At 38.5% G+C, this 144,179-nt stretch overlaps 7 protein-coding genes and 1 long non-coding RNA gene across 10 annotated transcripts; 2 read left to right on the forward strand and 6 right to left on the reverse strand.

Moving 5' to 3' along the window:
* The first annotated feature begins 6,251 nt into the window (after positions 1-6,251).
* Positions 6,252-9,124, forward strand: LOC308402923. 2 transcript variants are annotated; one of them, XR_013972826.1, is made up of 5 exons: positions 6,252-6,301; positions 7,002-7,067; positions 7,407-7,562; positions 8,015-8,107; positions 8,408-9,124. It is a non-coding gene; the product is annotated as an uncharacterized lncRNA (long non-coding RNA). The 2 variants fall into 2 exon arrangements; XR_013972827.1 differs by lacking the exon at positions 6,252-6,301 and adding an exon at positions 6,327-6,458.
* Positions 9,125-26,801: 17,677 nt separating this feature from the next.
* Positions 26,802-36,884, reverse strand: ahcy (adenosylhomocysteinase). The gene is made up of 11 exons (XM_080892256.1): positions 36,727-36,884; positions 33,637-33,827; positions 32,332-32,407; positions 31,924-32,076; positions 30,610-30,722; positions 30,007-30,214; positions 29,772-29,859; positions 29,553-29,670; positions 28,842-28,964; positions 28,594-28,665; positions 26,802-28,118 (listed from the first exon to the last, which is right to left on the reverse strand). Exons 1-11 carry the CDS (start codon positions 36,752-36,754, stop codon positions 27,987-27,989), a joined length of 1,302 nt encoding a protein of 433 aa, XP_080748382.1. The 5' UTR covers positions 36,755-36,884; the 3' UTR covers positions 26,802-27,986.
* Positions 36,885-43,141: 6,257 nt separating this feature from the next.
* On the reverse strand, positions 43,142-53,211 carry chmp4ba (charged multivesicular body protein 4Ba). Its single transcript, XM_080891186.1, has 5 exons — positions 52,867-53,211; positions 46,486-46,663; positions 45,973-46,087; positions 45,411-45,531; positions 43,142-45,288 (listed from the first exon to the last, which is right to left on the reverse strand). The coding sequence occupies exons 1-5, from the start codon at positions 53,048-53,050 to the stop codon at positions 45,224-45,226; spliced, it is 663 nt and encodes a 220-aa protein (XP_080747312.1). The 5' UTR covers positions 53,051-53,211; the 3' UTR covers positions 43,142-45,223.
* Positions 53,212-55,988: 2,777 nt separating this feature from the next.
* Positions 55,989-57,248, reverse strand: LOC308402533 (ciliary microtubule inner protein 1-like; the record flags this gene model as incomplete). Its single annotated transcript, XM_080891444.1, has 4 exons — positions 57,171-57,248; positions 56,816-56,897; positions 56,198-56,296; positions 55,989-56,123 (listed from the first exon to the last, which is right to left on the reverse strand). The coding sequence occupies exons 1-4, from the start codon at positions 57,227-57,229 to the stop codon at positions 55,989-55,991; spliced, it is 375 nt and encodes a 124-aa protein (XP_080747570.1). The 5' UTR covers positions 57,230-57,248.
* Positions 57,249-60,453: 3,205 nt separating this feature from the next.
* LOC308402532 (rano class II histocompatibility antigen, A beta chain-like) lies at positions 60,454-63,360 on the reverse strand (the record flags this gene model as incomplete). Its single annotated transcript, XM_080891443.1, has 4 exons — positions 60,454-60,801; positions 60,929-61,207; positions 61,735-62,025; positions 63,306-63,360. The coding sequence occupies 4 exons, from the start codon at positions 63,358-63,360 to the stop codon at positions 60,662-60,664; spliced, it is 765 nt and encodes a 254-aa protein (XP_080747569.1). The 3' UTR covers positions 60,454-60,661.
* Positions 63,361-64,819: 1,459 nt separating this feature from the next.
* Positions 64,820-71,832, reverse strand: LOC308402534 (rano class II histocompatibility antigen, A beta chain-like; the record flags this gene model as incomplete). Its single annotated transcript, XM_080891445.1, has 4 exons — positions 64,820-65,674; positions 67,615-67,893; positions 68,626-68,916; positions 71,781-71,832. 4 exons carry the CDS (start codon positions 71,830-71,832, stop codon positions 65,535-65,537), a joined length of 762 nt encoding a protein of 253 aa, XP_080747571.1. The 3' UTR covers positions 64,820-65,534.
* Positions 71,833-83,684: 11,852 nt separating this feature from the next.
* On the forward strand, positions 83,685-89,030 carry pck1 (phosphoenolpyruvate carboxykinase 1 (soluble)). The gene is made up of 10 exons (XM_080891643.1): positions 83,685-83,837; positions 84,309-84,591; positions 85,107-85,291; positions 85,662-85,865; positions 86,092-86,279; positions 86,434-86,596; positions 86,712-86,936; positions 87,259-87,390; positions 87,516-87,611; positions 87,860-89,030. The coding sequence occupies exons 2-10, from the start codon at positions 84,368-84,370 to the stop codon at positions 88,315-88,317; spliced, it is 1,875 nt and encodes a 624-aa protein (XP_080747769.1). The 5' UTR covers positions 83,685-83,837; positions 84,309-84,367; the 3' UTR covers positions 88,318-89,030.
* A 14,148-nt stretch (positions 89,031-103,178) lies between these two features.
* pmepa1 (prostate transmembrane protein, androgen induced 1) lies at positions 103,179-144,014 on the reverse strand. Of its 2 annotated transcripts, none has more exons than XM_080890882.1 (5): positions 143,514-144,014; positions 114,062-114,216; positions 111,486-111,539; positions 111,019-111,374; positions 103,179-110,631 (listed from the first exon to the last, which is right to left on the reverse strand). In XM_080890882.1, the coding sequence occupies exons 1-5, from the start codon at positions 143,608-143,610 to the stop codon at positions 110,319-110,321; spliced, it is 975 nt and encodes a 324-aa protein (XP_080747008.1). In that variant the 5' UTR covers positions 143,611-144,014; the 3' UTR covers positions 103,179-110,318. The 2 variants fall into 2 exon arrangements, with proteins under 2 accessions (XP_080747008.1, XP_080747009.1); XM_080890883.1 differs by lacking the exon at positions 143,514-144,014 and adding an exon at positions 116,528-116,772.
* Positions 144,015-144,179: the final 165 nt, after the last annotated feature.

Here is a 144,179-nt window from a genome sequence, read left to right on the forward strand (position 1 = left end):
ACATTAATTTGTTCTGTGCTGGAGTTGCCGTGGGTCGCAATGGATCATATGTTTGCTTTAACATCTGGTGTTTTATTACTAGAAGCTGAAAGGCAATAAATACTGATGTACCATAAAACCCTGCAGTCATTTCCCCAATCACTGCTTCACCTTCAACGAGCATTTGAGTTACTCAGCTCCCCTCATGAGAGACCTGCGGCCCTCTGAAGGCAGCTTAGAGCATTAGTCTGAAATGGTAAGAAAAAAGATGCCTATTATATTAAAGAGTGTTTTAATTGGGCTTTGTAATTGTAGGAGAATTGTATAGTAATTATATTTGTTTGTAAAGGCAATAACAATATCTTTGCAGTTAACAGGGGAAGTTGTTGTAATGATTTTTTTTCTTTCTTTCTTTCTAACAATCCACTAATGCACCCAAAGCTGAGGGTGAATTGGAAAGTGATGCATCTGACCTGACATGGGTTAATTTAGTGTTGAAGTAAGAGGATATATTTGCTGTATCTATTTGTCCATATATATAAAACACATTATCCAAAACCTGTAAAGTGACACACTTTATCTGTAATTGCTTCCTATGTGCATGAGGTCTACTGTATGCATGTCAGCGGCGGAGAACGTTTGTAAGCAGCCTGGACCTCACCTTGAGGCACCTGCATATTTTTAAGTCTGTTGGAAAATTACAGGTAACCATAGAATTTTTCTACCCTTCCTAATACAAAAGCCCTTCCAGACCAGCATGTCAGATTCACTTCAGTTAATTGGTCATGTGCACACCAGTTCAATCTCAAGCAGGCCAGTAAAACTATTGCGTGATAATCTACCTTTCTTTTAATGTGAATGAACTGGTTTACAGATCAGAATTTTAATATCTCCTCCTTGAATCGCTACCTTATCGTGGTGAAGGGGTTTGTGTGTCCCAGGGATCCCAGGGGCTATGTTGTCTGGGGGCTTTTGCCCCCTGGTAGGGTCTCCCATGGCAAATTGGTCCTGGGTGAGGGACCAGACAAAGAGCGATTCAGAAGACCCTTATGAAAAGAACATTGAGGGAACAGTTTACCCTGCCCAGGATAGGGTTACCGGGGCCCCGCCCTGGAGCCAGACCCGGGGAGGGTGCCCGAGGGCGAGCGTCTGGTGGCCGGGCCTTAGTCCATGGGGCCCGGCTGGGCACAGCCCGAAGAGGAGACATGGGCCCATCCTCCCGCAGGCCCACCACCCGCAGGAGGCGCCATAGGGGTCAGGTGCATTGTGTGCCAGGTGGCGGCCAGGAGCGGAGGCCCTGGCGGACTGACCCCCGGCTCTGGAACCAGTCTCCTGGAGAGGGGCTGGACTCTGTCTCAGTCTGGAGTTGCCCCTGGTGAGAGGCGGCGGGCTGGGGTGGGTATTCTAATATCCCCTCGGCTTGCTGCCGGTACGTTGGGGTTTTTCCCGGTGGATGAGAGGGTTTGTTCCCTCCGCCTTAGGGTCGGGGAACGGGTCCTGACTGCCATCTGCGCTTATGCGCCAAGTGGCAGTTCGGAGTACCCAGCCTTGTTAGAGTCCCTGGGCGGGGGGGGGGGGGGGGGTGCTGGAAGGTGCTCCACCTGGAGACTCTGTTGTCCTGCTGGGAGACTTCAATGCTCACGTGGGTAACGACAGCGAGACGTGGAGGGGCGTGATTGGGAGGAACGGCCTCCCAGATCTGAACCCGAGCGGTGCTCTGTTATTGGACTTTTGTGCTAATCACAGTTTGGCCATAACGAACACCCTGTTCGAACATAAGAGTGTCCATAAGTGCACGTGGCACCAGGACGCTCTAGGCCGTAGGTCGATGATCGATTTTGTAATCGTATCAGCAGACCTGCGACCATATGTTCTGGACACTCGGGTAAAGAGAGGGGCTGAGCTGTCAACTGATCACCACCTGGCAGTGAGTTGGATAAGGTGGCGGGGGAGGACGCTGGACAGACCTGGTGCACCTAAACGTGTAGTGAGCGTGTGCTGGGAACGTCTAGCAGAGGCCCCAGTCCGCGAGATCTTCAACGCACACCTCCGGCAGAGCTTCAACAGCATTCCGAGGGATACTGGGGACATTGAGTCCGAATGGACCATGTTCAGCGTCTCCATTTCCGAAGCTGCTGCATTGAGCTGCGGTCGCAAGGTGGTTGGTGCCTGCCGTGGTGGTAATCCCCGAACCAAATGGTCGACACCAGAGGTGAAGGGAGCCACCAGGCTGAAGAAGGAGTCCTATCGGGCTTGGTTAGTCTGTGGGACTCCGGAGGCAGCCGACAGGTATCGACTGGCCAAGCGGAATGCGGCTCAGCAGTGGCTGAAGCAAAAACTCGGGTGTGGGAGGAGTTCCCCCGGATAAGCTGGAGGAGGTGGCTGGGGAGAGGGAGGTCTGGGCCTCTTTGCTTAGGCTGCTGCCCCCGCGACCCGGCCTCGGATAAAGCGGATGAAGATGGATGGATGGATGGAATTTTAATATCTAGTAAGCGGTCCATTTACAAAACAGATAATAAAGAGAGCAAGTTATCTTTAAAAAGTGAAATTTCAACAGTGTATCTTATTACTTAAGCACAACACATCATAATGTATCTGCAAAAGAAGAAAACCTGAAAACTGACTATTTTTGCCCTTTGCAAATCCAGATTGTACCTTTGAATCACTGGTTCTGTTGAGCCGCCTGCTTGACATTCCTCCTCCAGAGGAAAGTCACTCAGCTTGGAAATGTTTTCCGACAGATGTTTAGGACTACCAAAACTAACCTTCTAACTAAATGAATGAGAAGAGAGCCACAAATTTTTATGATCACTGTGGACATGGAAACTGTATGTAGAGACTTGTTAATCAAATCTAATAATAACTGCTTAAAGAGTTTAATGACTTTGAACCAAAACAAGTTTTATATTGCAGGCTATGCTTCTATGGTCTTTCTTATCATTTCTATGTAGATGAAATTCAGATGTATATGTCTTTTAAGCCTCACTGATTGAACAGGTCAAATCAAATCACTTTTATTGTCACATCACATGCGCAGGTACACTGTACAGCACATGCTAGTGAAATTCTTGTGTGCAAGCTTCACGAGCAATAGAGGTGTGCAAAATACAATAACATAAGAACAAGCACAATATAAGAATGGGAAGCTGAGACTTATAAGTATAAATATAAGAATGTATGCGCATTACTGAATATGTATGTGTGTGTGTGTGTGTGTGTGTGTGTGTGTGTGTGTGTGTGTGTGTGTGTGTGTGTGTGTGTGTGTGTGTGTGTGTGTGTGTGTGTACATATGTATAAAATTCAATTAAATATATAGAGGTCAGCAGTTGGATATTGTGTTCCGGTAAGTGAAGGTGAGGTGTCTATGAAGTGTTCAGCAGTCTGATGGCCTGATGCAAAAAGCTGTCTCTCAGTCTGCTGGTTCGGGACGGGATACTGCGGCATCTCCTGCCTGATGAAAGTAGGTTCACCCTAAATCACTGCTTAACCCAGATTGTTCCAAGGTTGAGACCATGATTATATTTTAACTTTGACATAAAATCAGCTTGGTCAAACTAGAGAAAATTTCATCCATTTGTGTCATTAGATTACTGTGAAGGCCTGTGAGAGCCAGCGAGAAGGGGGAGATGGGTTGTTTTTACCTTATATACTTTATTTTCGTGTATATTTGCACCTTTCATTAAATCATTGCTCCAATTTCCCTTGTTACAGATAATAATGGGCGTGGCTCTAGATTTTTTTACAGTACTCTAAATTGGGTATGGTTCATATTATTGTCCGATAACACAATTCTTCTAGATGTGATAGCAAGAAAGATCTTGTTATCAGAGAATATATGGCACTGAAATGAATGGTTTTCAATTTTATTGAAAAACCATAATAATCCATCCCCAACCAAGTTGAGCTTGGTTGGGGATGAGCAGATTGAACACAAGACATCCTGTGGAAGAGAGCCACAGGAAACACATATTGAGTGAAAAGGGTGAGTGAAGAAGAAACACAATGCACAATTCCTGCAATTTAATTAATTCCTATATGTTATCTGGCTTCACGGATAGATAAAGTTAAAGTGTCATCTGCATAGCAGTGAACATGTATGCTATTTCTTCTAATGATACTGCGTAAGAGAAGCATATATAATGTAAACAGAACTGGTCTTAGCACCGAACCTTGTGGAACTCCATAATTGACCTTAGTGTGTGAAGAGGACTCCCCATTCACATGAACACATTGGAGTCTATTAGATAGATTACATAGATACAAACCACTGCAGTGCAGTACCTTTAATACCTACAGTATACTCCAATCACTGTAATAAAATGTTATCGGCTACAGTATTAAACGCTGCACTGAGGTCTAGCAGGGATGAGTCCACTGTCAGAGCCATAAGAAGATTATTTATAACCTTCATTAAAGCTGTTTTTGTGCTGTCATGAGCTCTGAAACCTGACTGAAACTTTTCAAATAAACCATTCCTCTGTAGATGATCAGTTAGCTGTTTGACAACTACTCTTTCAAGAATTTTTGAGATAAAAGGAAGGCTGGAAATTGGCCTATAATTACCCAAGACAGCTGGGTCAAGTGATGGCTTTTTAAGTAATGGTTTGACTACTGCCAGCTTGAAGGCCTGTGGTACATATTTCAAATTACCTTTACACTGGGCCTGATTACAATCATCATTTTTGAACTTTTGAATCATTTATGACTAATCATAATTCCATGACAGGAGAACGGCGGCTAAGCTGTCATCCCTGTTGGACAACGTCTCCCACCCCATGCAGCAGACTGTGACAGCACTGAGCAGCTCCTTCAGTGGGAGACTGCGGCACCCACGGTGTGGGACGGAGAGATTTCGCAGGTCTTTCCTCCCCACTGCTGTCAGACTCCACAACAAAGACTTTAACTGAACAAACACACACATCCACACATGTGCAATAACACTAAGTGCAATAATCCTTTCTGGCATCGTTGTATTTTTACTCAGTTGTATATAGCATTCGTATTCTATTTTTATCTTATTGTATATTTTTATTCTATTTTATTCTACTGTATATAGTATATTATTTTATTCTATTCTGTACAGCTGTGTACTGTATTTATTCTTATTGTATTCTAATTTTTGCGTCATAACTTTTGCACTGTCCACTTCCTGCTGTGACAAAACAAATTTCCCACGTGTGGGACTAATAAAGGTTATCTTATCTTATCTTATCTTATTTTCATATACTGACAACATTATTTTTAATAGCTTAGTTTAAATTTCAGACATCAAGACTTAAGGCAATCTTAAATTAGCTGAAATTAAAACATCTGAACTGAAGATGAGAGCCGGTAGAAATACACAGTGGAATTGTCAGAAATCCGTAACAATTCGTTTGTAGCCATCCAGAATGCAGTTTCGAGAAGGAAAAAAATGCAACAGTGGATATTTGAATCTGAACGCCCTATTCAACATGTCTAAAATGATATTCATCCTACAGATATCTTCAAAATATTACCAGTGCTGCTATTAAATGTTAAAACTGCTTGCCATGGCTACAGGGGCCTGTGCATGTCTAATAAAGGGCTTATATCATACCAGTAATGTATATTACTAACACATGTCAGTTTCAATCTAAACAGAAAAAAAATGCATCATGCCAATTATTTCACCAATCCTAAGTCCACCGCCCACAACATCCTGAGAGGCGCCCTGATCACAATAACTAAAAACACCTGTGCCTGTGAGTGCAGCCCTCAGTACTTAATGGATTTCAGCACTTTTCCAGGTCTAGTCTGGAGTAGCACATACCTTCATTGAACCACCTGTCCTGCAGATGTTTTTAGGTTAACCCTAAACATTAAATACAACTTCCAGAACAATCAACAGTAAGGGTTAGCATGATAAATCATAACTACTGCATAAATCTAACACACATTTTAGTTTTTCTACCAGCAATTGTCATCGAGGGGGAGCTTTCTGTACACCACTCAAAAAAATGAATGAGGTGGATTGTTCAGTGTATATTAATTATTTATTTTCATTTTACTTAAAATATATGTTTTTGTTAAGTTAACATATGTTTTTCTAATCAAGTCTACGTAATTGTGTCTATTATTCAACGTACATAATACTAATGTGTTACTTGATCGCATAACATTTAAGTTAAGTCAATTAGGATCGATATACCTTGTATATCCACAAGGTGGCAGTAATGCAAAAACAGTTGTAATGAAACCGCGCAGAACAAGAAGGTTTCACGGCTTGTGCCTGCTCATGCGCAAGACTTCAAGTTTAACTGAAAAAGGCTGTTTTGGCGCCAAGCTACTGTTTCTTTGAGAGGTAAGACCACTTTTTTTCTTTGATTATGTTGTGTAGTATCTATATGTCCAGCATGGTTATATTTTGCGTTTGTCTTACAAGACATGTTATATCGTTTGCGTGCGCTTGTTTTACATTAGTTTTACTGGGTCCTGGACATGCTTATTTTGTGGACTGTGTAAGAAACATTTTTATTGTTTTTTGTTTTATTAAGGGATTAGCTACAGGGGTTCATGGGGTTATTCTTTCAAGGGGTTATTTTTCCATTTGCTTTCTTGGGATTCCTTTTCTGTAATCCGAGAGTCGGAAATATCGAATAGGATAGCAAGGATAGCATAAAGTGACATTTAAAATCCAAAAAGTCAAGGGCGAAAGCCACTGTGACACCATTGTTCTGCTCTATCAGTAATCTGTATTATGTAAAAATGGTCTGTAAATACAGCATGTTTCCTAGCGGAGTTATACATATCAATGTAGTTATAAATTACAGTTTGTGAAAGTACACACTTAATTTTTTTAATAAAATTATTCAAGACATATGAGTGGACAGACAATGGAGGTCGACAGACCTGGTGATAATTGCTTCTATAGAAAGTTAGCACATGGCAGTGTCAATCTCTTGCTTTTCTTCTGAGTAGTATTTTATTTAGTTGTAATTCAAACAATAATTTGCTTCTTGAAATTAAGTAATGAATTTCTTGTTTTACTTTATAAATCTCAGATCCTGCCTTTACCTGCTCCCTCCTATACTGATGTGGTGTATGTGGTATTGCTGAGCTTGTATGTGGTATGTGAACTGTTATACTTTTAAAAACAAAACTGTTTTATAAGTTAAGTTTTCTTTTGTGTCCCATGCCCCTGTTATTTCTTCTCCACATCTGAACCATGGTTGCAGTTCAAGGGCCTGAGGCATGAAATTCTTTTCAGATCAGCTGTGATCAATATTTTTTGGAACTTGATAAATAACAATAAAAGCTGTAATGGCTCCATTAGCATTTTGTGTAAATGTTTGTGTTAAAATTATAGCTTTAATGAGGTCTTACTACATTAGTTTTAGTTTGTATATGTGTACATATAGTATGTATATTTACAGTACAGTATGTTGTGTTTGTTGACATATTTTCAGGTGGAAGCAGAATATGTGAGGATTACTACTGCTGCACATGTTCCAAGGCTTTTTACACAACTTGACCAATACACTGACCAGCTCATAAAAGTCTTCAAGAAAAAAGGAGGCGTTGCAGGGAAGAAAATTAGACAAACTTTGGCCCCAGCCACACAGGTGCGTTATTCTGTTGGTAGCAAAATATTATGGCTAATAAGATCATTTTCAAATTTAAACAGCTAGTGTATGGTAGCTGCACAGTGCACTTACATTTATATTAAGCAAGACAAAGTTTGGTACTCAAAACGTTGGAAAATTTAAATTACCTAAACATATGTAAAATCTGATCCCTTGATTTAGGTTAAACCAGAAGTGAATGTTTTTATGTTATGTTTTGAATGCAAAAAAGATGATGTATTAGTTTGTCTTTACCTCCATTATGGACATATATAATGTGGTGGAAACCCTGCCCAACAGGTTAACTATTCATGTCCATGTGATGATTAGTTGGTCTTGTGTACATGTCTATCTGTGCAGTGGATATGTCATTCATTTTGCGTATAATGTGAGTTTCTGTCATCCTAAAGTATATCTGTTTTCTCTTCCTGTATCTCTGCCACTCTCTACAGAAGGAAAGTATTGAAAAGGGGAGGGAGTGTGTCCTCAGGGCACTACCTTTTTACCTGAATGAAGACCCAAGCATCCTCTTCAAAGAATAATTGGTTGGTAATTTTAGTTTAGTTTTTTATCTGTATTAAACCAAATTTTGAATAACTAATGTTGTTGCATGTTGTAATGTTGTTGTTGTTGTTGTAATTTGCATGGAACCTGTTTAAATGTTTTGGGAAATCTTCTTGTATACCCAAACTATTTATATTTATCGTTGAATCTGTAGTCTGAAATAGTGGCACACTGGGGTGCATGTTCCTAATATTGTGTTTACGTCATTAAAGGGTAGCTTTGGCCCTTTTTCTTTCTTTTTTTAAAACTGGATGCCATTTTTCTATGTTTTTGTGTCTAAGCTACAGCTGTTCAGAGGGAGCTGGAACAAATTACCCTTGCTATCTTTACCATCGAAAGAGCTGATGCCAGCACTCCTCCAGCCGATGTGGGTATAACCATCTAGTGTGTCCTGCATGACCTGGAAGACCTGGCCTCTGCATGTGCACTCTTAATGGGTGGGATATATGCACTGAATCTCAGTTAACCTCAAGACTGAAAGCTTTCTTTGAAGTACTTCAGAAGCTCTTCCTTCATCTGTATGTCAGCATACTCTTGACCAAGGTACAGTTGCTCAAGAATACACTGAATGAATAAGCCAACCTTTAATTTGGATGATGAATGTTCTGTCAGATGGACAGAAGTTTTTCGGAGGCTGAATGGGAATAAAATGGTAATTTGTAAATGACAGATAACGGGAAAATTACATTTAAGAGAAATTTAGAACATTTTGAAAAGTTTGTAAACTACTACAATTTGAGAGATTTTACTGTTGTGGGGGGCTAGTAAGAGACAATCAAAAGTATTGAGATTTAAAGGATTTAATTGAGAGATGATACTGCACCAGAAATGTTGAAGGGTGGTGTGTATATTAGCGTTCAAGGCATATTGTTATGAGGTGGAAATATGTTCATATTCAGTTTGTGTTACATTGTGTGCATTGTAAAGGTAATTGCAATACATACTAAAAATAAGGGTAAGTTAGGAGGTTGATCTGATATCCTCGTGTTGGTGTTGTTCCCAGATCATCATACTAAATGTTGTTCCAGGATCAACATTGCAAGTGACCAATCAGAATGTTGTGACGTCATACTTTTGCGACTTCGGGAAAAACCGGCGTAAAACAAAAAACTGTACTTAAGCTGCGTGAAACCGCCTCTGTCCGCCGATCAACTGACCCTAACCCTAACCGTAACCCTTTAATAAACAGTAAGCAGAATTGATATTGTCCTTGCAACATTGGAATTTCATAAATGCACGAATGGCTTGGCGCGCAAAAGAATAACGTCACAACAATGTGACAACATTTTCATGATGGTCTGGGAACAACACCAACACGAGGATATCAGATCATCCAAGTTGGGAATGCAGGATGAATGTATATTTTGTGGACTTTTAAAGACGAACAATTGTTTCCATGTTAAAATGTTTACATCTGAAGTTTTTTGCCCAAACACTAGTAAAATAAATGTTGACAGTGGCAAGTGTTAAATGGTTACTGCTGTGCTGTTGCAAAAAAACTGAACGCTGACAAGCTGTTTTATTGTTAGACCATAATGTTGGCATGTTTTGTTAAAGTTTTATTTGGGATGGTGATGTCATTTTCTTTGATTGCTAATATCAGTGGACTATTTATTATTATTATTATTATTATTATTGTTGTTGTTGTTACATAAATTTTTTTTAAATTGTGGCTGTTGAGGTGGACACTTCACTTTGCATTGTTAAAGGCAAGCACTTCATTGGCATTGTGTTACTGGACTGACCCTAAGCAATCATTGCAAATAGCAACTTTGCTATCCATTTTAGACACTAAAAGAAAAAAACACTCACAGACCTTACTAGCATCACATGTGCATAACTCAAGTGTCATCTTATCAATGTGTTATGTGATCTTCAATGCGTTTTTTTTTTTTTTTCTTCTATTTCTGGTAGATACAGACATTTAATTTAAAGTCTTGATGTTGCATCTGTCTACATACTGTTAATTACTAACCCTAATGAGCTGTTGTGTTTTATTTTGGACTGGGTTTACACAAATGCTCACTGAATGTGTTGGCAATAAAAGAAATTTTAAAAAATAAGTTGGATGTACTTAATTCATTTGTGTGGAACCTGTTGACAAAATAGATTTATGTAAAACTAATTAATAAAGCACAAGGTGGCTGAAAATATAATATTTGAATTAATCTAACTTAAATTTAACATTTTACTGCCACAAATAAGAAATGTGTTGAAGTAACTAATCTAAACTATCTAACCTGAAAATATATCATCTTTGTTCATACAACATAACTTGATTTAGTTAGTCTTAAATATGTCTTGTTAATCTTAAGTAGTTTTTTTAAATTAGATGAACTAAAGATTTTTGCTTTAAACTAACATAATTCAATTTCGTGGAACCTGTTGACAAAATAATTTTAATTAAAGTCAACGTTTCATTTTTTTGAGTGTAGTAACATGCAGGTAAATATACTGTTTCATGAAGCGATGTGCTATAGTGAAATCAGCATTATATGATTAGTCTTGTTACAAATTAATTCCAGCTTTATTCTGGTCACAGTTTTTGTTGCTCCACTAAAGTGGCTGAGGGCCATAAACTGGAATTATAGTTTAAAAAGGAATGGTATTAATTGTAAACTCAGATTTACAAAGTCAGTAACAGTGACCAAGAAATGCTGTATGAATTCTTTGAAATATCATACACGAATCACACACAGGCTGAGGCAGAAGACTTCCGGGAAGAGAGTTAATAGGATCAACTGATCCTGTTTTATTATCAAAGCCATTTAAGATTATTTTATATTTTTAAAGCAAAATGATCAATAGTCAAGCTCAACTTTTTTTTAAAAATGTAAGTCATTGCCATGGTAAATGTATCTAACCTGGTTTACAATTCTCTGGGAGATTTTGAATTTTTTCAAATAAGTTGTTTGACAGAAACATGTCAGGTAAATTAAGGCTTAATTTAAGAATAAACTGCAAATTCCAAGAAGATTACATGAAATGCAGTACCTCTGTTTACTCAGTCGCACACCTCTGGTTATAATGGACACAATGACATAACTGCTCTGTTTGCACTTAGCGTAACCACTGTGCCTGTAGCCAGCTATGAGGTCACTGATGTTTGGACATCAGTGAGCTGAAGTGCAAATCAAATGTAAAATTTTAAAAAAAGGAAAAAATTGTTTGTCCCTGCATTCTTTAGTCTTCTTTTATACTTTAATGTTTGTTAGTTTGTGTCTGCTGTGCTAATAATGAGTTGTAAACATGGGCACATTCATAAACACCTTGCTTTAAGAGCATTTCTTGTATTCTCTGTAATCATATATCTTCTAATTGCCTACAGCAATCTGCTTGTTTCTGATCTGCCAGACTACAAACCATTCTGTAAGACGTTATGCTCTTATCTGTAACAAACGTTTAAAAAAAAAGTGACCTGATACAGTGTTTGCTATTTGGCTTTTTACTAACATTTAAATATCTATTAACAGCCAGGGTTGAGTTTAAATCTGGAAAGGTTTGGACATATATAAATAAAAAACTGGGTCTTGATTTCAGCCCCTCAGTTCATTCTTGAAATAATATAGTTTTCTCCTTTTCCCTTTCTTCTGATTGGCTGCCCCTCACAAACACAAGCCTTGAGCAGAAGGTGGGTGTGGCCTCTATACTTATACAGCCAGAGCTGTGTATCAGAGATTACCATGTTCATTTTATGAAGAGTAACTGAGCATTTAGAGCAGGCTGAAACCTGAACCTTTGGCTCAAAAGGATTAGTCCTCATTAAAGTAGCGAATGGTACTCATGGCCATTGATCAGTGGGTTTTGGTCAGTGGTTGTTGATCAATGGTCATGAGAATTTGCATAATTAAGATTAAGGAACTGACCTCCCAGCCCATTGTTCCTTCAGTGGGCTGATTTCAGTCATTATGCAAATGTACTGTTTATAAGATTGGGGAAACCTGCAGTCAGCTGAGACTGAAGAAGTCACTTGGATGAGTGACGAAAGGTTTCTCCCACAAAACGCTACGTCCAGATGAACAGAATCAACTTTTGGAGATTTACTTCCCTGGATGATTGAGAATGAATCAAGATGTATTCTTTCTATAGCTAAAAATAAATAAATAAATAATTTAATAAGCTACCATCTATCCTTTGGACTTTTTAATGTCTACATTCTCAGATCAACACAGCCCTGCCCTTCAGCACATAAAAAAGTGGTATAGTATGATGTGATTCCATATTAGCTTCTTGATGAATGTGGGTTGTTGGTATTGAGCCTGGTTCGATGGGCCCCTTTTTAACTTTGAGCACCTGTCCCTACAAACATCTCTGCACGGCTCTGATCTCAGGACTAACACAGACAACCATTCATACTTATAGCCAATTTAGAATCACCATTAACCTAAGATGCATCTCTTTGAACTATGGGAACAAGCCAGGCTACCTGGGGAGAATATGGCAAAATCCACACCACTGTGTGGCCATTTTCAAATGGAGAAAATTGCACACTGATGCACACACTGACTACTTCCAAATGGACCTGTGCACTTTCATCAGGAATAGTTTGCACATTGTTCCGCTGCACCCTTTGCTGGCTTAATGATGCAGCAGTCATTCTGTTATTTACAGGGAGTGCAGAATAATTAGGCAAGTTGTATTTTTGAGGAATAATTTTATCATTGAACAACAACCATGTTCTCAATGAACCCAAAAAACTCATTAATATCAAAGCTGAATGTTTTTGGAAGTAGTTTTTAGTTTTAGCTATTTTAGGGGGATATCTGTGTGTGCAGGTGACTATTACTGTGCATAATTATTAGGCAACTTAACAAAAAACAAATATATACCCATTTCAATTATTTATTTTTACCAGTGACACCAATATAACATCTCCACATTCACAAATATACATTTCTGACATTCAAAAACAAAACAAAAACAAATCAGCGACCAATATAGCCACCTTTCTTTGCAAGGACACTCAAAAGCCTGCCATCCATGGATTCTGTCAGTGTTTTGATCTGTTCACCATCAACATTCCGTGCAGCAGCAACCACAGCCTCCCAGACACTGTTCAGAGAGGTGTACTGTTGTCCCTCCTTGTAAATCTCACATTTGATGATGGACCACAGGTTCTCAATGGGGTTCAGATCAGGTGAACAAGGTGGCCATGTCATTAGTTTTTCCTCTTTTATACCCTTTCTTGCCAGCCACGCTGTGGAGTACTTGGACGCGTGTGATGGAGCATTGTCCTGCATGAAAATCATGTTTTTCTTGAAGGATGCAGACTTCTTCCTGTACCACTGCTTGAAGAAGGTGTCTTCCAGAAACTGGCAGTAGGACTGGGAGTTGAGCTTGACTCCATCCTCAACCCGAAAAGGCCCCACAAGCTCATCTTTGATGATACCAGCCCAAACCAGTACTCCACCTCCACCTTGCTGGCGTCTGAGTCGGACTGGAGCTCTCTGCCCTTTACCAATCCAGCCACGGGCCCATCCATCTGGCCCACCAAGACTCACTCTCATTTCATCAGTCCATAAAACCTTAGAAAAACCAGTCTTGAGATATTTCTTGGCCCAGTCTTGATGTTTCAGCTTGTGTGTCTTGTTCAGTGGTGGTCGTCTTTCAGCCTTTCTTACCTTGGCCATTAAAATAATGGTTGTAATGCATCAGCTACTTCCATTGATGTAAGATTTTACTCAGATCCGTCCTTATGAGAGACTTGCTCCCAAATACACCAAAACGAGGGCACAGTGCTATATCTCTCATTTGTTTACCATATTTAATTGTTCGACTCATTATGTTGTATTTCAGTAAGATTTGCACAATCATGTAAATGCTTGTGTTTCATTTTGTACAAATGGGAACAGCCTTTTCAGCAGGGATTGGAGGCTTGGCTCAGCTCCTGCAGCGCGGCTGTCTGCTTTGGACTTTGTAAAAGGTCAGGATACAGTCTAGTTGCAAAAGCAGAGTTCCAAGCAGTAACACTGAGACGAGTCTCCAGAGTGTCACACGGTTCAAAAACTATCAAACACTGCTGATATCATTCTCTGGTTTTGTCTAGCATCCATCACAGATGTCAAAGTTTAAATAAGCTTTTAAATAAAAAATGAGGTGTCTCCTTTAACTGGTCCTTTTTGACAGCGTTCAGTTAATAGGTTGCCAGTGCCTGCTTAAGCTGCTCTTCACACCACTAAAATAATGTATTGTTGAGTTAGGATGGCTAACAGCTGTGCTTGAAGTTGGTCCAAAAAGTAGTTGTTGCTGAATGACCTGAGGTAACTCTGGACCTCAGCACACCAAACAAAGCAGCAGATGTTTTGTCTTTGTTTAACCTTGAAGTCAAACACACTGTGAAGTTGCGGGCTCTGTTCACACTGTTTTTCAAAGTTCAGCTTGTCTGTTCCTGTTTGTCTTTTTTGTTGTTGTTGGTCCCTTTCGCGCCAACATTTCTTTTTTTTTTTTTCTTTTTTTTAAACAGACTGTTTGTTCTGCATTTGTGGTTCTAATTTCTGAATTTTCCTTGAATGCAGCACATATTCTCACGACTGAATCGGTCTGTTGAGCAAAATATATCATTTTCATTTTTTCTGAAATTATACTTTGGCTTGTGAGTCTAGCTTTACAACATTAAGTGATCATGATAATCGGATCACATGACTGATATACAAGGATTACTCTTATCCTTCTGTGCCTTAACAATTGTGCAAGAAAATTGAACTTTTAATATTTAGTCTTACTATAATACAAAAATCTCTGTCTGTCTGCAAATGTCTCCTACATGATCAGGAGTTAACCAACCAAACAAAAGTATTTGCCACCTAATGATTTCTTCCTTTCTTTTATTTTTTATTTTTTGCAAAACATTTTTTTTGCATCTTTCTGACCTTCCCTGGTTGCCGTTTCTGTTTCTGCTGTATGCCCCACAGCAGTGAATGCACATTAATGCTCATATGTCACAGCATGAATGCACAGCTAGATTAGATCTCCCTGTTTCTGTATGTATACTCCAGTTTCCTGCTATAATCTCTAGTCATTTATTTTATCTCTGTGACCTATAATGGACTAGGAGCTTATCCAGGGTGAACCCTGCCCTTTGCCCAGTGTCAGCTGACTCCAGCACACATACACATAAGAAAAAAAAACAAACAAGGCATATTCTTAGTTTTGTATAACAATATATTGGGAGGGGGGGGGGGGGGTGACATTGTAAATGTAACTTTTTAAACCATTACCTTAATCTTTAATAGCCTTTTTTTTTCCAAACAAGCCTGTAATTGCAAAGTGTCTTAAACAGCAGGGAAGCTTCAAACCTGCAAACTGAACCAAAAGAAGTTTGTGAGTTTCTCAGACTAGCTTTAAATATGAAGAGTATTTTTAAATGGAGCAGAAATCAACCAGATCCACTGGGCACAAGGCTGATGGAATGGTTTGATTATAGGGCGGAAACAACAGTTATAGACAGCACTGTTGGAATAATGCTCAAGAACAAAGTAAACCAATATAGAAATGACTGGAAAAGGGTTTAGCTGTTACGGGCCATGAAGTGCAGTGGCAGGTAATCTAGAAATGACTGATGATACAGCAAGTATAATTTGACTCTATGAACAAACAGCCAAGAGGCTGCACTTTACTACCAGGTCCTCGGTTTCCAATAAAAAGGCAGCTACACAGTAGAGAAAACTCATGTGTCACCACAGCGGAGATCAAATAGCAGGATGTAGAATACGATGCTTTTAGGAGAAACATTTTGGGATCAGCAGGGTGGACTGATTCCTGCCAAGCGTCGCCATTAATAAAGTGAAAAATACCCACACGTGCACATCAGAGACAGTTTTAAAAAGACAAACTTCAGGACTTATCCAGAGCATTAAGCTAACACAAAATGAAATAACCAAAGTCATTATTCATTCCTTTTGCTAGATATTAATTAGTTTAATGATTGAGTATATTATTTTTTCCATCGAGTAATCAGATAAGAAATACTTTTATCTTATTAATGAGCAATAATGAATAAAATAACAGACAAAAATGGGTCTTTCAAATTGTACTGCTCATTGGTTTCCATGTTCACAACTGTAATTGCAAAACTGTAAGTTAACTACATACAACATATCTCAAAAAACAGTTTTATTGTGCTCACGTGCCATATTAAAATTGCATTTTTAACCTCTGGGGGGTCCTAGAAAAATGCATACACTATCGGACCTAGAGCCACAAATCGACCACGCCCAAAAAAGTGCTATAAAAAATTTATATATTAATATTTTATTCCACTTTAAATTAGCCAATCTTTTAAAACTACTTCTCCCTGAACTATCCATGTAAAGTTTTAATTATATTTCGGGGGTTTTAACCCTTTTAATCGCAGTTTAATTACATGAGCGCACCGTTTTTTTTAGCCCCCCAAAACAAAACGAAATATTTTAAAAAAAAAACATTTGAAGTAATATTTTTTCATTCATTTCATTTATTTATTCATTTTCAGGCACAACAAATACCTATATTGAACATAAAATACACAAAACAAAAAACAAAAATTGCCTGAAAAAGGAGTGGGACGAAGAAAACTTATTAAATCCCACCCCTATACTCACTCATCAACAAAAAAAACAATAAACAATAAATATTTGATTGTTATTATAATTAGGCCTTTAGATGGACTAAAGATTGGCACCAACCTTCATTTCGATCGCCTTTTTTTTTTTTTTTTCAGGACCAGAAAATGGTCTCCAGGCGGCAAATGCTCCTCCTCTAGGCCGAAATCAGTGCATCCTCCCGGGTTAACTCCCGACGATGACCGGGGCATGTTGCGTCGGACCCCTTTTTCCAACACACAGGTCCGGTACCACGTCACAACAAATACGTCATTTCCTGTTGATTAAAAAAAAAATGCACCCTCAAACGGTCCTAGGGGCCGAAAATGGTCCCGCCCGATCAGCGGGCGAAGCCGCTGCTGCACGCCGGAAATGAGGCTTCGTTTCCCGCAGGTCTGTTTAAGCAGCCCGCTGTTTTCCAGCCCGGGGTCAAATGTGGAGCAAGGGCGCCACCCGGTGGACAAATAAAAAAATTACAACTCTAAGGCCAGTACTGCAAACGGAAACGGAAACATAACCGACCACGATCGATTTGACCGTAATTTTTTTGCCGTGAAAAATAGCGTTTATAATGGGTTTCAATGGGGCACAAATCGACCACTAGGACCGATAGTGTAAGTTTGTCTGTAGCTTAGCCACTGAAGCTAATTTCCGGAAGTCATACTGAAATTTTAACAGTAAATGTGACCGAACTTTTTTTTGCAGACTTTCGCTATATTCCATTCAACACAGTGCAAATGGCGTGTAAATGAACAATGAAAAATGGCACAAATCAACCCAAGACCACCCAGAGGTTAAAGAATATATGTTCTTAATTCCAAAAATAAATAATCAGAAGTACAGATTCAATTAAATTAAGGCATAAAATAAAACAGCCTTTAGTCTTTTCTTAGAAGGCTTCCTTTCATTAGCAGGAGAAAAAAACAGAACCGGACATAACTGTATCTCCTCATTGAGGCACATTTGGTGTGTGTTCATGTGCATGTGTTTTTGTTCAAATGTGTGTGTCTGTGTGTGCTAGTGAATGCGTGAGTATATGTAAGCCTTTAAAGGAACAACTCAATATTTTGCAGAGTAATTTACTCTATTTAAACTGACGTCTTCTATTATCATCATGGCTTCACATGAGCGTTTTCAGAACAAACCCTGACCTGTAAAGTGCTATTTGCATTTTTCAGTCAATGGATTTTGTTTGCCCGTAACCTGAATGCAACCTTTTTATATTTCTCCTCATAATGTTCTTTAACAATCAGAGAGAAGTGTATTAAACAAAAAGAACCTGGCTGTGAGGTTGAGTTTAAGTCTTTGTTATGACATTTTTGCTAATGGTAGGGTGCCATAAAAGAGGCTGTCTGCTTTCCAATGTTTTTTTGGCTGACACCAAGTGGAACGGCTTAGTACAAACCAGAACTGATGGCAGCCAAGAGCTGGAACCTAAATCACAGTCATTTCAGTTTTGTGGAAAATGTAAAAAAACATTGTCAAGGATTTTCTTGAAACCTGTGTAGCATCTCTATTAAAAGTTGAAAACTCATTTTAAAAAAATAAAAAAAATAAAAAATAAAAAAGACTGAAACGGCAGAAAAAGCAGATATACAACATCAGATCAGACACATGTTATTATGATTCTGTCAGTTTAACACCTTTTCACTCCATACCAGCATAAGTGGTAAGTTTCATGGTTGATCAGTCATTCAGAGAAAACCTGACTGGAGCTGAAACATAGCCAAGAGACGGCCCGCACTGTGGGCAAAGCATAAATTTTTGTCAAAATACCAAAATCCATCAGCCAAAGTTCTGCTGTTAGTTGAAGAACTGGCAAGAAGCCTTCAAGATCTAAGCTTAAAGTGAGAGCCTTAAAGTTCAGCTTGACCATTTATCTTTCTGCTTGTAGAGAAAATATAAAAAATTAGAGCATGATGATGGGATACTTGGAACAGGGATCCTTGGTTTACAGCAGGGGTGTCAGACTCCAGGCCTCGAGGGCCGGTGTCCTGCAGGTTTTAGATCTCACCCTGGGTCAACACACCTGAATCAAATGATTAGGTCATTACCAGGCCTCTGCAGAACTTCAAGACATGTTGAGGAGGTCATTTCGCCATTTAAATCAGCTGTGTTGGATCAAGGACACGTCTAAAACCTGCAGGACACCAGCCCTCGAGGCCTGGAGTTCGACATATGTGGTTTACAGGATTCACAAAAGAATGTATTTTTAACTAATCTGGCCATGAACCAGATGTGCTAGAATGTCACTGATTATAATTACATATTATAAAATAATAATCTGAAACAAAAAGATGCATAAATTAGATTTTCAAATTGAAAGCATTTTACAACCAAACTTAAACTAGTAGTAGTTTTATTGTCTATCCCTAACCAGGTACTTTTCCCCCATACCAATAAGTTATACTAGTATAGTTATTATAATACTAAAGGCTCATTAAGATGCTTTGGTTGCATAAATCTAACAAAATAATTTAAGTGCCAAACCGAGTAATTTTATTTCAAACAAAGACATTGTGGTTTCCCGACCTAACCAAACAACAATGTAAAACACAACTTGTCTAACAGTCACACCAAAGAAAGTGTAAAAAAATTATTGGACTCATCTTGGCTTAAAACTGTTGTATCTGCTGTGATAGGCAATATGAGGTGATGGTACTGTGGTTGTATTTGGACAGGTATCTGGCTCCACAGAGTGGATGGTTGTTCATATGCAACACATAAAGATGTGTTTCCATGTGGTCCTCTTAAGAAAAACAACAACGTGCAGTGATGGTGCTGCACATAGAGATGGCAGAAAAGTGGGTTTAAACAGGAAATGGTTCAAGAAAGTGTGAAGGTGGAAAAAATAACACCAAAGACCAAAAAAAGCAACATTAAAAGTAGAGACAAGCTGCAGGAGACAGTTTTTAACATTCAGTTTTTTCTGTCTTGACTTCTTCAAGCTAAAGGACCACCAATAATGCAAACACAGACAATAATACCCCACAAATAAGTTGCTGTTCATATTTTTGACGCTGCCTCCTGGTGATGGTGCATCGATCCTTCTAAAGCTCGGAAGGATCGATGCACTACACCACTCAAAATGTCAGCTTTTTCACATTTTAAAACTGGAAAAACTGAAACTCATATCCAGGTAGATATGAGTTTCAGAATTATTCAGTAGTCTGGTACATTTCATTTGTATTTCACAAATTGTTGCATTTTAATTCATGCATCACATGATATTTTATATATCTGTTACTATTCAAATGTTTTATTATTTAAAATTTAAGATTCATTTGTGCATTCTGAGTAATATGAATTTCTACCCCTCAATGATACAAGCCGGAGACTCAGTGGATACTCAGGCTCAGTCTTGCGTCTTTTATGAATGATAGTCTAAGTACGCAGTCCAACATCCTGAGGAAGGAATCTGTCTCTTTAGCCGCTAGCTGACTTTGTTTACCCACTTGCCTCTAAACATGTCTTTCTACTGGAATATTGTGGGTGTTTCAGTGCCTGTTTGCCAAAAACAGCTGCCTGCCATTCCTGCCAGAAATGAAGTTGAGAAGAGTGCTAAGCCTGAGCAGCAAATGAGCCATAAAACCAAATCTAGGCGTAAAAGTAGTTTAGAAGTGCTTTAAAGCTGCAGAGTTGATGATGTTATCATCATCAACTCTGCAGCCAATTCCTTCAGATTTCAAGGCTTCGCACAAGTTCTTTTACATTACACAAAATCCTTTGATTCAATCTCAATATCAAGTGGATCACTTGAGAGCTCAGATGAGACATTTCTTCCAATCACTTAAAGAAACATTGTCTGATGTCTGTTTTTCCACATTATAGACATTAACTGGAATAGCAAAAACATTCTGTCGTGTCCGTAGATGTCCTGGCGCACTTGATTGTTTACAAAATTATGTTACATGTCCTCAGGCAAGAAGGCTGTATAAATCCAAACAGATGACACGGTCGTTTGTTCTGGCAAAGGTAACTCCAGACCACGATATGTCACATTTATTTTCATCAGGTTCTGTTTAAATTTATGAGATCTGTCAGAAAAATGAAACAAATTCATATCTTTAAATAACTTACTGCAGCTGTTCTAAACATAGAATAATAAATATGATGAACTGGAAAAAGAAAACAAAAAAAGGACAGACAGACAGCACAGAGGACGTATGAAACATGCAAATCAAGAGGCAAAGCGAATTTTCTCACAGCCACCAGTTTAATCCAATCTGTGCATCGTTACTTCCTGTTAAAAGCATCGATTTTTTTTCTCCAACCCAGAGGTGGTGACTTTATTGCATGTTGTATGTAGATCAAGGACCGTATACAATGCTGACAGAGCTGGGTTGTTTTTTCCTTTGTAGTCAACCACACTGTGGTTCAAGAACCGTACTTGCCACTCAACAAAAATACTTCACTACAAGTAAATGTCCTACATTACAAAAAAAAAAAAAAAAACAACCTAAGTACCGATGACGGAAAGCTTATTGGTTCAATTTATAACAAACATTGAAAGTCAGCACATTTTTATTTATTTATTTTGTAGCTGGACAGCGTAGGTATGGAAAACTGTAATCTGAAAAGCAACTGTAGTTGTCAGACGAATGTAGTGGAGTAAAAATTGTAATGCTTAATGAAACATTTAAGAGCTGGCCATACTTTCTGGCACCTCAGCATAATTGTGAATTTTTTCTGTTACACATCATTTGGTGCGATGAAGCAGAGCATCAGGAAGAGCATCCGTTTTTATTCACTTTGCTTAGTCATAAATAAAATGTTTTACATGACTCAGGATCTCATGTAACCTTTGCACTTTTGCTCAAACTGAAGACTAAGCAATGTCACATTTTTTAAACTATTGCAGCTTTTTTAAAGGGCTTTAAGGAGCTTGGAAAGAAAAGAGTCTGGAGGTTTCACCTCACATCCGAGAAGCTTCTTCAGTTCTTAGAGCAATTGGTTGAGAGTCCCAGATTTACAGTCCTATTGGGAGTGTCTCAATGGATCCTCCGCCTAATCACACAAGCCAAGGTATGAAAACGGGTGCGGCTCACAATCAGCCAAGGTTTTTGCAACCCATACCATGTCTTCAAGAGACTTAAAGTAGTCCAGATGCTTGTCTTTCCAAGCTCCATAGACTACAATGACCTGGATGACTGACAACCTTCACAGACATTTTAAAGGGCTCCTTTTTTCAGAAATGAAATTCATGATTGATGAGAGGATCATAGGCTGCAATTCAGTCTTTGGAAACAATGGAGAAAGAAGGGGCTTGCTTTAATCTTCTATCGACCCTTCTCCTTAAACAAGTATCCAAATAAAGTCAGAGAGGAGCTGGATCTGATCCCAGGTAATAATGGACACAATGCAGGCTTGACCCTGAACAGGCTGTCAGTCCATCACTAATACAGAGAGGCAGACATCCAAACACTTCTACATTTAGGCCTGAGGGCAATTTTGAATCACTGTTTAACTTAACATGTACATCTTTGTTGTAGAGGAAACCAGAGCAAGCTGAGGAAGCCCACGCAAACACATGGTTGCCAGCACTGTGCTAACCACTACACCGCTTTGCCACAGCTTTCACCCTGTCCGCAGATTCAGAGAGACTTATAAACCCCTGTCAGAGTACTCAGAGCTGCCTTTGTGGGAGTTCCAGCAACAATGTGTGTTTCTAAGACCACATGTCATAATGACATGCTTAGACTCACAAGGGAGAACAATGATAGCGATCACAAATCCGAAAACACACCAGTTTGCATAGTTTGGTAAATATCTGTCACAAACATTTAAATTCTAATAATCCAGATGACTGGAATTAGCATGTCATTTTTTAAAGATTTTTTTTAGGAAAGCATTTAAAAAACTGAAATGCCCAAAATGTTTTGAATGGAACGATGTGCTAGTTATTCTGGATTATCCACATACTTCAAACGTAGCGGTTTTCGTTGGAACTGTATCCTCCAGAGGAAATAGTCCATGAGAAAACTGCTGTGTGAAAAACATCTTATTCAGTTATCATGAAAGGCAGAAGCAGGGTGCTTCACAGAATAAGAACAGCATAATTACAGGTATAGCATTAATCTCTGCACACATGCCTGCTGCCTGGCATCTGGTGTTGCCTATTGTTCGAAGGCAGTTCCTCTTTTATTTAATTTGTGGTCTTAAAAAAATCCAGTGACATGGGCTCTGATACTGGGCTTTAATATTGATGAAATATAGAAAAATCGAAGACGATTCATCACAAAAAACACCAACAGACATGAAAAAAACAACCTGATTCTCCGTTCTTTTCTAAATCTGCATTAAGATAGCTTCCAATTCTTCAAAAATAAAATAAATATAAAATTATGCACAAAAGATCAAAACATCACATCATACCAACATTTCCAAAGGTGAATTTATATTTATTTAACATGTTATAGAGTACTTACACTGCCACCTGCTGGTGAAATCAGGTTAGTAGCTAAAAAAAAATGTAGGTGCTAAACGCTAAAATAACAATAATAAAATAAACACATGCAAACCTGAACTAAAGCTTATTTCATTTGAGCAACAATTAAAGCCCTTACCATCTCAACAATATAACACAATAAGCATTAAAGGAAAGCATTTATTCTTGTGGGTATGTCTTCTTCCAATTATTTCTGCTCTTTTTCTGTACCAGCAACTGTTAAATCTGCTAAGTGTTATTAAAGCTTTTATTCTATCTGGTAATAATATTTGGGCTTCAGAAGGGATGCATCTGTACATCTCTTTAAGACCACAAATGCTTTGGGAATCGTCTTTCAGTCGAATCACCCAGTTGTAAACAGTTTACAATTCTTTGATGTCGCTACATTTCCTTTTTCTTTGTGTTAGAATTTGCAGAGCTTGTGACTTTGTGGTGAATTTCCCCTGCTGGTCATAACATTGGCAACAAAAATTAGTGACTGGTTAACCTGCGATGAAAGCTTTCCTGGCTTTCTTCACAACTGTTGGATTAAAGCCAGATGTTATAAAAGTATTGAAAAGTAGAGCAAATCAAAATGTGGGACATTGTTTCAATGAGTGGGATGAGGGACAATGGGTAAAACTGGTCTTTAGTCTCACATGAAGCGTGACAGCTGGTGGGTGTATATAAAATACTTTATTGTTAATCTATCAAATACCACTTAGTAGAAGAGCAACATATACATTTGTTACCCAGGAAGTACAGATACTTGCAACTATACAACAGGATAAAAAAAAGAATAGTAAAAATATCCAACCATGCAATAAAAGTAGAATAAGCATATCAGAAGTAAAGGGTGCTTTGTGCATTGACCCAGGGGATAGCCGTCCTCATTAGTGCTTCTGAAGTGCTCCACTTTCCCTAATTTAAATCATTGAACTGGAACTCTCCACCATATATGTGTTGTTGGCATCTTTAGAGCATTTTCATGGAGTTATCTGCCAAATACTCTGGCCTCCTGTAAGGTACAGACCACACAGGACGTTTATGCTTCAGTTTTGGTTAAGTGAAATTCTGGCATTTTACCAGACTGTTATTCGTACCAATTAACAGGTATACATATGTGCATCGCACCCTTGGAGGCAACATGCAGGCATTAGCTGTAAACTTAGATCAGCTATTTACCCCGAATATGGTCGCTTTTGGTTCAACTGAATAAAACGTATAAACCGTTTCATACACACTGAATTCTTAATGTGAGGTTTACTTTGGAGAGGGCTTTAGTGTCTCTTACTGCTGTGTGTTTTATCAGTCCAAGCTCGTGTTTTCAGAACAGTCTATTCCAATAATATCTCAAGTCATGTGTTATCTTGTGTCACAATTTGGCCTCGAGAGAGATTGAGGTCTCCATAAAACAGATTTAAATGAGCTCTTCCACGCCACTGGAGAACTTCTTTTTTTTTTAAAGCAGATCAGGTGAAACCTCAGGAGACATTCAAAACAGCAGACTGACATTATACATGTTGAGCTTCCTTCATCCCCGTTTGCCCCAACAGTCACCTTAAGGTCCTTTTATCCTGCCTCTTGATTTTTTTTTTTAATCCAATCAGTCAAGTGACTCTGAAAATGATTTAAGTACTTAAATTATGGCGTTATTTTTGTGCCACTATTCTGAGCGCAAGTAAAAAAAAAAATTGCAGGTGCAAGTGTTGCATTTTGAGGAGAATTTTAATTTGAGCGACGAAAAGCTAAATTTGAGTGAACAAAAATCATTGCTGGGTGCAAAAAATGTATTTCAGTGTTTGCTATTATCCACACACACACAATAGCAGCCTCTCTCGCTCAGTTTTTGCATTTGCGCTTGCTTGCAATGTGTTGCTCGCGCTCTCAACATTTCTGCCCATGCGCGTTCAGCTCTTTCTGTACACCGTTATATTTGTGCCACAAAACCAGCCAATCACAGACTTGGATGCAAAAAAAAAATCTGATTGGCTGTTCTTGTCTCCAATCAGCTCGAAATGACGAAATGCAATATCCCAGAATCCATTTCGTCCAAAACTCAAACGAGGCAGTGGCGGAGTTTGAAATATTTCTCTTTCTGGGTCACAAAATAAACTGAATTCATTCCGCACGCAGCAATGAATTTTGTTCACTCAGCTTTTCTTTGCTCAAAATAAATTTCTCCTCAAAATGCAACACTTGCACCTGCATTTTTTTTTTTTACGTGCGCTCAGAATAGTGGCACAAAAATAACGCCATATTAAATCTGCATTAGGTCTGCTGATCTGACATCTGGCTTGTGTTGTGTCAGCTAACTCAATTTTATAGTCTTTTTTTTTTTTTATAAACATTGTGACTGATGCCTTGAGGACTTGTACAGCAGACGATCTTATCTGGATTTTCAGCTGGTAGGGAGCATGTTTGGACTGTGAGGCCAGAGCACACAGTGTCTTTTCCAAAAATTCATCATGTTATAATATAAAACAACTGCTCTGCAATGATGTCCATTACTAGCAGGAACAAAAGATTTACCAACAAGATAGTGGAGCCAACCACAGCTGTCAGACTAGGCACTATTGCATTCTGCAAATTCACCTTTAAAAAGTAAAGGACCTAGAGAATGACAGGCACTGAAGCAGTTGAAAGGGGAGGGGTTTTTCTATCACTTAAAAGTGTTTCAGATATGTGATTAGCACAAGAGCTGTCACTGGTTATTATATTCAACACATTACATATATTTAAAATGATGCAGAAGACATTTTTCCCAGGTAAGGGATCAGGCCTCCTTGTGTGACTCCTAACTACACTCATTTTTTGGGGTTGGACACCCACACCCCAGGTCGCCCCTTTAGCCTGTAAGCAAATTTGAAAATTTTAGAGCGAATGCCTGTGGTTTAGCTGTGCTCGGGGCAATGAGCTGCGTCGGGACGTGGATTGCTTTAACTATGAGGCTTGAATTTATCGTTCATTTATTTTTTTAACTGGTCATTCCTGCCAACCTGTTAGGAAAGATTATCACAGTATTTATGCCATACAACTAAAAATTTATTTAAACCTCATTTAGGTCACAAGCAATTTATCTGCTAAGACCCTAGAAATATGGACCGGAGTTATACCACAGACAATGGTAGGAGGACAGTTTTATCTTCATTTGGGAATTTTTTAGCAACCCTATGAAAAATCCTCAGGACTGTAATATACACACACAAGTGAAGAATTTTTTAATTATCTGCTGCTCTACTCAAACATGGTAATACAGTAGGCTATCAGTTGGCCAGAGTGAAAAATGTATTTGTCAAATAAGGCAAAAAGGACTTGTTGCTTTTACTGTATATCAATCAATCGCGCTTGTGTGTGGTAACCCTCCTGACTCTGAATGAGCCAAGAATAACCCTAAAGGTTTGTTTCAGTTTAGTGAAAGATCACAGCATGGATTAAACTAAGAACTTTGTTATGGTTAGAACCTGCTTTGTCATAGCTGCAATATTAAACACAGATAAGGTTATGAAAAAGGCTTAATATCAATTTAAAACAGGCAACGAACAAGCCATCGGGTGTTTCAGCCAAATGTTTTCTTGACCCGACCTTTCAACCCAATATAAAAAGTCCCCCCTCCAGAGAGATGCATCACCTTACAACCATACGAGGAGAAAGAATTCAGAGTCGGCATGTTTTTCCTTTTTGTTTTTTTAATCGTCACTTGGCAGTTTCAACATTAATCCACTTACAAGCAGGTAAAGCCTGCATTGAGGCTTTAACCGTTGAGGGGAAAAGACGGGCACTTCACCTTCACCGTGATCCATTTACACCCAGCATTGCAAGAACCTAACTGGCCATAGTGCGTAACGAAAAGAGTTGAGAAGGTGGGGCACTGCAAACACTTTGGCCCTTCGAGTTGAATTACATTAATTACATCAAAAGGAAGAAAATGAGGCATCAAAAGGACTCCTAAATCAGGCAAAAACGTTACGTGCTTTGGTGGTACTTTGATTACTTTGGCTGCGGCTTGCCTCTTGACTTCAGTGATTAGTCTGGATGAGTGGTTATCGCTTCAGGACCGATCCCAGTTTTGTTAAGACAGCTTGAGTGCAGTTTTCAATTAAGTGCTAACACATGTCATTATTAGTGTGAACACACTGGAATTAGGCCAAACATTTGCCTGGCTTAAGATGCGGGAGAAAAACCTGTCCCATCATGTTCCACCTTGAGCCGCTATGAGACAGAGAGAAGAGTTTAGATAGAAAAGCATGAGGATTTGTTTTATTCCATAAACAGAGAGGGAATGACAACCAGCAAGAGAAATTCTCTTTAACAGCAGTAGCACTTGATGGCGTTTCGGAAGAGTATGGGCGAGAAAGAGGAGAGATAGCCGAAGAGTTTGGTGTGTGTTGGTGTGTCAGAGCAGAATAAGACGAGATTAAAAAAAAAAAAAAAAAGCTTCCACAGCTTCATCTATTTATTCTTTTAAAAAAAACTAACCATTTAAAGCTACTGATGGAAGCTTTGGTGGTAGAATGGCATCCACCTAAAGTCTAGCTTCAACCAGAGGCGAGTCGTTCAACGCTCGCTAGTTAGCAGAAGCTACCGTTAAGGGTACCGTTTTCAAACGTCAGCATCACCAAATGGATTGCCAGATGCAACTTGTGAATTAATGTCTTTAGCATTTCATTTACAGGCTGAGGGGAAGAAAAATGTCTCTGTATCCCTGAATCACTGAGCTATTGTCCAGCCTAAAACCAAACACAGCACCCAGAGTGCAACATGGTTCAAGTGCTCCCACCCACCAAACACCAACACCATTCTGGCCACACCTCTTCCTCTTTCTTCTGTTCTTCCCCAGACTTGCAGGGGAGCTTAATAACGATAGTGGTCCGGTTTGAAGGGCCCCTCGGTGGGCAGGCCCAGGTACTTGGCCTGCTTTTCTGTCAGCTTGGTAAGCTTCACTCCCAGTTTATCCAGGTGGGCAGCTGCCACCTCCTCATCCAGCTACAGGCACACAAATAAAGAATAAATGAGCAAAAACATGTTAAATAAAGATTCCAGTTATTTTTCTTTTTTGCCTATTCAGTTTTGGGGGTTTTTGCATTTATCCTTCATGCTTTAATGTCTGCCTGAAAATATTAACAAGCAGAAACTTAGAATTTCAGAAGAGATAATTTTCTTGCAGTGGTTATTTAGTCCCAGAGGTAATTTTTGATCACATCTTAAGATATAATAAATTACTGAATAAAGGTATATAAAATTGCTCTTCACTCAAAAAAATAAATAAATAAAAATAAATTCTGTTTGAAAATCAATGTCTTTACACATCTAAAGAAATTTGACTTAAGAAAAAAAAAAAAGAAGATTCTAGTTTAAGTAAATATCTGACATTTCCTATTCATGTCCAACAAAGTACAAACCAGATACAATGCAAGTGCTGCATAAGCTTAAGCAGTATTATCACAGTGCATGTTCTGACCTTCTTAGGCAGGAAGTAGACTCCCAGAGGGTACTTCGCAGTGTTTGTCCACAACTCAATCTGAGCCAGCACCTACAGTAGAGAACTTGGATTTAATAAAGACTACAAAACAATTATAATGTTATCACTTTGTTTCAAAGACTTTGTTTCAAAGTTCCAAATGTTAATAGAATTCTAGTGTTACAGATGAAAGTTTACAGCATACATAATAATTTTTTTCTGTAGCATCGCTGACTCAGCCTTAGTACCTGATTGGTGAAGGAGTTGCTCATGACAAATGATGGGTGTCCCATGGCACAGCCCAGGTTAACCAGCCTGCCCTCTGCCAGGACAATGACGTGACGACCGTTCTTCAAACGATAGCGATCAACCTGAGGAGTCGGAGGAGAATCAGCAGCTGTGCAGGGACAGTTTAGACATAGCAGGAGACATCTGCTCATCCTTTGTGTTGTGTAACCTCTCCCTGTCCTCGCTTAGGCTTTACCTGAATATTTAGCCAGCTCCTACAACTACACATGTATCAGGGTGATTAAAAAAATGACAGCTGCAGTACATCTTATGTTAAGCTGTTGGTGGGAATAACTCTGAGTCCCCAATGTGTTTTAGAGTCTCAGTGTAAACCACCACCAGTTTCTTTCTGCCACCTTATGACACAGCTGCAACACCAACAGTTGGACTGTAACGCCTCAAGGGGCAGTAAAAAAAAAAAAAAAAAAAACCCTAACTCATATTGGGTTTTGTTTGTTTGTTTGTTTGTTTGTGTGCTTGTTTTCCATGTGGAGAACTATTTTGGCCACCCCCCTCATGACTAACACACAAAGCAACAGAATACAGAACACTTCAACATTCACCAACATCCTATTAACAGTAATGCCATCTTAATATACATTTTAGTATATACTCTATAACCAAAAACACAGAATTCTCTAGAATCTTTAAGTAGCTGTCATTGTTCTTACCTGAGGCTTGACATTGATCTTCTCAGCAGCATTTTTGGTGAGCCAGCTGACATCAATCTCACAGTCAAAGTGTCCAATATTACAAACAATGGAGTCGTCTTTCATTTGCTCAAAGTGGCTGAAGGTAAACACATTGACTTATAAGCCACTTTTTAAATGTGTAAGAAAACTCAAAAACAATTAAACTGTTTGAAAGACACGAGAGTTGGTCAAACATACTGTCCCATGATTATGTCTTCACAGCCAGTGGTGGTGACAAAGATGTTTCCTTCCTTACAGGCCTCATCCATGGTTGTAACCTCATAACCTGCAAGACAGAGGAGAAAAGCACCGTTTCAATTACAGAAACCTGTTTATTTTAAAGGAAACATATATAATATGCAAGTTTCCCAACAGCTTAAAAATGATTGCTCCCATTATTTAAGTACTGCACAGTTTTGTCATCCTCATCTACCTTCCATAGCAGCCTGAAGGGCATTGATGGGGTCAATCTCAGTGACGATGACACGAGCGCCGAATCCTCGCAGAGCCTGGACACAGCCTTTACCCACATCACCGTAACCTGCCACCACTGCAACTTTACCAGCAATCATCACATCTGTGGCTCGCTTGATACCATCGATCAGACTCTCCCTGCAGCCGTACAGGTTGTCGAACTTACTCTGTGGGTGGGAAACAATGTTATTACATGGAATAAAGAGGCTGTTCCAGACTGAAATGAGGCAGAAGAATACAAGCTGACAGGCTGGTGTTATTAACTGAAAATCTAGTTCAAACTCATTCAATTAGCCATATCATTACTGTATACAAAGTAATTCACCTCATAAACAGATAATATTTTACAACTACTCCATTATCTTCAAATCTATAGGATGGAGAAAAATAGATCACCAGATAAATATTCACAAGGTCACACATTTTACAGACCAATTCAATCAAGCATATTTATAAACTACTTAACATATTTATATTTGCATGAATGAATAAGTCCACTAGGAGGGATGTTTATATTTTTATACATGATAGGCTGGAGATTAAAAAGCTCAGGATTGCTCACCTTGGTGACAGAGTCATTGACGTTGATGGCAGGGATCTTCAGTTCGCTCTTTTTCAACATCTTGTACAGGTTGTGGACACCTGTAGTGGTCTCCTCCGACACGCCACGGATACCTAGAAATACAAAATTGCTTAAAAACCTGGAACTTTATATAAACTTTGACCGTGACGAATAAATCATGACCACAACTGGTCATGCACTAGACTTATTATAGATGTTTTCAAGCCACAAAAGAACAGTAACAAATAATGTACATAATAACTAACCTCTAAGTGGTTTGGTGTACCCTGTACATAGTTTACAGATTTTTTTGAGAATTTTGGCCATAACCATAAGCAACTGCTGGCTATCACTGAGAAATTAAGGACACTGCATGGTTATACAAAAACAATACAATCAGTCAGAAGGGATTCACACTTTGAAAGAACATTAGGTTCATTAACCTAATGCCGTTTTAAAACAAGACCTGAAACTAGTGAAAGATACCATAAACTCATCTTGAAAGGTCATATATCAAGTGACCAGTAGTCTTTTTTGCATCTTCAAATCCCACCAGCAGGAATGAAAGACATATTTTCCTTTATGTTTTACCATAGAAGTGCAGGATTTTTTTACTGTGGTGAAAAATGAACACACAATGAAGAAAAATGTTCACAAACAACAAATAGAACATTATTGGGACTTTGAGTACCTCTCTCAGTTCTTTAGTTGTAAAGCCACTATTATTCTGTATATACATGACAGCTGGATTTTAACAGGATGTTTGGTCATGCAGTACACCTTTATGTGAAACTGTCGGTGGGAATAACTCTGAGTTCCAATGTGTTTTAGAGTCTCAGTGTAAACTACCACCAGTCTCTCTCTGCCACCTTATGACACAGCTGCAACACTAACAGTTGGGCTGCAACGCCTCAAGGGGCAGTAAAACTACGTGCATTAAAGTGCAAAAAGAGCTTGAGCCCCCCCCCCCTTCCCGTTTTAGCATTTTCCCACTACACTTAAGATAATGGATCATTTACTGGAAACAAGTCTTGCACAATACCAAGAGCAAAACTATTGTTATACCACGAGCAAACAAGTCCAAGGGAGTTCTACATGAAGAACTTAAGAGCTTGGAAAACTTGCATGAAAAATAAAAATGCTTAAAAAAACCAAAAAAAAAAACCCATCAGTGTTCATATTATTAAAATAATGTGTCGCAGCTGCTGTATGCAGTGGCCAAAAGCTCAAAGAAAGATTGATTCATGCAAGATTTCTTAAGAATAATAATAGCAGCTTCATTTTACACCGTGAGTGTAGGTGCATAAAACCAACCTGCCAGCAATTTAGGGTACTTTGTGTGGACCAGGTTGGTGAGGTCTCCTCCATCATCCAGGATCATGTTGAGGGGCTGACCATCTTTGAAGTACAGGGTCTGTTCAATGCACCACACATACTCCTCATCTGTCTCACCCTTCCAGGCATATACTACAGATGGACAGAGATATATTTAGTAACGTGCTTTATTTCTAAAATTCAGGTGGGTATATTAAAAAGTCCTGGCAGTTTTGTCATGTATTTAAAACAACACATGGTGCTTTGGAAAGCTCTTAAGAGCATGTACTTCCTCCTAACTGTCACTTCCAAGATTTAAAAAAATCTAAGATTTAAGAATGCTTGCAGAAAATGAGTCAGTTCTGAGACTAATTATCCAATTCATTTCAACTTGTCAGTGTGTGTTACCTGGAATGCCAGCCTTGGCGATGGCAGCAGCAGCGTGATCCTGAGTAGAGAAAATGTTACAGCTCGACCACTGAACCTGAGGAGGAAGAATCTGGGTCAGTTTAGGCACAAACAAATGAAGCTACAATCACACACACTAAACAGGAAATCACCACAATCTATGAAATAAATATTTACATGAACCCAGGTAACCTAGCTGTTGATGAACCTCTGTGCTAATTGATTTTATAAACAACGTGTAAAGTGACATGTTAATAAATAACAGCTTGCTGGCTTTGAGTGCATTTAACTGGTTTTCTGGCAGGATTCTTACTTGGACAGAAATGTGTAGATAACGGAAACCAAAGTCCAATTAAAGCAAGCTACAGCACACTGTGTACTCAACTGTCGGTGGGAATAACCCTGAGTCCCCAATGTGTTTTAGAGTCTCAGTGTAAACTACCACCAGTCTCTCTCTGCCACCTTATGACACAGCTGCAACACTAACAGTTGGGCTGCAACGCCTCAAGGGGCAGTAAATCAGTCACAATGACATGCAATGACGCCTGGTGAGAAAATCATTCAGCACATCTAGATAAACTTTAGCAGCATTCGTTGATTTTTAACTTGAGATTTTCCAATCATCACATTCACCCTTTCATAATGTAACATTACATAATAAATCAGGGTAGGTTTTTTGTGCACACAAAACATGATTTTTCCTGAAGTCAAGTTGTTAGAAATAAACCTTAAGGCTATTACCTTATGAACAAATGTCACCCAATGCTGCCATCTACAGTTCAATACCCTTACTAACAGTTTTAAATATGCAAAGTTGACTGTAAGTCAAGTCACCACCAATGCAGACAGAGTAAAACCAATTCAGGGAAGAAGAAAAAAAAAGGGGGGGAGGGGAGATTGTTATTTGTTCTCTGCTAGGTCTCAGGGTGCAGGTTCTTGCAGGACAAGACCAGTTGTGGTCAGAGAGATAAAACCAACATGATAACAAGATACCACGGCCTTGAGGCACACAGAGGGGGAGAAAAGCCAGACTCCAGATGGGTTGTACCAATAAATGAATCAATTAATGTGTCCTCTACTGTAGTTGTCTGGAGGGTCTGCACAGTCTTATCGAAAAACAACATAAAGGATTTTGACAGATCTATATGCATCAACTTTAAAGGGACCTACAGTTTGTTCTCAAAAAGACATTACTATGTCTAAATGCAGAAAGTAAGAGGGCATATGTGCCCTCGCACAATGTAGGCGAAGTTACTGGAAGCTCTCTTGATAAATAAATACTAAAAGGCAGCTTTTAAATGTCACCTCAGCTCCGAGGGCAGTGAGGGTCTCGATGAGAACAGCAGTCTGCAGGGTCATGTGGAGGCAGCCGGCGATACGGGCTCCCTTTAGAGGTTTGGACTGACCGTACATCTCCCTCATCTTCATGAGGCCAGGCATCTCGTTCTCTGCCATGTCGATGGCCTTACGTCCCCATTCAGCCAGGCTGATGTCAGCTAGAAAAGAGACCGCAGGTTGTCAAAAGGAGTACAAAGATAAAACTGATTAATGCAATAAGCTTGTTCTCTGGTCTGGCATTCTCAGGTGGATGTTTTTTTGTCAGGTAAAGCCTCATATATGCATCAGACTTGGTCTGTTTATTCAAGTCCAAAAGTTTAAAACTTGAGTGTTTTTCTTTAAGCAAAATGCCTGTTAACATAAATAAATAAAAAATAAAAGACACTCATAACATTCATACATTATTTGTCTGGAGTGTTCCATTTTTCAAAAAGAACTAGTTGGGGGGGGGGGGGGGTAAATGCCTAAAACCACATCATCAGGATGTGGTTTTGCAAATCAGCAACTCTGTTATGTTTTAAACTGCAGTTTTACAAGTCTCAAAAAGGCAAATCTAATAGTTTTAATTGTACTGTCCAAAATACTAGCAAAATTGTGTGCAAGTTTAACACCCTGTGCATACCCAGTTTTGTCTGCACAGATTTCTTATATAAAATTGTATAATCTTCTTTTCTAATAATCTTGTTGTAGGTGGAGAATTCACATGACCACAGCTGTGACATAACAGATTTGCACTTTTGACAGTTTGTCTCTACACTCCCTTCTTTCATTTTCATAACAGCTGCTGTTGCACAAGTTGGCCACACTGAGGAAATAAAATCATGTCATGAACAGCATGCAATAGGGAAGTGTGATTATCCTTTTCAAATTGGAATGAGCCAAGTAAGCCAGATCTTTACAGAGAGCACGTAAATCTACAAAAAGTCTGTTTGTTCTTAATCCTGTTTCTTTGTTAGCACTTCAGCCTCTTGTTGCTTTGTATGAAGTGCACTTTCAGAACAACCATGTGCCTATATTAATATCAAACCATTCCTACAAAGAGTAGAATGTGTCATGTCATGTACATTACATGTAAAATAAATATGATTTCTGACAACTCAATGCATAAATATTAGGATTCAACAATGAGGTTATTCAAAAGTGGAGCACTTCTTACACAGAATCTGATACATGTCTTTGCCACAGACAACAGTAAATTAAATCTTTGGCTTTTGGAGGTTTTTTTTATTATTATTTGTTGCTTTTACCATTAAGAAAGCAACTAAATTTTTAAGTGTGTAAAATGTGTGAGGGACAACAACAATGATGGCCAAGTGGCATTAAAATTAAGTTCACTGATTTGTTTTCCCTACAATGCCATCTGCATATTTGAAACCTACCACTAGTTAAGACCTTATTGATACACCTAATTTTTCTTGCTTTTAGTTTTAGACTTAAATACACAGCAAAAATTCCAGATCTATAAATACATTTTCTGACCACTGTCATAATAATTTAATAACATAAGGCAGCACTACCAGCCTTGCTCTCAGAAACATGCTGCTTTGGCTTGTTACTGTAATCATAGCTGCCGACCCACTACAATAGCCTTCTGGTTAGGGCTGTGCAATAAATCACATTTTAACTTCAAATATAAACAATACATTAATTTTGAATACTACAACACAAAAACTAGTTTTGCAACAATTCGTTGTTTCAACTATGAATACACCTTTTTACTTGACAATGGCTTCCCCATAAAGGTCATGAATCTATTTTTTTCTGTTTAATTATAATTAGTAGTTCAAGGAAATAACTTAAAACGTGCATTTCTTCTTTCATACGTTTATTAAACTTACCATTCCTCCAAACTTAATGTATGTTTGTAAAAGAATTGTTATTTATATATAATTACTGACCACAATGACTGTGGTTATGATTTTTTTTGTAATCAAGCAGCACTTGGGAAGGCAGTGTACAATACAAAAGACAGTACTGATTAAATGCTTGTAGTTAACTACTGATTAACCATTTGTAATTGTACTTGTAGTAAATGAGTGTTATTGCATATATTATTATATCACAAATTAACAGATTCGGCTATTGTGTTAAAACTCTTGACCCTTGGATTGCATGCGGACTTCGTCTCATGCCTATCAATTAGCGGGACATTGCCTAACAGCTTCTGTTTCTAGTCAGCTGCAGAATATCATCCACGACAGGTGTGGTTCACATTTGGTGCATTTCAATAGACCAATTGTCCATTTTCATGGCAGACATAGAAGCACAGTTCAAATTTATTAACAGCTCATTTATAGCAAATTGTGACTGAGAACCACGTCTAATTCGGGAACAAAACTATCAAAACAAACAAACAAAAAACCTGTATTCCAATAGAGAGGCCTGACATCAACATTAGGCAAACACCACGTGTAGTGCTTCCGTTACTAGTTTGCAAGTCGCATTCAGTGCAGCATTGTCTATGCCTGTTCTTGTCACTCACGCAGAAACTGGCGGTGAAGCGCAAGTCATCACGGGAGGTGCAGTTTACAAACACAGCTTGAGCCAAGGGTTCTTAGCGACTACGGTTCCACTGATAGACTACAACTCCCAGAGGCTTTGGGTGAGCTTTCTGTTCACGGAGCAGCCCATGCCCGATGCAAGTATGGCTGTTACATGTCGATTCATTCTCAGAAATGAATCAAAGTATGCTTTATTCACATACCGGGAAAAGGAAATCTAAAAGTTTACTGCTAAAATGACTAAGAAACACCAACAAATTAACTGGACAGCTTGCTAAACTGCGGTAATAACATAACACGTTTCACCACATGCTAGCAAGTTAGCAGTAATAGAGTCCAGAAAGCCCTGCAAAGTCTGGGATAAGTAAAAAAAAAATAGTCTAAGGCATATAAAACATTTATTTCGGTATACGGTTGGCTTCTATACTAAATTAAACGCCTATGGGAACCGTTACCCAACCTGCAAACTTAACGCATTACTAGCTAACTAACCGCGAACGTGCTTAGCTTAACTTGATATACAAGTACGGCAGAAAAAATAAACATTGACACTGACCAACTTTGTAGGGGACTTTCTCAGACATGGTTGTTTTGTGGTGTTACGTTCCGGTAAGGTTGAGAGAAGCGGCAGCCTGGCCGACGGACAGAGGCAGAGAGGGAGGGACGAAAACATGACGGCTCGGTTTTTATCGTCGAAGCTTCATCCAGGCGAGTTCACTCGACAGGGCGACTACAACGCGCTTCTCTTTTGAACTCCGATTGGTTGCAGCAGCTCCCGCCCCAAGCGTAAACGACTTGATTGGGTAACGGGTGATGTGGGACGTCGAGTCAATTGTGAAATGAGGTCTTGAGGCGAGAAGTTTGAGTGTGTAAGCAAGTTCAGGCTGGAATCTGTCGGTGGTTTCCTGGTTTCTAGATAAGTGACAGTGTAAACTACTTTATTCGTGTAATGCAGACTGCGAAAGTTGAATAACATTTTGCACACAGGCAGATGCTTCACGGTTATTCCTACACATACTGCGGTGTTCTTCCTATATAACACCTTCAATAGGGTCGTCTTGTAAGTTTTTCCTTTGTTAATAAATATGTTTTTTTTTAATTATATAATTTTTGTATTGGGTCAATTTAAGGCTGCATTAACAGCTGAACTCAGTCTCCAAGAACTATGAATTTATGCTTAAATGGGAAAACAAAGTTGTAGGTTTTTTGGAGGCAAACATATACTATATCGTGGAAGGCCACATAAAATCACAGAGCAGGAAGCTGAGGCGCATAGTGCGCAGAGGTCACCAGCTATCTGCAAACTTAATCCCTACAGTCCTCCAAACTTCTTGTGGCCTTCAAATTGAAGAACAGTGCATGGAGAGCTTTGTGGAATGGGTCTCTATGAGTGAGTGGCTGCATCCAAGCCTTACATCACCAAGCACAATGCAAACCATTGGGTGCAGTGGTATAGAGCATGCCACCACTAAGACGTGTTCTCTGTAGTGACAAATCATGCTTCTCTGTTCAGAAATCCAATGGATGAGTCTGGGTTTGGTGGTTGCCAGGAGAACTTGTCTGCTTTGTGCCAAGTCTAAAATTTGGTGGAGGGGGGATTATGATGTGTGGTTGTTTTTCAGGAGTTGGTCTCTGCCTCTTAGGTGCAGTGAAAGGAACTCATAATGCTTCAGCATCCAAAGACATTTTCATGCTCCCAACTTTGTGGAAACATGTTGAAACAAGAAGGGGTCATCCCTGTTTCAACATGACTGCACACCAATGCATAAAGCAAGGTCCATAAAGACATAAAGAGCAACTTTGGTGTGGAAGAATTTGTCTGGCCTTCACAGACTCCTGACCTGATAAAACCACCTTTGGAATGAATTAGAGCTGTGAACCACACCTTCTGATCCATCTAAATTCACAAATGCACTTTTGTAAGAATGGTCAAAAATCCCTGAAAATACACCCCTAAACCCTGTGGAAAGACTTTCCAGAAGAGTTGAAAGTCTTATGGGTGCAAAGAGTGAGGCGACATTGTATTAAACCGTATGGGTTAAGAATGGGATGTCAATCAAGTTCGTACGAGTGTTAAGGCAGGTAAGTGAATACTTTTGGCAGTGTAGTGTATTTATCCCACAGGTTTTTCAACTTTTTGGTTTATTCACACAATATTTTATAATATTTAATAATTTTAATTAATATTAAAAAATGTAATATGGTTAGGTAAAAGATGTGTTTTTTAAATGTTTTACTAATGAGATCAAGTGGTCAGTAGGATCATATGTATGCTTTGGTTCCTAAACTTTGACTAGCTTTCAAATCCACCATAGTCCTGACATCTTTGTTGACATTTAAACCCTGCATGCTATGAAAATGTGTGAGATGTTTCCTTTATTCAGTTAATTACACTTTAATTTGAAAATATGTTACTTTCATTGTATCTTGTTGTTCAGGTCTATCTTTTTTTTTAAAAACAATATTTTTATTAATTTTAATTTTCACAAACAACCCTTAATTAAATAATATAATATGGTGTACAGTTCACAGCAATAAAAACAAAACAAAAACAAGCAAACTGAACACAGAACACCAGTTCAGATCCATACTAACAATACCTGGGGTCCCAGTAATAATATACAGCATGAGAACTCAAGAAAAACCTTGTAGTTAGACATCAGGTCCCACATAGTTCAAGTACGGTTCTCACACCATAAAGAATTGGTCTGTTTTTGAGTGTAATATACATGTAAGATGACAATCTGTCAGGTCAGTGGAGCCACCCAGTGTATTACAGCCTGTAGACTGGATTACCCATAAAGCAAGTTCATACAACCACTCCCAGACAAAACCAGGAGTCAAAAGTGTTTAACCACTTCAATTGCCAAATGCTGCGTGTCAGAGAAAACGGAAACTGCCCGTTAAAAGTAGGGACAATAGGCTTTCAGACAGTGTCATCAAGTAGGTACTGATAGTCATGCACTTGGTTATTAAGAGGAAAAAGGCCATAGCTGTTCAATCACAGATTGTGCATGGTTCACTAGAGGATATTTGCACAACCAGAGCTGGAGAAGCAGTAATGGAGGACAAACAACTGAGCCATCTTTGTATTGTGAGGAAAACAAATTCCAATAGTGCAGATTAGACCTGATTAAGCAGCTTTTTGCTTATGCGTGCAGAGAATTTGACTGCAGTTTAAAGGTATGTTAGGTCTAGAGTGTGCTGGATTCATACTATACAATATTTGTTTATGATAAGATTTGTCAGTTTAATGTTGTGAGAGCCATACATTTTTGTTCTGACTTGGCAGTGACGTGACAGTATGCACTGGTCACTAAGCAAGGACCTAAACACCTTCTGTAGCTGATACTATAGTTTTGTTTTGTTCTGGTAACATTTAGTGCATGTCTACAGTCCTGTATAATTTGTTCATGTCATGATATAGGATGTCTGGGATCTCTTGGTATTTGCCTAATGTATAAAACCTTCTTTAAAGAACTATTTAGGTGAATAATTTTCTTCTGTTTTGCACTTTCTTCCTGTGATACATCCAGATATTATGGATGATTCATTTTGCATTTTGAGACCTGTATAGTAGACGCAGACTTGTATAATATAAGATGACTAGATAACTGGCATATAGAAATACCACTTGATTTCATTAGCTTGTGACTAGATGAGTGGCTTAAAAGCTCAAAGTGTCACGATCTGAGGAGGCAGACCGTGCGGTGGTGTGTGTGGTGGACCCAGGTGCGAACACACGAGAGTAGACTGGAGTAAACTTAACTGAAAGCGAGCCTTTATTGTGGCTGGTGACAAGGAGTGCAGATAAGGCAGAAACGCAGTGACAAACTAAACTATGACTAAACTGGGAAAGTAAAACTAGGAAAAACTATGAAGACACAGGAAACCATAACTATGAATACTAAGACTGGCTGTGACAACATGGAGGGTGGAAACACAGACGACGCGACACAGACTACATGAAACACAGAGACTAAATACACATGAGGGATGATCAGGGGAAGTGGCCACACATGGGAGCACAGCTGACACACATGAACCTAACGACAGGACAGGAGAGGCGAAAATAAATACACTGACATCGAATACAGACTTTCAAAGTAAAACAGGAAACATGGAGATTAGACATGACATGAACTAAACATAACCACGCAGACATGACACATGAACCAGGGAGACTTAGTACAGGGGAGATGACATAAACAACTAAGGAACAAGACTAAACAGCAATCTAGAAATTAACTAGGTGAGCTAAACTAGGGCACAAATGAATACAAAAGATACGAACTCAAACACTGGGTCACAGACCCAGCCCATGACACAAAGAACATGGCTGAGGTTTAATCTTCTAACAGATAACCTTGTGAAAGGAGGCCAACAGCTGTCACCTGTATTGTGGGTTGTCCACAATACATAACCAGATCGGATCCAATCCGATCTGGTTATCAATGGATATCTCATATTTTCAGTAGCAGTACTGCACCATTAAATGTCTGACACAGAATAACAGGTGCAAGCATTATAACCCTGGATGTTTTATCTGTTTTTTGCTAATTCACTAGAGAAAACTGTAACATTTAACATAACAAACTTTTGTTTTTTTCAAGTTTCATATCACAAAGTGTGATAATTTTTAACATATCAAAAATCTCAGTTTTACCAACATTTTGATACCACGCTCATTTTCTAACCCCAATTCCTTCTGTGTCATTTTGCATCATTTTCCAGTGTAAAGTTCAATTCAATTTACTTTTATTTATACAGTGCCAAATCACAATAACAGCTGCCTCAAGGTGCTTTATATTGTAAGATAGACCCTACAATAATACAACAGAGAAAATCCCAACAATCACAGGACCCCCTATGAGCAAGCGCTTTGGCGACAGTGTGAAGGAAAAACTCCCTTTTAACAGGAACAAACCTCATGCAGACCCAAGGTCAGTGAGCGGTGGCCATCTTCAAATCAAATCAAATCACTTTTATTGTCACATCACATGTTCTGGTACACTGGTACAGCGCATGTGAGTGAAATTCTTGTGTGCACACTACACAAGCAACAGAGGTGTGCAAAATACAAGAAACATAAGGAAAAAAACCAAATATAAGAGCAGGACTGCGACCAGGTGGGGAGAAGGGAGGAAGACATGACAAAAGACATCCTGTGGAAGAGAGCCAGAGATGCACAATAACTAATGATTAAATGCATAGAGGTGTATAAACACATAGTGAGTGGAAAAAGTGACTGTTGAAGAAATACTCAATGCATCATGGGAATCCCCCAGCAGCTTAGACCTACTGCAGCATAACTAAGGGAAGATTCAAGGTTACCTGATCCAGCTTTAGCAAAACGGAAAGTTTTAAGCCTAATCTTAAAAGTATAGACAGTGCCGAATCCAAACTGGAAGCCGGTTCCACAGAAGAGGGGCCTGAAAGCTGAAGGCTCTGCCTTCAGTTCTACTTTAAAAAACTCTAGGAAGCATGAGTAAGCCTGCAGTCTGAGAGCAAAGTGCTCTAATGGGTGATGCAGTACTATAAGGTATATAGATGGAGCCTGAATAATCACAACTTTGTATGTTATGAGCTGGATTTTGAATTCAATTCTGGATTTAACAGGGAGCCACTGAAGAAAGTGCAAATGAAAGACAGCAGTCATACATATTTGTTTAATGTGCGCATTGAAGGAAACATCCTGGTCAAAAACGACTCCAAGATTCCTCACAGGTAATGGTAATGCCATCCAGAGTAAGCATCTGGCTAGATTTTTAGGACTACATACAATAACCTTAGTTTTATCTGAATTTAGAAGCAGACGGGTTGTTGGTGCTTCTCACTGTCACCCAGCCGTCCTGTGTTCCCGGTGGAGAGCTAACGGTGCCTACGCTACCTTTTGCTGCAGCGTTTATAAGGGCCTGGCTAGCTACGGGTTTTTCGAGGGTGCAAAGCCAAGTCTCCAATTCAGTGACCCTGGCCTCCAAAGCTGCAAATAGACTATATTTATTACAAGTACATTTGTTGCTAAAGGGGGCTGAGCAGTAACTACACATCTGACACAAAGACCAGGAAAGTGCAGCAGCGACAGGTGAAGAGGCCATGCTGTTAGCGAGTCACAAAAGAAACAGTGAGTGAACACTGCGAATATAATTAGTGAGTGACTCAACAGAGAGTATGATTTGGATAAAGCAAATGAAGTATGAAAATTAAAAATTAAATTAAAAAACACTATGAAATAAGACATTATCTAGAAGTTTTTAATTGGCTACGCTGACAACCTACACAAAAACAGAACAGGAAGTGACACTCTATCACAGAGAGAGTCAACATAAGTGATATATTTTTATACTTAATAATTTGGAGCCCTCGGTGCAAATTGCTAACATGCAAGTTGCATTTAGGCTCAGGAGTTGATCCCAAATACATCTGTTGCATGCATCTGTGTAAAGGTTTACCTGCATGGTAACTAAAAGTTAAATATGATTAACACAACATAAATACACTGAAATGGAGTAGAAGGCAGGCAGTGTACTGTGATACATGTACCTCAAACCGTTAATGTACTCATTGTTACTGCAGTCAAGTAAAATAAACAACTTTTGAGGGAAGGCAGGGTCTCCACAGGTTTTAAACATTACAAAACGGGACAGGTTGAAAGATGAAGGGGAAAAATAGAACGGTGACATAAACTCCAGATGTTTGCTGCCTGAGAAATATATAAAAGGTAAACTAATTCCAATACAGCAGTGCAGACACATTGAGTCTCAACTTTATTAAGATAAAATGTATGTAACCTCCCACATAAACAACAGTCATGTTTGTGACATGGAAATTTTTCAATGTCCAACCGTATTTTACAGCCAAGCTGAGCTAAGATGGCTACAGGTCACATTGTGGTTCTGATATTTGAGGTAAACAGAAAAAAATTATATATATATTATATAAAAATAAACAAAAACAAGCATTGGCATATGCAAGTTTTATTTCCCCAATTTTATTTTATTTTATTTACATGTAAGGATTGGGGTTGACCCATTCTTAAATGCATAACAACTGAGCACTAAAAGTTTCACCTCTTAATTAAAATGTGCAAGTTATGTTTGAATTACAGGAGAAAGCCAGTCATGATCAACCCCAATTTGTACACTGAGAATTCTGTTTCCCCAAGAGAAAGAAGGAGATGTAGCTGCAGCTATAAGTCAAGGGACAAGTGAGCAGAACTTCCTTATGTCACATTTGTAATCAAGATGACCAACATGGAACAGATGCACCCCATGCTTGTCACACAGTGCTGAAAAATCAATTCGTACTACAGGAGAGTTTAAATGGGGTGGGAATGTACCTCACCATCTTAATTTGACTAAAGAGGTCACTGTGTCAAGTCTCAAAAAACATCACACTCACACATCATCTTTAAATTCAACCAGCGTAGGACTTCAGATATAGTCACTGTGAAACCACAGACAGTACAAGGTATCAGGCACAAACGGATCCAAGTTGTTGTAGTGTGCCCTCTGGCAGCTTTACTGGAGTAACAAGTTGACTACATATTTCTGAATGACTGGTTATGAAGTTAGAGCAGCCTTATGTGTGCTTTTTCAGAATGAAGACCAGACTAAGCAGAAGCAGCAGAAGCTTTGGTGTCCTGAATATTGGTCATTATTACGGGCGTAGCTACTAATTTGTAAGACTGAGGAAATATAAAGAGTGCTTATGAGAACTGAATGGATTCAACTGCAGTTTGGCAAGTTGGAACTTGTTGTTGTAGGGCTAACTGATCTGATTTACTGGTTTTACTGTTACTGCTATCACTGGGTGATCTGTACCATTCGCCCTGCATGTTTGGCCCTCAGTACCCAGTTTGCTTGATTATCAAGCTCAGGCATGATTTATTTTAGTGTGTCCCAACCAGCTTAGAGGTGTAAACATCTGGTTTGATTCTTACTGTGCACGAGCACACAACTCAAATGCTTTCAACATCAGCCATGTCCCTGGAGCACATATGACACATTGTCCTTTCTCATGCCCCAGCTGAAAAAGCCACAAAGCAAACAGAACCAAAGATGCAATAGTGTTATGAAAGACTGCTTTCGTTGGATACAAGCAATGACATCAATCTAAGAGAGTATAGGATAAAACAAAAAACAGAGATGGAAAGTAGTGGAGTAAAATATGAGCAGCAGCAAAAAAAAAAAAAAGAAGCAGCAGCATAAACTGTGTAGCACTAGCAGTAAATCATGCTTGGTAGCTTATGACCTCTAAAGAGCTTTTTTTTTCCTTCTTTTTTTTTTTGGTGGTGGTGGTGGGGTGTTCACCACATGCCGTTATTAGTAGGATGCAACTGATTAGATGACCCAGATGTTTTTCTTATTACACTTCAGCAGACAGAGGGACAAAGACATCAAATCTTGGATCCTTCCATTAAAGGATTTAATGTAGTTTACGACAGTAGCAGGTCTGTAATTTCACAGTGACGTTTAATGAGAAAGGCCTACACGTTTTAACTTTTCTGCTGCTTTTGGTAGCAGCAGCAATGGCTTGCTGTCATCTTTGTAGAAGAGCTGAGAGATGACGATGCAGGAAGCAGAAAAATTATTTATTGTCTTTTTTTTTCACCCCCAAAATGTGTTGAATTTTCACATTCGAAACAAGCCTTTAAGCCTGTTACTCCACACACCCTCCCAAAAAGTATGCACCCAAATGCTCATACACAATCTTTGATACATAACCACAGGCTGCTGGACATGAAGTTATTTTTCCCTCTATGCCCTTTAGAAAAAGAGGAGTGCACAGCTGGAGCAAAGAGATTCATTCTGTAACATTAAACTGAGAAAAAAAAAAAGCCTGGGTTCATTTCTTTTGAAGTCATAAAAATATGTGCACAAGTGCATACTTCAAAGTTGGGGTATGGTTAGATATTGGGAAGTAGGCTTTAAGACAGAGCAGCATGCCAGCAGCCAGCTCAGCAGCCCAGAGTCCCCATCTCTCTTCCAGATGCCTGGGATCAGTCTGGTAGCAGGGAGAAGGCCACTAGCTAGCTAGCAGGGCGAGCCAGCTCAGTTAGCCGCCCAGGCCTCGAGGTCTGCCATCTCGTCCTCGTCTTCTTCCACCTTCTTTTTGGCTAAAAAGGAAAAAAGGAAAAAAAAATATTCAATTTTAATTTGAAAAAAGTATATTTTAGTCAAATGGATGGTGCACTAAACTGAACTAAAACTAGTTTTGCTTTTTTATGTGCCATTATACCTGGTTTGGATGGAAGTGATGTAGACGGTACACTGGGTAGATTTTCTGTGCCTCCAATCTCGAGAAGATTTTTGTCCAGCTCTTCCTGTTCCAGCTCCTCCAGCTCAGCCATGAGTTCATCCTAAACAGAGAAAAGAACAAAATGAATCAGATTTATGTAGATCAAAAATAACTAGACAGAAGCCATTTAGTAAGATAGCCGATGTAAGATATGTATATATTTGCTTTACAAATCATTTAAGATCTCAGTTTTATTTTCTAAAAACCAGTAACTATCAGCAGTGGCTCCAACTCACTGCTTAAATGAGGCAGCAACTACAGAGACATTATAGGAAAGAGGCAAGTCACTCACTGCGTAGTCACATTGTCACAGTAAAAATGTAAGTAAGTGTGTTTTGACTTTTTTTATTAATGTTTTCATGGGACACTGTATCTATAATTACTGTAACATTTTGCTGTGACATTCGTTTGAAAGAAAAATCTAAAACATCAGCCTAAATTTAGGCTTTTAGTTTCTGTAGGCCTCATGTTTTTTGTTGTTTGTTTTTTGTTTTGCTCTCACCTCATCATAGTCTTCCCCAAAGCCAACTGGTCTAGAGATCACATCTGAGATTTCTTGGGCAACCTCCTGTTGTTCTGTGATTTCTGCCATCAGATCGTCTACTTTGTCAATGTCCCTGTGAAACAGGCGAGTCAAAGGTGGCATGTAAATGTTAGTAAATATAATATAATTATACATTCTACCACCATGTAGCCGCTAATAATAGAAAAAGAACTAAATTTACACTGCCAAGTACAACTCAGACACACTTTTTACTATCAATGAATCTGAGGGCACAAATTTGAAGAAAAGGGAAAAAGGAGGAATTATTGAAGGGAACAAAGAGGGGGAAGCAAATTGGAGAAATAAAGTCTCATGACAGAACATACGGGGAAAAGTAAAAAAAAATAAAAATAAAGAATTAACAGAAATCCTGTGGCAAATAAAAGCTAGAACAACAGTTAAAAAAATGGGGAAAAAAATGATGAAATAACAAAAGACTCTTTTGAGATACTGCCAGAACTTCTCTCATACATGTTTTCGTGTGCGGCCTTCATTGCTTTAGCTGCAAAGCCCATGTTCTTGAGCACTTCTGTGTTAGTGTTGGCGTTCTCCAGAGCTTCCCTCTGGAACTCAATTGTGGACAAGGTTCCGTCAATCTGAGCCAGCTGCTTCTCGTAACGCTTTTTCCTCTTCAAGGCCTGTAGAGCCGCTGGACATGCAAAAACAAGAAGGGGAAAATAAACTTCGTTTAGAAAGCAGCACAAATGCTCATCAGTATTCTATTCTTTTTTTAAAATTAAAAAACAAACGAAAAACGAAAAGTACAAAACATATAAATGTTGCTTATTTGCCAAATACTACTGTGCAGGCCTTTTTTTCTTCCTATACACAACTGATCATGAATCACAAATGGGATCGATAAAGAATTTGACCTATAAGCAGAGTCACTATTGGCTAATCGGTATCATTGAAACCTTATCACCATCCCATGACATTCAACATTACAATCAAGCTTCTCAGCTGTTTCTCTTTCCCTCTTTCTTTCTCCCCTTCTTTCCCCCAGTCAAGTCTGTCCCGTATTCAGTAAGTGAAAATAAAATAAACAATAAAAGGTGAATCAAATGGACCATTACGGCAAGGCTGGGATGGTCAGTTTGGTAAAGTAAATCCGTTGGGCATCTTTCTTTGCCTTTAGACAACAATTCTGATGGCAAAAGAGCCAAACGGGACAGGCCAAAAAAAAAAAAACAAACAAAAAAAAAAACAAACAAAAAAAAAACATTACAATCAACCACGCAGCAGAAAAGCTTGCTTTGTGCTGAAGTGCAGTAAATGGTTTCATGCTGTCATCACGAAACAAGACTCAAACGGATAAAATCCTGTTTCAGCCAAATCTCTGCATGAAGTCACAACATGCTTCAGTCAGACTTTTTAGGTTTGTAACTCACTGAATTTCAACAAGTCCTGCAGCTCATCAAGCTCACATAGGCCCGGATCAAACTCAGTTGGAAAGTACAACATTTGGAAATCCGGTGATGGTTCTTTGATTAGCTGAGAGTAGAGCAGGGCGATATGACCAAAAATATTTATCACGATATACATTTGAAAATTTGCGATAACGATATAACTGACGATATAATTGACAAAATAGACAAAATACTTTACAACTCCACAACTTTATTAGTGCAAAAAACCCCATCAATGTATTTTCACTTAAACAAGCAGCTGTTTTTTATGTGCATTAAAGTTACATAAAAATGTAACAGTGCAAATGCAAATTCCTTGCTGACAGTTTAACCAAAAGGCATTTCCAGTGGAAACTGGCCGACATGTCCTCAGCATAACCATGTATAATATCCACAAAACTTAAAAAGAGGTTATACACACACACAATACGGTAACATTATGTTGAAGCACAGTACGTATCACTCCGCGAGGCGCCTGCCTACGATAGCCGTAATGCTCCGACAATCCATCAAACGGTGCGGCTTCGTGGCTTAGCAAAGTCGTACTGAAACATTTGACAGAACTTCGAGCGCCGTGTACATAAAATCATTTCGAGGTCAGTAAACACAACCAGAATTCATTCATAAGGCACACGGGATTATAAGGGCCACTGTTGATTTTCAGAAAAATCAAAGGCTTGATTTTAAGTGTGCCGTATTTTCCAAAAAACATGGTAATAACGACGGCCCGCTAGCATGCTCTACCAAAAATAGTGCTTTGTTGTGTATCTGATGGACGAAAGCTAAACCAGTTCCACACCACTCAAGTTGGAGCATTTTTACAAACCAGTTCTGGTTCATCCGTTTCATTTAACGATCCGCTTTCGCTCTTCTCATTCTGCGTCACCGTCATGTGCGTTTGTAAACATAGGCACTGCGCATGCGCGTTTTACCCATATTCTATCGCGATATTTCATTTTCCTATCGTTGCCCAAAATTACACCGGTATTACCATGAACGGTATGATATAGCCCAGCCCTAGCTGAGAGGATTAAAAAAAATATATATACATTTATGTGTGTGACTATAAATGTGTATTTTGGTTCCTGTGTTCTTCAAGGGAGTGGGGGTTAAATACAAACAAACAAACAAACACTACAGCCACACACCTATACTGGGAATTCCCCTTAGGTGCTTACATAGGAAATCACCTTAACAATGGATCAAGTGAAACTTACAACTGACTCAAATCTGCTGAGTCACAAGGAACTAAGAAAAGAGGTCAAAAAATTTCAGGACCTTTTTTCCAAGTGCATATCAAATTGAACTGCACTTGTAGTGGAAAAACAAAACAAAACATCCACATGAAAAGCACACTCAGCAGTAAACACATTCATATCAATTCAAAATGTTGAACAAAGTTGTCCAAATGTGTTTATTACTTACACAACAAAACTGAAATGTTGCTGTTGTACAATTACAGCAGGTTTAATACATATTACACCTCAGTTTGATCTCAAAAACTGGTGATCACAGATTTGTGAAATCTGAAAGAGGTCCTGCACTATTTTATAAATATAAATTGAATGAATGAGTGATTTAATTATTGAAATACTAAGGGCCTTTCCAAGACCCTCAAAATTATAATTAATGTCAAACAATCTTAAAATTATTGAGTATATTCAGACTTTTTGAACAAACTACAACTGATGCAAAGTAGAATAATCCCTATAATGGAAAGGATTTGAGATTTTCTTTGTAACACATTACAAAATTAATAATTTAAAAAACTATTCAAGATTTCTGCCCATGTTTTGCAAGGCAGGAAGCATGATGGTAATTCATCTTCTTCCCAACTTTAGCTAATATATCTAATTAGTCTAATTTTCATTGTTATTAGTCATTTCATATTTAGTCATAGTATATCCTAAGTAAATATAATCATATTGCTGCTATATTACATTATAAGGAACCATATAAACAGGAAAAAATGAAAATAAGCCCTTTCCTCTTAGCATTTTTTCATTTCTGAGCTAAATAATAATGACAACAATAACATCAATATTGGACAATTTCTAAGACATGCTAAATGTTCCTCTAAATAGCAGAAGATAACCACAGTAATAGGTCAAAATGTCCACATATGAGAATGTTTAGGTTAAAACCATTAGTCTTTCTATCACCTGTATAATTCTATTCTTGGTCACATTGCCCAGGAAAAAAAGGGCCTCCGATACCTTGGATATACATCTTAAATCTATTACCGTACATTACCAAATCTCCATTTGCACTATTTGCCCATTTGCACTACTCTGCCTGGTTTGCACTCAATGTCATTTACTCATTATATTGTATATTGTATAGCTTTCTTGTTATATGTAAAAATTGTATTGTATTTATTTATTTAAATTTTACTTTTTAATTATTTTACTTGCATTTTTAATCACTCTTATATTTAAATGTTCATTTGCTATTTTATCTAGGGATTGAGAGTAACGTAGTTTCTATTCTCTGTATGTCCTGTACATGTGGCAGAATTGACAATAAAGCTGACTTTGACTTTGACTTTGACTAAATTAAAGTTATGCATACAAAATAAAACAGTAATTAGTACAATACTCAAGATTTAGCACAATACCAACATTTTCATATATTTCTCATAGAATCAATTCTAACAGTAATCTGGGATTCCAAAAAAATCAAATTTACCCCACAATAACTTTTCTTGATTTGTCATTATTAAACTGCTTGTATCTTTTTGTGGTTTGAGAGTGAGCACGAAGTGGGTTGGTTGACGAATGAACCGTTAAAGGGTTAAGAACATTTGAATTTTTCTTCAACACAACAATGAGAGAAATGTAAGAGGCTTCGAAGAACACAACTTTGTTTTGTGGAAAATAAAAACAAATGACAAAACCATGTGATAAGAGAACTGGTCAAGACATATGAATTTGAGCAAACATTATTATTTAACTCCAGAAGTGCACCTATGACGCATTAAGGTGTGGTTTGTTTCTAAGGTTACGTGACCACTGTTTCTACGGTAGCACATTTACATACCACAGCCAAATATGATAGAGGTGGGGCTGGTGTCTAGATACTTTTAATCGTTGTTTCACAATAAAAGAAAAAGGGAAAAATACCTGTTACCTTTACAGCTTTACTACTTAACTTACAGATTAGAGTAGATGAAGGCTCTGCTTAAAGGGGGATATTTCTTGCATATTCATTAATAAATGCACTGGGAGTGTAAATCAGTCAACATACTTTAAAACCATATAACTGTTAATGTGACAATTTAGTTTTATGGGCTCTTTTGCATGAGATACACTTTGATGATGATGATGATAATGATGGGTAGTAATCTAGATTTAGAAGTTTATGCAAAATGTGAATGTAATATTTCCTCACTTTTGGGGGGAAAAAAATGGGAGAGGACAGCTTCAGAGCAAGACAGGAACTATTCATAGTATGCAATCAAATTATGTAGGTTTGAATACAAAAATTGATTATATGACACACAGACAGCAAGGCTACATTTTACAGGAACATTTCACCACCTGTCCACCTCTTTTCTTTGAAAAGCCTGTCAATTATAATCCACTAAACCTTGCTTCGTGACCACAGCTGCCATATACCACCAACACACACACACCCACATCCACACACATGCACACCTTTAGCAATCTACTTTGTGCCTAGCCTTTTCCACTAGCAGCCAGACAGCAGCTGACAGTTTCCATTTGATCAGATTATATCAGCAGCCGGACCTATTCCTAGACTGATAACATCATTAGCCAACATCACACAAATCATTATCACATTATGTGGGTTGCAGAAATGCATTCAGACTCCATGTTTCAGTCTCAGAGGTCGCTCTAATTGGGTGACGTTTTGCTTTTCCTGCCACTCTGCTCCTTTTTAGCGACCATCAGCAGTTTTCATGCAACAAGTACAATGTCGAGTCCATTTTGGTCTATGGCTACTTCAATGAAAAAACATAAGTGTCCGTGTGAAAAGAGACATCCTGAGTATTATAGACGAGACGTGGTGAATTAAATCACTATTTCTTCAGTAATGTTAATAGGTAGAAACATCCATTTAGTGGTAGGCTGCCAGTAAACCAAATAAAGAAGTAATAGAAAGTAGAAAATGTGGAAGAAAAAGTCAGAGGTCCTCCTTGAAGTACAGTAAAAAAAAAAAAAAAAAGTAAAACCAAGCAGTGAAAACAGAGACCATGAATCTTGAAGCTGCCAAAATTACAGCAGGGTTGGTATATTGTCATGAGGAATTTATGTATTGTGTATAATCAGTCACCCCAAAGATAGACGGAGGCTGACTTATGGGATGAACTATGTTGAAAATCAGGTTTTGGAGATGGAAAGATTTTTCCGATTTAGATCACACTAAGACTTTAAAAATTACTTTTAGGTGACAAGCTCACAGTGATAGTAACTAGTGTTAAGCCAATAGTCTACTTTCTGTATTTGCAAGCATGTAAGGATCTGCTTGGGTCTTTGCGCCATGACAGTCAGATCAACCTGTCATTTGTCTAACTGTTCTACTGCTACTCAGTTTAGCAGGCACACATGCGGTTGACACAGTTTAAGTGTAATGGCTGCACAGACATTCACTCACTCACTAATAATTCTGTCCTTCAAATATCCATCCATTTGATATACTTATTTAAAACCACAGTATAAATTTACAAAACTGTGAAAAGTCCAAGTCTGTCACTGTAATAGGATGGTTACAGAGAAGATAAAGATACTAGTCTTAAAAAAAGTAATGTATTTAAAATGTGGATATAACTTAAACTGTAACAGCGCATACTGCAGTATGGGAATGAATCTATGACTGACAATGCGCTTTATATCGTTACATGCCCAAGACTGAAGGGTGATATACTGTAGATTAAAAAAGGACACAGGGCTAAGAAAAAAAATGGACAGAAATTAATTGTAAGGTATGACCTGTTCCAAAAACAGCTCCAGGCAAAGCTTCCATTTTATAAGATAAACCCAAAGTTTGGTGTTATTAAGCAGTTGTTTAAAAAAAAGACACTGTCTGTCAAGAGAGAACAATATGAATATGTTAGGTTTTGTAAATATTTAGAACAATACCTGGATATATATGCATGCAAACTTAGTTACGCTCATAAACATCAGTTTAATATTTGGCTGCCTGAGTCTTCGAACCTAAACGTTACAAACTTTTTGTCTCTTGTTTATTTCATTTCTTAAAGTTTGTTTCTTCCCTTCAGTTGTTTTATACGTGCCAGCCAAAAACTAGACATTTAAATATGGAGTCTTGTAGCCGGGTGGACAGACTTGTTTTCAGGTAAGCAGCGTGTCAACTAACAACTTCCCTCTTCCTTCTGTTGAGTTAGCCTCAGGCTAACTAAGAAACTAACTAGCCCTTCTGACAATTTCATTAAATCCGACGCAGTTTAAGAGCTTTTCCTCACCTCGTTTGTTTTTCGTGCCGTTTTTCTTCGCCGTCACGAGCTCCTGTTCAATTTTCTTCTCTAGGAAATCCTGTTTTTTGGCCAACATCTCCTCGGTCTCTCTGAGTCGCTGAATAGCCTCTTGGGGTGTCGGCGCTTTCCCACCCTTACCCCCGCTTCCGAATATCTTGCCAAATAGCGACATGTTTCTAGCTTAAATGTAAACTTTAGCTGGTGGGTTAACCGTAGATAAAGTCCGCTGACTTTCTGATACCACACAGGTAAAAAAAAATAAAATGTGCGTCCCTCCCTGTTGCCGAGGCTGTTGTTGTTTTTGTCTCTTCCGCTTTCAAAGCAGGCCTCGTGATGTCATTACGTCAGCGTGACTCATGCGTGGAACTATGGGGAATTTCGCAGTTGAGCAAACTAATAAATGCTCATTGTGGTTATTACCAGTCAGACGTTACATAACCTGTTTTAAAACACTGTAATTGGAAAAGAGTGGTTAACATATAGAGACAGGGAGTCATTCGGAATCAGATTCACATTTATGGGCAATTTAAAATCATCAGTTAACCTAACATGTAGGTCTTTGGACCGAGAGAGGAATCCAAAGTACTCAGAAAGAGCCGATGGAGTAGTAAGAAAATCAAAACACAAGAAAAATTTCGTTCCGTCTCATTACTTCTGGTAATATTGGCTAATTTTGTAGTTACAGTATTCTGCCTTTGCGGGGCAGTATTGTGACACAGGTGTAGATTTATCAGTGATTTTATGTTAGTCGTTTTATGTTTTTGATGCTATTGCAACTTGTCAACACAAGAGGGAGTAGTAACGCCACTTGGCACTGTCTCAACAGCCACTTAATCAAGGTTCAGTGGTGCTCAGCTGTGATGAGATGGGACAGAGGCAAATGTTTCTTTTTTTTTCTTTTTCTTTTTCTTTTTTAATCTTGTATCATTGTGAATGAGTGGATATCATCATGTATACACTCCACACCAGTTGGTGGCGGTATTGCACCATTTTGCTGTTTGCCAACCGCCAATAAAAATATAAAGAAGAAGAATCATCATGCATGGTCTTCTTAGATCATTTTGGCAGAGGTGGGACCAAGTCATTGTTTTGCAAGTCTCAAGTAAGTCTCAAGTCTTTATCCTCAAGTCTCAAGTCAAGTCTCAAGTAATGTCAGGCAAGTCAGAGTCGAGTCTCAAGTCACTGGTGTAAAAGTCCGAGTCAAGTCACAAGTCTGAAACTTTGAATTTCAAGTCCTTTCGAGTCTTTAAAAAAAACAAACGAAAAAATAATGTTGCAGTTATATGCTAAATGTAAATATTAGACCATGTAATTTTTAAATCTGTGTTTTTCTCAACACATGACAAAATAGTGAACTTAGAAAATATACACAAATTGTGAAATTGCACCTCTTTAAAATGCAGCTCAATTAAACCTAGCTCCAAGAATAATTTTCACCGACAGTTCTGAGATAAGCTGCATGTTATTCTTGGATGCGCTTGTAGGACCGGCTTTAAAATCGCATGACAAAAATATCATACACATTAAAAAAAACTGTATCACCAACGTAGCCTGGACAACATTTGCTAGTTAGATGAAGTCAGCTATCTCATCTTAGCATATTTATATGCATATTTATAATTATACGGTTCTTGGAGTGAGTGCATACACTCATGAAGTTTAGTAACTTCAGGTCACTGCAACAAGCCCAGGTACAGTTTACCGACAGATGGGTGCAGGACCTTGAAATGCACCGTGTAGAACGAAAGACCATCGTACGTATCATAAGTTTACCAGTCTCACAAATTGTCGTCATAAATACACATTCCTTAACCGTTTATTAATAGGACCTTTGAGCTCAACGGTAATTAATTAGTAGTGGAAATAATTTCTGGTACCCATCACAGAAATGTAGCAGTGACAACAATACTGTATGCTGTAATCGTACTGGGCAATTAGTGATACAAAAAACCTGTTTTATCCTGTGAATAAAAGTATATGTTTTTGTCAATGTACCATAATAACAGAAGCGAAACGCAATATTGTGTCAGGACAATTCACTATTTATGCACAATAAATAAAGGAGCATAGCGCGACAATTTCTGTTCTTGCTTGTAACCTATATCACCAATTATGTTATGAAAATGACGTATTAACTACTAAAAAACACTGACCTTCGTGTAAATGCTTGGAGCAGACTAACCTGTGAGCTGGAGTGTTCTGGGACGTTATATTTGATCTTTGAATGGCTGCAATCCAGGCCATCCGTCGCGTCTTTGTTACTTCGGAAACATGAACAATTTCTCTTCAACGACGTAATCCGATAACAACCGATCTCTTTACCCGTCGGCTTCCCGTGGCTGTCATGCGACCGGCTATTGCAGTTAATAATACAACAGCTTCTTGACATTTTTGTGTTTCTTTTTATCGCTGTATAACTGATTTTAATTGAAAGCCTGCGTGCGCTAGTACCGCTTGCCACGAGTTCCCAGAATCATTTGCGGTTCTACCCGTGAATGACGTCACATTTTCAATCTCTATATAATATGCATGTTAAATTTTATATTTGGGGTAAAATATCAAGTCTTTTCAAGTAAACCGGTTCAAGTCCAATTCAAGTCCCAAGTCATTGGTGTAAAAGTCCAAGTCAAGTCACAAGTCTTAGAACATTTTTTCAAGTCAAGTCTAAAGTCATAAAATTAATGACTCGAGTCTGACTCGAGTCCAAGTCATGTGACTCGAGTCCACACCTCTGCATTTTGGGATAGTTTAAAGAAAATGGACTATACAAAACTTGAGCTTGATGCAAGTGGTATATGGACATTATTGAAATTAGAAGAATAAATAATACATTGTTTTTTTTTTCAAGGACATTTTCAATGGACAATTAATGGACAGTTTTGTAAACCACTTGTCATCTCATCATCTGTGGTAGTTGATCTTCGACTGGCGAAATTTATGCCCTACGCTGAGTCTGAAGTCAGAGTTGTGAAAGATTTATTTGTTTTATTAATGTGGAATAGTGTCAAAGAGACCATGAAATATGCCAAATATGCTCCAGTCATTAGTCATTTATTAGGTGAGACAACAGTGGCCGAGGACTTAAGTACTCAAATACAAGCTATAAAAGGTCAGCCCAAATCCTTCAAAAAACTACGCCTCCTATGACGCACTGTGTTGTACTTTTCCAGCTGGAGATGTGAGTGACCTGAACGCCAACCAATCATGCCCTGAGTTGTCTGAGGAACAGGAGGTGAGGGGCTAACCTGAAGGGAAAAAAACCCAAAACCTGTCAGATACATGAGAAAGACAGATAAACAGATAGATAGCCAGGTCATACATGTATGTATTTTTCTGGAGGGGTCAGAGGTTGTGTAGTCAGGTGCTGGGGAAGCTCCACTTTGACTGCCTTCTTCAGCTTCACACTTTCCACCTCATACTAAAATACACATAAGAGAGAAGTTAGATCCACATATGTGGAATCCGGAGACCTTAAACAATATGAATGTTGTGTTTATTTAAACATTTGATTTGTAATTTGTGGGACTGTTTGTAATAATTAACTGTATATAAAAGATAGACATAGGCACTAAAAAGTCACCCCCCTTTCCGTGATATTTCAAGCTATGTGTTTGTGTGTGTGTGTGTATGTGTTTGTTTTTAAAAGATGGATCTGACTGAGAAATCAAGCTTGAAAAAAAAAAGCCTAATGAGAGAATGCAATCTGACACCAAAGGAGAGGGGCCCCTTTACTTTAGTTTTATTTGATGTCCATTTAACTGATGTCTGACTTGAGGGAGTATTTCTTGGAATTTCTGTCAGTTCTTTTCCACATGTTGTGGACTAGAAGGGGATCTATGATTGTACCCTAACCAGTGGACAAGTGTTAAAGGTCCTGTGCTCCACTGGTCACCCTTCATTCAGTAAAACGAGTGGTGCTATCTGTGGCTGTCTTTACCTCCTTGTAGGCTTCAGACAGGAAGCCCCACTTGTTAGGCCAAACTTCAGCCGAGTGTTTCTCAGCCTTTACATGCGCTTTCCTAACACACAAATACAAATACGTTTGGGTTTTTTTTTAATCATATGTGGTACCCTGCATCATACACCAGTGGAAAGAAACAAGTCGTTCCTCCAGTTTCAGCACTGTCTGCAAATCCAGAAAGAGCTGAAGGTCTCACTCCAGTCAGAGTGATGACTGCTTTACATGCCATTGCTCAAAGAAGAGCTTCCTAGTAACTCAGCAGATATGCAAGAACATATTTTTATAAAATTTGAGTAAAATCAAACATAAATAACATACTGTGATGATTTACCAGATTTCATCCTGATGCACATAGTTGATGGGTTCAGATGTTCGCTGCGGCTCTGCCATCTCTCCTGACCAGCGAGTGTTCGTGTGTCAGACTGTGTGGCTTCTTTCGCTCTGTCCAGATAATGTTTCATCTGTGTGTAAGCCTTGCTGATAGGCCTGTTTACTGTGGTCATGGAGACAGGTTTCCCTGACACATATACCTCTGCAGATTTCTCTGTGTGCGTGCGGCTGTGTGTGAGTGTGTGTGTAACCGTGGTGACAGTGGGATGGATGAAGCCTTGGAGGGTTGCTGCAAGCTCAGACAATTTCGTTTTTAGTATCATACTAGGTTAAGCTGCTAAGTACCTAACATGAGCATGCTAACATTCTCAAATAAAATGCTGTTCTTGCAAAGAGCTAAAGTGACCCCAGGGGTCTACCAAGAAGCCAGATTAATAAGCTAGTGAGTTACTGTTGGAGTTAAAGTAACCGTTTTTTGTGTCACGAAAGTTTTAACTGGCTTAATCACTAAAGTAACTTATGCTGAACACATAACTTGTTGGGAGCAGGTCACGTTTAGAGCAAAGGTGTCAAACATAAGGCCCCGAATTTACCCAGCAAAATATCCAATCTGGTCCACTGGGCAGTTTTGGACTATGTGGAGAAGGGGATTGGACATAACTGTATTTTTGTAAGTTTTACAACTTTTCCTGCTGATAAAGACCGCCCCCATGGCCATTTATACCACAACAAAGTAATTAAATAATAGTGTAATTGAAGTGTTTCTCTCTGTACTATATATATATATACACACATACATATGAATTATTTAAAAATTATTATTTTTTTAAAAATCCTTCAGTTTGTATAATTACAGGACAGTCTGAGCATCCAGAAACCTTTTCTGTAATTTTTACCCATTTATCTCTTATAGTTTAAATACAAAGAGTCATGCTAACAGACTTTTTTATCATGTAGAAAAACTGGGATGCACTCTAAATGTGCTGTAGTGGTGTAATGGGGAAGGCTTTAGGACTCAGTATCCAAAAGTCTGTAAACCCCTTTCCAGATGCCCAACTCTTTGCACCAGAGGGACCGAGAGCCCCCCTTCCATGACCTGGCTATGTACATCTGTACATTACCACTATACCTTTTAGCCGGGGGTGTAAATATAGCTACTAGCTTGACATTGGCCTGAAAACAAAAGTGCCTCATTGAGGTAGGTGTGGGAGTTTCTCCAGTCTGACAAGGCTGTGAAAAATGGACAGAAATATGCTTCATAATGGGATCCATGGTATGCGTGCGTATTTATGTTAACTCCATGTACTACCTGACAGTTGTCATCACAAGATTAGGTTCGAGACCTAGTTTTCCTTCACTGCGGGCTTGCCTCAGCTAACCTAAGGGCAATACCTTGAAGGGTAATAAAGGACATGTCTGGTGTTTGAAGAATCCGCTGTTTCAACTCTCTATGCAGCATATCATCATGAACATGTTCAACAAACTAATCCCTTAACATTATATCACTGTGGAGTTAGCCTCAACTAAAAAACTAACAAGCCTTCTGACAATTCAAATTCCCACACAGTTTACAAACTTATCCTTAACTGTTCCCTAACTGTACACAAAGCCTGTTGACTTTCTGATACCACACATAATATACAAATTTTTTATCATGCTGGTTTTTATTAGGCTTTATAAGAAACTTGAGGAAAATGGTTAAAATGAGTGGTAAGACCTCAGACCTGGAAACAACTCTAATGGCCATCTTTTACAGTAGTGATAACAGAGCTTCGATAATATTTCTTTATAATATAATAATATAATATTTCTTACTCCAGCCAGTGACATTTAATTGTATCAATAATGAAGTCTCAATCTCAGGGGTGCACCAGCAAGGACATCTGGCATAAAGTTCTGCCAAATCAAATACCTGCTGTGGTGATTACTCGTGAAAAGGAACAGCTAAAACTAGCTGCTTCTTCTTCTTCGTTTTACATATTAGTGTTTGTAAAACTGCACTGACATCAATGCTGTTTTTACTTTCAGGGTTGAACTCTGTTTTTAACATCTGCCATGTTCATTTTTATAAGAGAGAAAACAAATATGCTCAGACTATAAATTTTCACAATTTATTATCAATCGGTTAGAATTTCAGATGAGTTTTACATGGTGCCATGGACCCCCGCCTCTCCACAATGCTCCGAGAGACAAAGGCTGCCACACCCAGGCAGTAAACACTTTTACTTTGTGTGACAGAAACAGAATGTTAACATGACAGATTTAAAGTTGGAGGAAAACTTTAGGTCACGTTTCATCTCCTGCACCCTCCTGTCTCCCTAAAAGGAGATGGCACTTCTCACATCACCATTCTAGGTTGGTGTCTGGCCTGTAGACTCAGAGAAGGGTGAAAGAGGGGGGAAAGAGAGAGAACTCCAAAACACCTGAATTTATAGACATGCTTTGGTCTGGCCTTAAAGTTTTGTACCGTCTGGTGCCACCACCAGTCCAGGCAGACACTCACCCGCAAACTCCTCAGAGAAGAGGCTTCTCCCTGTCATATTTGTTAGTGTCTGAATGTAACAGTTGTCACAACCCGGCTCAAAGGAAGTGCCAAGCAAGTGGGAGACCACACACAGGCTTTTAAAGGCTGTAAGATATATTTAATGAAAATAAGGTGAAGAAACTTAAACACAATTGAAATGATATAACAGCCATAACTGAAGCCTCAAATAAACATGATGGGTGTCAGGCCAAGAGAGACAGCCACCCATGGTTCAGTCAAGATGTCTTTATATGCTGGGACTGGCCTTCTCAGGTGTGCTGCGTCTATAATTGGGTCAGCTCCACCTACCTGCAAGAAACAGGCAACAGAAAAACCAAAACACAAGGCCAGCCCACTGGCTGTCACACAGTTTAAATCCCAAACTATTCTGCAACACATATCTGTGTGCAATAAAGGATAAACATAACTGTGTTATACAACTTTTAAAGTAATTGTGTAATATAGGTTAATGGGGGTAAATTCTAACAAATCAAAGGTTTATATGAACCAATTAAATACACTGAAGCTTTTTAACAAGAAGCTCATACAGCAAAGAATAATAATTAAACTGTGTATTTAACTACACAAAGTCAGAAAGTCATTACTGAACAATTACCTAACAGCTTTAACTATTTGGACATAATTTTTCAAGGTGACTTTCACATTGCAAGCTCACAGTGACCGTAATGGTGTCACTTGTTTTATGTAGCTGCGTACATAAAACAAGTGACATGCAGCTGTATGGTGATTAAAACTGAATTTAACTATGTCACATTAACTGTCACTGAATGTAATGTTACATAAACATAAAGTAAAAATTTTAAAGATTCATCGATCAAGGCTACTTTTTAAATATACAATATACTTATCAAAGTTTTCTTCTATGTTGAGTTATTTAATTTTGTTTTGTAACAACTATTAGAGATGATTTATTAAAAGATGATAGTTTATAGTTTAAGATGATTAGTTTATAGAGAACCAGACAAGTTTGGATCAGAGGTTTTTCTCCTGTAATAGATCAGTCCCAAAGACAAAGTTAATGCTCCAAAGATCAAAGCACAAACTCCTCCAGCTAGATAACTCCTTTCAGATGGTCTCAAGCAAGAGTCTGCAACAAAACACCAACAGAGATATTCATAACTGTTAATAATGCAGTGCTTAAATAAAAAAGGACTCTGTGAATTTATAGAAAAATGCAAACAGCACATGACTAAAATGATCTTGTCTGTCCTCACCCCAGTAAGAACTCTTGGGCTCCTTTAGGCTAACATGCTCTACCGTACAGGTGACTCTGTCCTTGGGGATAGGTGTGCACTCCAGATAAGAGTGAACCTGATAGGTACAGTCTCCATTTGTCATCACTTCACTTATGGTCACACCCTCAGTCACTTCCTGACCATTCAGGTACCAAGTCACAAGGATGTGTTCGGGGTAGAAGTCATAAACGCTGCACACGAGTATTGTGTCATGGCTGGAAGTGTGGTCTCCCTCCTGGAGAGTCATGCTGGGTGCAGCTGAAATCAGAAGGTCAACAGCTTTAATGATGAAATTCATCATTCTGTAAACCAGCGATAAATAACTGGTTATTTATTTTAGTTAATCAACGTATTTGGTTGTAACCAGGTTAAAAATATCATCTATTAAAATGTTTTGAAATATTAAAAACATTGAAATCCATATCAAATAGTAATAATCCATATGAAATAATGATGGTTAATGTATTTAGAAAATGTTTTGAAATTCCTTAAAAGAGCATTTGCATTATATAGCATTCATTGTACAACTATCTTGTTTTATTGTGAAAAGCTTTGCAAGAGGAAGTGAATGGTGTTGTGCCTGCTCTGAGAGATCTTGTAACGGAAAGTACGGGAAGTTTCTGCAGGCTTGTATGAACTGGACTATCTGCTCGAAGGGTCTTTGTTGATGCGCACATTTTGCAAACTGTCTGTCAGAAGTCACATTTTTTCCATTAGACTTTGAAGAAAACTCTGCACTTCCAGTACTAACAGTACTATCTAATTTAATGTGTTTGAATATTTACCTATGTTTTCCTGAACTGCGTTGAATACTGCATCAACATTATTGACACAAGTCAGTTGTTTCTCTGCTTTTCTCTGCTCAACATCAAATTTGTCTTCATTAAACTGAGATGCTGTGATTAATCCAGCTGGAGTGAGGCCCGTCCACTTGCCGACTGTGCTGTTGTACTGCATCGTAAACTCTTTGTTAAAATACCAATCGATCAGATACTCCACTGTCTTCGGGTCTCTGGAGTGCATAACACAGCAAAAGTCAGCAAACATGAAGTAGCCGTCTTCATCAACAGAGCAATCTGAAAGGAAAAGAAAGAAGTGCTGTAGAAATTTACTACAATCAAGATTTTCAAGCTCAGCCAACCCTCAACAAAGTTTCCAGCCAAAACAGCTTCCTCGTATTTAAATCTGAACTGTTATCAACCTGGTGGTGTTCCCTGTAAGAAGAGACAAGTTCTCTTTCTTATCAGTGAGCTGGTGCATCTGTGCCCTTGAAAAGCTGAGATTCAAAACTGGTTTTTGCTGCTGTGCTCAGATATTCTCACATTTGATAGAACAGGTTAAATCCAAGTCACACTCTGTTCAGTTTATTATGTTCATTAATGAAAGTCTGATAAGAACAACAACAACAACAAGGCTCCCTCTGTGTTTTAATAGGAAATTAGAAAATCTTCACACTCAAAACCCCTTTATGTTGATGTAACGTACATCACGAGGCTGACCGTTTCCTCATTTTATAGATTCCTGTACACAGTGGCATTGTATTCAGCTTCTCTTTAAGGTAATTATGGAAAAGTCTGTCAGTGTGCATCTGAATAAGGCATAGAAAACATACGTAACTGCCTGAGCCGGACTTTTAAATAAAATATACTTTTCACTTTGTACTGAGAAGCTTTGTGTGAAACGGCAACATTTCACATCATGACAATGATTTTTTAACCCAGTCTGAGTGAGAGGCCTGAATCACTGTCAGTTGCATAGTCGTCTCACTAACAAAGAAATACTATTAAGCCAAGAAGCTGTGCAAAAAAGTTTCTTCGGATACTGAATAATGATGGGATGTGGAAAACGTGAGACACATTGTTGATATTTCTTAAGCGGACCTCTATGTGTTTTGAAACTCATAAAATTTTTTAAGATAAAAGGAAAAGCACAATATTTTAATGGGTTTTCATGCAATTGTTTTGTAGATTCAGCCCATTAGAGATCGCATTTGGTCCCTTGTGAATGACAGTGAGTTTGACACCAGTGGTTTAGACTGAAATACACCATAACTGAATGAACTACCATCAAAATTTGGGTTTTAAACACTGTACCTGCTAAACACGTAGTTATTTTACGTTGATGCTGCACTAATGTGTTCCTCAGAGCTGCATATGTGTAAAGTCTTATTGATTGCATGCCTTTAAATGTGATCCAAAAATGCTAAAGGACAGGTTTATACATTTTACAAATCTATCAAATGGCCGTGCAGATGTTGAAACTGTCACTACTACTGCATGAAATGAAAAACACTTAAAAATGACGTACAATGTATATGTGATTTGATATCTATAGATAAAAATAAAGAATTACTCACCCACCACAAGTGGAGAGAGGAAACATATCAGCAGCAGGTACCTGAAGCGGTTCATGTTGAAACCAAAATGAGGCGTGACTGAGGCACGAATTCAATTACAAACCAGCCTGTGTGCAGTTTTTGAGCGAGTCTGTTCTTTCAGCTACACTTAAGAGTTTCAGTTCACTCCGATCCACATTTTGTTCTGTTCACTATTTCTTTCCAGACATTTCTCCTAAAATTGTTTTAATAAACATTACTGTGTAACAGTGCAAGCAGTTTAACACCTTAAAAATGTATAACAATACACTGAAGTACTTTGAAGAATTGCACTGAAGAATTTAAAAAAAAAGTGAAATTCATATGCATTTAATTCATTTTTTTAGTTTTATCTGCTAAAAATTGTAATGAGGCATTCATGGTGATTGTTTTTTTTTTTTTTTTTACAGGCAGTCATTGACTACAAACTTATGATGAACCAGTTCATGAAAAACATTCAGACGTCTCACACCACATTGTAACCACCAGTAACAACAATTTGAAAGCAGCAGTTGTCGGGGTAAAAGAAGAAAGCACAAAAAACGAGCCAGTGTATTCCTATAAGTGGTCCTAAACTGGGATACAAGTGGAGGGTTGTGCCATGAAGGACATTTGGTGTAAAATCTTTGTTAAATCACATTTGGATCAGTGTGGCTGGATCAGACTGGTTTGGGTGATTAGGGATAGAGATGGGACTGCAAGTGAGAAACATGTTGAGTTGGTGAAAAGGGTATTTTGAGGAGCTGATGAATGAATAAAATGAGAGGAAGAGGAGATTTGATGGAGTAAAGACAGTGTAGGATGTACCTGTGGAGGTATGGATCTATGAAAGTGTGGTTAACTAGATTGTTCGACACAATTTTACCAAGTTTAGTGGTGGAGAAGAGGTTTAGTGGTACAGATGAAACAAACAAACAAAAAATGATATGCCTAAAGCTGTAGTATCTACTGATGCATTAAGTTCTTCACCCATCCAATGAAAATATGGGCAGGAATTGTTGAAACTAGCTTACCGGTAAGAGAGAAGTTGCCAATAAACAAACAGCAACATGGATTCATGGGAAAAAGAATGAACCTACTGCTGTTTGTTTGGAGATTGTTAATGGAAAACTGCATTGTGTCTTTGGGATCTCTAGAAAGCATGTGATAGGGTGACAAAAGAGGAACGTGTGGTAGTATGTGAGGAAGTCGACAAAAGAATATCAGTGCATATCATAGTCATGTACTGCATATCAGTACATATATAAAGACACTATGACAGAGGTGTACGGTTGATTTGATTCATTCATATTGTGGAGGTAATTTTTCTGAATTAATCAGTCTTTAAACTCGGTATACGCTATGCAATTTTGGGGTGTCTCTGACAAAAGAAAAACTACGTGAAAGCATCACCGTGATGCCTTTGCTTGCAACTTTAAAACAGTCAGGCATCTAAATATGCAATCAGTTTTTTATTGCAATAATCATCTGTCTTATCTTTGAAGAAGACAAAATTACATTCTTTTTCCTGTGCTGATGGACTGCCCCCTACTGTCCATTAAAAAGAATGCAGTTTTCAGACACTTCAGGCTCAGAAGCTATGCCCATCTTGCAAATGCATTTATAATCAACTCTTAAATGTGATATAATGTCAGTGTTTGTGAAGCTACATGGAAAACACTAATGAAACAAACAACGAGATCTGTTCTTGTGCTTTGAAAGTTGTACATAACATTTTTTCACAGAAAGTTCAAATTGCAAAGAAAAAAATGTAAATGGACAGTGATTAAATTGGGGTATATTTTATAACACAAAATCTGAACTGAAGAAGCTTCTTGGATGAGAGGTGAAACGTCTTCAAGCAACTTAAAGAAGTCCAGCCGCTTTTCTTTGCAAGCTCCTTTGACTACGATGACCTGTATGACTGAGAACCTTCACAGACATAACACAAAATCATTCAGTGTGTAATAAAATAAAATTCAATTCATAACATATAACTATTAAGGGTAGTAAGGGTACTTTTACATCACTTATAATATCTTTACTTTATTTTTTAATTTTTTTTTAACTTCCCTTAAAAATGCATCAGAGCGCTGCACACAAGAAATAAAAAAACAAAGCAAAACAAAAAAACCCACAAAAACTCTGTAACAACATATCTGTAATAAAGTTAAAAAAGGCGAGATTTTAATTTTCTCTTTGTTTTTTTAAATCATTATATGTAGATTTAGTTTATAGAGTATTTAAAAATGTTGGATCAGAGGATTTTCTTCTGTAATAGATCAGCCCCAAAGACAAAATTAATGCTCCCAAGAGCAAAGCACAAACTCCTCCAGTTAGAAAACTCCCGTCGGACTGTTTCAAGGAAGAATCTGCAACAAAACACCAGGACACATATTCATAATGATTGATAATACAGTGCTTATATATGTGTGTGTATGTATGTATGTATATATATATATATATATATATATATATATATATATATATATATATATTAGGGGTGCAACGATACACAAAATTCACGGTTCGGTTCGATACTTTGGTGTCACGGTTCGATATTTTTTCGATACAAAAAAATGTTCATGCATTTTTAATTTGTCATTTATTAAAATTATAAATATATATTTTAACTCAAAAGTACAGTTTTTAAATTTAACCCTAACCCTTGTGCGTGTTTTTTATTTTGACAGCGAATGCGCACCTGCGGACCACTTATGTGCAGCCCTGGTTATTTAGCTCATCATATTGCAGCCACAGAAATTATTTTGTCCATGAAACCATAAAGCTGCACTTTCTTTTTGCCTTATAGTCTGATTTGTCATAACTTCTCCGTTTTGTGGTAAGCTTTTCTTTGGCTGTCACTTCTTCACCCTGACCTGTCTTATTTGGCTCAGCAGAACTGAAATGCTTTTACACGCTCACTCACATAAGCTCAGCGATTCTCTGCGCGATCAACCTCTCACATGTTTAAGCTTGCTGCGGGAGATTTCACTTGTCATGTTTGCATAGTAAGCTAACGATTAATAAGACGATGTCAGAGGAATTGGTGCACAAATTATCATCACTCACAGATCAGTGCTGTCGCTCTCTATACACAGTTCGCACGATTGCAAAGTGAAAGCAAAAAAACAAGCGCAAATTCAAACGCAACTTCAATATGTCACATATTGACAGTGGCTCACCGATGCCAATGACATAATTACCCAGCTACATTTCTGAAAGAATGCAAAAGCATTGACATATATTTTTCCTACAATAGCCCGACGGGCAGGGAAGAGATAGATTTTGGTAGCCCGACTGAAAAAATCGCTAGCTCCGGGACGTCGGGCTAGCGATATTGCAAGCCCTGTATCTGATTGAGGAATCACTCATCTTTGGAAAAGAGAGTTTATTACAGAGAAATGGCTCTTTCCAAAATAAAAGCTATACTATCCGCTTCTTCTGGGCTATATTCTCAGCAGCATAAGGAGAATCATGTGCTAACAGCTGTCTAAATGACTCGGCTAAAGTTAGTAGCATGCTTGTTGTTTTTGTCTTTGCACTAGGATGATGTCGGCGTAAATGTGCAGTCATATTCATTGTGTTCCCACTAGTGCTTTCAGGTTAATCTCGTTGAAATGACCTTAACGCCACAACACGGCAAATCTCCTTAACGAGCTACCGCCGATCGCTCCGTGCATGGGGCTAGACAGCAAACACGTTAACGAGCTAACTGCGCTAACACACTAGTTCACACCAATGTAATTGAGCATTGCATGGCACATCCAACATACTGTTTTACTTTAGTCCATGACTCGCTTACCTTCAGGGTCATACGTCACATGAAAACCAAAATAATTCCAAACGCCAGATCTGAATGAGGTTCAATTTGCCTGTTGCAAGTAGAGCTTAACTTCTGTCTCGCTAGCTTGCCCTGCGCTCTTCCTTCTGACTATGCTGTCTGTGTTGAGCGCTCAGTGGATCTGCGCTCTACAGTGCAGCCTAGGCGGAGTAGTCGAACACAGATTCACTGAGCGCTCAACACAGACAGCATCGTCAGAAGGAAAATTGATAAAATAAATTACAAATGTTGTATTGTTCGATACATATGCGTACCGAACCGAAAGCACTGTATCGAACGGTTCAATATGGTTACGAATATCGTTGCACCCCTAATATATATATATATATATATATATATATATATATATATATATATATATATATATATATATATATATATATATATATATATAAGAACACTATTAATGTGCAGAATGATTGAATTTATCAACAGCATTTTGACTAAAATGATCTTGTCTGTCCTCACCCCAGTAAGAACTCTTGGGCTCCTTTAGGCTAACATGCTCTACCGTACAGGTGACTCTGTCCTCGGGGATAGGTGTGCACTCCAGATAAGAGTGAACCTGATAGGTACAGTCTCCATTTGTCATCACTTCACTTATGGTCACACCCTCAGTCACTTCCTGACCGTTCAGGTACCAAGTCACAAGGATGTGTTCGGGGTAGAAGTCATAAATGCTGCACACGAGTATTGTGTTATGGCTGGAAGTGTGGTCTCCCTCCTGGAGAGTCATGCTGGGTGCAGCTGAAATCAGAAGGTCAACAGCTTTAATGATGAAATTCATCATTCTGTAAACCAATGATTCTTACAATGTTGCAATGTGATGCCTGGTTTGATATAATTCAAAATTGTCATGAAACAATTAAATCTAAAACAATAGTCTTTGAAAATGCACTTAATTCTTTTTTTAAATGCAAAAAAAGAAAAATTGAACATTTTTATCAGGTACTTGAAATAAAGGTATTAAGGGAGAATCACGGCCAAGCAAATCATAAAGTACTAATGGAAGTGTTTAGTTTTAGGCTCGTGCTATCATTTATAGTCCTGTTCACGGTTTGGGGTTTTGCTCTTCAATTGAAATGTTAGAGTATAATTGCTGTATTACTGTTACAATAATGATTGTAAAATAGGAGGGTTATTACACCCATATTTGTTCTGCTGCTTTAAGATGATAAACTACATAAATGGATCCTTGCACTGTAATTTGGGATCATTTGTTTGGTAATTTAGCCCTTTTAAATACAGGAAGGAGTAATATGTTTACTTCCTATACTAAAGAAAAGGTCATTTCAAAAAAGGAAGGTTTAAGATTGTCCAAGTGTTTTGGTTTAGTTCTTTATCATTATAATTCCTGTCATTAAACACTGTAACACATTGCATGATTTTTTTTGTATTTGGAAGAAAATGTTTGTATTTTATATATATAATATTCTCTCTACTGATAGCAACGCATACATCTAGTATTTGAATATTCACCCATGTTTTCCACAGTTATGTTGAATACTACATCAACATTATCGACACATATCAGCTGTTTCTCCACTTTTCTCTGCAGAATGTCAGCGCTGTCTTCATTAAACCGAGATGCTGTGATTAATCCAGCTGGAGTGAGGCCCGTCCACTTGCCGACTGTGCTGTTGTACTGCATCGTAAACTCTTTGTTAAAATACCAGTCGATCAGATACTCCACTGTCTTCGGGTCTCTGGAGTGCACAGCACACCAAAAATCAGCAAACATGAAGTAGCCATCTTCATTAATGGAGCAATCTAAAAAGGAAAAGAAAAGGTTAATCAAAAATTGACACCGATTTGTCTTTCTGTGCCTTAATTGCACTTTCAAGCTCAGAGTAGTTCAACCCTCAGCAAAGCTTCCAGCCAAAAGAGTGCTTCCTCACATGTAGAAAAGATAAGGCCTCCTTTCAGCAGGGAGCTTGTGCAGCTGTGCTCTTGAAAAGCAGATTCAAAAGTTGCTTTTCACTCATTTGCTCAGGTATTGTCCCACTGGGTTGGACAAGTAAATCCAGGTCACACTCTGTTCAATGTAGTATTTTCATCAATCAAATTTAGATTTTTTTTGCCAGTATAAAAGGAACTAAAGCTCGCTCTCTATGGCGTTATTTTTGTGCCACTATTCTGAGCGCACGTAAAAAAAAAAAATGCAGGTGCAAGTGTTGCATTTTGAGGAGAAATTTATTTTGAGCAAAGAAAAGCTGAGTGAACAAAATTCATTGCTGCGTGCGGAATGAATTCAGTTTATTTTGTGACCCAGAAAGAGAAATATTTCAAACTCCGCCACTGCCTCGTTTGAGTTTTGGACGAAATGGATTCTGGGATATTGCATTTCGTCATTTCGAGCTGATTGGAGACAAGAACAGCCAATCAGATTTTTTTTTTTGCATCCAAGTCTGTGATTGGCTGGTTTTGTGGCACAAATATAACGGTGTACAGAAAGAGCTGAACGCGCATGGGCAGAAATGTTGAGAGCGCGAGCAACACATTGCAAGCAAGCGCAAATGCAAAAACTGAGCGAGAGAGGCTGCTATTGTGTGTGTGTGGATAATAGCAAACACTGAAATACATTTTTTGCACCCAGCAATGATTTTTGTTCACTCAAATTTAGCTTTTCGTCGCTCAAATTAAAATTCTCCTCAAAATGCAACACTTGCACCTGCAATTTTTTTTTTACTTGCGCTCAGAATAGTGGCACAAAAATAACGCCATACCTCTCTGGTAATGAATGAGTTTTGAATTTGCAGGCGGAGTCACTTGATCATTTTGAAAATGTTCACATTGAAACTTCTTTTGTGTAAACATAATGTCCAATGTGACGGTATCTGTTTCTTCATTTTATGAATTCCTGTAGATAAGAACAGGAAAGCCAGTCAATCAGCCCTGACTTTGCTACAGACAACACAAAGTGTCAGATTTGGCCTTCTGTGTGGCTTTGCAAAATGTGTGAACTGCGAAGCTTCTTTTTAATAGTAATAATAGTAATAATAATAATTAATTTTATTCAAAAGCACCTTTCAAGACACCTAAGGACACTTAACAATAGAATAAAACACATAGAACAATGACAAAATGAAGAACAATAAGAAAATAAATGAAATTAAACACAAGATCAAATAAACAATAAGTTCACGGTGAATGTGCAGATATGAACAGATTTTTGGGTTCTCTCCCACATTTTAAATCTTGATTCAGGTTTTGAGTTGAGATTTAAAATGGGGGAGAGAACCAATGTTTCTTTAATCTGGGGGTAGAAAGTTCCACAGGCAGAGCAGCTGAAAGCTCTGCTTCGCATAGCCCTGAAATACATAAAGAAGGCAAAGCCAGCTAGATAGAAGAAGAAGAAGATCGAAGTGAGTGGGCAGAAGAATAGAATAGAATAGAATAGAATTCAACTTTATTGTCACTGCACATGTCACAGGTACAAGGCAACGAAATGCAGTTTGCATCCATCCAGAAGTGCTTTAGCCATGATATAGATATATTACAAATATATATTAGCAATAATATAGATATGTGAGTATATTACAGAAATGGGTCTATTAAGGTATGTTATAATGCACACGGTATGAAGTATGTTATGAATATGCTATAACTATAAGTATGTACAGGCTGTAGTGAGTACAAGCTATGAACAGGATATAAATATGAAAAACTATACAGAATATGAAATAAAAAAAACTATACAGAAATATGAGATATGCAGCTATACAGAAATGTGAACTAGAAGAAGTAGTGCTTAAGAGGTCAGAAAGGTAAGAAGGAGCAAAGTTATGAAGGGCCTTGAAGGAGAGCAGAAGAAGCTTGTACACTATTGGGAATTTTACAGGGAGCCAATGAAGTTCCTGAAGGATTTGGGTGATGTGCTGGTAGAAAGGGATTCTGACAGCAGTTTTGAACCAGTTAAAGCTTATGGAGGGATTTTTGGGGGAGACCATGCAAGAGAGAATTACAATAGTCAAGGCGGGAGGTAACGAGACTATGGACAAGAATGGATGCAGACTGGGTGGAAAGAGAAGGACATAATTGGTTAATGTTGCGTAGAGGAAAATAGACAGAACATGTGAGGTTACTGATGTGAATGTAGCATTAGCTAAATCAATCTGAAACATTATACGTGGTAAACCTAAAACTAAAGTTTTTCAAACTGCGTTTTGACAACATTACTGAAGAAAACACTGCACACCAATGAGACTTCATGTAAAAATCTTGTGGCCAGTGTATAAAAGTTGATGTATTTACTTAGACTAGAGTCAATTTGATTTAGCTTTAGATTGTTTCATTTCCCCAAATTCAAACATCTAAATGGGGAACTTGACCTGAGCAGAAATGCTGTCTTGCGCTGGTGTTACGAATCGTGATAACAAGGTTTGTGATCACAGAGCCACACAACTGAAATTTATAGTCTGCTTCCATTCAAATAAATCCACTATGTTAACGTAAAAGACGTATGGCACAAAGTACAGCATGTACACCAGCACTGTGTAAACACTGGACCTTGTGGTCATATTAAGGTTAGCATATAAAGTGCAGTACAGTCATAACCTTGTACTATATACTATACCCCGTAGTATATAGTAACCTTTGAAAATGTGCTTCATGTAAATAGCAAAAGTACTCACCAACCATAAATAAAGAGAAGAAACACAGAAGCAAGTACTTGAAGCGGGTCATGCTGAAACCAGAATGAGGCACCCCTGTTGCTGGTTTTTAAACCAACCGCTGTGGCGTTTGAGAACGACTCTTTCCTTTCAGATACACTTACACTTTCAGTTCACTCTGAACCTGGTGCTGTTTCATTATCTAGTATTCCAGGCATTTCTCCTTAAAATCTGTTTATACACCGACGATTTGCAACGGTAAAAGCGTTTTAAAAAACTTTCACAAATGAAACAACCGGCTGAGGAAAATAAATGTAAAGAGCCCTTTTTAAAATGTCTGTGCATTTATTTTTGTTTTCTATTTATACCTGCTATAAACTGTAACGTTGCGTTTAGACACTCACAGGGATTCTTTGTTGACCTCAAACAGTCACTCACTCATGATCATAAACTCATAATGAACAAGTGAAAAAAAAATCCAGATCATGAAAAACAGTTTGACTTCTCACAGCAGCTGTAATTAACACTAACAAGAATGTGAAAGCAACAGCTGTCAAGCTGAAAGAAAGACTTCCTCTTTTTCTCTCTGAGAAGTGGGAAGTGGGCAGAAGTGTGTCTCGCCTCCTCTTGGCTCCTGCAACATCCTCGGGTTAGCTGCCACGCCTGTCGCTCATCTTCTCACTAGCACTGTGGATTTAAGGACTGGCTTTCCAGTAGATTGTTGTCATTCCTGTATTGATAATTACCCTAAATTCAACTCATGTTTAACTGCTGTTGGTGCTCCAGTTTCCCGTCTCTGGTAGTTTCTAGAATGTATTTCTGGTGATGTATGAGATATATGGATTTCTGGAAAAGGTAAAATCTAAAGAAAACTACATTCTGTAGAAAAATTAAGGATGCTTACCTGCAAAGATGGGCAGTAACGAGTTAAAAGTAACGTGTTACTGTGATCCGATTACCTTTTTCAAGTAACGTGTAAAGTAAGAGATTACTGTTGCAAAAAAAGTAATTAGATTAATGTTACTTTCCCATAAGCATGCTGCATTACTGCATTACAAAACCGTGATTTTGTTTGTGAGAGTGTCTTATGGCACTTGTGTGTGTCGTGACATTGGTGAGAGCAAGAGACGTGTAGATCAACAATGGATAATATGGAGTACGGGAGAAACCAAGCACACCATTGTTTTTCTTGTGACATTACCAATAAGTTTTATGTGTCACATGGCCCTCATCCTATTGAAAAAACAAAAGTTGTATCCAAGATGGCCGACTTCTAAATGGCCACCATGGTCACCAGACATCTTGAGGAGTTTGCCCCCTCACATATACTAATGTGCCATAAACAGGACTTTAATATCACCAACCATTCCCATTTTATTACGGTGTATCCATATAAATGGCTTCTGTTTTCATCCCCAATAGAAGATTCATCCCCATAAAAAGTCAAATAAAAGTTCCCTCAATATCCACCTGCTCTGAGGTACATGTCTGGTTAGTCTCTGTATTAGATCTCTGCTTGAGCAGAGCAGAAACAAATGGTGCAAATGATTTTTCTGCAGTTTTTGGATACAATAACAGGTCTATAGGTCTACAAATGAAATTCATACTCACTGAAAACAGAGATATTGATCTATTGGAAAACAATGAGTAAATCTGTGATATGAGGTAGTGACTTTATTTAGGCCTAGTGTTCTGAAGAAATGACTCTTTTTGTAAGTTATGCAAGCCTCCTTTTATCCATTGATTAAAACCAGTGATTCTCTTAAAATGCGCAACTCCTATTTAAGGCCACCAGATGTCACTGCTGACCTTTCAAAAAGTAAGACCAACTTTTTATTTATCTCATGGTTTTAGCTCTCTCTTTTGCGCTTTATGCACCAGGGCTCAGTTTTTGGATTCTGACTTTGACTAAGAAGCCCTTCATCTCAGTTTTCACATCTCACATGTTTTAGTGAATTCTAAAAATAACAAGGAGCATAATGCTTCCTCAGTGCAAACGTTTGGCTTACTTCAGCTGTTTAAAACTGCACTCTTTTTGTATATAAAGAATACTAAACTTGCAGTATATTAAAGTATATACTGCTTTAAGTTCAGTTCTATATATACTAGAGCTAAAATATATACTTCTTAAATGTGGGTATGCTGATTGCCTGTCTAGTGTAAAGCTCTGTTTTGATGATACAAAGTTCACCAAACTCTCGAGTACAAGAACAGTTATGGGAAACTGATCCACAAACCATCAAGAGATTAGACATGGAACAATTAAGAAAGCAGATCAGCATTTAATGCAGTTTCATATGAGTCCTTAAAATAGTTGCAACCTTATAATCTATTGATGCTTATTTTTCATCTGTCCTCTCTCATATGTGTTTGTGTTCATTAATATTTTCCACTTTTGAATTCTAGACCAATGAGTCATTGGTGGAGCGAATTATTTTGACTCATCCACATCAGGTTATCAAATTTACATTAAAAATAAATACATTTAGATTTCACATTACTGATGCAATGTCCTTATATGGTTCTAATATATGTCATTATATGGACCAAATATTCATTATGTGGACCAAATATTCACTGCAGACACCAAATCTACTTCCAATACTTCATTACAAAGATATGCTGTTAGTAAATCATTTGTTTTTACTAACCTTTGGGAGTTTGCATGTTCTCCCTGTGTCTGCGTGGGTTGTCTCCAGGTACTCCAGGCTTCCTCCCGTAGTACAAAGACACGCAGTTAGTGGGATTAGGTTAACTGGAAATTTCTAAGATGAAAATTAAACGATATTAAAAAATCATGGTGATTTTTCTGATTGTGACTTTGAATGAACTTATCATTCGTAGTCATGAACTTATAAGACAGCTAACATCACAAAGTGGGAGATTTCTAATGAAACAAATCACCTTTTTTTCATCACTGCAGCTAAATTTACAGTACTGCAACAATTATCTCTCTTACCTTTTGAGAATGCAATGTCTTTTTTTTTCCTTTTTGCAATTACAGACTCTGCCAGCCTTATACCAGAACAAAAGAAATGCAGTGGGAAATCATATTTGCTAACAGAATTTGTAACAAGACAGCTAAAGGTTAAGCTAAGTGAGTGGCCGCTTGAATGCGCAGTATTGTGTGGTCTAAAAAAGTAAGAAGAAGTGGAGAAGTAATGGAGGGAGACAGAGAAAGAGCAGGGTGTTCAGTCCTAAATGTGTTCTGCCCGGACAGCCACATGCAACCATCTGCACTACCACAGTTAGTATTACACAGCCTGATTCTGAAAGGAGACACCAAAAATAAGCAGCAGCAGCAGCTTATGGCATCCACCACACCATCAAGGAGGAAAGATTCAAGGCCCAACAGCTGAAATAAAATGCAACAATTAAATGACCTTAATAGCAGTTTACTATAAAATCAAAATAAATATTAAAGTATGTAAAGACAACATTTAATTTTCGAAATGGTGATGTAATATCGAAATATCAAAACTGACTTAAGGCTTAATAGACAGCCATTCACACACCATCTGAGTGGAGACTACAAAGAACCGAAAGCAGATAATATATACACAGGAGGGAATTGTGGGCAGTGTGAACACACCTGTGAACTCAGCTGAACAAAATCTAACTGACGAAACAGGGGAAAGAAAACTGAGCGTGATTCACACAAGACAAGGAACTGTCAAAATAAAATAGGAAGTGACTAAGACATACAAACTTAAGACAGAGACGGGAAAGAGGGGGAGACAGAAGGATAAAACACAGATAATTATGGGAACAGGAAGGGATACATTGTGCAAGACAAAGATGAGACTGGCACAGACTGGACAGGGAAAAGAGGAACTAACATAATCAAACAAGGACCAAGAAATAGAAATAACGAAGTTTAAAGGCACTCAAGAACTTGAACATAAGTATCTCATAATTCCAAAGAAGTAAATCAGAGGTCCAGGACAGGGTCCCACTTTGCTAAGCCATCCAATGGGCTGAAATCAACCCTGTAGCTGCTTGACTCTGGTCTGAGGCCAGTATGCTTGACACCCTCACTACAAATTCATACAAAAATAATACAAAGTCATACAGGAGGCATTACAGAAGGCCTTTTCTCTATACCTGGAAATGACCATTTAATTTGAATATATTTTCCAAAATCTTCTCTGTTGTCACTCATTACTGCACCTTTGACAAATAGTGTTTTCTCAACAAAGACCCCCAGTGCTATCGGGTGTGTGCCTTTACGTCAGTGCACTTGGTACTTTAACCCCCTCTGATGCAGCTGCTGTTTGCTGTAGAGTTCGACTCACGCACTGAACAGTTCAGACCGAGCCTGAATGACACATTTCAGTCTGTTTTCTATCGGCTGCTGTCACTCTGGTGACGCTCTGACACACCTTTGACACACCTTTGACACACCTTTGACACACCTTTGACACACCTTTGACACATGCCACCCAACAGATCCTTTTAGAAATTTTAACTTGCAAAGGTCTTTCTTGCGTTTTACAAATGATTTATTATGTATCTTTTTTGTAGTCTCTTTGGTGAAAAGACAGAAAAGACATTTTGTTGATCACCAGAAATATACAAACATCATTCCCAGCAATCAAAATGCTTGATTTAGGTCATTCTACTTGGTACCTGATTTCAGCTAAATACTTCTGATATCTGCACTGCAGGACGAGTAGTAATACTATGTAAATGTGTCTTTTTGTAAGCTATGTTTATTAGGAAAACTCACCTTTTTCACTTTGGTCTTTGCAGTTTTTGTTCATTTTCTCTTTTTAGCTCATTTTCTATTCCTGCAGCAATGCTGCAGTGCTCAGCCATCAGAAGGTATTTGATTTGATCTTTAAGTCACTGGTCTTTTAAACTGATTAGCTGTCTGTAGCTCATAAATCCATCCTGCCTTATCTGGACCTTCTTTCTTTACAGATAAAACTATTCAATCACTTTCATTCTCTCACCACTCAGTGACATATATTAACTATATATATATATACACACACATATATTAGTTAAACCAGCCAGCTGTTTTTCTAACCCCTTGTGTTATTCAGGGTTGGAGGCCTCTCAGTTTCCATAGATCGAAAGGCAGGGAACACCCAGTCTACTGCAGGGCTAGAGTTAAAAACTGGGACATTTATTAATTTATTTTTGCTTTGTTAGTGTAGATCTTTGCTAATAGTAGAAAAGCACCTAAACAACCTGCAGTCTCTCATTTTGGTGGAACACATGGCAAATGTGAGCAGGATATCTGATATGAGGTGTTGACTGTCTTCACCAGTTAGCACGCTGCCAACCACACCACAGGCAAAACTGGAGATAGCATATCTGTTTGTGCCAATTTTCCCTGTTAGTGAATGTTTCCATGATATATACACTGTATACTCTTGTTGCATAGATGATGACATAATAGCTCAAAGACATTGTGTTCAGTGATGTTTGCACTTGTAAGCAACCCAGCCACCTCATGCTGATAGTGGCACAAAACATCTGAGTTTTTGATTGTAAAGAAAGAAATTTTCCACAATCACAGCCTTTTCATCCTTTCCACCCAAGTTTTGTTGCTGGCTTCTAACTTGAGCAAAAACAGAAACCAGGTACTGTAAAGTGAAACGGTGATCTGCTGAACATGCATTTGTTTTGCAAGGTGAGGAAATGAGTTAGAAAATAAAGGTCTCTCATTTATTTAAAACATTGTACAGGCACTGGTCAGAGACACACAGAGACCTCTGAAAAATAACAGTGTCAGCTGTTCACCAAGTCGCTGTTATTGATGAATACAATCGGTGCAGCACTATCAGTGTTCTTGTCCCAGAAAGCTCATAAACAGACTGCTTCTCTCTCTCTTTATCTCTCTCTCTCTCTCGCTCTCTCTCTCTCTCTCTCTCTCTCTCTCTCTCTCTCTCTCTCTCTCTCTCTCTGTCTCTATGTCACTCCAAAGGTATTGTAAGTTCTGACATTACTCACATTACTCACTTAAACCTACCATGTTTGTCACTGTATAAACCAGTGGTGAATTGTGACAGTCTATAAATGTCAGTGCAGCAGCACTCGTAGCTATTAAATGCTGGAAACCTAGACCAGCCATATACAGAGTTTTTTTTCCTTCATAAGGAAGGGATTAATCATCTTGAGCCAAGCTGTTAATGGTAAAGTTTACCTCGATGTGATGGAACCAGCTAGTCATGAATCATAAATGGCCATTGCCTGAAGCTTTTCTCATCTCACTGTGGCAGTTTCCATTTATGATATTCCACTCTGCAGTATTTAAAATTCATCTGTCTAAAATTCGAGTATTTATATACATTTATTGGTTAATTAGACTTGTTTGACTAATGTGTTCAATGAAGTGCTTCATAATCAGTGAGAAACAAATTGCAGTTTTTATGACTGCAATTTGTTCCTCAGTGCAGGCAAAGCAGGCCTACTTGTTGTTCCCAGAGTATTTAAAAGTAGAATGGGAGGCAGAGCCTTCAGTTTTCAGGCCCCTCTTCTGTGGAACCAGCTCCCAGTTTGGATTCGGGAGACAGACAGTATCTCTACTTTTAAGATTAGGCTTAAAACTTTCCTTTTTGCTAAAGCATATAGTTAGGGCTGAACCAGGTGACCCTGAATCCTCCCTTAGTTATGCTGCAATAGACGTAGGCTGCCGGGGGGATTCCCATGATGCATTGAGTTTTTCCTTTCCAGTCACCTTTCTCGCTCACTATGTGTTAACAGACCTCTCTGCATCGAATCGTACCTGTTATTAACATCTGTCTCTCTTCCACAGCATGTCTTTATCCTGTTTTCCTTCTCTCACCCCAACCGGTCGCAGCAGATGGCCGCCCCTCCCTGAGCCTGGTTCTGCCGGAGGTTTCTTCCTGTTAAAAGGGAGTTTTTCCTTCCCACTGTCGCCAAAGTGCTTGTTCATAGGGGGTCATATGATTGTTGGGTTTTTCTCTGTATCTATTATTATAGGATATACTGTACAATATAAAGCGCCTTGAGGCGACTTTTGTTGTGATTTGGCGCTATATAAATAAAATGGAATTGAATTGAATTGAATTGAATGACTATTTTGACAGTGAAGGTATCCCTGTATCTATAATAATACATCAGGAGATAAAAGCTTTAGAAAGCTTTGCCCTCTTAGGTAGGTTGGGATCTGTAGTGTATTAAAGGACATCTTCAGTTTACACTAAACTATTGTTTATTGTATTGAGAATTTTTCCTCAAAGATAAATTCTGAGGTCACATTTGCCCTAAGAGCTGGGACCTTCCCCTCAAGACAAAAATAATTCTGGATACTGTTTGAAATAGAATGAAGATTTAAATCTTATATTTAAAAATTATTTGACAGAATAAATAGTAAAGGAAAGCACTGCAATGGGTTCAGGAAGACATGTGAAGACCACTGTCAGCGGGTAGCTTGTCACTATTGCCCAAAGTGCAAATTAAAGTCTACCATGCAAAGAAAAATACATACATAGACACGATCCAGCAAAGCTGCCATCTACTCTGGGTCTGAGCTCAGTCCGAATGGACTTGGAAAAGGGTAAAATTATTCTGAGCAATTAAAATCTGAAGTTATTTTTGACACCATGTCCTCTGAGCTAATGAGGAGAGGGCTCATCAAGCTTGTTACCAGCACACAGTTGAAAAGCCAGCATCTGTGATGATATGGAAGTGTATTATTACAGGTGGTATGGGTAACTTCCACATCTGTGAAGGTCCCATTAATACAAAATTATATAGAAAGATATTTTGAAAGCAATAACTGCTTCAAAAATCCAGATGACATATTTTTCTGTAAAGGTGAGCTTTTAGCAAGACAAAGCCAAACTCCACACTGACAACACCATAGCTTTGAAATAAAAGATGCCAAACTTGCAGGCCTGCAGCAGCACCTATCACCCACTGCAAACATCTGGCAACATGGAGGAGGAGCCAAATATATACAAGGGACCTGGAAAACATTTAGCCCCAAACCTAAATCACTTCAAATGAATAAACAGGTTCCTCATTGATTTCTTGATGTGTAAATGAACTAGTTTTCGCTCCCGTTGCAAGGTGACAACTTATCATCCTAAAGAAGTATCTGTCATCTGTTCACATACAAAAGATAAGATGCATGAATGTTTGTTTGCATTATGTTAAAGCAGCATTAAATGATTTTCTTGACCTATTGGAGCATATAGCACAAGCTGGAAGCAGTTCTGACACATTATCATTTTTTTAAGTTCGCAGCATGAACATGTTAACAAATACTCAGGAGAAACATATTATGCAGTAGAGTTGTGTTTAATTAGTTCAAAATGTAGTTTTGTTAAGATCTGACAATATTAGCTTCCATTCACTTACATCCCGTTGCTGCAGTTTTGTTCAGATTCCATTCGGTTTGAGCTGTGCTGATAATATGAGCGTCATTAAAGTTGAAGATCCTCTGGGTATTTTTGTTTTATGACAGCTGACAGTTCTTGAATAACTGAACATATTGTTCATGAAACACTTGAGCTGCAGGTGTTACACAACTTTAAGGGCCATTGTCGAGGAGTTTCCTTTTTATTACATCTTGTTGTCTTCAACCTTCAGTCGGACCCTGTGTGAGGTTACTCCTGTTCACTGCTGTTTCTATATAACTGCTCAGATGTACTGACATTTGTCCACTTGGCTCCACAAACCATGTTCAGGAAAATATCCCCCCTTAATTGCAACACTATCATGCATTCAGTTATATTTAGAGACAATATCTACACTAAAAGTAGCACTCCACTCCTATCAGTACTACAACAAGTACTAAGTTTAGCTACAATTGCTATAACCACTACTACTTGCCTTTTCCTATCAATGATGATGGTACTCCTTCTGTAGGAGGAAAGTGGGTTAATACTAGAGCTACTACCAGTACAAGTACAATTATACTTTATTAGTTTAACAAATTGTTGCAATAATTTTTCACAGGACTCTATAGGGTCTGTAGAGCTAATCAAATGTGCTTGATTAACTGATCAAGGTCAGATGGTGCAATGCTTAATGGTCAAACTGCAAAAAACCCAAGAGCTACACCTCAAACCTTACAGGTCATGTTAACGTTCATAATATTACAAATTAACAAATATTAAACAAATACATCTTGTTTAAATGTATTACCAATCTGCAGTTTGCAAAGGTTCTGGAACAATATCTTTTGGATCAAAGTGGACAGGTTTGGACATAATGCACAGCCACAAAAATAATAGCATATTAGCGTATCACCACCAGCATCTGTCAGTAGGGTGGCGAAAAGGTGAAGATTGGGGCAAGATCTGTAGCCATACTACATAGGAATCATAGCCCCTTGTGGTCATTGAGTCAACCATGAAGTATTGCAGAAAATCAAATCTGAGACCATCTGTCCAACAGCTAATGTTTAGTTAGGACAACAATCCGAAGAAGACCAGCAAATCTACAACAGAATGCTGTGTCTGGACCTTAAAAGAGCCGTGCAGAAATGAATGCCCACTAACTTCAGAATTCAGTGGTGTGAGAGACTGCTAAAGTCATGAAGAAAATTATTACTTCTAATCATTGGTGCTAAAGGTGGTTTTACAAGCTTTAGACTCATAAGCTGTTATTAATTATTCACAGGATTAGACTCCTATGAGACTGCACACTTATACAAGCTGAACCTGTGTACACTGCAAACAATCCAAGCCAGTCTTATTGTCACTGTTATTAAGCTTGTCCCTGTACTGTGACCAAGCTATATCATTGCCTACCAACTGTTACCTTTTTGAACTGTAGCACAGTTACTGTAGAGCCTTCTGGTGCTTTTTGTTAGTCAGTCTAATACAGATGCAGACATTTCAGAGATGTTGTTTTTCTACTTCAAGCTAAAATTTTGTTATAATTCATAGATTATATTAAATTAAAGTAAAAATGCAATATTTTTTTCCAAATCTCACTCCTGGCTGGCAATGAGGATAATGAGACCTGTTGTACAAAGTTGTCCTATGTGCCATTGGGTCGTTTTAACATCATTCATTTTGGATTCAGAATAATCAAGCTGAGTGAAACTCTACTTTCTGTCAGTGTGTAACTACATGAGATGTCTTTAAATAATATAAAGAAGTGCAATTTTAACAGTAGATCTCAGTTTATGTTTGACACCCCTGCCTTACAGGAAAGGAACTGTGCAAATCAATGCAAAGTGGTTCTGAGTAATAACATTTGCAAACACATCTATACTGATGGGAGTGGTCTTTTCCAGGACAATAATGCCCTCATCCATAGGGAATGAGGGCTCACTGAAATTTGATTTGGAGAAATCAATTCCAGAAACTGTACTTGTAGTGGACCTTTGCTGATACTTTCCCACATCCCTTAATTTGAATGTGCCCCATCGTTTCCAAATTTATATGTTTATGCTGTTTTGTATGATTTACTGTAGCCCCTCAGTTCATCCTCTGTTTGAAACAAGCTGTTATAGCTCCTCATCATTTGAAACGTCTGCCACATGTATAAGTAATAAGTAATAAGTAAAAGTATATCAGTGATTTTTCTTTGATTTGTGATCTGTCCATTTTGCGTTGTTTACCACACTTTAATGAAATATTAGAAAACCTTAGCTGAAAAATTACTAATGGACTAGAATATTCAATACTTTAAAAGAATATATTATTATTATTAACAAAACAAAGCTTCTCCCATTTCCCACATGTTACACAGTCACAGTTGCTTCTCAGATATTTCACAATTTTTCAGATTTGTTCCCTTCCTTTACAAATAACGACTTTTGACCTTTGAATAATTTAGTTTAATTTGCATTCATTTGTGCAACTCTGGTTTTGATCATATGTTTTTAAACCTCTTTTTGTTACTAAAGCTCAAAAGTAAACTTAACTTGAAAAAGAGGGTGCATTAAAACGCAGTTTATTCCTAAAGACATGTAGCATACCAGTGTATTAAGCAGCAGAATGAAGAACCCTCCAGCTCATGGAGAGCTGCCGTTCTGTCATGTGGCAATTGGACAGTCATTAAAATTATGCTGAAACATATGCCTTTATTACTTCTTTAACTGTTGCTACAACTTTTACAAATGCCTTGAGCTTATCTCCAACATGTGCTTTTACCTCTTATCATTAAGTGTCGATGACTTTATTCAGCAGTTCCTCTGAACTGCGCACACGGGCGCATGTTCCAGTGACCCACCATTGATCCCACAAAGGCAAGCCTTCGCCTGACAGCCAATAAAAGGAGGCCAGCCAAGGAGCCCCCGTCACACATAGTTCTGGCAACACTGAACCCTGAACTTACATCATCGAGTAAAGTAGGCCAAAGTTCAACTGCTGCAATCGTCACAGGAGGTTACCACACTGGCAGCGGCAGCCTGAATCAGAGACTATATCAATTGGATTTGCTTTGCTGCTTCAGGGCAAAAGTCTATTTTACACTACAAAATGCTGAAAACTATGTGAGCATATATTGCTGTTTATTTCAGAATTTTAAGATTGAAATCTTGTGCTATTGTCTCAGCCTTCTTTTTGATTGGATGGTAAGAGACGAACTGTTATCATTCTAAAAAAAAAAAAAAGCATTTGTCCAGGCAGTCTCCCCTTGAGTTTTCCCTCCAAAAACATGTGTTACTCAGAAAGAGAGACAGAGGGAGAGACAGCCACAGCAGTGAAAGCATAGCTACCTGCCTCTCTTTCATATCTGAGCCAGCTATCAGCGATCAGCGGCAGAGGGAACCGGTTATTCAAAGACGACATTACGTGCTGCTGCTGAGTAATGATTCACCAGCAGCCTGTTGCACACTGTGTTTTTCACATCTGCAGGGAACAACAGGTTCACCCAGCTAACGCAAGGGCCACCCCCCCACCACCACCACCCTTCCTGACACACCTCCTCACCCTCTCCCTCCCCCATTCTAAACCACCCCTCCCCACTCCCTCCCTTGTCTTGCGAGACGTCCCAGGGTATAAAAAGGACAAAGCTCTCCATAGGAGATACAACTGACCAAGAAGGAGAAACAGTCCTCAACTCTCCTGCAAACAGGCAACAGGGACACCTCAGCAGATGAGACCAAGCTAAAGGCTCTGCACTCCAGGCAAACTACTGAAGGTAACCTACTGCTCTTTCTTTTCAGTGGGGCTCATGTTTAAAGTGAGGAGGGTAAAATAATATGAGGCAAAGTAATGTGAGGATCACTGCAGAATGAGAGGTATCTGCACAAGGATGCTGTTGCATCACCCAGAGTTTGATTTCTTGATGTTGCAGCAGTGGAGCACTTTTTTTTGAGAATATGTATGCACAAAACTGACTTTTTTAAAATTCTTTTTTCCCCCCATGTCTCTCTTTTATCCCAAATTTTACTCCACCTTGACCATTTTTCTGCTTCATTCTTTTTTTTTTTTCATTCTTCTTGGTCTGTCCTCATTTATGTCTTTATTTCCGAAACTTTATCCTCCTTTTATATTTTTCCTCTTCCTTGTCACCATATTATTCACCCATATTATTCAATTCCAACATTCTTCTACCATCTTCCTTTTTCCCCTTTCCTTTTCACACCCCCACTTAAATCTTTCTTTCCAGACTTCCTGTCACCTTTTCCCCTCAGTCTATCAGCTCACGCTCTCTCCAGAACCTTCACCATGCCTCCTCAGATCCCGTCCCAGAACCAGAGTGGTCCCAGGATCCTGCAGGGTGATCTCAGTGCCCTCAGTCCAGCTGTAAGGGAGTTTTTGGAGACCAATATGACCCTGTGCCAGCCAGAGTCCATTCACATCTGTGATGGCTCAGACGAGGAGAACCTTGCCATCCTGACCCAGCTGGAGGAACAGGGGATGATCAAGAAGCTCACCAAATATGAGAACTGGTATGTTTGTTACACTCAGTGGTTTATGGAAGGCTTTCTTTTTTTAAGAGACTTATTTAGTTATTTATATTTTTATGTGAGTGAGGGTTTCAAATTGAAAAACAGAAGAAATTATTGCTAACGATAGCTTTAAATTTCTTGAATATAGCTTGGATTGTTTTTGTAGCTGGGACAGTGGTGCTTTGGTGCAGCTGGGAGATGCCCAGGGTTGTTGCTGTTGATAATTACAACACACATCATTCTGTCATCAGCAGCTGTTTAAATATAAAACATGCCTGGAAAATTTCTACTTCTTGACAAACCAGTATGTCTAGGTAGCTCAATCACACCATTCAATTTTACCAGCTGATATCAAGAAGACATATTGATTATTATTATATTGATTTGTGGCTGCTTTAGGAGATTTTAAAATCGTTGCCTACTTTAAAATAAAGTACAACAAATTAAAATTTAAAACAAAAGTCCTAAAGTTTTCAATATTTGTGCACTTCCTTTTCTTCTCCCTCTTCCTGCAGCTGGTTGGCCAGAACGGACCCGAGGGATGTGGCTCGTGTGGAGAGTAAGACAGTTATTGTTACCCAGGAACAGAAGGACACAGTGCCCACTCCACTAGGAGGTGGAATCAGCCAGCTGGGCCGCTGGATGCCCCCAGAAGAGTTCGACAAAGCCATGGCTCAGCGGTTCCCCGGCTGCATGAGAGGTACCAGAGACGAACGTGTTTCATAAATGCTATCAGTTCTTAACTCAAATATAGGACTAGAAAAACTTGAGAAATCAAAAGTTTTCACTCATCAATAGTACACTGACTAAATGAATACATTTTTTCCCCTTTCTGGGACCCCATTGAGAATCTAGACAAGTATATCCACAGTGCAGCAGGTACTTTTTAGAAAGAAGAAACACTATCGGAGATTATTTTTACAAGTTACACTGCCTTTAAAGTGTTTAAATGAGCTGGAGGCAAATTTTCTTCTTTTCCTGACTGTCTGAATGTCTCAAATACCAAAAACCTTAAAATAATATTGAAATAACATAATAATAAGAACATCCCTGTCTGTATCTATCCTCAGGTAGGACCATGTACGTGATTCCCTTCAGCATGGGTCCAGTAGGTTCCCCTCTCTCTAAGATTGGAGTACAGCTGACAGACTCTCCCTACGTGGTGGCCAGTATGAGGGTGATGACTCGTATGGGGAAAGCTGTTCTGACCGCCCTGGGGACTGGAGAATTTGTCCGCTGTCTGCACTCTGTCGGCTGTCCTCTGCCACTCAAAAGTATGTCAAAAACTGATCGACTCATTCTCTTGCAGCTATACGGGGGGGGGGGGGGGGGGGGGGGGGGGGGGGGGGCACTGTTTTACTATGAGTATGAATCAGTTACTCCTCTGATTACTGTTGCTCAATAATATTTTCACTTATATTTTAGTTACACAATAGCGCTTTTGCCACAAAACTGCTAATAGACCACTGAAATGAACAAATGTACTAATTTGTCTTTCAGAGCCTCTGGTGAATAACTGGCCCTGCAACCCTGAGCTGACACTAGTCGCTCACATCCCAGACCGCCGACAAATTATCTCATTTGGAAGTGGTTACGGAGGAAACTCTTTGCTGGGAAAGAAGTGTTTTGCCCTTCGCATTGCCTCACGCATTGCTAAAGAGGAAGGCTGGCTGGCCGAACATATGCTGGTAAGAAATGAAAATGAGACTGTCACTTAAATTTTGGATTCATCCACATTCTGTTCATTTTCATCAAACTAAATTTCCGAATTTCCCAGAGGAACCCACCCGAGGGATTAATAAAGTTTTATCTTATCTTATCTCAAATATTTCCTGTGTTCAGATCCTGGGCGTCACCAACCCTGCTGGAGAGAAGAAGTACATGGCAGCAGCCTTCCCCAGCGCCTGTGGAAAAACAAACCTGGCCATGCTCTGCCCCACGCTGCCTGGTTGGAAGGTTGAATGTGTGGGAGATGACATTGCATGGATGAAGTTTGATGACCAAGGTAAAGGAAGGATGTCTTTTTAAAGGTCTTCAAGGATGTACAAATGTCAAAAATGTCATAAATCCAGTACAGCGGACTTTAACATTTCTAATTTGTGTGTTCACCCTGGTTGTAGGAAACCTCAGAGCCATTAACCCAGAGAATGGCTTTTTTGGCGTTGCACCCGGCACCTCAGCCAAGACCAACCCCAATGCAATGGCAACAATCATCAAGAACACCATATTCACAAATGTTGCAGAGACAAGTGACGGTGGTGTGTACTGGGAGGGAATGGACCAGTCACTGCCCGAGGGAGTTACCATCACATCCTGGAAGAACAAACCTTGGCGCTCAGAATATGGTAAGCAGCTCTTTGATTTTAAGCAACAGCTCACAAAAGAAGAAAAAGAAGCAAGACTACAAGATGTCTAAGATTTAAAACCAGTATTTAAGGTGGAAACAGAAGTGTAACGAAAGCAATTTTCAAATGTCTCGTAACAAGAAAAAAAGCTTTTAATCTTTAATTGTTAGACCCAAATAATTTCAGAGTACAAGATTATATTATAAAAAAATAGGGATAAATAACAGAAAGATCATATACTTTAAAACTGAGAAGAAGTGTGTGAGTGTCATAAAAGTAAAAAGTTCTTAGTTTCTTTCTTTTTTCTTCTTCTTCTTCGTAGGCGAGCCCTGTGCTCATCCCAACTCTCGTTTTTGCACTCCGGCAAGACAGTGTCCCATTATTGACCCACAGTGGGAGTCTCCAGAGGGAGTGCCAATAGAGGCCATCATTTTTGGTGGGCGTAGACCAGAAGGTGAGAAGAGACTACAAAAGATGGAAATGAATACACCAGTTGCCCTTTGATTAAATACATGAAATAAAAATAATACATAAATACTTCTCAGAAAATAACTGGATAATGAATCTGCTTATTTTCAGGTGTTCCCCTTGTGTATGAAGCTTTTGACTGGCAGCATGGTGTGTTTGTTGGCGCTGCCATGAGGTCAGAGGCCACTGCTGCAGCCGAACACAAAGGTCAGCATACGATAGTGTCCTTTTTTGGTATGAAAGACAATCAGTGGATGTTTAAGGAGTTTCTTAGATGATCATTTTGACTTTTGCCTAATATTCTACAAATTGTTTTAGACTAGCGACAATTTAATCTGAAATTCTGCAAAGAAAAAACCACTTTCAGAATTCTTGAATGACAACAAATAACGAATGAATGTCATTCACGTTAACATACAGTGTACTGACAAATCTCTAATTACTTTTTCTTCCAGGCAAAGTAATAATGCATGACCCCTTCGCTATGCGCCCCTTCTTTGGCTACAACTTTGGCCAGTATCTCTCTCACTGGCTGAGCATGGCTGATCGCCCCGGTGCCAAGCTTCCTAAGATCTTCCATGTCAACTGGTTCCGCAAGAGCCCCACTGCCGGCTTTCTTTGGCCCGGGTTTGGTGAAAATATCCGCGTTCTGGACTGGATGTTCAGACGGGTGAATGGCGAGGAGGGCGCCATGCCATCAGCAGTGGGCTACCTGCCTTGTAGAGACTCCCTAAATCTCCAGGGCCTTCAGGGACATGTGGACCTGGATGAGCTGTTCTCCCTGGATCAGGAATTCTGGCAGAGGGAGGTGGATGAGATCAGGAAATACTTCACCACACAGGTGAACGCTGACCTGCCCAATGAGGTAGCCCAGCAACTGGCTCTCCTGCAGCAGAGGGTGAAGCAAATGTGAAGAGGAAAAAGCCACATGTTAGCAGCTGTAAACAATTGTAGGGTTAATTCTCCAGACTATTTGTCTGTAATTCTAGACTACAGTGTTGGCAATAATAGAATAACATGTAAGACATTCTGGAAATTAAATTAAGTAACTGGGAAACAACATCTTAAAATCATAGAACATAGTATGAATAGCTAGATTATCTCTTTGACGTAGTCTTAATTTATAGTAAGGCCTTTATATCCTTAAGAAAATGAGCAGTTTTCCTTACAGCATTTGGTTATTACCACTGTGACATTCTATAATCTGCTTGGGCTGTTCATTACAAAAAATCCATGCAAATCATGGAGAATGTAAATCATGAAACTGTAGGAATAGTAAAGATAAACCTTCCTGACCATGCTCATTAGAACTATCTCAGCGAGATAATATCAGTAACGACTGCTACATTTCCATGCATCTTCATCTTCATTTGTAGTAGCAATATTTTTTCTTCTGTTGTTCCAATGTATTGTCCTATTGTCAGAAGTCTTCTATTTAATAATAACTTATTGTGAATGCACATCTTACTGTCATTGTCGTATCGAATTATATGACAGAGACAGAGTCTACGTTAGCTCAGGTCTCACAAAAGGGAATTTTGTATTATTTTTGCCTTAATTTATTTTTATACTGACTTAGTATCACCTGGTTCTCTTGTGTTGTAATCTAAGCCCCCAATGAGGTGAAACAACAATAAAAGTATTTAAACTTACTCGTCGTTCTGTTTCATTTTTCACGGATCTGGTTTTGTTATTATTGTTTTATTTTGTAAGTGTTGAAAAGAATAAAATCAAGCATTATTATATCAAGCTGATACAACACCTCCATCACGTCATATACACCTGCTAGGAATAAATAATGAGCATTTAATTGAGTTAAAAGTCAAAACTAAACTTCAACTAAACTACATGTATCTATATATCTGTAAACAGCAATAATCTAAAAATAGTCTTAGTTTGTGCTAAAATATCTGAAATCAGTCTTTCAAATACTAAGAATGCCAAAACAAAGAAAACATAATTATATAATGCATCTTTGACACTGCTATTTAAAATAAGACTTTACACTTGGTGGAATACTCTTTCTTGGCAAGCAAAGCTGTCAAATATTTCATGCAGTTTGTCCTGCGGTTTGCATACATCTACCTCTCCTCTTTTCAGATCTTCTCATAATCTTTTAGTTCAAAGGTTGTTGCTTGGAAACCACAGAGCTTCATTTCTCTCTATAGGTTTTCTGTTGGACTAAGACCCAGACAGTGGTTAAGGTGCTCCATGACTTTACTGTACTTCTTCCTGTATGATTTGGGTTATTGTCTTGCTGGAAGACCTATTCATGAGTCACTTTCAGTCCTTGGCTGAGTGATTAATGTCATGCAGTCACCCTGTACTTCTGGCACAAACACATTCCCAAAGCCTAAAGTTTCCATCTCCATGTTTTGGGATAGTATTCTCTGTGTCATCTTCAGCAAATGCAACCAGTAAATTGATGCAAAAATTGCTCAATTTTGGCCTCGTCTACCACATCACACTCTCTCAAGGCCTGAACATGGGTCCTCCGGGATTTCAAACCATCACAGCACAATGTATTACAAATATTTTTCTTGGTAACTGTCCTCAGAGCTGCTCTGATATCTATAACAACAGAGGAAATCTTGCAAGTTGCCCCACACTAATTATTATTGATAGTAATTTCATCTTTGTTCCATTTGTGATTAATCAGACCAACAGATATGATTGTTTTTTTGTTTTTTTTTTACTATGCTTCTTGTGGATATGTCTATTAGACTATAAGAGTGTGTGAAGTTTAGCAGTCTTCTTGCCGATATTCTTAGGTGGCTTTTTGTTTTTGCAGCATTCAAGATGTAAACAGGTCAGAGGTTCTGGGTGCTATTCATAGAACTGGTGCAATTAACTGTCAGTGTTGGCTGTTAATGCTGAAGTTGCTGCCAATTAAACTCTTATTGAACAGTTTACTTTTGTTTCAGTTCATGCTGGTCAGTACAAGATCAAAGAATTATTTATCTTACATAAATTAGCATTCATTTGTAACTCTTACATCTCTAATCCTGAATATTTTGTTGACATTCTATCATTTACTATTAAAATAAACCTACCACAGAATTCTAAGTGGCTAAAACAATGAGTTCAATTTGGAATCAATATGTATTTCCCTCCACTGTAGATCAGCTGGTCGAGGATACTTACAAGAAGGCCCTTGTTTTATTGTTCAACTAAATCCAATGATATTTAATCCTGATTTTTTTTTTTGTCTCTTTTCAGTTAAGGTTAGGATTAAAATATGTAAACATGACAGGTGACCCTGTAGTAGCATTTAGTTTTAGCTGCCAAAGCTCAGGCTGTTGGTGACTTCCAATGATGTGTTGAGCAAATTTTTTCCCCCTCACTCTTTTCAATGTATATGCCACTGTGTCATGTCATTAATTTTTGTCTGTTCTGTATGCAGTTGTGTATTGTTTGTGGTCTCTCTGTGCTGCTCTTTTCTTGAGCCTGATGAATGAGTGTCAGCAGGACTGACAAACTGATGTGAAGGTCTAGCTCTGTGCTGGGATGTCCTCTGGAGTCTGTGAAGGCTGTGGGTGAGAGGAGGATGACACCCATCATGAACAACCCACATCAGCCTCTGCATGAGCCTGTTAGTATGCTGAGCAGCTCCTTTAGTCACAGACAGAAACACCCTCGCTGCAGGAAGGAGTGCTTTCACAGATCATTCATCCCAACAGCAGTTAGACTCTATAACTCCTCAATCATGACATCATGAGTCACTGGACATTGTGGACATCACACACTTCATGCATAATGCACCTTTTTATATGTATGGACGTGTGCAGGTACATACATATGTATATTTAGTTAGTACGTGTGTGCGTGCGTGTACATTTCTATACTCATAGATATCTATTACTTACATAGTAATAGTAGTGGTCGAATTGTTACATTTATGTCTTGCATGTCTTGTCTTGGTGTCTTATCTTATCTTAAACATAAATCATGATACAAAATGACAAAAACACAAGAAAACCCAAAATGCGGGGTCAAATGACTCAGAACCATGACAATGGGATTCTTCTTCCCCACCATCACCAAGTGCTACTCACAGGGAGGTTATCTGAACATCTGCTTTTTTTTCTTTCTTTTTTTCTTTTTAGAATTTCTGTAGTCAAATAAAAAAAAGCTTAAATTCAGTTGCTGATTTTATATTGGTATCGTGTGTTTTATACAGTGCTTTATCACAGTTACAGACACAGTTACATAATATAGCCCACTGTATACACTATAGTCAGGGGTGCACATAAGTGGTCCGCAGGTGCGCATTCGCTGTCAAAATAAAAGACGCGCACCAGATAAGAAGTTGCAACGCGCGTTTGCTACATATAAAAGGCACTGTTTTTGTCCGCTAGAGTGGGATTTTCACGGCATATTCTGCACCACATCTCTCTGCGTTCATCATTTGTTTGAAGCCAGCTCACCTCCTGCAACCACTTTTCCGAGAATATGCGCTTCTTTTGCGGTTCGGACTCCTTCTGACATTTATTTGGAGGCTGTGTAAAGGAGCTTGCTTCTTCGACATCTTTAAGAGTTCTAAACAAATGTCTGTCCTCCTCCAGAAAATCTTATGTACGCAAACGCGCGTTGCAACTTGCGCACCTGCGGACCACTTATGTGCACCCCCGACTATAGTCAGTCTCTTGCCATGACCTCACAAAAAGCAAGCTAATCCTGTTTTTAACACGAATGTTGCTACATGCAAAACATCATGTAGACAACAAGACAATCTGTACCGCAATCAGGTCGCCTGGACTGTGGCTGTGTGGGCAAAAGACCTGCAACTGACAAATAAAGGCTATCTCATCATCATCATCATTATCTCACATGTTTTTGTCCCATGGTACACTGGAGCTGTTGTGTAAGATATGAAGATAATGATATGAACTGTAGTTAATCATCACTAACTTGTTTTTGACACTATCTTTGACTGAAATAATGTTTCTAAGAACATAAAGAGACAAGTAACAGAAGTAACTTTTCCACCAGAGGCTGGTTAACCAGTAAAGACTCATAATCAGTGACAGATCATCCAGAAGAATCATTGCAAAATGTCCTACTTATCTCCACGTATGAGCACTTAGACATTAAATAAACACAAAATAGGTTACTGGGGAAAGTTTTTGTTGTAGCATTTCCAGCAACCAAAGTGGATTTGCAGGTAAACAGGTAAACATTTTTATTCAGGCTGCAGTTCAATTAAATCATACAGATTGTTAAAGTTTACTGCTAAAAAGATCAGCACCACTTCAATTCACTTTTTAAGTTAAATCAAGGTGTTATTATCTAAAGAAGAAACAACAAGTTTCCATAAAGAATTCCCATCAGAATCCAGCTAACTAACTGCAGGATGATTGGATGTGAAGTCCATACAACTCCTGTAAATGTACAACAAATGTACACAGGACACACAGGTTAACAGACACATGACTATTTACTCTTTTGGCCTACAATGTTCCTGCACCAGGACCTGGTAATAACACAACCAGCAACCTCAACGGGCAGAAATCACGACAATGCAGAAATGCTAATTACAGCAGTTTTTATAATGATTGATTGATTGATTGATTGGTAATTTATTTCAACATGTGAACAATATACAAGTACATTTAGAAAAGAAATGAGAGAAAAAAAATATACTATACAAATTACATACAAAAAAAACATTCTGATTAATTTACATGTTGAAAGGGAGTGGGAAGAAGTATACACTTATTTAATCCCACCCCTGTCCCATAAATTATCAGTGAATATTTAGTCAGCTTCCTTACTGATATAATTTGTAATAAAAATAGTGAACAGATTTCTGATATACTATATACTATAATATCACATCATGAATTTTTTTGTTTGTTTGTTTTTAAATAGAGACATTCACTTAATTTAAATATTTTCCTTTTCTTTATAGATCGAGAAGATCATATTTTTATAACTCTTTTTGAACAGTTTTATGTTTGGACATTGCTTTAATTCCATATTCAGTTTGTTCCATAGTTTCACTCCTTGAACAGAAACACAAAAGCCTTTTCTTGTAGTACGTACCTTCATTGTTTTGAAGTTACAAAAACCCCTTAAATTATAACTTCCTTCTTTCAAAAAAAACATACTCTGAATATTACCTGGCAGTTCTTTATTTTTTGCTTTGAATAGAATTTGTGCTGTTTGGAATTTCACTATATCGTCAATTTTCAATATTTCAGACTGCAAAAATAGTGAGTTTGTATGTTCCCTATAACCTGCATTGTGGATGATTCGAATTGCTTTCTTTTGAAGAGTAAAAAGTGAATGTAATGTGGTTTTATAGTTATTGCCCCAGACCTCTGCACAATAGCTTAAGTATGGTGAAACCAGTGAACAGTAGAGAATATGAAGTGATGTTCTGTCGAATACCTGTTTTGCCTTGTTTAGTACTGCAATGCTTCGTGATACTTTGGAATGAATATATCTTACGTGAGCTCTCCAGTTAAGTTTTTCATCTATTATTACCCCCAGAAATTTATTTTCACTGACTCTTTCAATATCAACACCATTTATTTGAATCTTTGCATTTGTATTTAAACTACTATTTCCAAATAACATAAGTTTAGATTTATTCAAATTTAATGATAATTTGTTTTTATCAAGCCAGAACTTCACTTTACTTATTTCATTAGTCATATCCTCCAATAAAATTCTGCAGATCATCACCAGAGCAAAAAATGTTTGTATCGTCAGCAAAGAGAACCATTTTTAATACTTTGGACACTTTACAGATGTCGTTAATGTACAAGTTGAAGAATTTTGGACCCAAAACTGACCCTTGGGGTACACCACAAGCAATGTCCATACATAAGGAGCAACCACCATTTATTTTCACAAACTGCTTTCTGTCACTTAAATAACTCCGGACCCAATCTAAAACTACCCCTCTGACACCATAACGTTCCAGTTTTCTTATTAATATATCATGATCTATAGTGTCAAATGCCTTTGTCAAGTCTATGAATAACCCAGCCACATATTGCTTTTTGTCTATGGAATTTGTGATGTATTCTATTGAATCTAATAGTGCCGATGATGTTGATCTGCTTGATCTGAATCCGTACTGACTCTCAGTGAGTAGTTTATGTTTATCTATAAATTTTTCCAGTCTGTTTTTAAACAGTTTTTCAAGAACTTTTGAGAATTGAGGTAGTAAAGAGACAGGCCTGTAGTTTGTGAAATGGTGTTTGTTTCCAGATTTGTATAGAGGTATAACTTTTGCTATTTTCATTCTGTCTGGAAATCGACCAGTTTGAAATGATAAATTACAGATGTATGTAAATGGTTTTATAATAGCCTCAATGACTCTTTTAACCACTATCATATCAATATCATTACAATCCAAAGATTTGTGATTTTTACATTTTTTGACAATTTCAAGAACTTCATTTTCATCAACGGCTGTGAGAAACATAGAATATGGATTTCTGTCAATCAGTGTATCGGGTTTTTCCTGTGCTTTCCCAGGATGAGTGATTGTTCTTGCTAAATTTGGTCCAGCAGTTACAAAGAATTCATTGAGACTATTTGCCACAACATCCATATTGTATTCTTCATGGTCATTACAAATGAAATACTTGGGATAGTTCTTTTGTCCAGTCCCACATTTTATAACACTGTTCAGGATTTCCCATAATCTTTTATTATTATTTCTATTTATATCTAATTGCTTCTTATAGTATTCCTTTTTACTAAATCTAAGTATATTAGTTAACCTATTTTTATATCTTTTGTATCTGATTTCAGCATCTTTAGTTCTCGTTCTTAAGAACTCTCTGTATAGAGCATTTTTCTTTATACATGCATTTTGCAGACCTTTTGTTATCCATGGACAGTCCATATATTTCTGTTTCCTACTATATTGCTTTATTGGACAGTTGGTATTGTACAGTAATGTAAATATTCTAAGGAATTTATTATAAGCACTATTAACGTCCTGTTCCTTATATACTTCACCCCAGTTTTCCTTCAATAAATCTTTTTTAAATGCATTCATTCTTTCTTCTGTTCTTACCCGTCTGTACTCTTTTTTACTGTCCATTTTATTGATCTTGTAATTCCTATCATAGATTGTAAAAATTGGAAGATGGTCACTTATGTCGTTAATCAGGAGTCCACTTACAGTCTTATTTTCAATGTCATTTGCAAAAATGTTGTCTATGAGAGTTGCACAATGTGATGTAATCCTGGTAGGTCTAGTAATTTTAGGGAATAGATTCATACAGTGCATTGTGTTTATAAATTCCTCAGTGGTTTTATGTTTATTTGGGTTTAGCAAATCAATATTGAAGTCTCCACAAATGAAAACTTTTTTGCGAGCTATTTCAATAAATGTTTCTTCTATCCAGTCTTTAAATGTCTCAATACTACTACCTGGAGCTCTGTATATACAGCTAATGATTACATTTTTACTTTTTTCTTTACAAATTTCAACTGTAATACATTCTAGTACATTATCAATCACCATCGTCATCTTTTCCACCACATTAAATTTCAAGGATTTGTCCACATACAAGGCCACTCCTCCTCCTCCTTTGTTTCGCCTAGTTATAAATGTGAATTCATAACCCTCCAGTTCAAAGTCTGTTCCTTTTTCCATATTGATCCAAGTTTCTGATAAGGCAATGACACTAAATGGATGTGAAAACTGGTTAAGATATTCTTTGATATGACTAAAATTAGCATAGAGACTTCTACAGTTAAAGTGGATAATTGATAATTTATTCTCAGTTTTAATCCTCTGATTGTAGTCTTTATTTGTATAGTAGCAGCAATTGTTATTGTTAGATGAGAAAAAGTTGTTGTCTGGATCTATTTCATATTCCAAGTCGTGTGTATTGTGATCCATATAGTTAAATGTTTTCAGTTCCAATTGATCATATTCTGCAACTGTCTGACTGATGCAGCTGATTCTTCCAGATGTATCTGAGTTCTTCCTTCCAGTGTGTGTCATAAGTGATAAGATCACTCGAGGCTGGAACCAAAAGGGATAGTTGGTAGCTGATGTATCTAATAGGCTTAGCCACCACAAAATCAAATCACTGATTGATCGCCTGAATGTGTCGGTTATCTGACAGTTCATATAGTGAACTGCCACAGGTCAAAGGCTCAGTTTTGGTGAACTAAATTCTAGTGTCTGTGTGTTGAACCCCTTCAGTTTATGACTCCACATTGTCAACCAGGCATGCAAGTGTTAGATGATAATTTAGCATTTTACTCTTTCAGTGTCCAAAGAAGAATCCAAAATGTTTATGCGAGCTGTGAGGGATTCACAAAAGATACCAAATGGATGTTGCATTGCAGTTATTTTTTTATTAATATTGAAGTGCAGCTTTTTTTCCCCATTAAAATCACTTTCACACTCATTCTTATAAACCTGCCTTTTTTTCTTTAAATTGTTTTATATTTTGTATTATATGAGGTTTAAGGAAAGTGTCAGTTTCGTTACCTTACAGTGAACTCAGCCATGTTTTTCAATTGGAAAAAAAGTTCTGCACCATGCACAAAAACATCTTATGTAACATAATTTTGGCATAAACAGGATTGTTTGTCTGATTGTGTTGTTAGCGATTCATCTTCTTTGAGACAATGATTTATTCCTTAAGTTCTGCCAGGACCGGACAAGTTGTATATTCTGTTTTTTCAGCAGTCTAATCTGAGGAAATAATTACCTCGAAACCACACAGAGGCATACTTCGACTGTATGTCTGAATCTGTTTTTGAGCAAAGCTCTTATCTAATGTTCTAGACTATGGAAGCTATTTTTACATCTATAAAGTGCATTATTGTGGCCTATCCATGTCCATGCTTTTAATATTATTTTAATATTATTTTATACATGTAAGGCAATGATTGATTTTGGGTCAACCATACAATAAGGCTGCACAAAAATAATGAATGACATTTAAATGTGCTTTTTTAGTACACAGCAGAAACAGACACATATAATAATAAGGGATTGGATTTATATAGCACTTTTCAAGGCACCCGAAGCGCTTTACAATGCCACTATTCATTCACTCTCACACACTGGTGGAGGCATGCTACAGCTGTAGCCACAGCTGCCCTGGGGCAGACTGACAGAAGCGAGGCTGCCATATCGCACCATCGACCCCTCTGGCCAACACCAGTAGGTGGTAGGGTAAAGTGTCTTGCCCACACAACGACCAGGACAGAGAGCCCAGGGATCGAACCGGCGACCTTCCGGTTACAGATGCGCGTCCCAACCCCCTGAGCCACGGTTGCCCCAAGCCTCAAGCTATTTTGTGCAAATATCAACTCTGATGTACATTGAAACTTTGGTTTTCTCTTTGGTCTCCCTTGTTAATTAAATGTGTAAATATGACAGATTTAAAATGCATTTCATGATGAAAAATGTTCCACATAGTTTGCTGATATGTTAAAAAACTTTACAGTGCATATTAAATTTGTAGTCAGAGTTGTTTGTTGTTTGGTTTGTTAACTTTAAACCTGCAGCTTGCAGAGTTTTTGCATGGCATGAATAAATAAAGTTCTGCAAAGACGCAGACTGACACAAAATTTTGCCAGGTGACACAAACAGAGGAGAATAGACGATGCTGTAAATGTGAAGTAAAAGCCAGCTGAGATTCTCCAGGAGACTGTGGATGAGCCACTAACAGTCTGCTATGGAGGGCTAGCTTATTGTCAGTGTTTCAACTTCACTGCAGACACAAAAAGAAAAACAAAGAAAAGAGTTTGAAACTTTGCTTCACATCTGAACTAAGACCCACAGTTAGACTCACTGGGTTTCATGATGGAATGATGCCTAACCCTGTCACCTCCCATCAAGAAGGTTCATGAAGGTTCTGGGTTTCACTTTTAATTTTCTCTCCACAAGCCAACAACATATTTTAGGCTCACTGATGGATGTGGGCAGATGAAGTTCACAGAATAAGGTAAATGTATATGGTAGTGAAAAGCAGTATTAAATTCATTTCAATTCAATTTTATTTATATAAAGCGCCAAATCACAACAACAGTCACCTCAAGGCACTTTACATTGTAAGGTAGACCCTATAATTATACATACAGAGAAAAACCCAACAAACCAATCATATGACCCCCATGAACAAGCACTTTGGTGACAGTGGGAAGGAAAAACTCCCTTTTAACAGGAAGAAACCTCTGACAGAACCAGGCCCAGGAAAAAATTGCCAGGTCCGAAAATTCACTAAGGAGTACTTACGTATTTATTTATTTATTTATTTATTTATTTATTTATAGTGTGTCAGGGCACACTGTCCTGCTGGGAGAGGCCGATGTCAGTAGACTTCGTGTGCAATCAAATGTAGGGTGGTGGTTAGTGTCATAGTGATATTCACATTAATTGTCTTTCTAGCTAATATGTCATAATGAGGATCAGTTCTGTTCAGTTCACCTGCTGGAAGTTTTTACCTTATTCCTCTGTACTGACAAGCTCCATACATGTCCAAAAACAAGACATAAATAGCTCCGTTGAACTGATTGCTGCAAGCACACAAACACACAGTCGGGTGTGTGCCCATGCTATGTTTTTATATCTTTGTGGGGATGAAACAATTGAAAGTTTACTATACTTGTGGGGAATAACAATCCTTATGGGGACAAAATCCACATCCCCGCTAGTTTGAAGACATTTTTGAGACTCAAAATGTGGCTTTAGTGTCAGGGTTGCAGTAGTCATAGAGTTATAGATAGGGTTAGGGTGAACAATTAGATGTCCCCTCAAGGATATGAAAACACACACACACACACACACACACACACACACACACACACACACACACACACACACACACACACACACACACACACACACACACACACAGGATTTTCCCTCCAGTAAGTGTCTGCTAAAAAGATTTAGTGATCTAGATCAGTATGTATCTTTATACTCCCGTGTCTTCAGTCTGCTTTGGGCTGTTACAGCATATTGAAAATATTAGGTTTTGAAAAACAGAATTAAACTTCCCTTTTTAACCACAGGATCTGTATATAAAATATAAATAACAATAAAAATATTTATCAATTGTCCAATGTTAATGGATATACCAAATAGAAAACATTAAAAATGTGATAGAAACTGAGCCAGAGTGACAAAAAATACAGTTACACAATGACAAGTAGCAGCATCAGAGCGGAGGTGAGGCCTTATCAGTTTTGTGTGTGTTCTTGTTTGGTGGCTGCACAGATGACACAGTGACATCACTGCTGGGCCACTCACCCTCTCTGTTAGACGTCAGCATGAATGCCTCTGCGCAGTGATTGGTCCGTGCTCACAGGGAATTCCGATGACTCTACGTTTTGCTGAAATGTCCAGTTCGCATGCAACATCTGCCCACAATACCTCCCCAGTTTCATTTGTAGACTCCATCATGAAAATTTGATTTGCTTAGATGGATGACGATAAGGTATTCAAATGCTGTTTTCTTGGTTCAAGATATCATGTTTTACAGTACAGTACTTTAAATTTCAGTTCATGCCTTCCAGGCATTGTGTGTGAGTCATTTCTTTAACCCTCAGACCCAAGGATGTCTTTTAAGCCTCATAATTTGTGACAGCTTTAATTCTTTTCAGTGGTCCTTTATAGTGAATTCAGTAGTTAATTTCTGCATTGACAGCATCTGTAGATGCTATCTAACCACTTGTAAAAACCAGGATACACAGAAGAGCATCTCCACACCTCGACATCGACATCAGACCTTGTAGCAAATAAGCTACAGCTACAAATAGTAAATTGTGTCAGAGTGAGCAAAGCTGGACAACAGTTGAATGGAAATAGGCTGAAAATATCAACTTAATTTTATGAACAGCATCCAGATCATTTAATAAGCTACATTAGTCTTTTGAACATAAACGAGAGGATGCCAAGGCAAAGTTGACAACTTGAACTCCCTTCTGCTAAATTCTGCACACAGATTTCAAAGTTTCTTTGTTGAGGTGTTAAAGTGCCTAAATAAGTTCAAATAAGTTGGTATAAGAATATAGTGCAGCTTTTCCCTTTTTCACATCACTGCAACTCTGCTGCTTTTTCCACCCTCGTTCGACAAGTTGTACCATAGGGAAAAAAAGAAAAAACAGGAGAAAGATCAAAAATAAATTTATGCCTCCTGTCAGAAATTGATCTTTGATGTTTTTTTAAATGACTTGCTATAAACGACGAAAGAAGAAAGGAGAAAATAGTTTTGTGAATTCACTCAAATGATCCTTACATGATCCCTGGAATGACTTTCAGTAATCAACCCTCATTTCTTCATCACCTCATTCATTGTTCCATCTTCATTTTACGATGCACCCGTAACTCATTCAACCTTTTTCTGCTCTCGTAGGCCATAAAACAAACTGAATAGTGTTTGTTCAGTAGGCTGACTGCCAAGTGTGTAGCAAGACAGATAGTAGAAAGAGAAAGAGAGATAGGAGAATGGATGACCCTGCAGTATGAGGTGAGAGCTGATGTAGAAACTTGGCAGGAACAGAAAAGAGTGTAATCTAATGTAAGTTGTTGAGTCATTGGAATCTGTTCAGTAACTGGTTCAGGTTCATCAGGCTGGAAGTCACTCAATGATCAAGAGGCTGACAGCTGACAGCCACAGATCAAAGGGCAGAGCTGAGCCTTTAATGTCGACTGTGACAAGTTTAGTGCATTTTCAAGTTTACCCTCATTTTAGCCTCACCCAATCAAGTCTCAAGTCCTCCTGTGCATCTAAGTTAGGCTTTCAAACAACAAGACCAAGTGGGTCTTAATTAAATTCAGATAAATTCAAGCATCAAATCAGTCTAGGTTATTGTATTTGGCCATGAAATCTTAGAAACATGGTGTCCAACCAAATGCTCACCCTAGATGACATTACCTTATTCGTCAGTAAAACTGTGAGGAGTATTTTCTCATCAGTTTTGACCAGGATATGTCCTTCAAGGAAATATGTAAGATTGCTTTCTATCATTAGAGCAATGTTCAAAAACTTAGAAACATCCTGTCCAAGAGTGACATTGGAAAATTGATCCATGCATTTGTCACTTCAAGGCTGGACAATTGTAACCCCTTCCTATCTTGCTGTTCTAAAAGCCTTCAGTTAATACACAATGCCACAAGAGTACTAACAGGGCCTAACAGAAATGAATGCAGATTTAAGGTACCTCTGCAGTGGTTTCACATTACACAATTTAAATAAAAATGTTTTGAAATGTTTTATCCAAACATTTTTTTAAATTAATTTCAAACATGCACAGGTGAAGCATGTAAATACAGATATGTTCATGTCAAGTCTCACAGTTTTTGAGATCAAGTCTCAAAGCGTGTCTTACTTGTAGACAGGCGTTTCTGAATGTGTGTTATTGCTACTTGTATTACATAAATGTCTGAATAATTGATGACATTGTAAATAATTACAAATGTTTATAGTCTAACCATGCATGGTGGATGCCTTAAAACTGCATTCTTTCTATTGGTCAGCAAGGATCACTTTTCAGGTTGCAAAAAGATATTCAGTTGTGCATTTGGTTTTAAAACATCAAGATGGCAATGACAAAAATGTTCATTTTGAGCCTTCAAGTTAATTTAGGGGCTCAAGTTAATTTGAGGAATGAATGCATATTTTGTTTGTTTACTTGTTTTGTCATGTTTTTGTTTTCTTTATAATGGAGAGTGCAAAAGGCCCGTCGGAGCCACCTCAACAGGCAAGGTGGTCTTCCGCAGGGAATTCTCATCCGCCATCAGGCCTTCCTGGCTTTGGTGATCCTGACACTGGTACTTTTTAAAAACTGAAAACAGACAAACACATTTCCAGCCAAAACACTCAGGGCGCTTTCTGCAGCTTAATTTAAAAGACCCAAATGAAAACCTTAATAGCAAGGATAGTGAATGTAAAACAGCAGAGCACCAAAGTGAGGAAACCCAACCGTTAAACTGTCTTAAAACCTGCACAGGCATTTTATTTACAACATATTTTCACAGTGCCATCATGCAGCAGACACAGCATGTTCAGAGTATCTCACGTTTTTACTAATATGCAAAGTCCAAAAAATAACATTTTTACAAAAAGTCTGACACACTTCCTCCTTTCTGTGCTTTCATGTATTTTCAACAAATACAAACAACACAATCAAAAGGCCTGAGTCTCCCTGGTGGACCAGATCAGTGAACACTGACCCGTTAAACACTAATAACTAGAAATGAAGTAAATCTAACAATCATAACCATGATGTGGCCATTGAGCCTTGAACTCTACTTCAAGTGCGCCATCTGCTGGATAAATATTTACAGCAACTTAACTCTGCAGATGAAAATAAAATGTGTTTCAAGAGTCACACAACATTTAAAAGTTATGATAATTTTTTTGCTAATTTGGATGCCACATGATGACAGTAGGGTCATATTTGAGTTTAAATATCACAAAACCAATCATCCATGTTGCAGAGTACCTTCTGTCAGATCAATGCTTCAGCCTGAATCAAAGTACAGTCAACAGATCTGCTGCATGATGCTATCACATCAGCATGGAACAGGAGCTAATCTAAGGGATGTACCAGCAGCTTTTTGAAATGTGCATACAAACCAAATCTTGTATGTGTACAAAGTGTCTGCGCATGTGTGTGTGTGTCTGTGTGGTGGATGAATGAATGTGTGTCAAAGGCTCCTTTCTTGCAAAAACAAAAAAAGGAAAGCCTCCAACAATTACTAAATACAAAATAAATAAGCAGACGAGACTCGGGTGAATTTATAAAACTTTTTATTTGTTTTTTTAAATCGAAAGCTAACTGAAATGTGTCTGATTCATGTTCTGTGACAACAACAATAAACCATTGTCTTGTGTTTGTAACAGAAAAGAAAATAACAACATAGCAAACCCAGCAACACATAGACCATCCAATATAAATTAAAATAAACTGTCTTAATACACAAATAAGCAGTTATTATCACTGAGAATAAGCAGGCCTCTATATAAGTGCATGAGCCATGCTGTGACAGATAACAGATTGAAGTTAAACCCTCAGCTCCATGTTCATTCTTTTTATGAACCCGGTGCTACGTTTGAGTGATGGGAAACCCAGCATTGCAGAGAACAGATCGGAGTTCCCACATTTTTATCTGACATCTGGTCCTGAGTGAAGATTTCACTCCAAAGCTGCTGATTACTTGTGTGCAGTTTTACTTCCCTGGACACAATCGCAGCATTTTATCATGCTTTTCTAAAACATCTGCACCAGCTGCACGTAGGAATCCTTACCAGAACAAACTGGTCTATTGTACAAGCCCCACAGTTTACATGCTTGCAGGATAAAACTCAAGGACAGGTGGAAGGCTTCTACAATAGTCACTGCGGTGTAAGATACAGAGGCTTATTTAAATATGAACACATAACATAACTGCGAACAAGAGTGCTTTTGTATACTTTTTCTTCGACATTGTCAGAGGAAAGGCGCCACACAGCGCTGATTAAAAGAGCAGAGCAAGCAGAGAAAAATGCGATGATACAGAAATATGAAGGGAGAAAATGGTTTGCTTGTATGCCGTCCGCCAGTCTACTTGTGTTACTTAAATCATCCTTTCTTTTAAAACTGATCAAACATGTAGCAAAAACTGGAGGAAAAAAAAAGATTTTTCCCCAAAATCGAAAACAAAAAGTTCAAGCTTGACTGAACGTTTTTTTCTTTACAGTGGTTTCGTCTTTGGAGATGTCTTAAATAATGTCACATATGAATCTGGACTGTGTGGTGTGTGATTCTTTGCAAGCAGTCAGAAATGTTAAAAGCAAATACTGCGTCTCATTAAATTTCTGAAGAAAAGCATTAATTTCAGCTGTTTTTAGTTATAGTTCCAAACATATAGAGCAGCAATAGCAACAGTAATTTGTTTTCACAAATTTAGCTTCTAATGTCGTGATTATAGAAGTCCAGCTTTACCAGGAAAAAGAAAAGGGAAGAGAAGTTGGAATGATAACATAAAAACAATAGAAGCAACCACACAGGATTTGCAGATATCTGCTTTTCCACATGTTATTTGTTTGTAGTATTTTAAGGACTTTTGGTCCATTTTAGCTTAGAAACACTGACTGTTTTTTTTCCCCTCCATTTTTTTTTCTTGGCCTGACTGGGCTTCCATACATCACGGCTGTAACGTGTTAAGATTTTGTGCTGTCCGAGGTTTTACGTTGAAAGGCAACAGTAAAGGATTTTTTTAAGTGTAAGTCTCCGATCATGCTGGACACCAGAAGGCACACATCTAGACACTGGGTCGAGTAAGGAGACGCAATGATTAGTGGGTTACGAGGACTAGGTGCTTACATGAAGATTTATACTTGGAACTTATAAGTGCGTGATACAAATGTGCTCAAAAAGGTTCCAATAAAAGGGAACTTTAGCTAGCTTTAACATAAGCTCATCTCAAGGGATGTTGATGGGGATCTGTGGCGTCGATCCCCGCACCAATCGCACCGATTTGCTCTTCAGACAGCTGCACACTGACAACTTTAAACTTTAAAAAAGGGCACTTAAAAGCAGAAGTACATTTTCTTGTATTTACACATCCTCCCCAGAAATCTGCAGTTTTTGTGTGTTAGGTAGTTTTACACTCTCGATGTTTACAAATAAAAAAAAAAAACAAACACATTTTTTAATGATATGAACTTTTGAATTGAAGTTAAATCTTTTTGTTCTCAAGTGAATAAACATCATCAGCAACAACAACAACAACAACAACAACAACAATAAAAAAACTGACATTTAGCACACTACGTTAAAATATGACTAATATCATCAAAAAGGCAAATAGTAGGTGTATTGCAACGATCTTTGCGGTGTCACTACCAAAAACATCTATCTTCATCACCATCATCATCATCACCAACAGCAACAATCTCATCACCATCATCTATTCATCGTCATCATCTGAGACAGTGTGGCCTGGGATGATTGACAGCCCAAACTAGCCACTCACATTTTGCCCGTCTCAGCGCAGGCAGGCACACTTGTACGACATAGCAACAATAACAAACAACGAACGTTTCCAAGGAGACTCAAAGACCGCTGACCCAGCGGCAGCGAGGGCCGGTTCTGAAAGGAGCTCTGTCATTGGACAGCGGCCATCTCTAGGGAACAGGAAGAGCTCGTTCAGACAGGAAGAGGGAGAGGGAGGGGAGAGGCAATCAAGGTGTGTGAAATAAATGTTTTTGCTACCTTGTGTGGTCCGCAATAACAAAAACCTCAGTGTGTGTGCGTGTGTGTTTATTGTGTGTGTGTGTCTGTGTGTGTGTGAGGCGTTTGGTTCTTCGGTGAGTTTGTTTAGTCTGCTCTGTGTGTGCCTTTATGTGTTTAGTTTTTGTCTAGACAGCTGGAGGTCTTTCCCAGGGCAGGTGGGTGTACATTAATTGCACACACGCACGCACACACACACAGTGATCTCCTAACACTTTCAGTATCTCCACGATGGATTAAAGCAACAAAAACTATGTGATCTGAGCATTGATTGGTTTAATATCTCTCTTTTATGTGACTCAAATCGAACTGAATTTTAAAAAGAAACATAAATAAATAGAATTGAGAGTTAAAGAAAAGCTCACAAACACTGGTGAACAAGTACAACTGCATGTAAACACACCAGTCTTTAGATGTAGGCAGCGCTAGGGTATTAGCAGCTGTGTAGAAATGTGTGATCTGTTCTTCCTGTCAGCCTCCAAATGACTTTTCCCTCTTTCTCCTCCTGTCTTATTTTGTATTGTCAGCCAGCCCGGGTTTTCCCCTGAAATAAGAGATTGATTCTACACATTTTTCCAACTTCCTTATACATTTTTTAAGTTCCTATCACTAATATTTGTGGTCAGAGCCTGGCCAGCATTCTCATACCCGCTGCAAGCCCTCTGGTGCAGGAAAGGAAACCATTTAAGGAAACAACTCTGTTCAAAAACAAGTATGAAACAGAAAAATAGTTCAAAGTACCTTAGGACTGAGAACCAGGCTGCTAACCTCATTACAAGATCAAAGATTATTATTATTATTATTACAATAATTTTTTTTTTAAATGAGCCAATCATCTTTCTTTTGGGGCTACAGAGAGCTACAGACTTAAAAGATGATGGGAGGGCGAATCTTTTTTCTCACTTTTTGTCTTTACTTTTTGAGAGGAATTCAGTGTTTTCAGATTTAGTAGTTTGCCGAGTAATGCTACAAGATATTTTGAAGATCTTTCTAACATCATCAAAGACTTTTCTAATCAGTTAGAAGAGTCTTTTCAATCTGTTTTATGATTTGAAATGTTATAGTTTGCTATAGAACACAAGACTGCATCATTGCGATGATAAAATGACAAGAAACAAGACTAGCATAAACACATCCAATCCATCTATCAAGCTGTAAACGTTTAGTTTGTATCCAGCAACTTAAATAAGAATTTACATTAATATCAAATTTACACAGTTTTCTATGGGGATTTTTTGTGAGACACTCATTTTTGAAGTTTTTGGATGTGGAAATGTCACCGTTCTATTTAATGGAATAGAACTGAATGGCATTTACTATGAAGAGCTCAAAGCAGCAAAAATTACATCTGAAATATTCTGCAGCAATGCCTCTTTCAAAAATTGTGAAGCTGTTAATCAAAAAACATCCACCAACATTTTTGTGAGCAGTTTCATGCAGGAAATATCTTCTTCAAACCAAAAGACACCCTCGCACCTGTGCAGCTACCTGATGTTACAGGTCAAATGAGGGACATCCATTCAATCTCCCACCAGCAAGAGCCTTTCATCACACGCACATGGTTGCTTTCTTCTGCACATGGACATTTTTCAAAATTGCGGATCGGTACGAACTAAAGAGTTCCTGCATGAAATGGCTCACTGTAAGGTTTGTGGATTTTTAAATTTTTTATTTTTTGAATAAACAGGTCACAATTTCTGGAAAGAGAAACTGCTGCCGTCTTTTTCACATTTTGGCACTTTAAACACCCCAAGCAGAAATTGCCATTTACTTACATTATATTAAAGAGAACACAGGCATCGCTGTAGCTGATTTCTCCAGAACTGGGCAATTCACACACCAGTTCAACACAATCCAGTTGGATAGGAATGAATACAAAAAAATTGGGAAAATACATAAATTTACCTTTGGGCCAAACTGTCCCTGTAAACAAGGTTTATACTGGGGAACAAGTTCAGCAGATTGAATTCTTTTTATCACGATAGTTGATAGATGCTGCTGTGACTCACCATGGAAGGAAAGTACAGACAAAAAATGAAAGATTCACCATATGAGATTATAAAATGTATTGTTTTAGCCTTCAGACTGTCTCTCAGGAGATTTGGCTACAGTTTGGTTCAGTCCCTGAAGAGGGCGCTGTTGCATAAAGGCTGGACACTAGAGGGCGCTGATTTTGTCTGGATCAAGCAGCAGCTTTAAATACAAAAACTACAAATACTGATCAAGTAGCTCAATCAGCTACCTAATGCAACTCTATTAATTCTGCACTCTTAATGAGATGACACAAGACGGGCTGCTATTAACACTCGTGCCACTTTTCAACACTTCAGTGTGTCTAGTTTCAACAACCAGCCTTGTGCTGCATTCAACACTCAAAGAGTTTGAGTCCAAAGCTTAAAAGAATGAGTTTATAAACAAGAAAATTAAAAAATTTCTCCTAATTATAGAATATATTTGTTAAAGCACATGTTCAGCTGGTTTTATGGAGACCTGTGGAAGGATAGTTGAGGATTTAAAGTCTGTATGTCTTAAAGTTCTTCAATCTCAAAATGATAAATAAAGTTGTTTTTTATTCCAGTAAATGTTAAAAGCTTTGGTCCACAACTCTTTGCATCTCTTTAAAAGCGCATCACTAGTAGTTGGAGAATCTAAATCTGAATCTAAAAACCTAAAAGGTTCTACCGTTGTGTTTAAGCTTTATTGGTTGGTTGGTCGGCGCTGGCTGACAGAAGATTGTTGTCTCTTTCCTGGTGCAATAAAGTGCTCAGAGTGGCCTGCAAGAGAGAAAAACTTATAGAGCAGAGTGTATACATGGGTTGAAAACGTGGGAGAGAATCTATAATTCAAAGGAACCAGAGGTACGTGACCAGAAAATTTGGTCTTTTGGGTGTATGGGTGACCAAAGTGGTGCACAGTCAGTGCATCAGATATTCAGGACCTGCTGGGCGACTGGCTTCCTTCCTGAGTAATACACTACAAGGGGGGTGTCATTGGTTTGTTTTCTCTCTTCTCATCCAATGAATAAAAATATCTGACATTCAAATAAAATAACAGGATTAAAAACTAAGTCTACGACATCCTACTCTAGTTAACATCTATTGTTACATTAGACTGTCTCGATTAGTCCAGACATTTGTTGTGTCTGGTTAACATGAATAAACTCTAATGTGCTTCGCTTGTTTAGTCGAGGTAGTAATAGCCAGCTTTGGGATTGGCTAATGATTCGGCCAATAGGATGAGAGAGAGTTAAGACTTTCTGATTGGACCCACAGGTTGGATGCTGACTTGTGGCTGGCTCGTGGGACTCAGACATTTGCATAAACCAACGATTATTTATTCATTTTTATCAATGGTACAGTAACGGTTAATCCGAGTCCGTTGGGCCAAAGTCAGAACCTCCCCTTACATTTATCATGATAGCAGCTGCTGTGCACCGCTCGGTCTGAGCCTCACTCACCATGTTCTTGCTTCTCTCTTGTTTTTATGCCGCAATAGACAGAGCTCCTTCAAAATAAAAGTCCCAAAAACGTTCCATTGGCGCATACTAAAAAATAGTGCAATTCTTTTCAGCAATTATATAAATAACTTTAAATTCGTGCTTTTCACTCTAGGTTTGCATACATGTGTCTGTATATATGCTCCATGTGTGACGTATATACACGTCAACATGTACGTTGCAAAAGGTGAAAAGTTGGCACCCCAACCGATTACTGATGTTTGTATCTTTTTTTTCTAAAACTAGACAACAAATAAAAAAAAAAAAACACTAAACAAAAGCAACACAAAAAATGTACTCATAGGAATCCATCAAGTATAGAAAAATACCCAAACTTTCCCTACTTTCTGTCTCTTTTCGATCATATTGCGGATTATTCTTTTTTCCGGTGAACAGTCTTGAACTTTGTGCAAGCGTTCTTTAAAAAAAAGAACATACATTTTTTTTAAAAAGGAAAAAAAAGAAACAACCATTTCAGTGGCAACTCCTGCATCGCTTAGGAAATGTAAGGCAGAACTTTTAGCCTTGTGCTACAACTCGCGGAATAAGCGAGTGTGCTAAAATGTCCCAGCGATGTGGCTAAAGCCTGGTGCAGAAGTGGAGTTTTGAATATGGACTAAATGGACAGAAGCAGCGTGGTGGTGGGGGATTATCACATTTAAAAAAAAGAAATCCTACAAATGGAAGAACCAAAAAGATTGTAACATTTCGCCATTTGCTTGGATAGGAATTTTCATGGATGTGTGAATAAGATAAAGAAAAAGTTCAACGGAAAAAACAGACCAAGTAAATATTCATTGTGAAAGGTGATTACGCACATCAGTCTGACAGAAGAGAGATGAGGAGGACTTGTTAAGGGAAAGAATCATCTGCTTCCATCTCATTCCCTTCTAAATCTTCCTCTCTTTTCTGACATCAATGGTTCATCAGAAGACATGAAGTAGGAAGCTGCAGAACAGGATGTGCCAGATGTTCATGCGACTGTGCTCTGCAGGAGCAATGTGGTTCTGGGTTATCTTACCCAGAGAAGCCAGTGGGGAAACTGCAAAACTGACCTGCAACAACTAAAACTAACCAGCTCTTAAACCCTTCAGAGTGGATTTTAACAACTTCGTGACTTTTCATCATTCTCCACTGGTCATTACTCCAGTGGTGAGCAGATGTAATCCCGGTTTTCTCACTGGAAGCAGAGAGCAGCACTGTCACACCTGCTGGGGTTTCTGGGATTTTTCCTTTGTATTCCTTGTGTTCCTGTTGTCCACACTTCCTTGCTGTTGATGCGGAGGTCGGAGCAGGCCTTGTATGAGCGAGGCAGGTGGTGCTTGTGAGGATATCACAGTCCGATTGTTATGGCTGGAGGTTACAGATGTTGGGTGGTAGTAGTGCCCAATCACCTCGCTGTAGGCTGGAGGAGCTCCTTCCACTCGAGAGCCCTGCTTCTGATGCCTGGACAAAGCCTCCTGGGCTTCCAACACACTGATGCCTGAATGGACACTTGGAGGGGGGGCCTGCAGTCTGAGAGCAAAATAAATGAATGAATAAATAACACTGATGAAGACAAGATGATGGCAGATAAAAAATGATTTGTTGTAGGTTTTCAGCTAATCAAATTTCTGCATTTAAAACCTTATAATGCATCATAATTACAGAAAATGAAACATAATTAAACATTAGGCTGTGAAGAGAGGATGTCTAAAGCTCTTAGTCTCTTTCTCCTTTACTGTGCAGTACATCTAGTCACAGTTAGTACAAAGTCGGTACAAAGAACATAAACATTTCTATGACGCCTTTTATAAGCTGGATAAGTCTCTGATAAAAATCCTTAACACAGGAATTAGTCAACACAACGACAAGTGAGTGATCCAAAACACAATAACGGACCACAGACTTGCTCATTGTTACCTGGCCTGCAGACAGGAGTTGGATGGATCGAGAGGGTGGGAGTCGAATACTGTTCGGTTGGGTGGCGCTCTGACCGACTCGCGGTTCAGCTCCATCTGCTGCTCGGGGTCTCTGAGCTGCAGGGTGCAGGGCCCCTGGTACGGCGGGGGCTCCTCTCCATCTGAGAGGGAGATGGTGGGGGGAAGATCGATGAGGCTCTGAGGCAGGTAGGGATAAGTTGGCTGAAAGCGACTCGGGGCGTATGTGTGCTGGAAGCGCTGGGGCTGCAGCGGAGGCTGGGAGTGGCTGTGCTGTACTTCCCGCTGTATATAGGAAGAGCCCCCTCTCTCCGGGGGGTGGGTGTTATACACCTGGTGCTGTGTGAGGAGAGATATTTAATTACTGCTGTGCCTCTAACTAATGTTGGTTTAAATGAATTTTGTACTAAATCAAACTCGAAGACCACCACTGGTTGAAGCAGCACTCACCTCATTTAGACCACTGTTTGTGCCTGTTCCCTCAGAGGACCACAGACTTCCCTCCTGTGTGGAAAAAAGTCAATTTATGTAATTAAATAATAAAAATAATTCTTTAATTTTTTCGCAGTTTGCATCTCTATTAGCAAAGAACAGCAGTAAGCAAAAGAAAATGTGGAGAAGAAGAGCATGAGAATGTCTGCATGGTGTAAACACTCAGTAGGCAGGGAAGCAGGTCTTGTGGTTGGCGCATTAGCCACTAATCTGCTGGCTGACCTCAAACCACATTTAGCACTATTTAAAAGTATAATTTATTCCTCTGATTTGTAATAGTTCAAATTTCAATAAAATTGAGCTGGTTAAGACATAGATACTAGAACGGGAATATACACTGCTGCTAATAATGATTTCAACACCGCTGTGTAATTTTTAGAGATGAGTGGTTGTAACTTCCTGTCATATATTAGTTCTTGTTTTAAACACTGTCACAAAGACTTTCCACTGCGATCGCCTTTCCCCAAACATAGAACATGAGACTTGGTACTGATACACTTCTTATTGTTTGCTCAAACTTTACTGGATGGACGGATGGATGAGTGCGTGTTATTTATTAGAGGACTCTGTTTATATAAACCTGTCTGTGCAAAAGTGTGAAGCTAACTATGATCCCTGCTATTAAAGTATTTTTAAATCTAGGTTATACTGCCTAATACTGTCTTCTCCAGTAAAACGTTGTACCTTTTACCTGTGTTTGACCTTTTCCTACAGTTAATATATGAGCTGTATTGTGTAATGTATGTGCATAATTTGACACTGTAAGCTTCACATTCAGTTAACAAAGTAAAAAAAATTTCTGTGCTCATTTAAAATCAGCAGCACATATAGTTTGGTACAACATTGCCCAACACAAGTATGACTTAAAACGTTGAAATTAAGAGTGTACATGAATCTATAATGGACTGAACAATACTTTGAGCTCAAGCTGATTTTTAGAGGGTGTCTCGATGCCTTCGGTGTCACCGCTTGTAGTGAGGAGAAGACAAAAGTAGTTCTTTGCTTCTTTAAAAAAAAGTCTGAGAGGAACTTTTCCAACTTTTGTAAAAAAAAAATATACTCTCTCTGGTGACAGTTTTCTTGCCTGCTTGTCTGGCTGCATGTGTGTCACCATGTCTGTTTGCTAATCCAAATTAACTAGGACACTATGACTCCCCTGAGCTTATAAGGAGCTCTATGTGTGTGTGTATGTGCATGTTTGTGCTTCATTCTTTACTCATATTTTAAACTGAAACTGAAGCCACACAGATACACACACAGTGATTCAGTGGAAGGTGATTCAGGCAGCACTAGTGAAGTCATATGTTTGAGGAAGCCTCAGGTGTAAGTCGGTGCGTGTTCTTCAAATAGACATCGGCAAGTCGCCATGGCCCTTAATGAAGAAATGAGTCAGTGCGTTAGCGTTAGCCTGCAGCACAGTTTAATCACTGTGATCACATGCGGCCAGTTGGCACGCCTCTGAAACTGCTTTTATTGTGAAACTGTCTGAAACAGATGCTAACTTCCTCCAGGAAGTCTGTTTATAAAGATGAATGACTGTAACTATAAAAGGTCAGCGTGGTTGAGGGGTTTGTTATATGTTTTATCTATTTGTCTTTATAAATCATTTCGTTCATTTTTCATATATTTCTTTAACTCTCTCTCTCTCTCTTTCTTCCTACATATATCTTGTTCATAACCTTGCAAAGTTGGATAGCTTTACTGGAAAATAAAATTTCACCTGTCGAGACACTAACTTTATTCCATGTCTTAAACAGACTGTGCTATTTTATTTCTTCAATTAATGAATTCATGCATCTTACATAATATCTGCCACCATTTACAACTTTTCATTTTCTGTTTGCTCCACATATTCAAACCGACTTTATCTGTCTCTGACACAGAAACACGTGTATGTTTAAGCTATGTAAAGGCACTATGGAAAAATGAGCGGTGTAGTGATGCAGTAGGTAAGCAAAGTTGTCACTCATCTCACCAATCTGAGCCATGGTCTGAGTAACTCTCATCACTCAGGCGACTCACACATGGACTCTATACTCTGACCGAGCCCTTTGCACTACTTTCAAGCACTTTGTTCTCCAATGTCTGCCTTTCTACTGTTTTGTAAATGTTTCTCCTGCTTGTTATTTATTCCTCCTGTCTTATCATTTATATTTAATTCCTGCACAAAGCACCCATAATTTCATTGTACATGTACAATGACAATAAAGGGCTATTCTATTCTATTCTATTCTATTCTATTCTATTCTATTCTATTCTATTCTATTCTATAGTCTGGATACAAGTGCACATTTTGGTGTATTGAGGTTGAATAAAATGAATTTCTTTGAAATGAAAGAAAACAGTGAACTACAGGCCTTAAAATACATTTTCTCTTCTTTGCTCGGTGTGTCAGAACTGTGTTACCTTTTTAGCAGCAACATGTATGTAAACCCAACTGAATAAAAAGTCTTGCACACATAATGAATGAGCTACTGTAAGTGCATAGCTTGGGCAACACATCATCATGCAGTCCTGGCATAAGTCTGACTTACGTTGGCCAGTGGCAGGTGTCTCCTGCGTGTAGGGGTGTGCCTGGAGAGAAGGGAGCGTGCTGATAGGCGGTAGTGGTTGAGAAGACAGGTGATGACCACCACCATCACCATCATGACTATTACGATCACCAGAATCTGGACGAACTCCAGCTGGGCTGCAGTGACAGAGAAACAAAGACTGACATAAGTACGAGTCTCAAGAAAGCAGAAAACAGTCCTCTGTGGCTCTTTGTACAATAACCCTGATGATGGTACAGTCACATTAACACTGTTAGGTCAGGCCTTGCAAGGACATGAAAAGTGTATGATGACATCTGCCTATTTTGCATTATATTTGAAGATCTAATATTTCTATTTATTTATTTATTGGAAAATTCAATCATTGTCAGAGACTTTTTAGATGGCCAAAGGCCTCATCCCCTGTATAGTTGCCTCAGATAACATAATCACCATCCTCTTATTACGTTTTAGGGCAATAACAGATCACGGCTCTCTAGTTTCATTCCAAGCAACAAAAAATACACATTTCAAAAGTTCAGGGCTTTCACAGAAACAAAACACTGTTGTACATCCTGATTTAGTTATTCAACTGAAATACTAATGATAATAATAACAAAATAACTCATGGCTGGATTTGAAAAATAGTATTGTCCATTTAATCATTGGGGATGTTGGTAGTTGAGGTCAAACAACATGGAGAGAGCTAAAGTACATAAAACAGTATTGCAACATATACCCAATAATTACTGTGTAAAATATATGAGTTCATCATCTTTTTTGGTTTTTTAGTACTACTTGGAGTGCTTCATCACATTCGTGGTTAAAAATGACTTCAACAAATACAAAAACACACATTTAAAGCAGGCTGGTATAATTGATGTTATTAGAAGAAAAAACAGAGAAAGATATAGTCCTCATGTCAGGTCAGGGTGTTTCACACACACACACACACACACACACACACACACACACACACACACACACACACACACACACACACACACACACACACACACACACACACACAGCCAGCCGAGGCCAGGCTGACAGACAGGGCCACCTTTGTTGAGAGACAGCCTGCTTTAAATACCCCTTAACCCTGCTCCACCTCCCCCATCATCAGCACTGCCATTATCCACACACACAGAAACGGAGGCTTTTTTCTCACACTTTGTTTTTGTTTTGTTTTTTTCACAGGGAGCAGGCAGAGGTCAGGGCCAAGTCAGACACAAGAGCATAAAGTAACTAGCAGACAACAAACCAACCCTCCCCCGCACACCCCCTGCCCACACACACTGCATTCTGTTTTTCTCACAGTCCACACCGGTTCTCACAGTCTTGAGTTCCTCTTACCAGTAAACCATCACAGAAGATGAAGAAGTATAGAGTCAGATGACTCCTGTATCGCTGGATTCATTCACGTATTACTTTTTATCACATTTATTTATATTAGCTCACAGGCTACACTGACATATTAAAGCAAAAAAAGAAAGTTTCAGAGATGCGCAGAACTGTTTGATAGAGAAGCAGAGTTTTAAAGAATCAATAGAAGTGAACAGCCAAAGTTAAAACATATACTAGTTTCTGGGAACTAAGCACCAGTTTTTTAACAAAACAAATCGAACATTTTATTTTAACCATGATTAAAAGCATCATTCTTCCCCTTCTGTTAGGCACTTATGCTTAGCACATATGGTCTATATCAGCGGTCCCCAACCTTTTTTGCGCCACGGACCGGTTTATGCCCGACATTATTTTCACGGACCGGGCTTAAGGTGTGGCGGATAAATACAACAAAATGAAACTAGTACCGGTACCGAAAAAAAAGAAGATTTATTCATAACACACCTGAAAAGACCCAGGAAAACCGAGTTAACGATAAAAACGATAACAAAATAATGCTGAAAACCGATAAAAAACCCTGAAAACCATACATTTCACACCTGAGCCTCAACTATCGCGGCCCGGCACCAAACGACTCACGGACCGGTACTGGTCCGAGGCCCATGGGTTGGGGACCGCTGGTCTATATACACAAGAGGACCCCAAAGAACTTCAGGGAACGTGGTCAGAAGACCACTTAGGACAAACTTCTGTAAGACTTGCAGCTGCAGACTTCCTGGGATTAAAAGGATTTCCACAACAAGATAACCCAAAGTTGGCTGAGATGATGCATTTAAATGCCATTTCACTTGACCAACTGTCCAAATTTCCAAGATTTTTAATATGCAGTGACGCACATAGTAAACCTGCAAACTCCCACATGTAAGAAAAACTTTAATTGACAATTTAGATATATACATATGTAACTATCTACAACTATCTGAAAATATGCTGATTCGCATGCATTTAAAAGGAAAAATGAACTTAAAGACTAAAGCGTGCTTGCTTAAAAATAAATCAGACTCTAGTGCATACAAAGGAATCTGATAACATCCATCTTTTCATCTCAGATAAGAAACTCACCGCACAACTGTGTCTGAACACAGTTGTCATGGTTGTGACTCTGTGATGAAGGTTGCATAGTCTCGTCACTCAACAAGCCTCACAAAAAAAAAGGTTGATTTCCAGAGGACAGATCCCGAAGATCTGCTACTGAGGGAAAAGGAAGAAACCAACGCTAAACCAAAACAACAAAAATAAAAGAAAGTAAAACAAAACTTTCCAAGCTTCATATCCCGTGGATGCTCCAACACCATGTGTGTCCTCACCGGCCGTCACACACACTCTGAGCCTGGAGTAACCTTTGTCTGCAACTTTTTCTCACACACATTCCCACACTGTCCAGACACACACAGGCGCACATATCGAGGAAACAGCTGACCAGACCCTTTCTTCTGCCCTCCCTCGCCACCAAAACCCAATAGCTGTGAACAAAAGGGGTCAGTGTGAGGGAGGAGGGGAGGCAGAGAAAGAGACAGAGGGAGAGGGGAGAGAAAAAGAGGGGGAGTGGTGGGAGCGTCTGGGAGAGGAGACAGATGGGTCAGTGGGATGGAGAGAATAATGATGAGATAGAGAGAGAGACATGGAGAAGGGAGGGGGAGCTGAGTTTGAAGTTTGAACTTCTCTGCTCATTAGGACATTCAAACACTGAGGCAATTAAACTCTTACAAGCAGAATACAATAGTTAGTACTGACTGCTTCATCACTGAAAGGATCGTTGTGGTCTGGTATGGTCTGTCATGGCACGGTATGGTGCGGCAGGGGTCAAGAACAAGAGCGCAGCTTTTTAAATATTATATGAAGAGATCGTGTATGAAATGATTCCCTGCAAATGTTGTAATTCATCCCTCTTTGACTCTCAAATCTATTTTTGCTGGTGTACAGATGCAAAATATGGAAAATTGTGTCACCGTCCATAAATATCCAGACCTAAATTTAGCTGTAAGGCAACACCATCCCTCCAGGACAAAGCCCAATATGTTGTCTCCCACAAAATAACACTTTTATCCAAAATGCTAAGAAAACTAAGCAAAAGGCAAACCATGAGAATATTTAACCTCACACTAATGAAGCCCCTTTTCCCTCATATTACTTGGAAAATGTTATAATATTTTTTTTTTTTAAATTACCAGCCAATGTCAGGGGTTGTGGGGCCTAATTACATAAGTGGATTCAAGTGGATTGGACCCACATGTACAGTCGTGGTTTTTCGGTCCATCACAGAAGATCAGCTACTGTCACGTCTGCATCTTCTCTCTGTCTCTAAGTTCTTTGGGCAGAAACCAGAGCACCTGGATGTAACCCACACATCCACAGGGTGAACTCGGAAAGCCAGGTTGGTCCGAACCCAGGATCGTTCTTGGTATGAGGTGACATTGCTAACCACTGCACTACCATGCAGCCCTGTTACATAACGTCAGAGTTCCTGTTGACGTTGTGAATGCAGAAAAGATGGCTTGGAAGGTTTATAGTTACCAAAGAGGCCACTGTGCTGTGTACGGTATGTTGCGAAGGGAAAGGAAAGGGAGGGAAAGAAAAGTTGTGGGAGTTTAGCACCAGCTGAAAGAACAAGCTGTCAGCAGGCAGTGAGCCCACAGACACGCGCACACACACACACACACACAGTCTGGGTGGCTTCACACAGATGGCGAGACTGGCATCGCTGTATGTTTAAGTGCCTCTCTGTTCCTTTTTTGCCTTTGACAATAACAACAGTTCGCTTTAACAGGCAATGTGACTGTTTACAGATAATAATTTTAGTCTGTTTATGTTTGCTCATGTGGGTGTCTGTGTTCCTTTCCTCCCATGTCTGCTACAGTACGTCCCTTAATTTCTCCCTTTGATATCTTTCCGTCCTTCCTTTCAGTCCTTTTTTTTCTCCTTTCTGTCCGAGGTTTGAACATTTCATGGCAACATTGTTCAAAAATTAAAAGTGGATTTAGCACATAAAGCCATACTGTTGCATTCTGGCACTTACACACCTTTTTTTATGTGCTAATTTAGTTGTTTGCTTCCTACTGGATATCTCAAAACTGGTCATCTTAATATTATATTTATAGCACTTCTATTGACATATTTATAGCTTTGTAGTGACACTAGGCTTGTTTGACTCATTTTGGTAAAAGTACATATATAGCCAAATCTGATGTAAAGTGGGCCCCAACAGCAAAACCCATGCATATTAAATTAACAATATTAATAATAAGAAGTAAACATGTCCACCTTCTCCGTTGCTTTTAGTCTAAATAAGTAAAACCACATTTATTAAACCATTCTTTACAAAACACATGAAGAGCAGACTATAAGTGATAGATTAAAGTAGATCTACAAGTATTTTGGAACTACAGATTTGTTTTTGTTTTTTTTTTACTTTTTTACAGTTTAGACAACTTGTAGAGATAAAAAAAAAATACTTTTAAGCTTCCAGATATTTCCACACCCTTGTAATATTTTGGCATCGACACACCAGGGGTTCTGGCCCGTGGACCGAATGTTTGAAAGCTGCATTTACAGGCACAAGTTTGAGCCACTCTGGAGTGCCTTTCGCTGACGTTTTAATGTTTGTTATCCTGTTTCCTTTCGGCTTTTGCAAATTGATGCGTCATCATTCAATAAAAAATTCCTACTATTGCTATAAACACATACTCTGTCAGTTCCCCTGAACACAGAGCTCCCAAAACTGCGAGGCCAGCAGGTCGGCCAGCAGCTCTCCTCCCTTCCCTTTCTTTTCTGCTCTTATTTTGATTCTCTCTTTTCTCTCCAGTGTCAATAATGCTGCGTTTAGCTCACTCCTTCCATTCTGCATGCTAACTGTGTTTTAATCCACTTATGCCGCTCATTTTAAGGTGCATAATTTTGCAGAGAGATTTTATTTTATTTTTTGCAGAATTTAGGGCATGTTTTTCCCCCACCCTGTGGAGATTTAAAATGCGCAGCCATTCCACCTCATTTTCCCCATTCCCTCTTCTTCTCTTTTCTCTCTGTCATCTTATTCTTCATCCTTATTTCTCTTCTCTTTCAATCGCAGAAGCCTTTTTGGTATGCCAAAATTATTTTTAAAGCAAATGTGTTGTGCAGATGCACCACTGAAAAACATCCTTGAGGCTAAAACATGCTCCAGCGAAGATACATAATAACACTGTGTCTGTGGTATGCTACAAAAAGCAGGTTTGTGCAAACCGCAGAGGCTCCAAAATCTCAGCTACATGCTCATATGTGTGCATTCAAAGAGACAAGAAAAGAAATATAAAACAAATAGGCAAACAATGATCAAGCTTTAGTGTATTTGATTTCTTCCTGGCAGACAAAAATGTGCACCGCCGAGTATTTGTGCCAAATGCAAACAGAAAACCGCATTCATGGGTTTATTAAGCCTCAGCCCACGCTGCATTGACAATTGCTAAGGTTATAAGTCAAAGAAATCCCTCTGCCCCAGATAAATTTCAAAAGACACTGCTACCCTTGTTGACTTCATCAAACTCTTTTATTTTTTGTCTTTAAATAATGGACAGTGGACTGTGATCCAAAAGACGACTTCTCTACCCCTAACCTTCATTGTATTTCACACAAATGGAGTCTAAAAAAATCTCTTACTAATTCATTAGCCATCTGGGTTGCAACTGTATTGTGCAAAAATAATTTTTATTTAATCCTTGAATAGTTAAGGCGATATTTTCAGCTCACCTGTTTGTTCTAATCTGCAGTTTACTAAAAAAATTGTCACATGTGTGATGGTGATTAAAAATGACTTAAATGGCTCATCCAGTTTCAAATTATCTTCAGTTGACTGACTAATTGAATCAGTGCAGGTGCTTAACCTTCAGCCAGATTAGACAAGCAACAAAAATAACTGAGAGGATTCATTTATGACCCCTTATCTTTTATGCAGGAATATTTTTTCTAATGACGCCATTTGAGTTTATCATAGCTGCCGTCTTTCCTTAATCTATGACAGATGCCTTCTAATATATAATTGTATTGTGTAATTGTTTTAATCATTTTAATGCAATAAAAGCATCTCCAACTCGTCTCCATTAGTTGTTTTGCTGTTATTTGCCTCAAGGCTTCTGCAGCAGCACGTCTTGCTATTCTAGGCCTATTAGCTATGCTTCATTGCAACATTGTGGCGATCAGACACTGAAAATTAGTGCACGATTTTAAAACGTGCATATATTTTCAAAGTGATAAAAAACTGAAAAGTTGAAGAAGTCAAAGTTTGACTTTATGACTGAACTTAAAACAGTTGAGAGTTACATTTCATTTTTTGTTTTTATGAATTTGATTATGCCAAAAAGAATTTGCAGCATATTAAAGATAATCTCAGAAAAAGATGGTTTGTGTAAAAACTGATCATCAAAATAAAAGCCTGACATCTCTCATTTCATCCTGAGTCTGATTGCACAGCTTACATCAGCTTAGAGACTAAACAGAAAGTCTGTGGTGCTTTCTGGTTTATCAGGACTGAAACAAAAAAAATGGTGTCAGGTTGAATTATGCAGGATTTACAGTGTTGCACTAAAATTCAGCATATTTTCTTTTTGAAAGATCAAGGTTCAGACCTGTGTCTTCCCAGTGCCTTATCTTCAAGGAAGAACAATTCTAAATAGCCGTTTGAAGTTCCTTTAATTTTCCTTGTGCAATGCTAAAGAAACATTTTCACTTCTCAGAATTGTTGCATGAGAGAGATTGCTGATCGCTTCCCTCCCTCTGTGGTGTTGTCTAGACAGGAGGAGGCCGTAAGCCTGGCAGGCAGGCAGACACTCCATGGTTAATCTAAAGCAATTAGCTCATTTGTCATCCGCTGCCTGCTCTCAGTCTATCTGCCTCCTTCTCCTCCTCCTCCTGCATTCAACTAAAGGTCACAAGCGGTCATTGCCGAGTCAGATGGCTCTGAGAGTGCAGACAGAGAGAGAGAGTGGGGAGGGCAGGAGAATTGAGGGAGGGGTGGTAGGAGAAAGGAAGACAGGGAGGAAGAAAATATGGTGGGAAGGAAGGAGGGAGTGGAAGGGAAGAAGTTGAAGAGTGCAAAGCAGGGAATGTGAAGGGAGGCAGAAAAGAAGGCAGGACATGAAATATATTAGCAAAGGAGATGGAAAATATGAGGTTGAAAAGCTTAAAAAGGGAGGAAGGAAGGCAACCAGAAAAGAAAATGTAAAAAAAAAAATCAATGATGAAAAGAGTAGAAAGGGAGAAAGGGAAGAAGAGAGAGAGAAGAGCTCGCTAATTCCTCCCCCCTTTCTCAGTCCTCAGATGACTTGACAGTCTGGGTAGTCAGAAATAGCACAGACAGCTGTGTGTGTGTGTGTGTATGTGTGTGTGTGTGAGAGAGAGAGAGTGTTTGTGCAAGCTCCTATATGTGTGTGAGTGTGAGAGGCAGAGTTATAGGTCATAGGTTCACACAATTTTGCCTGCCAATTTCCATGAGAAAGGCTATAGGGGGCAATGGGTGGTGGTATATATGTGTGTGTGTGTGTGTGTGTGTGTGTGTGTGTGTGTGTGTGTGTGTGTGTGTGTGTGTGTGTAAGGGAGGTTTGCACAAACACCCACACATACATACAAGAAAGACACACAAAATGATACACACTGTCTCTTCCCATTGACTTTGGAAGTCATAGTCATGGTGCAGCCAACAAGTGTGGGAACTTTGGTCCATAAAACTCCCACTGCTTGATTCAACAGTGGGAAAATAGAGACAGAAATGTGTGTGTGTGTGTGTGTGTGTGTGTGTGTGTGTGTGTGTGTGTGTGTGTGTGTGTGTGTGTGTGTGTGTGTGTGTGTGTGTGTGTGTGTGAGTGTGTGCATGTTTGAAGGGGTAAGTTATCATCCTTCCTCATCTTTCTCTAACCGTCATCCCATTTCTGATTCTCATCTTTCATTAGTCTTTGCTCTGAAAAAGGAAACTTCTCTCTCATCACGTCTTGTTTGGGACGACACGCAGTCATGTGTTACTTAAACCGAGCACACACACACCCACACACACAGACTTTAATGAGAGCAGGAACATTAGCTAAGGACCTCTGCTGCAGTGTAAAGTACAGGAATTTGACAGTTGATGTATTGAAATACTAGACAGTAAAGTTGTCAATAGACTCACCGACTGAAGCATTTTAAAGCCCAAAAGTGTGACGATTGCGAGTGTAACAGATGATTAACAAAATGTAAAACCAGAACTGTAACTTTACATGATCCACTTGCACAGTGTGTAATTTTACATTACCCAAAGCCTACTTTGCAAATGAGGACCAGATCTTGCTGGCTAGGGCATTGTTTTAGATGGTGGAAGAAACCGGAGCTCCCAGAGAAATACGTGCAAGTACGGAGAGAAGGTGCAAATGAGTGAAAGGCCCTGCCCGGGTTTGAACCCAGGAAGAAGTTAGAGGTAACAGCAAGCAAAATGTGCTGACATATGTACCTGAATCCATCTCAAATGGAGATTCTTTCCCTGTAAAAACAAAAAAAATGAATGCATGCAAATCAGTACAGAGGTTAACTATGTCAAACCACTGTACTGTAATAATAATAATAAAACAAATACCGATATCACAGTCTATATATCAAATTTTAAAACTAAATGGATAAGGGAAAAAAACAAAACAGCCATCACTGCCATTGTGATAAAGAGCATTATTTCACCACGTAAGTAACCACCTTATCTAAATGTTCAGTGCAGACATTTTACAACAAGACAAAATAAAGTAGAACTGGAGGATATGTAATAGGTGTAAGAACTGGGTGTATGGAATAGATGAGTGCTGGAGTGGAAGAAGGACAGAGAAGCATTAGTCTAAATTTAGAGTGTTAATCCAGGGAACTCCCATGTTAAATTGCAAGTCCCATCTGGAACGCTAGCTATGCTAACTCTAGCAGAGAGTAGGTCACTGACTCTGAGTAAACTAAATATCCTGACCATGAAACACATAAAGCATGCTGCCAGCTCTCACCAATACAATACAGGTGCTGTGACCTTTGACACTTTGACCTTCAGACTTTAATGACCTTTCAGAGTCCACCCTAATAACACATTTGACTCAGTTTTTTTTAAATACGAATGATAAAATACAAAAGTCTTTGTTTTTTAACAAGAACCAATGACAACTTTAATAAAACTGAATAATAATAATAAGGATTATTATTAGAAAAAAGTAAATGTGTTTGGATAGCATTAAAAGCTATAGTACTGAAACGTCTCATTGAGCAGGTCGCACTAATCAGTAAGTTTGGTGCTTTCATGTTTTATGCTGTTTTCACCTAAAACAATTGCAACACAGCTGATTAAAGTTCTACGAGTTCACAGCTTTTTGAGGTTTCTTGTAAAAATACTGGAAGAAGAATTACTTTCGTGACAGGTGGTGAATATACTGAGCTACAGTACTGTACATTAGCTTACTTACATTTTATTTTAAAAAAAATGCAATTTCAATACCACTAATGCATTTTTGTAATTGTAAATAATTTGCTTTTTGGCTTGACTTTGTTTTACTCTCTGTGATATGTATGCGTATGTCTGTTTTCTGAAGTTGGCCATGTTTTGAAGTTGCTATTAAAAAGATATAACCATGCTGTTTGTTTGACTAGCTCTCATCAGCATGTGGGCGGTATTTATTATAGTTGTCTTGTGTTTGGCATCTGTTGTCCAAAGGTTTTACAGAAATAACTAATTTTTTATCTTTAATTCTGTTATAGCAATTACACTGTTTTCACCAAAATTATTACAGTAAAAAATGTAAAACTGTATAAAAGACATTATCCTGACCACACAGTTACAGTTATGTTTCTGCATGTCTTAAGAATATTTGTTTTTTCTGGTTTGCAGGAGTCTGGGTGAGCTGTGGGATGATAAAGGAAATGAATAAAAATTAAATAGAATCCCTGCTGTGCTGACATCAGAAACATCAGCGAAATGGAAACAAGGCACAGACAAACGCAAACAACACACCTCATACTGTACTGGACACACAAAGCCATCAATGTTAACAATGGAAAAAGTGACAGTATGTAAAGTCCAACAAGGAGACCGGAAATCATTCACTCAGTGTTCTCACACACACACACACACACACACACACACACACACTGCTCCTCTGTGTACTAGCTGACCTGCAGAGCATTCTGTCTGAAACATATGAAAATCAAACCTCATTATCAGCTGCTTGTCTGGCTCTGTGTTTGTGTGTGCGCGCGCGAGTGTATGTGTGTGTTGCTCATTATAATTCTAGCCAGAAGGAGCTAGACTACCCCTGTCGTCTCGCACCCCCGCACACGCAGACGCGCACGCACACAGATAGACCTTCGTTCACAAACACACACGGTGTTCATTTGAATGAGAAAGAGACAAGAAAGTCACGGGGCAGGTCACATTCGCGTGTGTGTGTTTATAATGGACCTGATCCAAAGTGACACTAGACATAATAATAATCATTAGCAGCGTGCAATCAGTGGCTGCGCGCACACAGACACACATTTACAGGTCATCAGGTTAGCTAACAAAGTTACTGGTTCAATTCCTTCTGTCAGCAGTGGCAAATTTTTGCCAAAGTGCCCTTTAGCAGTACTATTACAGCAAAATTACACCAACCTTTACTGTTATATTGTTACATTTACTTTTGTGCATGACTAGTCTTTTCTGTATTCTACATCTACAAGCTTACATGGATAAAATAATTATTGTCCCTCATTCATTTTTTAAAAATTCAGCGCTCCTCTTTTCTTTGTAGCTGTGCACTTTTTGACCTTCTTTAAAAAAATCAGTTACTGGTTCAACTCTATTTCAAATAACTGAAAATCAGCCTTTGATCAACAAAATCTTTCTAGTGGGAATTAAAAAGTTGAAACACACTTTGCATGGATAAACCTGCAGAGGGCTCATTAATGGTTGGATCATTAATGATTGCCTACAGGTGCCTTTTTCTCCACATTGCTAATGGTCTCTTGCCAGGCCCACTTCACGTCAGGACAGCTCTCCCTCACTCTCCACATCTGTGCCGAGCCACAGGCCTCACTTGGACCCACAGTCTGGGCCCAGCTTTCAACATGATAACCCAGTGTTCCCACCACGTCCCCTGTTAATGAATGTGTGTGTTTGTAAAGCCAATAGTTAAATAATCACGATTTCATTTTAGTATACACAATTATTATTTCTGTCATAAAAGAACAGTACGGATATCATGCATATTATAACTGGCATACACTAGGGGCTGAGAGCCAAGGATCAGTTTTCAATATGATATTATTACATTAGGTTGTTTACAGTAACACATCACAGTACAGTGACACCCCTCTCTTCACTTTACCCTCATTCATTTTATACGCTCCACCATAAGGAGTCTTTAAGTGACCTAAGACTGGCAGGGTAGCCCGTTTAGATCTCCTGAATGCTTTAATAAAAATGTTAAGTATTTGGCACCAGTGTGTTGATAACTTATCACAAGAGGACGTGATTCAATATGAAAATGTGCCAGTGCACGATATTTCTTTCATAGCTCCAGCTAATGACTCTTCTGAGATTATTTCTGCTTATTAACCAAATATTTGTTCTATAAAACATTAGAAAAAGAATCGCTGTCACATTTTCCTAGACTCCAGACAGCATTGTCAAATGTCTAGCGGTGTCTGATTAACAGTTTGAAGAATAAAGAAATTCCGTTAATGTAAAAACTGGCACAGATCTGTCAAATGTTTCATGTTATTGGCCAGAAATGACTTCAATTATCCAAACAGTCGTTGATTAATTTCCTGTTGTTTGATTTAAATTAATGTTAATAATGAATTTCAATGTCACGATTTAATGCATTAAGTAATAATAATAGATTGCATTTATATAGCGTTTTTCGGGACCCCTCAAAGCACTTTACAATTCCACTATTCATTCACTCTCACATTCACACACTGGTGGAGGCAGCTACAGTTGTAGCCACAGCTGTCCTGGGGCAGACTGACAGAAGCAAGGCTGCCATATCGCGCCATCGGCCCTTCTGGCCAACACCAGTAGGCGGCAGGTGAAGTGTCTTGCCCAAGGACACAACGACCGAGACTGTCCGAGCCGGGTCTGGAACCGGCAACCTTCCAATTACAAGACGAACACCCAACTCTCTACTCTAAGTAGTATTAAGATGCATCCTGTATACATGGATTGGGGAAATTGGGCTGATTTTTTTTTTAAATTTTGATGAGATGTTACTGATTTTTTCCAGCTACTATTAGTTTAATCTTAGTCGGTCACTTTAGTGAGCAAGAATTTGTAAGTGTGCTAAGTCACTAAATGGGTTTCTAACATCTAAGACATTTTGAGCTACGTCCAAAAGCTGAAAGAAACCAAAAGTTTGCTTTTATCTGACAAAACAGTTATAAATTATTTTACTTGCGTATCCTCAATAGAGAACTGTTTTAAGCCATGCTCCAAAAACTTGTTAAAAATGACTCATAGCATTAAATGTATCACAATAGCCCACTAATAGTGAATTTTTATGCATTTAGAAGAATATAAAAGAAATAATACTGAGAAAAATTAGTGGTGTTTCAGTGATAAAGGGTCACTAAGGAGGTATGAATTTAGTGTAATAAATATTCAAGGACAAACCTGTTGTGTTCTGCAGGTGTGTGTGCCTAAGATAAGCTAAAAGCAGTTATAGAGGTAATGAGTTTGCGATCAAGCCTGCAAAACGAGGCAAATATGTGTATGTGTGTGTGTGTGTGTGAGCCAGGCATTCGTCTCCAGCTGCCAAATCAAAACTCGCTCAGCCAGTCCTTTCATGCACACACACACACACGCGCACACACACACCTGGCTAGACAAAACAATGTCTGTCTGACCCTGTGTGCGTTTTTGTGTGTCTGCATGGGAAAATCAATTCCACATTAATAAACAATGGTTAATGAATTAAAAGCACTTCTGTCTGCGGCTACAGTGAGTGTGTGCGGAACACAAGCAAACACTGAGAACGATGTTAATGATTTACTGTGCACGAAAATCTGTTGTGCTCAGACTGGATGCCATGTGATTCAAGTACCAATCCCCACTAAAAGCTCTACTATTAAATATTTTGATATCAGTGATGAATTGGATGACTAAACATAATCTAAAATAGATCACTTGTATTGATGAATTCACAAATTTTACAGCTCTTTCTTTTAAAGACTTGCTAGGAAGCTGTGTTCATAATTAATCTCTTTTAAAAACGACACACCTGTTACGCAGTTACAAGTTACACACTAACAGCTGAAGAGGTGGAGGCCAAACAAAGACTCGAAATAAGGAGTAGGTTTGCTCAGAAGGCTCTTAATTCTAACTTTCATTATATATTTTTTTCTCAATAATGAACAATTTTACTATTGTAGGGTCTACCTTACAATAAAAAGCGCCTTGAGGCGACTGTTGTTGTGATTTGGCGCTTTACTCATTTATCTACTCAGGATCATAGCGACGAAATCCAAATTCCAAACATATTTGGTTTGCTTTTAGAATTTAAAAAACATAATAAGCAAACGCTGTCATTTCACAAGCAGCAACCTGTTGAAGTTTAAGGTTTCACGATCTATGCTTCAAGAATAAGTCATTTGGAAAAGTTGTACTATTTTCCTTAGTATCTTCTAAGACTTTTTTGTGGTTTTGAAGTGCAACCAGACTATTTGTGGTTGTATTAAAAACCAGAAAGCCTATCCTAACACACATTTTGCTAATTTTCTTAAGTTAGTAGCAATTCCCCTCCCAGGCAGTCGCTCCTTTTATTTCATTGAAGAATTGTAACAGATGCCAATACCTATGATGATGGTGGAATAATAATGTAAATGCTACATTTGATGATCTCTGTTTACATTAACATGCTCCATTAAGGAAATACTGAACCATTTGATGACTAAACACATTCTTACCCTCCCTTGACCAACACCGCCACCCTCACTCTCTTTATAAACTGCAATCCAACAATAGCAACAAGTGAACACCTGAATGCTTCCTTTATTATTCAGGTGCCGTTGAGCAAGAAACCGAAGCCTCACCTGCCTCACGAGAGCTGATTAGAGGTGAGTCTTTAAGAAAGAAAGTGCACTCTCAGAGCCCGGTGGCTAAAACGTTCAAAAACACCTGGCTCTGAGAGGGCACTTTCTTTCTTAAAGACTCACCTCTAATCAGCTCATGTCCTTTCTTTATCCTCCACATGAATCAACACGCCTTTGCTTTTGTGCCTTTGCGTGTGTGTATGTGTCTGTGTGCTAGAGATGAGATAACCTCTAGTTTAGACAAAACAATTTTCTGCAGAAACCCAAACAGCATGACTGCAACAAAGCTGAAACAAAGAACTGCATGGAAAGTATAAAAAGGAAAGAATGAGCAGGAGCGGGGGGTGGGGGGGAATAAAGGGTGAAAATATTTTACCGTCTGAATATTTTGTGGTAGACATGTAGAACTCTAACGTTTATTGCAAAAGACATCTGGCAAAAACCCAACATACACGTGGAAATCTGTCTGCGAGAGAGCAATGATATTTTCCCTGTACTTACAGCCGACAGTGTTTTAATGCTGTTGATGTTTCTCCGTATCATCAGGGTCAGAAATGTTTACCATAAGAGGGTGTGTGTTGTGAAAGCTTAATGGATGGATGGCAAACAAGCTGGGAAACTGGCTCCATGCCTCCAGAGCACAAAATGATATGGGCCTCACATTAAGCTGTGCATGCCAGCTGGCAAAGTCTACCGTCTCCTCACTGAGGAAGGTGTGGGAAGCTAGTGGACACAATGTGAGCAGCGATCGTGTTTCTGATGTAGCCAAGAATCTGTCAGTGCAGGTGTGATGGGAATTGTTTGTCTTTTTTAAAGAAACTAGCTATTTCAAAGTTTGTCTCCTGTAAGAAGACTCCTTCCATACTGTGGTGCATTTAGGAGACAAACAAAAAAACAACTTCTAAGAAGTTCCTTAAACCTTTCAAGTTGAATTTTCACTTCAACTGACTCCAAAAGGTCTTGTGGACTTTGTGTGGGGTAGCCAAATACAAATTTAAGTCTGATGCCATGGAGCGGCTGGACACTGAGTCATGGCTAAAAATAGTAAAAAGAACAAACCTTCATCAGACATGTACATCCGATGAAGGCAACATGTTGTTTTCTTTTAAATTTCCTGTTTTCTCATTCCTACCCATCATCATCAAGTCTTGTGGTCCCCATGCTTACATGAAGAGCACAATCAAGGCCGTCACAAAGACTTTAATGGACTAAAATTTGGTATGTTTACGTAAAACAAAAACAGCTGTCAGGCTGAGACACCACAGATGCTGGAAGCTCCGTTCACAGATTTTTCTGCCACTTGTGGGCAGCAGAACTATCTAAGTCCTTCCAAAAGCAAGTCTTAAAACTCGACAGCCATCTCAACAGCTCATCTCGATAGCATTCGAAGTAGTATTATTACCTTTATTGTTGCCGAGACATAAAAACTGCAAATACAGAAACATGAAACAGTCAAATATTTGCTAAATCTGACCAAAAATAAAATTTCAAAAAGCTTTCTTCTTCTGCTGAAAAATTCTCCTACAGCGTTTTCATCTTATATAGTTTTGAAGAATCTATATAATGCAATGCCATTATCATAATATTTTATCAGAAATAAACACTGAGCAGAAATTTGGAGAAACATTAGGCAGAGTCTTCATGTTAATGTGCAGGTCTGCGCGCCCTTATACAAATAGCATTAAGTGAAAATTAGTGCTGCAAAGGAGCCTGAAATTTGTTTTACATTGAACTCTTTTGCAAAGTGGTGAAATTTTTGAGATGGGCCAGTGCCACCCTATGTGACCCCCTGAACACACCCTTGATCATAGGATGTTAGCAAACCATTGCACCGTTATTTGCATCATTATTTATTTGGGGATATGTTTGTGTTCGAAATTCACTTTTTCCTCTGCTTGTTTTTTTACAGTTTAAACATTAAATATTTAAATGCATTGAAATGCACTCTGTGAAGTCTCCAGCCATTTAAAGCTCTTTTTCTTTCTGCAGTCTGTAGTAGTGCAGACATAGCTATAAAAAACTGACTGAAGAGCACTGAGGCTGCTTGTTTGTTTGACCAACAGTAAGTTTAGTTCTATTCTATTCTCAGAGCACATTAGTTTAAAGGTAAACCCCTTACTCCTTATAACCCCTTTCTAAAAAAGCGAATAGATTCCACCATAAGCAGGCTTAGGTTGCATACTTTTCCCCATGATCAACTTTTCGATTTTTCCAATGATCAAAAATCTGAGGCCAACATTTACATGTTTAGCTGCTCTGTAGACCAGGAGATCTGCTTTGGGCTTTGAAAAACACCATCGAATGTGAACAAAAGGCCACAGTGGAAAGGAAAAGATGTGTTTTCCGACTGAGCCAGCTTAGTGGGGATGTAGACTTGGCCACAGTGCAAGAGCATGATTGTAATATAACTTTGTTTTGATGTGCATGTGGGCTTTTATTTTCTCACCTTTTAGCCCTAAAACCATTAGAATCACATCCTTAATGTGCATCTGAAGCGGAGTACAGGGGCTGTCTGTGTGCTTTTCTAGCCTGCTGCTCTGTCTAGACACACTGAAATCCACTCAGTGTGTACGTGTGTAAATGTATGTGCGTTTGTGACAGTCAGAGAGTGAGGGGGTTACTTGGCGTTTAGGTGGAGCTTGGTTTGTGTCTATGTGTTTGAATGGTTGAATATGTAATGATAATTATTAGCAATATAAACAGCTAGGAGGAGTCACGGTGGCATTCTCTGTGTGTGTGTGTGTGTGTGTGTGTGTGTGTGTGTGTGTGTGTGTGTGTGTGTGTGTGTGTGTGTGTGTGTGTTTGAGGATGCAAATGACGTGGTCCCAGCTGTTTCCTGTGAGCCAGAGGGCAAAGGAGGCAGACGCGTTCTCTCTGGAAGTCTGAGTGTGTGTGCGCACAGGGGTCAAGCCCACGGTCATGAGCGTCTGTGTCGCGTGGGTGGGGGGAATGGGAGTGTATGTGTGTGCTTTGTACACTGAAGTGTCCATTGTCTAGACTCTGTCTAGCAGTGAGGGCAGCTGATTGGTTGACAAATCATCGTAAATGTCGCACAAAACGTCTTTGTGTGAAATCTACATCACGGATTGCTTCCGAACATAATGTAAGGTATATCCACACAAAAGGCCAAAATACGTATGTGGTGACTTACGTAACTCAAATTCTTTTTTCACATTTGGTGAAAATCATCTATGCTTTTGTCTTTTTTGTAAGATGCTCTCCAGTAGTTGACAATCATCCAAGTTTAGTCTTGACTCTTTCATGAACCACATACAGCCCAATTTAATCTCAAGTGGGCTAGATCAGTGAATCAAGGAAAAATAGCAATGAAAAAAACACTGTCTAAATTTTTCCATTTGTTTTAGAAGACACTCTGACTTCATATGAGCCATTCATTTCAAGTCTGAGATGTCTTCAGAAAAGTATGTGGAATCTCAATAATATGTGTCCGTCTTCCATATTCACTCAGGCTACTGTCACCACAAAGGCTACTGTCATAAATCAAATAAACACTTTGCCTACCTGGCTTAACAACTTTGCTTTGGTGTGGTAGGGCAGGCCACACGTAAGGTCTTTGTCAGTAAGAAGGCTGTAAAACTGGTGATGATTCAGACATCTGGCTTGAATGATACAGTATGAAAGACTTTCACGACATGATTCATTCTTAGACACTGTCAGCACAGTGCTTCCTTTTTCAAAAACCCAGAGAAAAGTTCAAAAGTTAAGACCTGCTTCACTGAAATTTTCAGACATTGAAAAACCATCCAGTGGGTTGTTTTGGATCTTCTGGCTGGCTGGGCATTTGACACTCATGGTTTAGACTTCTAACCTTAAATTTTAAGCAATAATTTCATTGAGCACTGCAGTTTCAAATATTTTCTTAGACAAGGACGTCAAAAAAATGTGTGTTTAAAACGCTCGTTTGTTCTAATTTTTTGATTTCAGCATGCAGATTTTTCATTTTTGGAGCCTGCTCCAACCCTGTGCTGAGACTTGGCTATCTATATTGATCTGTGGCTTCCTGCAGTCAGCATCAATATGTCCAGTTGTTATATTTACTGGTAGCTTTGTCAGCAGGTGGACAGAAACAAATCAATCAGTCATCAAAGGTCTCATAAATATATCTGCACTTAAAAAAAACAAACAAGGAACATAAAACTGAATTCATTAACATAATATAGTTAGTGAGGAGAAATATTATGGGAGAAGGCACACAAACAACCAAAACCAACCCCCTCCGCTGTGACAATGAACCTTTCACCCCTCCTCCTCCCTGCCTTCTCCTGACCTGACCCTTGACCTTTACCCTTAAAGATACTCAGACTGTTTCACTTCACCCACTGCCTCCCAGCAGATGCAGCACGACATTGGTTTCAAATGCAAAAATGCCACCATTGACACAGCAAACATTTGCATACATCTGAATATCCGAATGTCTAATAAAAATCTGCAAAGTGAATTACTCATGGAGGCCTTTGACATAACTTAAACATAATCTTGATATTTCTTCCCACAACGTCTGAAATCACTCAACTACTTTCATGTTTCTTCAAGTTAGGTTAATGTGAAAAAGCCGATGGTCCATCAGGAGAGTTACTAACCTTTTAAGGCAAAAATATTGCTAAATGTTAATTAAACAAGATGACTCATAAACTACAGTTTTGATGACTTTCATTCTGAGTATCACTCTAATTCATTTAACACCAGAGATTCCATATTAATGCCATAGGGGTGCGATTCTAAATGACTAAATAAACATTGATCTTAAGTATGAACAGATTCAATTGGAGAAACTTTGTAATTGAGAAAACAAAGGAAAACGATTCACCAATTTACTTATGAAACTACTGACGTGTCACTCAGAATAGTCTCTACATGACATCACGTTTAAATTCCATGTAGACATCCAATCATATGCGTACAGAGGTGACAAAAACACAAACTCTTAAAGATATAAAATAATAATAATTTAAATTTTCTTTTCAGCAGACAAGCCTGCGTTCATGACCTGTTCCACATTAGCAGGTGACACCACGCTCTTAAAAGACCAGACAGACAAATTATGACTCAGACCAATTAACAAAAGCCAAGGGACACTTTAATTTCTTCTCAACACGTAATCAGACATTAACGTTAGCAACTTCCTCTGTCCCAGACTAATTAATAAGAAAACAGTCTTTTTTTTAAACTACACTGACACACAACAATTGAAGTATTTAGACCAGACAGTCATAAAGGTTTATTTTTCGTCCTCAGCGTAATTAACGAAAAACAAGAGACAATCTTTTCCACATTACTGTGTGCGAGTCTATGCCTACAGCAGGCAGACAGTCATTGCCTTTATTTATAGAGCCAGCCTCTTGGACCTCAGACAGTCTCTGTATGGATTTATTCACACTGAGAGACAGACATATAGGGCTGGCTCTGACTTCAGACTAATTAATGGGACAATATGGGTCCAACAGCCTACAAGAGGCTCAGCTGAATGCTGACTGGTATGCAGATAATATGCAAAAAGCACACACTCACACAAACACAAACTCCCCAAAGTGTTGCTGACCCAGAACCCCTAGACACACACACACACTGCATGCATCTACATATATGCATGATGAGAACATGCTGATGACTTTTTCGAGCTGTGTGTGCGTTGTTGGTGTCTAGACCGAGAAACAATGAACAGCTGAGAGGCTGAATAAAAAGGAACGAAAGGATTTAAACAAAGAATGAAGGAAAAAAACACTTTAAATCTGCAACTGTGTGTTATTTAATCCAGTAATTGTTGAATTAATAATGTTTTTTGTCTACTTAGTCAAAATTCAATTTTTAAGAAAAGAAAAATTATTTAAAAGTAAAACCTGACTATGTTTACTTTAAACATATTTATTTGTGTGTATATGCATATATACATCCTCGACCCTACGCAAGCAAAAGCTTTTTTTTTGGTGACTCTTAATTTACCTACGGATGATATATATGTTTAACGTGACGTGAAACAAACGGAAACAGAGACCATAACAACGTTCCCACAAGGAGATGCTGAAATAAACATAAAATATATGATATAAACCAACCAACATATAAACCAAATTATTTTACAGTTTTTGAATGTTTTATTCAGACTGCTTCACCCATTAAAGAGAAGACAGGGTGCACATATATGCATTATAATAAGATTACAGCATCACATTTTCACATTTAAAATTCAGTAAAAAGATGTTACAGCCCCCGATAATGCATTGCTTTAGATGGAGAGACTCTTGAGGGATGGCTGTTATGAGGAAAGGCTGCCCAGAAACTTTACCAGCAGCACACATTGTTGTGTGCCTCAACTTTCGGTCTTTCACCCACTATGGAAAAAAAAGGCACATTTGGACGTTTCTTGCATTAGAAATTAAGTATGCAGGCTGATACTCATCTTCTAGTGGCAACTCTCGCTATCTTCTCTTGGAAAACTTGTTTCAAATTTTTTAAACGTTCTCTGGTTCTTCAAAGAACCATCACCAACTAAGGAACCTCTACTTATGCAGGTTTTTAAATTACAAAAGGCTCGGTATTAGTATTGACTTTGCAAAATATAAGTATATATATATCTACTGTGAAAAGACTGTCAAAGTATAACTGACCGGAGGTTAAAGCTGCCTGATACCTATATAGTTGCAGCTTGGGAGGTAGAGCAAGTAGTCTACTAATATAAGGGTCAGTGGTTTGATCACCATCTCCTCAAGTCCTTGGGTAAGATACTAAGCCCCAAATTGCCCCTGATGCATCCATTGATGGTGTGAGTGTGATAGGTAAGTGTTTAAAGTGATAGAAATGAATGATGTTTGAATGGGTAAATGTGGTTTGTAGTGTTTTAGGGCTTTGAGTGCTCAGCAAGAGTAGGCAAGCACTATAAAAACACCAGTCCATTTACCTCCCATAGATTTCAGTCCATACTTCATTGAGAGCAATGCGTCTCTCTAACATCTCTGAAAACCCTCATTTAACTTTGTCAGTAACTGATATTGTTGTTGGGTCACATACATTTTGCTCTGACTGAATTTTCAAGGATAATGTGATGGAAACCTGAAAAATTTTAAAATGAAAAAGACTTTTTCTGCTTCTAGGGAACAAAAAAGGAACTAAATTAAAAAAAAAAACAACAATAAAAAACAATACAAAAAAGAAACTGATAAAGGGCATCGGCTATTCCTCAAATGATTAAATATCATAAATATTAAATATACAAATATGGTTGATCTCTGTTAAAAACCACTAATGAAAATGAATCAATTTGACATATCCGCCACTAGAATTTTAAAAAATGCATGAAATTGAATACAAGACAGGAGGTGAAATGGAAAAATCAAGGATGAAACAAGCAAGGAGGTGAGAAACGTTGGAAAGAGGCAATTTCTCACCAATTCGCAGTAAATAGGAAATGCTATTCTTGTGCCCTTAAGCAAGACACTGAACCCAGTTACTCAGGAGTCGTGCGTTATCGGAAACTGAACAAAGGGGAAGCAGATGTGCCAACTTTTTGTGGTAATTCTTTTGAAGACAAATTACTATCTGTATATCGTACACGGGATTAAAGCGATTCTGTTTCTGGGACGATGCCAGCTGTCAGTCACAGAAAAATGAAACACAAAAGGCAGAATTTGATCCACGCCAACCCATCTTCTTTAGCTGCGAGAAAAGTCCAATAAGGAACATTATTGTTTATATTGTTTTTTCTTTCTCAATCCCCCCTCAACTGACTGCTCACACAGAAATACACTGTCACACAGGGAGGAAATTAACAGACAAACGCAGACTAACACATGTGAACGCGTGCGCACACATGCACACTCACACAGAGGACTGAGACAGCCAGACAGAGCGGTTTACATAATAAGTCTAGGAGGCCAGCCAGAACAGACTCAGTCATTTAATTTCCATGATTCACTGAGTGAGTGAGAAAGGAAGAAAGAATTTAACTCTATTTTCAGCACTTTGCTGAAACCCTTTCCCTGAAATAATACACTGTTTAATTATTCTGAAGAAATAATCAGTCAACAGCCCCCAAACAATGTGCCAATATAAAGGTGACAGATATGTCAAAAGGAGCGTTATGCGTCATTCCTGTGTTGCTACCACAGTTTACAGTAAAACAATCAAAGACAGATTTCCATGCAGGTTGCCTCAGGATGTACTTTCGTGCCAAAAATAATCTGTCAAAAGCAGAAATGGGAGAAAAAAAGTGAAGCTTTTTTTCCTGTTTTTTAATGCACATCATGTCTTGGGCCACATGGAAGCTGCAGCCCAAACAGGATGTGGGAGGGATTTTCATTTTAACAGCGTGACACATGATAGCGACAGAACGACGGGATGAATTTTAGATGTGAGATTGTCACGCTATACATAAAACTTACATGTATTCTTGTTGAATTTGGTGCAAGTAGGTGCAATTATCCAAACTAAGATCAGGAGAGAGTAATGTTCTTGTCACAGAATTACGAGTGAAAACTGGATTCTTTTGGTTGTGGTTAAGGTTAATCAGAGTCATCACTTTTACTGGTTTACAACACAAACTTCATATATTTAATTCCTTAAGAAAAAATATGTTGTTTAAAATGCAGGAAAGTGTAAATCAATTAAATAGTTAGGCTAGTCTAGTGAAATTATCTCCCTCTTCCGTATCATTTTAATGTGAAATTCTCTGGACTAATGTTTTATTTAAGTGGACCTATTAGGCTCCTTGTTTTCTGCCATACAACTCTGTTACAAGCATTTTCAATTAAACTGTTCAAGGAATCCCTGTCAGCAAAAGTTAAAACACCCTGTTTCAGTTATTTCTTCCACTCATGGCTCTGTATGATGTCACTGAAAGTGAAAATGTCATATACATTGAAATCCCATTCACCTGCTGGCCATATCTTTCATATACGATTGGGCAATCAGAGAGTCAGCTTTAAGAAAAGGGAAAAAGCTAAAACCAAGAATGATAATCTCATTTGTTTAGAAAATCTATTCATCTATCTCCCTCCCTGCCGTCTCCTCCAACCAGTCACAGCAGATGGCTGCTCTTCCCTGAGCCTGGTTCTTCCTGTTAAAAGGGAGTTTCTTCTTCTCACTGTCGCCAAGTGTTTGCTCATACGGGGACGTCTGATTGTTCTGGGGTTTCTCTCTGCTATCCTTTCAATTTCAAGCACCTAAGGGCAGCTGTTGTTGTGATTTAATGCTACATAAATAAAATTGAACTGGATTGAAAAGAATATTATATTAAAAATATGGAGCTGAAAATGGGTATAGTGGGCTTATAAATCATATTGTTCAGAGTCTGATCTAGTGTGTAGACATTTATAACTGTAAATAAAGGAGCAAATATGTCTTGATGATTTTCAGATTGTATATTACTTATGTTGCCACCCTTACAGTTAGTAGAGGGAACAAATATTGAAAGCTAAAGCCTGTTAGTATTACAAGTTGTCATTGTTTCATTACCAGATTTAGTAGAGGTAATTCACTGCTAAATGCAAGAACAAAAAATCAAGAACTGTCTTCAATGAACCTGTTAACAGCCAAGAAGTAACCAGCAAACCACATTAGCTTGCATTTTAGCAACATGCTAAACAAGCATAGTTTCAAAAAGCAGAAGATGTCATCTTGGAAATTGACTGTCTTTCATGCATTTCAACTCCTCTTATCTCCGACCAGATGAACAACATTTCCTTATGAAGCGTTGTTGGGAATTTAACCCTAACACTAAAAGGTTCACTGGCGATCTGGTGGATGCTAAGAGGTTAAAGTACAATGTGATCAAATAAGGGTTGTTGCAAGGATCAACCTTGTGACTGAACATGATGCGTGGTCACATTGTGTCCTTCCTCCTGCCAACGTTGGCGTCATCCTCCTCTCCACTCAGGAACTCTATGACTGTTTTTCTCAAATTCGTTAACCAAAAAACCCACACTCCTACCCTCCAGCTGAACTCACACATACTTCGACACACACTATTGATAACATTTATGTCAGCTATAGAGTCAGACTGAGGACGTGTTGATGTTAAGGCAGCCAGACATGTAGTAACAAATGAATAGCGAAACTGAGCTACTGGTAGGAAATGATTCTTACAAGCTGATACCAGCGATGACTTCACTCCCCCTCTCCACATACACACGGCTAGTCTGTGAGTAATGCTGATGTCATGTGCTTTGACTATCAATATCTGCTGCTCAGAACAGATGTGTTTTTGCATATGTGTGTGTGTGACTGCACAGGTACACAAAACCCTACAATTACAACTTGTGAGACAAAGGAAGGATGCGTATGAGAGGAAGCGAGACAGATAAATGATAATCTGAGGTGACTCAGAGGATCTGCAGCTCTTTCACAAATCTCAGATGAATGCTTTTATCTAAATTCAGTGACTTAAAAGTGTTTAAATGCTTCAAATCCAGCTTTGAAGGTACACGGTATGGGATGCCAAATTGGTTTGAGATGCATTATGTCTTTAGAACTCAGCTAGGAGAGCTGCTTTTCACTTAATTTCATTTCCAGTGGTCGTCTCAAAGTGTCTATAAGAAATACTATTTTAATTATCTGCTAGTTAGATGCACCATTTGTGTTGGTTAATGCAAAATTAACACAACCATGTTAACGTCTTTTATAAATCTCAGAAAGAGATATAAAAACTTGGACAGATAAAGCTGAAACTTTCTGATTTATACCGCTCAAGTGAAATGACTAAAGATGGGTTTTTTTTAGTTTTTTTTAGAGGTGAACTGAACCAGGCAGCCTTAATATATGCAGCAACAGATATGTCAGGTGTCTGCTATGAAATCTGTGCTTTCTTCTTCAGATCTATTTTTAAGATCTTCAGAGGTAAAAAATTTAGGGAACCCCTCCTTTTTCTATCATGTCATCCTTTGATCACCGCATCAAGTGCATAACGGGGATTATCTTTTACTTTGTTCTACTGTGCTTTTCATCTTTCCTGTCACACTCCGGTGCTTACTGCCCAGTAAAGCTGAACAAGCTTAAATGTGATATTGTTTTTGGTTTTTTAATAAAAGCCAACGCATCGTTAGTTTCAGTCTGTCAACTCCTACGCAATCTAAAATTCACCAGAATGTCTTTTGTTCCGTTCTTTTTTCCTCTTATTTCTCCTTCACTTCCTCTGTCGTTTTCTTTTACAGACACCGTATTTGCTTTTTCCAAAGTTTTGACATTTTCTTCTTGCTAACTTCTCTCTCCGCTGTCTCTCTAGTCTGCTCAGTACTCTTCACTGTCTGCCTCTTTGGTTTATCTGTTTCCCTCCTCCTGTCCTCCAGACTAAACATCACGTCTGTTTTCAGACAGAAGAATTGAGTATGCGCCTCTGTCTGCATTCTTATCTTGCCTCTCTGTTACAAGTTGAGGCAACTATGGTTATCACATGGCTTGATTGCCATAACCCCTATCAACATTACTACATGCTTACATGGACTTACTTTCTTGGAATTCTAGTTGGGAGATTTCGATCGCAGACTGGTTCTAAGAATAAAAAAATCCTATTTATATTACCAAAACATTTCATGTGACTTACAGCTATTGCATTTCTACAGCTTGGATCGGCACTACAGTGCTTTGTCAAGTTGTGCACCAACCCAAACTGGTGATTGAACATTTTAATGCGCTTGTCATGCTAGCTGCCGTATTTTGCTGATATTTACAATAGTCTGCTTATACTTCTTACACTTAACGTTTTTACCTGCTTAAACAACAAACAATGCTATATCAAGTAATACCTGCTAAAGAGCTGCTAGCTAGCTGTCACTGGGAATGAACCAGCACTGAAATCTACCATCACACATTACATTTTGTACTAAAACTTGCTGTTTGGAGTGTTTCATATATGTCTAACCATAATAACAGCCAGAAAGTTGAGGGAACACATCGTGTCATCTTAGCTATGTAACATGAGAGCTAGCTGGAAGGGGATATGTCATTAGAGTGTCTAGCTGTCTGTCAGGCACGCATTGTGGAATAACTTGGGTGTTTTGTGCATTAAGAATAAATTGTAAATATCTGCAAAGTGCAGCATATGAAGCAAATGTTATTTCTTGGTAAGTGCACAACTTTCTACACTATACTGCTGAAATCTATACATCACAAAAGTAACTCCATTGAGGCCACTGACACACTGACCTTTCTAACTGTCACAAGTATACCATTTGTATGTTTTCAAGGCATTGCACATAACTTTATTTATCATGCATTTACAGAATCAAAGTATATTCAATATGGATTATTGTTGGGAAACCTGGTCTGACAGCATCTGCTTGGGACTTATGTCATCTCAACATGGCAGCATGGAAAAATGACAGGTGACACCATCATGAACCATTTCTGCACAAAATACATTAGTCACCGTTCTCCATTATCATGGCTTCTAAATTTTAAATGAGAAAAACACAAAACTTGTTAAAATATTGCTTCAACCATCCAGAAAAATCACTTTCAGGAGAAATTAAGCCTTTTTATTAATGCTTCAGTTTAGGTCTCTCACACATTGCTCAAAAGGCTTTTCAGTTTTTAAAAGGCAGCAAATCACGTCATCATCTAATCGCTCATTTGGATTAAGCTCTGCAGATGTGATTGCGAATAAATATCTTTTAGTTTTGATCTATTTATCAGATCAAATAAGACTTCTAATAACGTCACGTCTGGCTTTTTATCACTATTTCTGGCACTTTAGAGGATGTATGATTTATCTACTGAATGAAAACTAAAAGTAATCATTTTTACAATTGTTACAAATACATCTTCCCAATTATGAAGGTGAACTTGCAAATGCTTAATCATTTCATCAATAACCATTTCACTGATGTGATTTATACTTTGTCTGGTTCTTCACTATAACTCGTTTTTATTGTCTGTTGATGCAGATGTTGTCTGTGGCTTCTGTGTGTGTCAGCAGGATTACACAAGCCGAATTTGATGAAACCTGATGGAGAGGTGGAACATGAGCAAAGATGGAGGCTGTTCAGTTTTGGTACAAATGCAGAACATTTTCTTTGAAACTGACCTTGGTGGAGATAAGCGCTCTGTGTGTAGCTTGCTTGTTTAAACCTGCAAAACTGCAAAGATTTGTTTGCCCTAGATCTTAAATGTTTAATTCGTCATACATGACAAGATTTGGATAAGTGGTGAAGCAAAAGACATTAAAGGTGCTGTGGAAAAGGAAAAGGCCATCTATCTGAAACTGCTGCTGGAACCTCAAACATGATTAAGAGAGATATATTGCTTTACTTGTGACAATCATTGTGATAATATAGGGTAAGGGTAAGTAAATAACACCCAATACAGACTTGGTGATTGGTCCATGACTATCTGGTAATCACTGGTCGTGAGGGAAAAATCAGTATTCCCAGCCTTCTTAGCTACCAATTTCACCTAGTGAGAGCCAGAAACCTCCAAGAACCAATGCCATCCACTTGGGAACAAAAACATTTTCCCTCAGCAACTGACAGTTGGATCACATCCAATATGGCAGACCAATATCGAGCAACATGTGCATGACGTCACATTAAAAAACCTCAATAGGCTTAAATTGTTTGCAGTGTCTGTGTGTGCACTGTCTTCTTCAACAACCTAAACTGCGTCTGAAGCTGTCTGAGTGACACACACATGCACACACACACAGCTTTCATGTCTTAAATGACCTCACAACATTATGATTGTTTGCAGTTTTAATAGTAGGTGTCCCCAGCTGGAAGAACCCCATAACTTCACTCAAGTACTTTAATGAAGCACAGATTGCACTACAGTGTACTCTATATTTTCTGTGCAAATACTGTACTTTGTGATCCATGGCATTTCTTTTAAAGGTTTAGTTACATATTTTGAAGATTTAAAAACTATAGATCATACTCATGCATCAGGAACTATGATCCAGTGTTATCATGTCTGCGATTTATTTTATTTAAATATACTGGGACTGTGAGTTTTACTCAGCTAAAAAGACCTAAATCACCGTCGTCAAACATGAATCAGGGAGTCAGATCCAGCTAGGCGAAGGGTCCCATGGACAGGGCAGTTAAGTCATTAATAACTCCAATATTACGACGCAATAGTAAGAACACATTTTATATATATCTACGCAGACAGGGACCGCTGCTGCTTTACTGTCTTGCTAGACCAAACAGCACACAAAGATTCCGACACAAAGTATACGCCAATATAAACACACGCAGTGGAACACAGGGATTTCCCGGATACGGCCACACACATAAACACACGCGCGCGCACTCTCACACGCGCGCACACAGACGGGCGGCTAGACAGCCGTCTGGCTTTGCTCGAATGACGAAGCGACGACAAAACTTCCAACTCCCCTGCTTTGTCACCGATCAAACCCAGGTATTCCTAGGGCATCAGCTTTCAGTGTCCCCCCAAGGTAACGTCCTGACAGTTTCGTCGCACTTTAAGTCTTACTTTCACCGTCAAAATCCAAAATGAAGGAGCAGGTTTTCTCTGAAACCCAAGTCAGCTGAGCGTTAAGTTCAAAAGCAGACAGAAAACGCCAACGGCTCAGAAAGTCGACCAAAAAAAAAAAAAACACAGCAACCCCAAACTGTCAAAGTTAGCTGACATGGCGAAGAAAACAGCTCGAAACAGCCATGATGTGATATAAATTAAACCAAACAGAAGAGCTTTTTCATTCCGAGTCTTCAGGAAGAGATGGGGAAGCCTGAGGTTTTTGGTTTAAGTTCAAAATGAGGCGTTATTAATCACAAACGTTAGAAAAGGAGAAAGGGTAACGTAATATTCACCACAGTTAATAATTGCAGGGAGTACCATGACACATATTAAAACTAACAGCAGATTCTAAACTGACTCAGAACGGAAGACTTAACTCCAGTCGTTTAAATAAAAGAAATAATGTGGAAAGAGCAGAGGGAAACAGAAACTCTTCCGAGTACCTGCAGCGAAGCTTCACAGACGCATTTTTAAGACACTTGAAAGGAAAAAGTGAGCGAGGTAGAGGCAGAAAAAAGTCATTACTCACTGATTTCCATGCTCTGGAGGGAGGTGTAGCGCTTGCAGTTACAAGTACAGGAGACATTGGCGGCGGTGGCGTTTAAAACACCCATCAAGTTTAACATTTAAATGCTCCTAAAATCAGACATAAATACTCCGGGACAGAGAGGACGAGTGGAGGAGGAGAGGCGACCGGAAGAGAGAGAGGAGACTAAAAAAAATAAAATAAAAATCTCACAACAAACTCCCCTCCAAAAAATCCTCCTTTTTTCTCTGCTCTCTCTCCAATCTCCTCTCCTTTCCCTCCGGTCCTCCTCCTGTCTCGGTTCTCTCCTCCTCCTCTCTGAGGTTTCTCCTCCTCTTCCACGAAAATCTATCTATCTATCTATCTATCTATCTATCTATCTATCTATCTATCTATCTATCTATCTATCTATCTATCTATCTATCTATCTATCTATCTATCTATCTATCTATCTATCTATCTATCTATCTATCTATCTATCTATCTATCTGCGTGCCGCTGAAGTATCGCTGCAGCCTTTAAATGTAGTTTCAACGTTGTAAAAATGTACTTCAGCTACTTTCAGTCCCTTACAACAAATCAGCTTTAGAGGATCCGCGTTTTGCGCCGAGTGACCGGCGACTAAACTGCTGAGGGAGTCTGTCTGGTCCTGTCTGTCTGTCCCCCCCC

Source organism: Rhamphochromis sp. 'chilingali' (genome assembly GCF_963969265.1).
Source record: "Rhamphochromis sp. 'chilingali' genome assembly, chromosome: 9".
NCBI classification, from domain to species: Eukaryota; Metazoa; Chordata; class Actinopteri; order Cichliformes; family Cichlidae; genus Rhamphochromis; species Rhamphochromis sp. 'chilingali'.

What these genes read in the sequence shown, in the direction of transcription:
- chmp4ba (XM_080891186.1), bottom strand. Translation starts at nt 53,050, where the DNA reads ATGTCGCTATTTGGCAAGATATTCGGAAGCGGGGGTAAGGGTGGGAAA. An exon ending in CGGCACGAAAAACAAACGAG is followed by an intron (nt 46,664 to 52,866) that starts GTGAGGAAAAGC and finishes TTGCATGTCCAG; the next exon opens with CGGCTCTACAGGCCTTGAAG. An exon ending in AAGGCCGCACACGAAAACAT is followed by an intron (nt 46,088 to 46,485) that starts GTATGAGAGAAG and finishes CCTGTTTCACAG; the next exon opens with GGACATTGACAAAGTAGACG.
- pmepa1 (XM_080890882.1), bottom strand. Translation starts at nt 143,610, where the DNA reads ATGTTAAACTTGATGGGTGTTTTAAACGCCACCGCCGCCAATGTCTCC. An exon ending in CCTCCAGAGCATGGAAATCA is followed by an intron (nt 114,217 to 143,513) that starts GTGAGTAATGAC and finishes CTGTCACTGCAG; the next exon opens with CCCAGCTGGAGTTCGTCCAG. An exon ending in GACACCTGCCACTGGCCAAC is followed by an intron (nt 111,540 to 114,061) that starts GTAAGTCAGACT and finishes TTTTCCACACAG; the next exon opens with GAGGGAAGTCTGTGGTCCTC.
- ahcy (XM_080892256.1), bottom strand. Translation starts at nt 36,754, where the DNA reads ATGTCTGAGAAAGTCCCCTACAAAGTTG. An exon ending in CCTTCAGGCTGCTATGGAAG is followed by an intron (nt 29,860 to 30,006) that starts GTAGATGAGGAT and finishes TCTGTCTTGCAG; the next exon opens with GTTATGAGGTTACAACCATG. An exon ending in AGATCAATGTCAAGCCTCAG is followed by an intron (nt 28,965 to 29,552) that starts GTAAGAACAATG and finishes CCGACTCCTCAG; the next exon opens with GTTGATCGCTATCGTTTGAA.
- pck1 (XM_080891643.1), top strand. Translation starts at nt 84,368, where the DNA reads ATGCCTCCTCAGATCCCGTCCCAGAACCAGAGTGGTCCCAGGATCCTG. An exon ending in GGCTGGCCGAACATATGCTG is followed by an intron (nt 86,280 to 86,433) that starts GTAAGAAATGAA and finishes TCCTGTGTTCAG; the next exon opens with ATCCTGGGCGTCACCAACCC. An exon ending in TGCTGCAGCCGAACACAAAG is followed by an intron (nt 87,612 to 87,859) that starts GTCAGCATACGA and finishes TTTTTCTTCCAG; the next exon opens with GCAAAGTAATAATGCATGAC.